The 144179-nt window shown below is 39.8% G+C and overlaps 2 protein-coding genes across 7 annotated transcripts; both read left to right on the top strand.

Moving 5' to 3' along the window:
* Positions 1 to 8866: 8866 nt before the first annotated feature.
* On the top strand, positions 8867 to 31309 carry LOC127572790 (tumor necrosis factor alpha-induced protein 8-like). The gene is given in 5 exon segments (XM_052020416.1): positions 8867 to 9119; positions 30138 to 30451; positions 30453 to 30530; positions 30532 to 30584; positions 30586 to 31309. Coding segments are annotated over 5 exon segments (585 nt in total). The 5' UTR covers positions 8867 to 9088; the 3' UTR covers positions 30695 to 31309.
* Positions 31310 to 48914: 17605 nt separating this feature from the next.
* hsd17b4 (hydroxysteroid (17-beta) dehydrogenase 4) lies at positions 48915 to 135876 on the top strand. 6 transcript variants are annotated; one of them, XM_052020414.1, is made up of 24 exons: positions 48915 to 49019; positions 54112 to 54165; positions 56234 to 56341; positions 59684 to 59743; positions 68599 to 68620; positions 72809 to 72855; positions 73653 to 73737; positions 73856 to 74043; positions 76432 to 76523; positions 76628 to 76652; positions 86626 to 86754; positions 87889 to 87989; positions 89276 to 89449; positions 93451 to 93502; positions 95470 to 95541; positions 96754 to 96857; positions 98547 to 98612; positions 99688 to 99757; positions 112909 to 113015; positions 114699 to 114785; positions 118431 to 118520; positions 123485 to 123623; positions 132390 to 132517; positions 134954 to 135876. In XM_052020414.1, exons 1-24 carry the CDS (start codon positions 48947 to 48949, stop codon positions 135041 to 135043), a joined length of 2163 nt encoding a protein of 720 aa, XP_051876374.1. In that variant the 5' UTR covers positions 48915 to 48946; the 3' UTR covers positions 135044 to 135876. The 6 variants fall into 6 exon arrangements, with proteins under 6 accessions (XP_051876374.1, XP_051876373.1, XP_051876370.1 ...); XM_052020413.1 differs by having other exon boundaries at positions 48917 to 49019; positions 123482 to 123623; XM_052020410.1 differs by having other exon boundaries at positions 48917 to 49019; positions 89204 to 89449.
* The last annotated feature ends 8303 nt before the right edge of the window (positions 135877 to 144179 follow it).

Genomic DNA, 144179 nt, shown 5'->3' with positions numbered 1-144179 from the left:
AAAATTATCTAATTCCTTTTTAGAATTGAGAAATTTCTTTTGACATTTTCAAAAATAAGATAAATTTATTCACAACTATATATCAGGAAGCTACTATCACTCTGTGTATCTAACACTGTTTTCTTTTTAAATGATGCCAAAGTGAATAAACATTTTTTTTAAACTGAATCCACAAAGTAATTGATGAAAACAAATTCTAGATTATGATATCTTTGTATCAGTTTAAATAGATTTGCTGGTATTAAACTACTACGTCACAGGAGGGACATTTGCCCATCAGGTTCCTGTCAGCTCGTGGCAGAGCAATCCCATCAGCAAACCAGATAGAAGCCCCCATGGGGAGAACTTGCAGACAGCACCAGAGGTCAGGATTGAACCTGGTTCTTTAAAGCTGTAAGGTTGCAGTCCTAACTCCTGCGTTACCATGCACCCTAAGGAAATGTAATTACATTCTTTGCAATATTCTGCTTCAAATTGTTAACATTCTGTGAAGTCTAACATATTGTTGAGAATCTGGCCACTCATACTACTTTTTCGTTTATGTCTTTGGGCATATGGTTCGGAAGACATTCAAAGGACCTAAGAGATTGTGTTTTTATGTATTGCTTCAGATTTACTGCTTCAGTGGGAAAATGCTTCAAAAGTGCTCATTGGATAGGATGTTAGCACTACTAATCAACTAATAGAATTGCACTAAAGTTTTTGATGCAGTGGGAATACTCTTGAAAGGTTTTCTTGGTATTGAATTCAATGGCTTGAGAACTTTAGGAGCAAGAAATTTACAGGTAACAGCTAGCTATGAGTGAATGCCAGAATTCCATTCTACTAAGAGATTTATAATGTTGAGGAAGCTGTGATTATTTACTTCAGAGCAGGCAAATGTATTGCCAAATAACACTTTTAAATTCTTTTGTATTATATTTCTTATCCTTGTAATTCACAAAAGGTACACTGCAAAAATGCTTTTCCAAAATGCCCATGTAGATTAAAAATAATGGTTTTGTAATGTGTTTTGAAATAGTGCTTTGATGTCAATTCACAAATTCCCAGCTGCAACTGACAGACGGATATTGTGGAGATTGTCATAAAAACATTTTCTGAAAATGCAACAATTGGGGAGGATTTTACTCACTTCCATTTATTTATTTACTTCAATATAAAAATAAATCTGGTTTATAGTTTTAGCTCCTTTTGAAATGCAGAGCAGAAAAAAAATGGTGATAGGCAAATTTCAAATCCATTTAACCAAACTACTCAAGTTCATCATAGATTTTCCTGCAACTTTTTTTGTCATTATTCTCAAAACAGCTTTGTCCTTTCAACAACTTTAAAACATCAAAATCATATGCCATCTTTTTTGTGTTGAACTGATAACCAATTTTAGTATCTGTTGTAGCACAAAAACAATATAGAAGGACTATTACAGATTCTAAAATGGATGGCGATTAGTTCTGCCATCCCACATGATGTTCTGTTCTTGAATAAACAAAATAAGAATGGAGCAGACTTTTTTGGCCCTGCAGCCTGCTCGGCAATTCACTGACTTCATTGTTGATGCCATAACTTGTCCACTCCCAAACTCTACTTGTTCAAAAAGCCATTGCTATCAATGATTATCTACAAACTTCTGAGATAAAGAACTGCCAAGAATCATAACTATTTGAAGAAATTCTCTTCATTTCAAAACTGATCCCTTTTGTTTATGCCTCCCTAGCCTTCAATTCTCAGCTTCTAATCTATCAGTTCCTCTCCATTTTATGTTTTCATTTCATCTCTAAATTACAGTGTGTAGGCCTCTCTTTTCATAGGTAATCCTGATTCTAGGAATCAATGTAATTGAATAATCACATTACACTGCCTTAAAGGCATGCATATGTTTCCTTTAGAAATGTATACACTTTGCAAGCTGGCCCGTTATAAACAAGTGTATACATTTCCTCAGTACAAGCCCTCACCAAACTATGTTGAAGAACTAATGTTGACGAGAAGCTAATCTTATCAGACCATTTTAAAACTTAAGCCATTGGTTAAAACAGCCATTTTAAGGAAGTCCATGAATATCTTGTTTGGTTTTCCCCTCATAAATTACCTTGTTCCTCATTACTGGAATTAGATAAGTTTTATTTAGCATCAATTTCTTTACATTAACCTATCTCAAAGTACCAGCAAGTAGTATCTACTCAATCTCAACTAATTTAAATGTCTCTTAAAGAATCTTTATATATTCAGGCCTGTATCAGTCTAGTAAAGCTAGTCTCTCCTTGAAACTTGTCCTTTCCCAACATAAGCTCTTCAGTTTCCCATTTAAAAAAATAAGCTGTACCATTAGTTTCAATTCTGTCAGCTAATCATTGAAATCTGTGATGTTTCCATTCCTCTGTGTTACAAACAGCAGAGTAGACCTATTACCCTTGTACCTTTACCTTCAAAGTTACCTTAACATTTCATGAGAAAACATTTCCAATAATGTTATATTATTTGTACTGTGTAAAGAGGTTAACTACTGATTTACATTTGTCCTTCATCAAAATATCTACCTCCATCTTTGATTATTCCTCTTCTTATCACCCCAGCTGATATATCCTTCTTTCTCCCCAGATAACACTGAAGTAGTCAGCAGTTTCAGGTAGCACACATGAAGAAATAAGTTAATGACTAAATGAAGCTGATCTGCAAAGCCATTACCCAATCTCTGTTTGGTGTCCCCTATGTAATGAAATAGCATTATGAGCACTGAATAAGATATACAGACATATAGGGAATACACGTTTTCTATATCAGCACTATTTTCCTGCATTGTCCCCATAACTCTTGACATTCCTTAATATACAGAAATTATCAATCTCTGTTTTGAATGAACTCAGTGAGAGAACCTCCACAGCCCTCAAGTGTGAAACCTTGGAATTCTCAACCCTCTATAAACAAAGATATTTCTCCTCATCTCAGTCCTAATTGCCCTACACCTTATTCTGAAACTATGACCCCCCCTGGTTGTGCACTCCTAAGCCGAGAGAAACATTCTCCTTGCATCCAGCATTTTGAGTCCTGTAAAGGTTTTGTTAGTTTCAATAAATCTTCTCACATTCTTTCAAACGCTAGAGAATATATACCAAGTCTACTCAGTCTTTTCTTGTATGGCAAAACCTGCCATTCCTGGAAACCAGGTCCAATGAATAATCTTCAGTGCACTCACCTCTATTGGCAAATATATCCTCCTTTCGATCAGGAGTCTCACCATGGTCCTATACAATTGCAATGAGACTTCCCTTATTCAAATCCACTTCAAGTTTAAGTTTATTGTCCTAAGCATACGTACCCAGGGTATAAATGCCATGAAAATTCGCTTTTTGCAGCAGCACAGTACATTACAAACATGACAAACATAAATTATTTATAACGTACAAGACAAAATAGACAAAAATAAACCTAATGACATTAGTGCAAGATGAAGGAGAGGGAAAAGAAATGTGGTCGGAGGTAGTATTAGGGTTTTTCAGGTCCATTCAAGAACCTGATGGCAGTGGGGAAGAAGCTGTTGTTGAATTTTAAGGTGTGGGTCTTCAAGCTCCTGTACCTCCCAGCGTGATGGCAGCAGTGAGAAGAGGGCATGCCCGGATAGTGGGGGTCCTGGATGATGGATGTCACCTTCCTGAGACGTTGCCTCTTGTAGATGCCCTCGATGGTGGGGAGAACTGTTACCCTGACGGAAACTGGCTGAGCCACCACTCGCCATTGCCTCTTGCGTTCCTGTGCATTGGAGTTTCTATACTCCAGGCTGTGATGCAACCAGTCAGAATGTATTCCTCTGTACATCTGTAGAAGTTTGTCAGGGTCGTCAGTGATATGCTGAATCTCCTTAAACCTGCCATGGTTGTATCTGTGTGCTGGGCCTAGGATAGATCCTCTGAGATGTTGATACCTGGGAAACTTGAAGCCTCTTGTAATAAAAGCTAATGTTACATTTGCCTTCCTTAATTACTTGTTGCACCTGGATATTGGCTTTTGGTCACTTGTGTACAAGCACGCCTTGTCTGTCTGAAGATTAACACCATAACAATTTCTCACCTTGAAAAGATGCTCTGCTTTTTTGTTTTTTGTATCAGAGTGAGTTTCTTTCCTGTTTTCACCCACACACCCAGCTTGACCATCTCCTCCTTACATAAAGCCTCTTTACGTTTTCCTCATTATTCCCAAATCCACCTAATTCAATAGCATCGGAAAACTTGGACATTTGTCACCTGGTTCCCTCAGCATAACATTGATATTGATGAGGAAAAGGTGGAGTCCCTGAAGTGACCCAGTGGTCTTCCGTAAGTCACAGCCTGGCAAACTTGAGAAGGGTTGTTTATCTCCATTCCTTGTTTTCTGTCGCAATAACTAATTCTCAATCTGTGTCAGCATGCTGTAACCTTGTTGAACAAATCCCTCTTTGGGACCTCATCAAAAACGTTTCAAAAATCCAAATGCACCACATCCACAGATTTTTCTTGATCTACTCCACCAGTCATATCCTCGGAGAATTCCAGTAGATTAGTTTAACAAGATTATTTTTGATAAATCCATGGTGACTCTGTTCAATGCCATTATCCTTTTCAAGGTAGTGAAGTATTCTGTTACTACTTCCTTCATCATATATTACTGCAATTTTCTGACATTAGGCTAACAGGTTGGTAGTTCCTTGTTTTCTCCCTGTCTCTTAAATAGTAGGATTCTGTTTGTTACCCTCCAATTTACAGAAACAATTCTAGAATCCATCAAATTTTGGAAGATAATAACCAGAGCACTCATTATCTGCTTAGCCATCTCTTTCAAACTCCTTGTACGTTGTCACGTCTTTAGGATTCATTAATGTCAAGCTTACAAACCTCTCTAGTACTGTTTTGTTTTAAACTGGTACTGAATTCTTTCAGTTCCTCATTCTTGTTCGACCCTTGATCCTGGCAGGTTTTTTTCGTGTTGTCTTTCATGAATATAGACACAGAGTAGTTGTTTAATTCCTCAGCTGTTTCCTTTTCCACCATTATAAATTCTCCCATCCCTGAGAGATCCACTTTTGCCCTCTCTATTCTTTTACTTTTTTACATGACAATTGAAGCTTTTACAATCTGACTTTCTATTTCTGGCAAACCTTATTTCATATTCTATAATGCTGTTTTAAAAATCAATTTCATGGTTCTCCTTTGCTGAGTTCTAAAATTCTCCCAATCCTCAGGCATGCCACTATTTCTGGCACTTTGTAAGTAGTTTCCGATGATTTAGCATTATTTTTAATTTCTCATGTCATTCACTCATGAATCACTTTTTCTTTTGAGGTTTAGTGCACTAAAAGGAATTTTATGTTTTGAAAACTTATGCATTATTTGTTCGAATGTTAGCCACTGCCTATTCACTGTCAAACCGTACAATGCCTTTTCCTAATCAGCCACAGCCAATTCTCCACACATTGCCTCCGTAGTTTCCTTTGTTAGGAATTAAAACATATTAGTGATTGGAATACATGAAGCCTGTGAGAAATTAGGTAGAAAGTTTTACTCTAGCAGGATTGTAGCCAAAGTGATGAAGATTTTGAGAAATTGTGGTATAAGTGCTGGGACATTCTGGAGACACTGCTGCGAATCTCACTAGAATATTGAGAGATCCATTTTTCCACCTACCTATAAAGTCTATGGTGATGACAGTTGATTGAGGTATGATTGCTTTGATCACTGCAAGCAATTAAATGATTGCCTACTCTATCTGCAGTTTCCTGATAACTGCCTGATTCTGACTCCACTTCCCTCATGGCTGCAACCCAAACCTGCAATTTCTCAGTCACCTCCCCAGTTCTGTCTCCCCTTGACTCCATGGTTGCTTCTCCCCATCACCCCGACTCTAGACTTGATTCCTTCCCCCTCTAGGCCCTGACTTGAACCTAGCGGTGTGTCCACCAAATCAGATACCCAGCCTGGTCCTGGTCTTGCCTGATACATTGTCTGCATGTCCCACTGTGGACCGGCTCGTATGTACCTTCTGGCTGACACTTCTCAAGGCAATTCTGTCTGCACTCTTCCTGTGAGACAATGTGTTCATAACTTCCACACCACATCTTGCCTCTTACTCCATCCCTGAACTCAGCACTGGGTGGGCAATCCTGAGCAGAGGGGCTGGAAAAACTTTGTCTCTGGCCCCACTGATTTACAGCAGCACAGCTGGTGCATCTAACATAACCCTATTTATTTTGATAGGGTCATTGACTTTCATTAAAAAGGTACATGAGGGCTGGATTTTTTTTCTTTTGTTTCACTTCACATTCGATTTTAATGAAATTACAATGGTTTTGTGTAATTTGACAAATCTGTATCTTTTACAGTAACTTTTTTTATAAAATGTACTTTAACTGTTGCTCAATACCTCTGACCGCAAGCTGTCACATGGCTATCGGGTTCGTTCAAGGGTGGGGATGGGTTGTGATGCTTTAGTTGCTTCATGGGACAGCCATAGCAATAAGGCCTCGACAATGTCGGATGTTGGAAAATGTCCACCAGCATCAGAAAACTTGCAATTTAGAACCCTGAATTATCTTGGAATCCTGCAACTTCTGTGACTTCCAGAAATGACATTAAAAAATTAATTGACCAGATTAGCAGACTGGTGTTACATTATAAAAATGAAATTGGTAAATCATATTTTCATTTTTGTAAACTAGAATAAAAAATATGAATAGTGAAACAAGACATAAATGATTAAAAATACAACCGGCAGTTTTCAGCTGCGGTTTTTGGGTGCTGAAGTATTATAATTGGCTTTTTAGCAAATTTTGGCAAAGCTGAGGAATTGCAGTGAATGTTGAATGTTGAGTATAATTGAAAGGAATTTGGGTCCAAATATGCTATCTCAGTAAATCCTGGGCCCTGGTGACATGCTGTATAAGTAAATGTGAAATATTATTAAAATATCTGCTGCTCTTTAGAAGCAGAAATGGAAAATAGTCTTCTGATGTGAATCGGTTGTACTGCACAAAATGGATAACGCCTTTGTTAAAATACCAGACAAGTATATGTAATATTCATACAAATTACAGATTTTATACAGAAGTGCCTACATATTCATTTCTAGCAAAGAGCAGCACTACTACAAGCAAATAATGTTTGCAATTTACTGCACAGCAATGTTATGATATTCGGAATTCAAGATTTGAACAAAATATAAGGAATAATGTTAACCTAACTCACTTGGAAGAAAACAACATAAACTGTTAGACAAATTGGACTTTTTGTTTGCTAACCAATTAATTATTGCACTTGGGTCCATCGTATATGGTAGTGTAGTGGTTAGCGTAATGCTATTACAGCGCCAGCGACCCGGGTTCAATTCTGGCTACTGTCTGTAAGGAGTTTGTATGTTCTTCTTTCTTCCCGTGTTTGAGTGGGTTTCCTCCGGATGCTCCAGTTTCCTCCCACATTCCAAAGACGTACGGGTTAGGAAGTTGTGGGCATGCTATGTTGGTGCCGGAAGCATGGTGACACTTGTGGGCTGCACAAAATATGTATTTCACTGTGTGTTTCAATGTACATGTGACTAATAAAGATATCTTACCTTATCATATCTTGTCTTATGCACTTCCTGGTCCTAGCTACACATGATACTGATCTTCCAGTGGCTTGGTGTTCACACTGCCTTCCCCAACTCACCGCTGATGTTGATGGGGTCCTGTCATTGCGCCCCTGTCTCCATAGGCCTCCTGGACATTGACACAATTGAGCATCTGATCCCTCTGTCCACCAACCAACTGCAGATGCAACCCTTGATGTCCCTTTCTGCAATGTTGACCCCTCTTTCTTTGCTGCTCTTTCTCTTTCCCTACCTCCAGGCTCAATCCTGCCTCTACTATGAATCCTCTCTAAGTCCTAAACCTCTCTTTTCCTTCCCTCTAACTGCAGCCTGCCTGATTTCAGCCCACTCCCTCATTTATTTTTCCCAGTACATTGATGACTGTATTTGTGCTGCTTCCTACGCTCATGCAAACTTGACAATTTCATTACTTTTGCTGCCAATTTCCACCCTGCCCTCATCTTCACGTGGTTAATCTCTGACTCTTTCCTCCTTTTCTTGATCTCTTAGTCTCCATCTCAGGAGGTAGTTTTGATACTAACATCCATTACAAATTTACCGACTCCCACAGCTATCTCAACTACAATTTGTCCCACCCTGCATCCTGTATGGACTCTATTCTATTCTCCCAGTTCCTTGCTCTCCTACTTACCTTCCTCTGGTTTCATAATGGCATTACTAGCAGAGGAAAGAGCCATTTGTGGCGTCATGTGCAAGGGAGATACTAGTGCAGATGATCCCCGGGGCCTCATGCATAGAATATTTCTGCTGGGGGGTACAAAACTGTCATTGTCCTTATTAGACTTTGAAGAATTTCTAGACCAAAACCTCCAATAGAAATTAAAAATGGATTGGGTATCACACAATTGACCGATTGATTTGCTGCCAAAGAGCTTAGGTCAAAATCGCCTCAATTATTTGAAATTAGGAGGAATGAATCTGTTTTAAAACTTAGACTTGTAATGATTTAGTTATCAATTGGAATTCATTACCTGAAACTTGTATAATGTGAGTGATTATAATCTTGAGCTTTCAGATAATTTGGCATAGAGGTGGTGGATGTATTTATGTTTGTTGAACGTGATTTATTTCCCCTCTCTATGCTGATTGTATATGTTTGGAATCTTCTACTGAAATAGTTAAAATTAGATAGTGCTTGTTTGTTGTCCTGCTGACCTTTAGTCTCTAGTTGTGTTTTTTTAAAATATCACATGTTGGAAGTGATGCATGCTAACAAGTTGATTTGACTCCACCTTACTGATTTGGAGAGGGAGGATCCATTCTAAAATTATGAAGTAAAAGCATAACTAACGGAAAAATTTTTTGAACATTTCTTGAAGAAGTTAGATGAAAGAGCGCAGGAAATTCAGAGTTTTGTTTCCTTTTTGCTGTTTCTTTTATATGGAGATTTTACATATAATGTTTAAAGTCTAACAGTTTTTAAACCCTTACTGAGTGATATTGTGCACACTTCAACTGCTTGCAGTTTCATTTCATAATGGAGCCAGCAGATGACAGGATAAAAGAAGGTACTTGCTTATTTTTGAATGGGATTTGTTTGTTAATTTATATATATGTGTTATATTTATTTGTAAGAATATGAACTTGTTTCAGGGAATGTGAGTACCTGTTATTAAACCTAATATATGGGAGTATGTTCTTGTAAATTTGTAAAGAAAGGAATGCCTTCAATAGGGATTGATTCATCAGTTTTGGGATCTTTCATTAGCTGATAAGATGTCATATGCCCACTGACAAATCAAAGACTGCATTCAGCTGAGATTTGTAAGTACAGATTTGATGGTAGTGTTCAAATCAAAGTCAATTTTGTTCATTGAGATTTTTGTAAGTTTATAATTGTTCATACCTAGAGTTAAATCTTTCAAAAAAAACAGAAATGACAAAAAAAACCTTGAAACAGGAACTTTCCTGCAACTTGATTATTCACTGTGAAAGTTGTGCAAACAATTTTTTTTAACTCTTAGTTAGAAAACATTGTAATACTACTCAATAATCATTTTAAGTGAAAGGAATAATATTTTGATCATCACCAGTTTGAACACCCTTTTAGTTATCCTTTGAGGTATTCTTGTAGCTTGCTGAGCAAGCAGATGTGTGTGCAGTGTTACTGAAGCTGAGTGATTCTGTTTTTAAATTGGGGAAGGACAGAATTATGATTCAGGATTTTTAGTGGAAATGGAATCATTATAAATAAAGTTAGATTGTCATGTTACCTGTTATGAAGGTAAATAGCATCAACAAGAATTCCACATATAAAGCAGTAAATGCGAGATAATGGTCATTTATGGTGTCATTTCATAATCTTAGATTGGGTGCTAGTGCCAAAAGCCAATATAAAGCTGCTAATCTGGTGGTGTAATGGATTATCAGCTTGTACGTTTAGCAAACAACTGTCTATCCTGTCAACCCTTCTAATTCAAATGAATATAACCTGAACTGAAAGTCTGAGCATTTTCTAGTGCCCATTGAGAGACCTTCACCAACTTCATAATAAGAGTAAAAGTATAATCATCTATCCTGAATCTCATTGCTTACAACAAAATTGCTAAGCACAGTAAAGTGGTAACAAAAGAATGTTATGTAAAATGAAACTGTGGGATGCAGATATGCATGTGTTATTAACTTTAAAAGTTAAGAGTCAACATTTTTCATTGTTATATTTTAAGAGTACAAATCCTATGTTTGGTCAAAATTCTTAGATTTTCAAGTATGAAATGAAAGATTTTGGCCTAAGAATTGCCATCACAAATTTCAGGAATCCTAGTTTGACATTTGTGATTTTATGATTTCCGCTTTCCGTTATCTTTCAACCAACTCTGAATAGAATTAGCAGTTAGCAGAATACTTTTTTACTGGCATATATTTTAAGCAATTATTGAATTTGGACCTGAATTTCTGTAGACCTCTCCACAATGCTCCCATAACTTGTTTTTGAAAGCAGTGAAATACCCATAAATTAGGCTTGAAATCAGAAAAGTAAAGCCCCAGCCTATACTTGCAGGATTCTTGTGACTTTATTTGTACCTGCCCCGAGCAATATCCACTGTGTGGGAGGCAATGCATTCTATGATAACTTCCCACAACCAGACTCGGCCAGCTGTAAAATAGTTGACCAGCTAGTGTTGCCAAAAAGGACACGAGACTGCAGATGCTGGAACTGGGAGCAAAAATCAAACTGGTAGAGGAACTCAACGGGTCAGGCAGCATCAGCGGAGGGAAATGGACAGTTGACATTTCGAATTGAGACCCTTCATCTGGACTGATAAGGGGCCTCGATCCAAAACGTCAACTGTTCATTCCTCCACAGATGCTGCCTGACCCACTGAGTTACTCCAGCAGCTTGTTTTTAAGTGGTATCCAGGTCTTGTTTGGAGCCCTAGACTTAAACTGCCAACATAGTACAGTGAGATATGGTATAATATAAAAGGTAGCTATCAGACCCCTACTGAAAACTTCCTTTGGCTGGGACTAACAACAAAACTTTGGGCAGCTGCCACTCTCTCTGACTCCTCACACCTGAAAAGCCACATTAGGCACCTGCCAACTTAATATTAAGTCCAGTGACTCCAACAGTATGAGCAGCAATATGTAAGATGGACCTATGCATTTTCTGAACCTTTTAATCACATTTAAAAAATCATGTCTAAAGCACCTTCATTTCAGTCAATGTATATATGTTGCTCATCTGATTAGAATTGGATTAAGGGAGATAAGAAAAGCACAATGTGTATGGAGGTATATCATAGACGTACTTGCCGCATATGAAACACGTCCTTAATCTCTTTGTATGGAAATAGAAATGAGTAATGCATGTGTCTACCTTACAAAAAAAAATTAGTTTTTTTTGTGTTTCTTGGCAAGTACTGACAATAACCTTAGAATGTTCTATTTGGTCAAGTTTTATTGATGAAACTTTAAATCATTGAAAGCAAGCTGTGAAATACTGACCGTCTAAATTGTTGAGGAGTTCTAAGATGACTACATTACAGCTAATGGATAACTGTAAAATATCATATTATGGAGAATTGTCTTCAAATGGTATTCTACATATCCTCCCTGGTGAGTTGTAAATTGCAGTGGAAAATTGCCTGAACATTTCCTTCTCCAGAGCTGGAAATCAGTCATTTTCCACAGTACAACGGATGTGGAATAAAATGTCAAAATCAAACATTGCAATTAATAACACAGCGGAATAGTGGAAGAAAAACAAAACAGGATAATCTATCAAGCATAATTCATAACATAAAGAACTTTTCACATAATGACAGACAATTTGGCATAATTTCCTGCTTGTACCCAGTTTAAAGTAAAACTCGTAGCTTACAAAGAATGAAAGGAAAAGAGAAGTCCAAAACAGGAATCTTAAACTTAAATGAAGGTGATTATATAGGTATGAGGATGACTTGGTGAAGGTGGAAAAAGAAATCAGAATGAAAGTAATGATAGCAGATAAGCAGTGGCATATATTTAAAGAAACATTTCATAATTCGCATTTTATATTAAGTATGCATTCTATCGAGAAATAGAGACTCTGCCACAAAAGTGATCCATGAAAGGTTAACTCAAGAATATGACAACAATATTAAACCGAAAGAAGAGGCTTAAAGCTTTGTGAAGCATATCATCAGGCCTGAGTTCAAGGAAAATTTTAGAAACCAGCAAAGAATGACTTAAAAAAATGATAAAGAGGAAAAATGAAAGCAAGGAAAAATTTTAAAAAAATGAATTGTAACATATTCTAAAAAAAGAAGAGTAATAAAAGTAATATTGGCTCCTTTAGAAGCTGAGATAGTGAATTAATAATGGGGAATAAGGAAATGCTGTTGCTAAACATATGGTCTGATATTTGTTTGCGTAACACTGGAAAAAAATGCTATTATAAAATTGAAAAATCACATTAATATGGTATGAAGCAATTTTATGCACATGTCTGGGTGTCTTAGTTTGCTCTAGTGTTTTTGAGTGAGATTTACATGCTGTTTAGTGCTGCTTTTCCAGTACAAGACATAACCAAGTGACAACAGCAGTGGTGCATGGTCATAATTCATCATCAGCAAGAACTTCAACCACGTTGGTCCTGAAAAACATCAGTCGCTGTTTGTCACAGAGGGAACCTAACCTTGGTTGATCAGGAACAACAACCTTTCAGTCAATCACAACCAACCAGCATTCATAGCCAGAACTGCTTCATAGCACTTTGCAGCCTGACACCTTACTCTGCACATCGCTTGGAAGGAATATTAAGGACTTGCACGTTGAACCACTTTGCTGTAAGCAGATCAGGATTTGTCCAGACCTGCCACCCCTCTTAGTGGATGACATGTGCCTTCTACTGATGGCCCCCAGGCGGCACAGAAAGGCTCATCACTGAAAACTTCATCCACCCAGTGTTTGCAAGGGGCCATTATCTTACCTACACCCTGCCCTGCTGGCCATGGTTGAAGGTTCCTTCAATGTCAACTTCTTAGTCTCAGGATCATTCTAGGCCACAGCTACTGAATTAAGGCACATAGTGCAGTTTTCGGATCGGCAGTGGATTAGGAAAGTCATTGATGTTGTCTACTCCATAAGACCAGACTTGATCTATTTCTCTTTAAGCCCAGTGGAGCAGATTGCCCATGGCCATTCGTCTGCATTGCAGGTTTTCCCAAGTAAAGATATTTGCAGACTGTACTCTGGCCACCAGAGCTCTCATTCACAACCCCATTAACAGGACGGGAGTGGAATTTCTGTGTATGGTTGCCCTTTGTAACGGTTAATCCCAGCTCCCAAGATTCATTCCATCTTGTCACTGCTGCTTCTCATCTTTCAGCAGCCACACTGCCTTGAATGATGAATGCTGGAGGATGTCAAATATCACCTGCTCAAATGGCTGATCACTCCGCTCTATTCAGAGTGACAAACACACCAGCTGAGCAGTGCTGTAATGACAGTCACACCCCTATCAGGAGCTTATTGGAGGTAGCAATTGTGATCCTGAAATTTAGACTTTGCTGTCTGCACCACTTTGGTGCTCTGCAGAATTCACCAGCCAAAGACATGTGTTCATTAGATGAGCTCAGCCATTGTCTGCTGAGCTAGAATAAGGAGAAGACCAACAGCCAAGACACCAGAAGCACCAAGGTGAAAATTTACACCAGGAGAAGCTGGAGATATAAGATGCTGAGAAGCCTGAAAGCATGGTGTGATTCAGCTTCTGATCTTTGAAAGCTTCTCATAAGTCCTACAGTATCCATTCCTACAGACTCACTCTTACTGCCATACTGCGATCAAATAGCTACAGTGATTTCCATTAAGTTATTGTGGGTACAGATTTTCCCCATCATTATAAAGCAGGCTGAAACTACCAGTTCAGTTCTCAGTTGCAGCCAGAGAATGCACAAGGGCTTTCCCAAAGCAAAAGAGTTAATTGACCATGTCCATTTTTCATCAATGGTTCAACCTTTCAGAAACGTGTGTAATTTCTCATTGCACACTGTACTTTCCCGTTTCAAGCCAAACACTTGCTGCATCTTGAATTAATCCGAGGTCAAATATTCTCATGGTGAGCAGCTCATCCCATCTGCAAACTTTATAGGTGCTCATCAAATGTTCCATTTAAGAACACTTGCAGTCAAGTACGCTAACGGTTGTTTAGCAGTTACACACTTGGTGGCCTCTTGGTTTCATTTGAAATTGCAGTTCCGTCTCTGAGGAAGCAGCTCCTTTGTCACATCACTCTATTCAATTAAAGACCTAATTTCAAAGTTTGAAAGAAACATGAGCTTGGAATTGCACAACACCCTTCTGAGATTCTTCAAACAGCAATAACCTTGCAATAATAGACAGTTCTCAAACAGAAAGATAGAAGACATAGCAGGATCTGCTGATCAGCCTTCACTCAACAAAAGCTACAGAAATGGAGTAACAGCAAAGAACAAAATATTTGGAAGCAGAGGGAAATTGCGGAAGTAAGGAATCCAAATGTTCTTGCCTCTTAATCTTGGTGATTTCCAACATGAGTTTGAGAACCTCCCACAATATTACGGCACTTCCACTGTGCTTGCTGCCTGTTTGCTCTTGGTGTCCTCTCAAGGTGCCCATGATTAATGTGCCCCTTAATGGGCCAACTCCAGGCAGCAAGGCTACAGATTGCAAGGTACTGGCTAGTGGGCTGAAGTCTGGAGAAGCAGGTTTGGGTCACTGATGAGCATGGTGGCTGAGAGTCGTCCTTCCTAGGCAGGGGGATCCTGACATGCTGAGAGAGAACTGGAGTCCCAGAGGCGTGGTGAAGATCTCAACCCATTGTTTTCAAATCGGTGATGAATTAACAAATAATATAAAACTAAATTAACAATAGGTGAGCAGATAGAGATGTTGAACATGTCTATTGCTGTACATAGTACAGAAACTTCATTGATAAACTCCAAAAATTAAATGTTAACAACAACCTCCTAAGCCTCATCTGTTATCTGTTATAAGTATAATAACAAACAGTGAAAATCAAGGGAGCACTATTATTATTAATGCAGCATGCTTTCTTCAACTTCATAATGCATCAAATTCGATCTTAAGCCATCAAGTATTTTTCACTTTGTATATTTAACTGACCTATGGAACAGTAAGTCATGAGTTATGGTAAATCACATTTCTGCTTTTAGTGAAACTGGAAGGAAAAAGCTTTGTGTGCAATAACATCTGTTGGCTGAGCACAGATGCCTTGTGATTATTTCCTTTTCTACATTGTTTTAAAGAAGATTTGAAGTTGGCTGCAAAAAACAAAGTTAACAAATAAAGTACATAATTATTTTTTGCACAAGCAACTCAAACACCACATTTTAGTTGTTTTGTAATCTACAGTATATTGTGCATTATTAAAGATTAAAAATATATTACTGATGAAAATTTGGGGATAGAAGCATTTATTGATCATTTTGAAGCCTAATTAGATCAAGATTTTTATATGGGCAAGTTTTATATTTCATTTTGTCCATTCATCTTGCTGCTTCCTGGACTCATTTCCCAAAATAATGACAATGCCACACTGTTTAATCAACATGAACAGGAATCATCCTCTGGTTGAATTTTAAAATTTTACCAAAAAAATATAATTTAACAATGTACTAAAAGATGTAATGTAGAATTCAGATCTTATATTTTCAACAGCAATGCTAAAGTAAATTTCATACTTGTTCCTGAAATGAATGCTGTTTGATTTTGTGTTTTAATGACAGTAGCCACGTGGACTTGCTTTTTATTTACAATGCCTGCTTTTATGCATAATGCTGCCTTTTTTAAACCCCTAAGATGACAGGCATCGGCTAAGGATAAAAGAGACATCTTTTATGTTTTATTTTTCTGCTTTCATTTGTATCTCTTTTGAAAATCTTATTCCCAACAAATTTTTCATTAAAGAATTGCCCCTCTTCTAAACTAAGGGGAAAATGAGTGGTAATCTGGAATTTCAAAATTACAATTACTTCATAACTACCCTTAACCTCAGATTACCTCAACACTTACCCTCTCACATTCTCTCCTTCATATTTTCATTCTTCTTCCTACCCCTCTCCCTTATTAAATTTGTTACTTTGATTTCCCATTCAAGTTACATTTCTTCCCATCCTACCTCCAGACATGCTGATATTTTTATCTTCCACTGTCACCCATTACCTCTTCTCTTTCAAGTTCCCCTTCCCCACCTTCCTTATTGTTATTTTCCTCCTTTTTTTTGTCTTTCCTTGTATCACCTTGCATTCTCTGTTCACTGCCATCTCCCTGTAATCGGTGGAACTATTCTTTCCATCAGTGCTGCTACAACCTGAGTTCAGTTGGTAAAGGAAGGAAATGTGGCCATACATAACCAGTGGAAACTTTTGTATTCGCAAGAATGTCTATCTATAGAATGAAGAAGTCACAATGGTTTCTATCAGCAGCTGAAGGAGAAGGGTCATTACAAGGCAAAAATGCATGTTTGCATGTTCCCTTTTACTGTATGAAAGTTACTATCTATGTGACAAAAGGATTTTTAGCTAAGCCTCCTTCAAAAATGCATTTAAATCAAGGTAAACCAATATTAAAGAGGTCAAATGGCTGTCTTACATAAGTAGGATTGGCCTTTACACATAAAATTGACCAAATGTCTTATTTCATCATGGCACAAGTACCCATGGGATCTTTCTCGTAAAATAAAACTGATAAAACAGTGAGCTGAAGAATCTGTGAAAGGAGTTGTTCATACAGAGACATAAACAACACTAACCCAAGGACACAATTTATTTTTCTGCTTTCTCTCGAGATCCTGTGGACAGTCCTTACCATAGAATCTGTCCACAGAATTTTCAAGCTAACATATAGGTGTTCACTAGAATAAGAACTTTTCATGGTGTTTATACGTTCAGAGCTTTTCCCTGTCAAACAAACTTTCTGTGAAAATTGATGACAAAGACTAATTGAGCAATTCATGGACATACATAAACTTATTTGGACACGAGTAGTACCAGCAAGACAGAGTGTGTTTGCATCAATCAATTGTCACAGGTCTGTTTCAAAAATGTGTTTGAGGCAAACTTGAGTAACTTGCAAGTGACCTGCAGACAGGATATATAGACCTATACAGAGGGAACAAGCTCCTTTGAGTGATTGACAGAGTGAGTTGCATCGGAGTCAGAAATGGAGAGCAGTGCATGTGAGCTGAAGCTACAATTACTAGTTATTTAAGAGGGAAATTTGTGTTAGGGCATATCAGAGTACCATGGTCATATTGGTGCATGGTGTGAGAGCTAACTACCTGAAGATTTATGTAGTGTGTGCAATGTAGTAAAATGTTCATTGTGCTATTCTAATAAGTAGTTTGTTTTTATTTATACGTAGAATACCCATCCCCAGTTACTTCTGAGAAGGTGGTAAGCCAGTGCCTTGAACCACTGCAGCCTTTGTAACATAAATACTCCTATAGTTCTCTTAGCTAGGGGGTTAAAGGATTCTGCCGGTGCGGTGACAATGCAGGAACAGAAAAATATGATGAATGATCTTCCTCTTTGGTTGGTTTCATTTTCCTTCTGGATGCTAAAGATTGTGTGCTTAGATGCTTTAGATACTTAATGAAAATTTGATGATATAGAGTCATGGAAAGCATGGAAACAAGCCCTTTGGCCCAACTCGTCCATGTTGACCAGGATGCCCATCTAAGCTAAGCCTATATGCCTGTGTTTGGCCAATATCCCTCTAAACATTTCCTGTCCTTGTACCTCTCCAAATGTCTTTTAAATGTTATTGTATGTGTCTCAACACTTCCTCTGGCAACTCATTCCATATACACAGCACCCTCTGTGCGAAGAAGTTGCTCCGCAGGTCCTTTTTAAATTTTTCCCCTCTCACTTTAACTCTATGCCCTTTTGGTATTTGATTCCCTTTCCCTGGGAAAAAGACTGTGCATTCACCCTATCTATGTCCCTTATGATTTTAGACATGTCTATAAGGTCTCCCCTCAGTCTCCTATGCTCCAAAATCCTAGCCTGCCCAATCTGTCCCTGTCACTCAGGCGCTGGAGTCCTGGTGACATTCTCGTAAATCTTTTCTGAACTCTTTCCAGCCTGTTGATGTCTTTCCTATAACAGGGCAACCAAAACTGAACACAGTATTCCAAGTGCGGCCTCGCCAACATCTTGTACAACTGCAACATAACCTCCCAACTCCTGTACTCAGTGCCCTGACTGATGAAGACCAGTATGCCAGATGCCTGCTTCACCACCATGTCTACCTGTGACGCTGCGTTCAGGGAACTTGCTGTGCTGTGTTTTGTTGATGATGCACACTGCAGTGATGGCACCTTTGTGATGCAGGGATTGAATGTTTAAGGTGGTGGGTAGCATGCCAATCAAGAGGGCTGCCTTACCCTGGGTGGTGTAGGACATTGTGGTGGAGCTGCATTGACCCAGAAAAGGGGAGAGTCAGGTTTCTACTCCTGACTTGTGTCTTGTAGCTCATGGAAAAGCTTTGGGGGAGAGAATCATTCACAGAAGAATACCCAGCCTCTGATCTTCTCTTGTGGTCACAATGTTTATAGTCCAGTAAGGGTTTTAGTCAATGTTGAGACCCAGAGTGTTGTTGGTGGGGTATTTGCTAACAGTAGTGCCCTTCAATGTCAAGGTGAGGTGATTGTTGGAGTTGTTTGTTGTCTGTCACTTAAGTGGCAGGTAACATTTGTACCACACATCAGCCAGCACCAGTGTGGTCCAGGTCTTGCTGCTTGCAAACATGGACATGTTCCTTTTCTCAGGTGGTCAGGATGGAAATGAATATTATGCAATAATAAAGAATATTGCCACTTCTGAACTTATGACAGAGAGATGTCACTGAGGAAGCAGCTTGAAATTTTAGGTGGTGATCATAATTCAAATAGATTTAGCAAAATTATGTAAAAAGGAGCCAAATGTACTAGACTACAAAAATGGACTCGAAATGGCTAATTGTAGATAAGTCCATCTTAGAGCGTTTAATAAAGCAGAGATCAGTGAGGGGCAGTTAACAGGGAGTTTTTGGGAGAAGGTTGTATCTAACTAAGCTGGAGGGGTAATGAGGAGGATTGATAAGCGCAGTGCATTTGTTGTAGTCAACCTAGATTTTATCAATATTTTGCAAGATCTCAAATGGCAGGATGCTCAGAAAATTAAAAATCCAAGGGTGAGGTGCAGATTGAATCCAAAGTTGGTTCAATAGCAGGAGGATTATTAGTTGTTGTGTATTTTGTGACTGGAAAGCTGTTACCAGTAAGGTTCCGCAGGACTCATTACTCAGTTTCTTGCTTTTGTTATATATATTTCAGTAAGTTACACCAAAGTGTGGGGCCATGTCTAAAGCAAAAAGCTTTAGACTGCAGGAGGATTGAGATGATCTGGGTGGTTGGGCAGAAAAATGGGAAACAGAAATAAGATAGAGGAGGTTGAGAGAGATTAATTGAAGTGTATTAAGCTATGAGGACCCTGGATAGAGTAAATAGAAAGGACCTTTTGACACCCTCAACAGATTTGAACTTCACTTGAAAAGGTGTGTCCAGCAGACCTATGAACCAAGCGCTGAATGGTGGAATTAGATTGAGTAGCTCTTTTATCAAATAGCATAGATACAATGAACCAACTGCCCCCTGCATTGTAAATTTACAGATTTTCCGTATACTTTCCTGAGGAATTCATGCATAATGTCCAGGCTGGACAGATAGTCCTCTAGTAACTACATCTTTTTTTTTGTGCTATAAGTGACTGCAGCTGGTGGAGAATTTTGATTGATTTACGTTTTACATGACATTTACATTGCTGTAGTCAGTTAAATGTGTCTTGATGCCAAAGGCAGTCACTTCCACTTAATCCCTGGAATTCAGCTCTTTGTTTGGAGCAAAGCTGTAAAGAGATTGAAGTTGAGGTTCGAGCAGGACCCAAATTGTTCACAACTAAACAGGTTATTGGAAAGTATTGTTTGATAGAACTGTTGATGATCCATCACTGAGAATTGATTGATGAAGCACTAATTAGTCAAAATGAATTTATCTGCTTTTTATGGACAAGGCATGTCTAGTCAATTCTTCACATTACCAGTTAGATGATAGTATTCAAGCCGCGCAAGCATGATTTGTTCCCGATAAGTTTTCAATGATGCAATTGGGTTACTGTCTGCTCAGCCATTCCCTGATATCATGTGGAGTCAATTGAATTGGCTGAAGACTGGCCTCTGTTATGGTTGGAACTCAGGAGGAGGCTGAAATGGGATAATTGCGCAAGAAAGTGGTTTACCATTGCTTCAGGACTCAGGGCTAAAATGTTTATATGTATGTTTGTATGCTGACTCCACCATCATTGAGACTGAGGATGCTCATGGAGCTACCTCCTTCCTTTAGCAGCTTAATTGTCCATCATCTCGCTTGACGTGGGAGGTTTGCAGAGCCTTGAACTGACTTCATTTAACTCTATCCTTTGTTGTAATCTTATCACCCAGGTCAGCACCTTACATTTAGGTGTGCTTGGTACTTCTCATATACTTCTCATATGCTGCTCTATGTTATATAAAAAGGATCGAGTGAGAGAGAGATTAAGGTCTTGAGGCTACGCTTCTGGTCCACTGCTGTGTTTATAATCCACATTTGCTCATGGATTGCCAAGTTCCTTGGATGAAAAGATCTGAATCAATGTCCATAAAAAGTATTAATGCCATACTACAGGAAAGACAGTGTCCTTCATGTGAAATTGGGCCTTTGTCTCCATGAGGCCAACTACCTTGGTCACTCTTAAAATAATTCTCACAAAGAGACACATCTGCTACTGATGGATTGGTGTGGATGAAGTGAAATAGATTTTTTCTTCACTTCAGTTCTCTTACCACTTTCTTCAGGCTTGGGCTAAAAGTTATACCTTTGAGGACTTGACCAGCTTAGTCGATAGTGGCCAACTGGTCTATTCTTGGTGTTGAACTTTAAAAGCTCCCACCCTTCCAAATGGTAACCATGACTATTAACAACTTTTCATGAATTACATCTCTAATAATATAACTGCTATAGTATTTTAACTTTTAATAGGCAACACCAGGATTTTGATCCAGTGATGGTGAAGGTGCAGGATGGCGTATGACTAGCCAGAGCAGGTTCTAGATGGTGGCATTGCCATTTACCTGCTGCCCTTGTGATGAAGGCTGGCAAATTCCTGAATGTAATAAATTCCTGAAATATATATCCTGTAAATATTACCTACTGCAACTGTTGATGCAGGGATTGGATGTTTATGCTGATAGAGAGTTTGAAGACAAGGAGAACATTTTATCTTTGGTAGTGTTCATCCGTTTAAGTGTATTGGTGCTGCATTCATCCAAGCAAATAGAGAGTAGTTGATTGAGATTTCTAGGCTGTGGAACAGGTTCAGGATATAAGAGGGTGAATTGCTTGCTACAAAATAAACAGCTGCCTGCTTTAGTTGCCATAGCATTGATATAGGTCCTGATCATTGATTATTCTTAGGATATTACTACTGGAACCCCAATAGTAGTAATGCCATTGAATGTTGACAGGAGTTGGTTTAGCTCTCTCATGTTGGGGATCACCTTTGCTTGAGGTAAATGTTACATACTCCTAAAATATCTAAAAACATTGTATTTTGTGATAGTAACATCTTCAGTCACTGATGCCTTTTCTATTGACTATAACTTATTAGTACTCCTTAATAACATACTTGATCAAACACTATTATGAAAGCCAATCATCTCCACCTCTCACCTTCAACCTGTGGCCTCTGATATTTGACGTTTCTACTCTGGGGAAAAAAACTATGACTATCTATCCTTTCTATGCCTCTCATAATTCTATATAATTCTATGAGGTTGCCCCTCAGCCTTCAATGGTCCAGAGAAAACAAAGTTTGTCCAACCTCTTCTTATAGCTAATGCACTTCAATACAGGCAGCATCTTGGTGAGTCTCTTCTGCACCCTCTCCAAAGCCTCCACATCCTCCCTAGAGTGTGGCAACCAGAAATTCACACAATACTCCAAATGTATGCTTATCAAAGTTTTATACAGCTGCAATGTGACTTGCCAACTTTTATACTCAGTGCCCTGACCAATGAAGGCAATCATGCTGTATGCCACCTTTCCACTCTATTTATTTGTGTTGCCACTTTCAGGGAGCTATGGACTTGCACCCCAGGATCCATCTGTCCATCAATGCTCCTAACGGTCCTGCCATTTCCTCTTGTGATTGACCTCCCCCAAAATGAACGCCTCACACTTGTCCAGATTAAACTCCATCTGCCATTTTTCTACCCAAATTTCCAACTGATCTATATCCTGCTGTATCCCTTGACACTGTCCTCGCTATCCACAATCCCCAAACTTGCTAATCAGACCACTTACATTATCATGCAGATGACAAGCAGCAGAAATCCCAGCACTGATCCTTGTGGAACACCACTGGTCATAGACCCCAATCAGAAAAATGCCCCTCCACCACTACCCTCTGTCCTCTATGACCAAGCCAATTCGGTATCCAATTTACCAACTCACCAACTCACCATAGATCCCATGTGACTTAATCTTCTGGACCAGCATACCATAAGGAACCTTGTAAAATGCTTTACTACATTTCCACGTAGACAACATCTACTGTCCTACCTTCATCAATCATCCTTGTCACCTCAAAAAAACTGAATCAAATTTGTGAGACTCCCCTGCACAAAGTCATGCTGACTATCCCTAATAAGTTCATGTTTTTCCAAGTCCTGTCCCTCAGAATGCTCAATAATTTCTTTGCCTCTGATGTAAGGCTCATCAACCTATAGTTTCTTGGATTATTCTTATTGCCCTTCTTAAATAAAAGAACAACATTGGCTATTCTCCAATCTTTTGGGACCTTGCCTATGGCTAACGAGGATACAAAGATTTATGTCAAGGCTCCAGCAATTTCCTCCTATATCTCCCTCAGTATCCTGGGATAGATTCCATCAGGTCCTGGGCACTTATCCACCTTACTGTTTTTCAAGACACCCAATACCTCCTCCTCCTTTATCTCGACATACCCTAAAATGTCAACATAGCGCTCCCTGATCTTACCATCATTTATGTCCTTCTCCTAGGTGAATACTGATGTGCTCATTTAGGATCTTACGCACTTCCTCTGGCTCCTCACATAAATTCCCTCCTTTCTCCTTGTGTGGACCTACCCTTTCCCTAGCAACCCTCTTGCTCTTAATACACATATAAAATGCCTTGGGATTCTCCTCAATCCTACTTTCCCAGGATATATAATTCCCTTTTAGCCATCCTAATCTTGTTGTTCTGTTGCTTTCCCCTGAAGGTCCAACCCCCTCCCCAAAAGTCGAAGTGAGATTAAAGGAATTTAGAAGGTTTGTGGTTAACAACATGCCCTAGGTTAACAGCTTAGTCAGAGCATCAGATCCCATTGCTGTCTCCAACCAGTCTTCTCTAGAATTTAACAACTACAACTAGATTTTAACAACTACAAGAAGCCAAGCCAATACCATTTTAACTGAAGTGTATCTGAGAAGAGCTATTAGGAAATTAGAGATTTAAGAAAAATCTTTTAGCTCAAAAGTAATCACTTCTAACAGGATGGGATAGATACAGAAAGGGTGTTTATAATGATGGAGTCCAGGTCCAGAGTCATTGTCTAAGGATGAGGGGTAAACCACGTAGGAGAAAGGTTTTCACCCAGAGAGTGGTGAACCATTGGAATTCTCCACCATAGAAAACAGTTGAAGCCAAATCATTAAATATATTCAAGGAGGAGTCAGACACAATTCCAAGAGCTAATGGGATCAAAGGATATTGGGAGAAAGTAGATCATAAGACAATAAGATATAAGAGAAGAATTAGGTCATTCAGCCCATCGAGTCTGCTCTGCCATTCAGTCACGGCTGATATTTTTTTCAACCCATTCTCCTGCCTTCTCCCTGTAACCCTTACCCCTTTACCAGTCAAGAATCTGTCAATCTCTGCCTTACACATACCCAATGACTTGGGCCTTCACAGCAACAAAATTCCACAGATTCACCACCCTCTGGCTGAAGAATTCCTCCTCATCTCAATCCCTTTATTCAGAGGCTATGCCCTTGAATCCTGGACTCTCCTACTAATGAAAAAATCCTCTCCATGCTCACTCTATCCAGACTTTTCAGTATATGGAAGGTTTCAATAAGATCCCCCTTCATCCTTCTGAACTCCATTGAGTACAGGCCCAGAGCCATCAAATGCTCCACATATGTCTAGCCTTTCACTCCAGGATCATTCTTGTGAATCTCCTTTGGACCCACATCAGGGTCAGCACATCCTTCCTCAGATACAGAGCCCAAAATTGCTCAAAATATTCCAAATGTGATCCAACCAAGGCCTTATAAAGCCTCAGCACTACATCCTTGCTTTTATATTCTAGTCCTCTCAAAATGAATGTTAACATTGCATTTACCTTCCTTACGAGCAACTCAACCTGCAAGCTAATCTTAAGGGAATCCTGAAGTGGGAATCCTGAAGTAGGACTCCCAAGTCCCTTTGCACCTCTGATTTCTGAATTCTGTCCCCATTTAGAAAATAGTCCGCAACTTTATTCTTCCTACCAAAGTGCATAACCCTGCCCTTCACTACGCTGTATTACATCTGCCACTCCTTTGCCCACTTTCCCAACCTGTCCAAGTCCTTCTGCAGACTCCCTTTCTCCACAACACTACCTGTTCCTCCATCTATCTTTGGGCGGCACGGTAGCGTAGCGGTTAGCGCGACACTCTTAGAGCGCCAGCGATCGGGGTTCGATTCCCGTCGCTGTCTGTAAGGAGTTTGTACGTTCTCCCGTGTCTGCGTGGGTTCCCTCCGGGTGCTCCGGTTTCCTCCCACATTCCAAAGATGTACGGGTTGGTTAATTTGGGTTTAAAATGGGCGGCACGGACTCGTTGGGCCGGAAGGGCCTGTTACCACACTGTAAATAAAATTTAAAAAATGTTTAAAAAAGTCCGCAAGCTTGGCCACAATGCCATCACTTCCTTCATTGAGATCATTAACGTATAAAGTGAAAAGTTGCAGTCCCAACACTGAATGCTGTGGAACTTCACTAATCACCAGCAGCCATCCTGAAAAGGATCCCTTTACCCCCACTTTCTGCCTTCTGCCAGTCAGCCAATCTTCTATCCACGCTAGTACCTTGCCTCTAACACCATAGGTTCTTATCTTACTTAGCAGCCTCATACACAGTACCTTGTCAAAAGCCTTCTGAAAATCCAAGTAAATAACGTCCACTGGCTCTCCTTTGTATATCCTGCTTGTTACCTCCTCAAAGAATTCTAACAGAGGGTTATAGAATCCGCCAGCTCTATCATGGACACAACCTTCCCCACCATCAAGGACGTCTTCAAGAGGCAGTGCCTCAAGAAGGCGGCATCCATCATTAAGGACACTCACCATCCAGGACATGCCCTCTTCTCATTACTACTATCAGGGAGGTGGTACAGGAGCGTGAAGACCCAAACTCAATAATTCAGGAACCATCAGATTCCCCTTCGCCATCAGATTTCTGAAAGATCGATGAACCCATGAACACTAACTCATTTTTCCTTTTTTTTTGCACTACTTATTTATTTTTGTAATTTATAAATTTTTATGTCTTTGCACTGTACTGTTGCTGCAAAACAACAAATTTCATCATATGTCAGTGATAATGAATCTGGTTCTGATTCTTCTGATTCAGATTTGTTAGGCAAGATCTTCCCTTAATGAAACTGTGCTGACTTCACCCTATTTTATCATGTACATCCAAGTACTCTGAAATTTCTTCCTTCATAATGGACTCTAAAGTATTACCAACCACTGAGGTCAGGCTAACCGGCCTATAATTTCCTGTCTTTTGCATCCCTCCCTTCTTAAACAGGAGTGTCACTACTAATGCCTCCACAATCTCTGCAGCTACCTCTTTCAGAACTCTGGGGTGTAGTCCATCTGGTCCAGGATATTTATCCACCTTCAGGCCTTTCAGCTTCCCCAGCACTATTGCCTTAGTGATAGCCACTACACACCTCTGCCCCTGACTCTCTTGAATTTCTCTTCCACTGTGAGGACTGACGCAAAATACCTATTCAGTTCTTCCGCCATTTCTCTGCTCCCCATTACCACTTTTTCAGCATTGTTTTCCAGTGGTCTAATGTCCACTCTTGCCTCTCTCTTACTCATTATGTATTTAAGAAAACTTCTGCAATCTCCTTTTCTATTATTGGCTAGCTTACCCTTGTATTTCATCTTCTCCTCCCTTACATGTTTTTTAGTTGTACTCTGTTGGCTTTTAAAGGCTTCTCAATCCTCTGACTTCCCACTAATCTTTGCCATACCATGTGCCTTCACTTTTACTTTACGCTGTCTCTGACTTCCCTTATCAGCCGTGTTTGCCTCGTCCTCCCATTGGTATGCTTAGTATTGAATTTAGATGATCAACCTTGATCATATTGAATGGCCGATTACCCTGCCCTGGACTTGTATGTCACCCTGTGTTTCTCCATCAACAATCGAGAAAACTTCTGACTCAGACTGCATGGTTAAGATTCCCTGAGCACAGCTCCAGGCAGTCATACTTTATAGCTAGTTATATAAGGTAGACAGTCAGTAGGATAAGTCTGTCTGCTTATCTAATGGATATAGCACTTTTAGAAACAAAGACACTGGATGATGACTAGCTGCAAATAAAGATCATACTTATTGTGGAATTTTTATTGCTGATAATGCCTTTCAGGCTAATTATAGGCACAGGCAATACCTCTAGTTTTTGATGGGGCAAAACTGGAGCTTTAAACCTCTGTAACAGAGTGTAAAATGGTAAAGGGAATAAACTTATGTTTCCTTATAGAACTATGAAATACATATAGAATTTTGTAATATCCCATGTGTAGACATCAACTTCTCAACAATATTGTGAATTTCACTTGCATTTAGAAATTGCCTCCAACATAGAAAAACAACGTAAAAGTGCTTTGCAAAGGCAAGTTTTGACAAAAATGGCCATTGGCTAGACAGGAAATACTATGATAGCTATTACACTACAACATTTGTATCAATCCAAAATCAATTTCAAACAGAGCAGGACAAAAAGTGCTGTGTAATTCAGAAGTCAGATCAGCTTAACTATTATTAGAGAAATGATACTCCACATCCTCTCATTGTTAATTCCTTCTGTGAAGCTGTAGATTTAGAAAAGAAAAGGCAGAAGGGTCCTTGAGGCCCAAGTAATGCAGGCATGGACTGATTGGGCTGAAAGACCATATTTCCTGTCAACGGACAAAACTGATAGAACAATAATTAGGCTATTAGATATATTCTTTGCTTTGTAAACTGTTGCAGTTTTCCATACTACTGCGTAGATAACTGTTTTATAGCTGTACAAAGTAGTTTAATTATAGAGATGGGTATTTCTGGAAATCACATCTGCAGCTGTACAGACAACTCATTGTATCAGATGCAGTTTGTTGTGGACCCTCTTGAACTGTCCCCAGGGCTATTCTTGGCATTCTCTTAATCCATCAATTGTACAGGGTGACAGTAATGTTAAGGAATGTGGTAGGTCATGCGATTCCAAAGTATCAAGTTAATTCTGTTTCTATCCATGAAGCAGAGCTTATGAATTCTGTCCTTCATCTATTTCCATGAAGTGTGAAAATGATATCACATTCACTATTGTGAATGGTATACTGTCTTCACCAAAACAGTGTGGTGGTCACTTCTACCAAAGGACATTCTTGGATGTGGCACTTTCTTAGGGAAGAGTTCCACCATTAGCTCATGCAGCTCTGTCCTTGAGGCACATAAACAAAAAATGCTGTAAACACTCAGCAGGTCAGGCAGCATCTGCGGAAAGCAATATGCAGTCAATGTAGCAGGTTGAAGACCCTTTGTCCGAATGTTCTCTTTCCATAGTTGCTGCCTGACTTACTAACTGTTTCTGGCATTTTTTGTTTCTGTTTCAAGATTTCCAGCATCTGTACCGTATTGACTTTCATTTATCGTACTTTAGGCCTTGGTCAGTAGTGAGGCAGCTGCTGTGTAATGGCCACTTCACATTAAAAGCAATTGCGCAAAAGCATCTTCCACTTCTCAGAACTGGAGTGGAAGCAATTCGTCCTCAGCCCTGAGGAACTGACTTGGAGAAGTAGTGGTGCGGTCAAGAAATGCTCAGTGTTGGACAAGTTGTCTGTGCTGATTTACTGATGTCATACAGCTTATGTGTCATAAGCTTGTAAATCCAGCAATATTGAGCATCCAAAGTATTGTACAGGATAGAAAGTTTATGCAGGATATTTGCCTCCTTATAGATCTAGAAATATAATTTTAACCTGCCCTAAAACATTGTTTTCATGTAATATAAAACTACATTTTGAATTTTCAAATTGGAGGCATCAGAAACGTAAAGCACTGGTAGTGGTTAGTGTAACGCTATTACAGCGCCAGTGACCCAGGTTCAATTCCCGACGCTGTCTGTAAGGAGTTTGTACGTTCTCCCTGTGTGTCTGCGTGGGTTTCCTCCGGGTGCTCCGGTTTCCTCCCACATTCCAAAGACGTACGTGTTAGGAGCTGTGGGCATGCTATGTTGGCACCAGAAGAGTGGTGACACTTACGGGCTGCCCCCAGCACATTCTCAGTAACGCAAAAAGATGCATTTCACTGTGTGTTTCGATGTACATGTGACTAATAAATAAATATCTAAAAATATCTTAAATATTCTCCACCTATACTGACAAAATGATATCATTTCCATGGTCAATTAGTAAAGTCACATGCACCATAAGATATCCAGTTTTAAAACTTTAAAACTTTATTTACAGCACAGTAACAGCCTTATGGCCCAACAAGTCCACACCACCCATTTTAAACCCATGTTAACCTACCCGTACATCTTTAGAATGTGGGAGGAAACTGGTGCACCCGGAGGAAACCCACGCAGGCACGGGGAGAACATACAAACTCCTTACAGACAGCGATGGGAATCAAACGCCAATCACTGGCATTGTGATAGCATCGCGCTAACTGCTACACTATTAATCAATCTGTTATAAGAAATCAACAGTTAATTTTTATCCTGGTATGGCTCAGAATATCGTGCAGTGCAACAGTTGATGACTGTATGTCAATCTTATGGATAACACTCCAGATTTTAGAGTCAGAATACCTCTGATTCTTGGTTACCTCAGGATTTGCAGGGGAAAGCAGACTGGATCTTGCGGCAGGACATTCTATAATGTTATGCAATCAAGTGAAATTGCAGGTGGGGTGAGGGGACATAAAGCGAGATTGCAAAACAGTCCAAAGTATTAAAAACTATTACAATCTGACTTAGAATCATCAAAACTTTTAAAGATTCTAAAAATTCCTGATGTTCAAAAATATTCAAGTATGTTCAAAATTTATTGAAAAGAACAAAAACAAATTTAAAAATAACAGAACCTAAAGTAATTTAAATATCCTTATGTTGCTAAAATGCTAAATTACCTTCATATACCCTCCACTGAAATATGCAAGGTCCAACTTGATGTAGGTTTTTCATGTGAAGTGTACACTGTAATTGGGAAAGTCACCACAACTTCACACCCCCATGCTGGTAGTGAGTTCACCATTGGAGCACATTTGGAAACAACACTGAGCCATTGATTGCAAATTCACAGCTTCCGCATTCACATTGAATTCCTGAAGTTCCTCACAATATGTGGAGAAGTTTGACGGTAAATGCCAACATTTCCCAACAAAATTCAGTCCATTCATAGTTTTGCACTTAATAGTGACAGATTATATGCAATCAAACAATAAAAAAAATCATGAATCATTGCTGATATTACAACTTTTGGCTTTACGTTAAATCTACTATGTTTCAAAAAAAAAGACTTACTGGTTAGGAAGTTGTGGGCATGCTATGTTGGCGCCGGAAGTGTGGCAACGCTTGCGGGCTGTCCCCAAAACACTCTATGCAAAAGGTGTATTTCACTGTGTGTTTCGATGTACATGTGACTAATAAAGATATCTTATCTTTCTTTTTCAGTGGCTACAGAGGTATTCAATTCTAAAAGCCTGGCTGTACAAGCCCAGAAGAAAATACTTGGCAAGATGGCTTCAAAGTCAATAGCAACGGCATTGATCGATGATACAAGCAGTGACATTTTGGATGAGTTATACAAAGTAACCAAGGAATACACACAGAACAAAAAGGAGGCAGAGAAGATCATCAAAAATCTTATCAAGGTGGTCATAAAACTGGTGGTTCTCAACAGAAATAACCAGTTCAACGAAGATGAGATGTTGCTCATGGAAAAGTTCAAAAAGAAGGTTCATCAGTTAGCAATGACTGTTGTCAGTTTTTCACCAGGTTGACTTTACTTTTGATCGGAATGTTTGTCCAAACTTTTGAATGATTTGCAGAGACATGCTTCATCAGAATTATTGGACCGCCATCTAATGCCAAGTCACATGGACGTGTCAATCATGTTTTAATCACTTGCAGATTGTGAATTCTTGGCTGCCCTTTACAATCCATTTGGACCTTACAAAGCTTCCCTGGAGAAAATATGTAATGGTGTGAACAAAATGTTAGATGACTAGAAATATATAACCAATCATTTGTAGCAATTCCAAAATCAAATTGACTATTCTGTCAAACATAAAAGTTTCTAAAATACAAATGGATTAGTAATGTAAAATACATTTTTGTTTAAAAAAGTATTTTGACAATATTTTATAAATAATTATTTCTTATTTCTATAACAAATGTACAAAGTAGGCTAAATGTTCCAATATGTTTCTTGTCCAACAAAGGATAAACTCTCTTGTTGCCTGATTCTTAACAACTTAACAGATGAGTGGTCTTGGCCTGTGGACTAAAACTGAAGAAGAATTTGGATGAACGGACATTTCCACCATGCCCTTTACTTTTCGACCTACCAGACTACGGAAACTGATATATGTTGTTCATTTTTAATTGTTTGAAAATAGAACAGTTGCTTTTTAAAAGCTGTGCATTAAAGAAAACTGGAAAGAAATCTGATGTCCCTAGCATGAAGCTTACAGAATGTAGTTTAAGTAGTTCAGGTGTGTTAACAGTGTTATGACTGAGGATGACAAATATCAAATAGTCTATTTTTTTCCCTTGCATATGGTTATGTTTTTGTTTTTCGACTGATTACAATCTCTTGAATTAATAAAACATTGAACATTAAACATACTGTGTAGAGATGCAATTTGCTCTTCATTTACTTTAAATCTGCACTTTCATGAATGCTCAAATGGCAAACATATTTTTCACCTATCAATTGTAATTCATGTTTGATACAGTTATAATGGCTCAGGCCAACTGTTATTCTTGTGTAAATTATTTGCTCAGAGTAAGTCAAAGAATAAATTTGCACTGAATCTGGAGTAACACAGCCATCAAATCAGGTTTTGGTCATTTTAATTCTAAATAGCCAAGGTAATACAGCAAATCAAACTATTGAGACTGCAATAAATCTATGATTATGCCACGTACTGCTCTGTTTGAAGATTTTAGTTTGGAAAATGTAGTAATAAATAATAAAAGTAATTTACTGTTTGTTTACACTTATTTCATGACATAATTGTGTATGTATTTAGATTTAATATGGTGAATGGAAACATTTATTGTTTCCTCGAAGTCTGTACAGGAACAGGGCCAGAGTTGGGTGGACAGTTAAGACAACTTATTCCTGGATGAAATACATTGTTTTAATCACAGTCTCCAATTTTAACTTACTGCACTGAGCATGTAGAAAGGACTTACTATGAAACTAATAGGCGCACTCTTCCAAAAATACAGAAAATCATCAAGGCTTGACTGCTATAATCATCGACTTGAATGGAGAAGCAATTACAGCTTCCTGCCAGGTCAGCCTTAGAGATGAGGGGCAGAAGAGGCTCAAAGAGGTAAGTCCTTTTATTTTTGGGTTAGGAGAAATGTTTAGGATCCTCTCCACCACCTTGCTTTCCTCTGTACCCCATCCTTCACATTGATCATATGGTTCTCATAAAAACTATATCTGTGAAATTTATTTCCGTGCCTTTATCTGATACTGACTGCCTTTTCTGATTGCAGGGTTGCTAAAGATGGCTGGTTCCTTCTTGTTAGCATTATTTGGTAGGATTATCATAGAAAGACAACATAGGGAGAAACATCAGGGAAAAAGTCACACAGAAAGTCAGTCCGAGGAATTAATGATGAAAATGCAAATGAATTAAATGAGTATTTTGCATTGGTTTTCACAATAGAGGATATAAGAAACATCACAGAGATAGCTGTAATTTGTGAATTGGAAGGTAGGGAGGACTTGGGGAAAATTCCAATCAACAGTGAAGTAGCATTGAACAAATTGTTGGAGCTGTAGGCTGACATGTCCCAGGGTCCTAATGAAATTCATCTTAGGGTTTTAAAAGAAGTGACTAGTAAGAAAGTTGATATGTTGGTTTAGCTTTTGAAAATTCTCTACCTTGATGGGAGGTTCAATAAAATTGGAAAATAGTGAATATAATTTTTTTTGTCTCCCTTTTGAAGAAAATACAGGCAGCTAACTAAATATTTGTCATGAGGAATATGTCAAGATCTATTATTAAATACTTTAACACAGGGCACTTAAAAAAATTGAAGGTAATCAGGCAAGTCAACATAGTTTTACTGAAGGAATTCATGTTTGTCCAGTTTATTGGAGTTATTTCAAGAATCAACATGCTGTGGATAAAGGGGTAACTGGGAGATGTTCTGTACATAGATTTCCTAAAGGCATTTGATAAGAGCCACATAAGGAATATTGCAGAAAATAAAAGCTTATGGTGAAGACGTTACAAGTAGGCAAGGAGGGAAGATTTGGCTTAGTCATAGGATATGGAGACTAAGCATTAATATACTTTGTTTCTGGTTGTCAAAAATATACTGAGTGGTGTGAGACTGATTAAAGACATTTGTCAGCTGAGTGTTGGAGATGTGGAATGCAGAGCAGTATGTCAGTGTAGTTGTGTAGTTTTTGGGATTTACAATTCTGTTCACTGACTGATCACATGTCTGAAGTCATTAATCGTCTTTTGACTCTGTACCTTGTCCTCAGTGCATCAGTTTTGGCATTGACCTCTCCGGAAATGTTCTCCCAATGGTGTTTCATCTCTCTTCCAAGTGACTCCCTGGGAACCGAATGTGCAGGACAGGTGTACATTTTTCCACAAAGATTTCCAAGGCAATGTCTGAGAATAGGGTGGCTGTTTGTGTGTATGTTTAACCATGCTCCTGTAAATGGTTAACCATTATTACTCTGTATGCTGCCAATGTCAACTGATTGCAGAGAGTGAGCATGTCCTTGTTATTAGTTAAATCAGCATGGATCACATTCACTTAATGCACATATGTCAACATAAAAATTGGCATAATTTGCATCACTTAAGCAACTGAATCATTGTTCAAGCTGCATGCAAGAATTTCACAGGCAGTCAGCACCCAGAACAATGTAGTGTAGTATCCCTGTATATCACCACTTGAGCGTCCATTTCCCAATGCAAACACATTTCTTGGCTTGTGTTCAGCTGATTGTCTTAATTCCACAAAATCTGCATATCGTTGACTGACACAATAAACTGATGAACAAGCATATCCAATTGGTTCCCAAAGTGGAAAAAGAAGCAGTTGTGGCCTAAAGTACATCTCATTTCTCCTTATGAGAAATGTCATCAGCTCCAATATAATGATACAGAGTTTCATGACTGTTGACCTTCCCAACCTAACTTATTTTTCATGCCTGATTAAATATTCCTAGGGATACTTTTCAATGGTTTCAGTCAAACTTTACTATTTCAGTTTTTAACACCAGAAACATGCCTCGATTAACAACCCACAATTATGAGTAGTCATGTCACAAGCAGAATATGTGACAGAGTTCTAATTCAAGGATAAACTTAAACATTCTTGCCAATATCCCACTGGATGAGTAGCACCCTACTGTCCTCCCCAATTATTTTACGATCTTACAGTGAAGTTTCAGATGTGAACTGTGCCTAATGATGTAATTCCTTAATTATCCTCTCCAATGCCGCTATGTTTACCCGCACATACAAATGCATGTAAATGCAATCTGCACTGTGTTTTATTGGTCGGACTGGGATAGAACAAAATGTTCCCATCACAACACGACAGATTGTTCTGTCTCCCATATTGTTCAGACAATAATTTTAAAATGATCACCGCTCCCATATCCACAAACCTATCTAACATGAAAAACACAATGATGCTGGAGGAACTCAGCAGGCCAGGTAGTATCCATGAAGAAAAGCAGGCGGTCAACGTTTCAGGTCAGGACCCTTCTTCAGGACTCCATGGATGCTGCCTGGCCTGCTGAGTTCCTACAGCATCATAGTGTTTTTCATCTAGATTCCAGCATCTGCAGTCCTTTGTTTCTCCAACCTGCCTAACGTGTTACTTAGTGTTATCCCAACTTACCCTTGGGTTCAGACACACTGAGTGTCTTGGGGTATATCCCTACTGATCTATCTCGAACTTAAAACCCATCACTTCTTCCTCTCTGACTTATCACAACTTTGGATTGCAAACTATCGTTTCTAAGATCAAAAGGTATCCTTCCACACATCTCCTCCTGATTTCACATTTCCCTGATCCCTTGCTCTTCCCTTAATTGTGAGAGAGGATAAACCCACCCATCTACAGGTGTTGCTTCTGTACATGACTCCCCACACTGTGCTGCTATTTTTCCTTTCACTTTCTATGGTTTTCTAGCCCTTCCACCATGTGCTTCAACATTCTCTTCTGCTAGATCTCTGTCGTAACACAGACGACATTATGGCCCTGTAACATGCTGTAGCTGTTCAAATCAAAAAAAACTTATAATTAACTTTATTTATACAGCACAGTAAACAGGCCCTTCCAGCCCAACGAGCGCACACCACCATTACACCCACGCACACTGCTAAATCCACCCTTGCACACTGAATGACAACCGACACAAGGAATTAATGTTCCTGATCTAAAGCACCCAGGTTGCCTTCAAGTCACTGTACTCCTGAAGCACCTGATTATTTGCTTCCCTTTCAGCACCCAGTGCTTTGCATTATTTACTACATTGATTTCTAATTCAACCATTTGTGCCTTTAAATAATTTTAAATGACTCCTTTTCTTCTCTCTCCAATTTATTCTCTTCATTTTCTTCTATCAGTCTTGTAATTACTAAATCCTTCTCCTTAAGTTCCCACTATCGCTACTGTGTTCACTGTCCATATACTCATAGGCAAACAAATTTTTAGAGGAACAGAGTTGACGACATAATATTGCTCTGGTTCTACTGAGAAATTTCAGTCCAGTCTTTTTTTTTCCTTTTTTTTTGTTCTTTTTGAAATGTTTCTGTTAGTTTGGTTTGACATATTGTTTATAATTTTTCTTATTGATTTGGGGATTTTTTTTCTCTTTCTTTTCTTTTATATATAAGAAACTCTTTTTCTTTCTTTTATATTATATTCATTTACTAAGAGATCGAGGGATCTACAGTTTTTTTATATTTTGTTCTTTATGATTATCTATGCTATGATTGTTCTTCTGATCTCTTTGTATTACATGTACAATCATTGATGTTATATATTAATCTGTATTAATTTGAAAACTAATAAAACGTTTGAAAAAGCAAACAAATTTTATCCATTTTCAAATGTTCCTCAGCTGCAGGAGTCCATCCATTTCTCACCCTCTTTCATCAGCAGCTGAAGTGACATGAATCCACATTTGCAGTGGTAGTTTCCACCAGTGGGAAAGTCATGAACAAGGGTACAGAATTGCAAGATATGGGGCCAGTCATTTAAATCTAAGGTACATAGAAATTTCTTTTCTTAGAGAGTGGTGAAGCTCTGGAATTTTCTGCCCCAGAGAACGGTGGGTGCCAGATCATTAGAAATATTCAACGTGGAGACAGATATATTTGAAAGATCAAGGAATTTAGGGTTATGGGGAACTGGCAAGGATGAGGTGTTGAGGACAGAATAGATCAGCCATACTCATATTGAATGGTGGGGCAGGTTTGAGGGGCCGAGGAGCCTACTCATGTGTCTCTGTTCTTGTAGTTTCTCATTCAAGCCCAGGTGCTCCCCAGGTTACAAGCACCCGACCTATAGCCAGAACATACGTACAAACAAGCATTTGGAAGACCGGTGTGTGATGGATGGGGAAGGATTTGCCGGCTGCTGCAGGCATCTTCTGCCGGGTGGGGACAGGGCATTTCTGCGTGCCTTCTCTCCCCACCAAGCTGCAACAATCGGGATGGGTCAAGGTGAGCAGAGCTGGACCGTTGAGTGGACTCATTTGCTCACTCACTGAGTCAGTGAGGCCAGCTGGCGGCCACTCTTCCCGCATCTGCTGGCTCTCCCGTCACAGCTGTTTCTGTGATCCCCTCCCACACACTCCCTTTGTTCATTTCCAACTTGCGAACAGTTCAGGTTACAAACTGTCTCAGGAACAGAACCCTTTTGTAACCTGGGGACTGCCTACTCTGTCATTTTGGTAGGTCAATATGTTGGCAGAATATAGTATTAATGGTAGGACTCTTGGCAGTGTGAAGGATCAGAGGGATCTTGGCGTCCGAGTCCATAGGACGCTCAAAGTGGCCTGCGCAGGTTGACTCTGTGGTTAAGAAGGCATATGGTGTATTGTCCTTCAGTCAGGGAATTGAATTTAGGAGCCATGAGGTATTGTTGCAGCTATATAGGTCCCTGGTCAGACCCCCACTTGGAGTATTGTGCTCAGTTCTGGTCACCTCACTACAGGAAAGATGTGGAAACCATAGAGAGGGTGCAGAGGAGATTTACAAGGATGCTGCCTGGAATACGGAGCATGCCTATGAAAGCAGGTTGAGGGAACTTGGCCTTTTCTCCCTGGAGAGACGGAGGATGAGGGGGGACTGATGAGGTATATAAGATGATGAGAGGTATTGATAGGGTAGATAGTCAGAGGCTTTTCCCCAGGGCTGAATTGGTGGCCACAAGAGGACATAGGTTTAAGGTGCTGGGGAGTTAGATATAGGGGAGATCTCAGGGGTAAGTTTTTTACTCAGAGAGTGGTGAGTGCGTGGAATGGGCTGCCAGAAACGGTGGTGGAGGCTGATACAATAGGGTCTTTCAAGAGACTGTTAGATAGGTACTTGGAGCTGAGTAAAATAGAGGGTTATGGGTAGCCTAGTAATTTCTAGGGTAGGGACATGTTCAGCACAGCTTTGTGGGCCGAAGGGCCTGAATTGTGCTGTAATTGTTCTATGTTCTTCTGGTTTCCTGCATCAGTGTCCTCCATTATAACATAAGATAAAATATCTTTATTAGTCACATGTACATTGAAACACACAATGAAATGCATCTTTTGCATAGAGTGTTCTGGGGGCTGCCTGTAAGTGTCGCTATGTTTCCCGTGCCGACATAGCATGCCCACAACTTCCTAACCCGTACAACTCTGTAGGTAGCTTTTACCTCTATCCTCTGAGATCAGTCTGAATTAATCTAGGTGGAGAAAACTAGCCAAGGCTCACAGAGCAACAAAACCCAGAATGCTTTTATAAAGGTTTATTAAAGCTGACTAAGCACCACAAATAGAGTGATACAAATGCAAACACTGCAATAATATGACATAAAATGTCATGTTCCATTAGTGCAGGTATGATGTAAAATAATACAAACTATTATTCTCTAATAGGACCTCTGCATTCTCTTCACATAGCTTTACCCTTCACTGTAACACGTTGCATATACTCACATACATTCATTTAGTTCTCCACAAGTGGTCAATTCTGTTGCAATTCCCTTGCAAGCTAATCATTAAATTTAAATATTATCTACTCTTTAACCCCAGATGATCTTAGACAGAACTCACCCTGGCAACAATTCAGATTGAGGAACAGTTCTGTCTATAGCTAATTGTAGGTTGCTCCAAAGATCTTCTCTGAACTTTCCTTATTTTATAATCCAAGTGGATTGACACAACATTCCCTTTTGATTGTACCACCTTCATCCTGTTTGCTGGCCATATGACTATGAATTGTCTAATATAGGAATGTTTGAAGTCCAACCATTGGCACAGCAAAGATGATTTGATAGAGGAAGATTTTCAAGATTATCAGAATTCTAAAAATTGTTAACAAGATTTTCCCCTGATGTTTACATTTGCAAATGCCTGCTAAGGACAGACCCTGCCAGACCAGAGCCATTTGCTATCGATGCAATGACTTGTAACTTTGGTGATGTCGTCACGTAGCTGGGGTCCAGAAGAGTAGCACAATGTGTTTGTGCCATCAAATATCTCAGGATTTCCTTTCCAGCTTACAGTCAGTTTGAAGAGTTCAACACTTATACCAGGTTCCCCACAGTACTTTGGTGTAGGAATTTCTGTCAATTTTTGTTTGCCTTAAGTAATGCATTCCTGCTGAGGGCATGACTAAATATTTAATCAATATCACTAATCAGATTATCTTGTCATTGTTGTTTGTGGGATCTTCATGTATACAAATTAATTCTCATATTATGGTAATGACTAAATTTCAGATTAATTGTTAAGAGTAAGAAATGAGAATATTTGGGAATTTCCAGTTGGTAAGTAAATGGTTGGTGGTTGTTCTGATAAAGAGTAATTTTCCACTTTCCACAGCAGTGCAACAGGAACGGAAAGGGGAATTCTTCTGAAAACAAGCCTGGCTTTCTTTCAGTTCTTCTGCCAAAAATATGGGTAAAGCTAAATGACCTTTTAATACTTATTTTTGCAGAAAGCTTAGCCACAAAATTGAACTTCAGTGCTGGTTGTTTGTGCATGATGAGTTGAAGATCGGACACCTAGAGGAAGAATGCAGTTACCACTCTATGACATCGGTTCCTGGCTAAGGTTGATCTAATGTCAGTGTTGGCAGATTGGAGCTCCGTTCTCCAGCTAACGTTCTTTTTTCATTTCACTCATCAGAAATTGAGTATCCCTGCTAGGGAATCATCAACTATTTGCAGGTTAATTGCCGATTCATTTCTACTGCCCGATGCTTTATGTCTATATTCTGCACGACAGCCCCAAACTGCTATCGACCTAAATGGCATGTCTTCACATCACTTCTCCTCAGCAGGAATAGCAATAGTGTGACTGATAAATAAGACGTGTGAGGAAATCTTCTCATCAAAAGTTACGCTTTGCTTCTTCCCTCCTCTCTTTCACTGTATAAGCTGCATTTATTAATACCCAGACTACTGTTTGAGGACTACTAATCTATACAGTGAGGTCTGTAGTTTGTCCATTGATCAGATTGTAGAGGTGTTTCACTGCCCAGTAAGACTTTCTAATTGGTGGCATAATTAACCAGGAATCAGGAAACAAAGAAAACAAAGACAAAAAATACTGCAAACACTCAGCAGGTCACAATTTTTATCTCTTCCCTCATCACCCGATCCATCTTTTTAGATGGATCAATGATTCACTTGTACTTCTTCCAATCCAGTGTACTGCAATCAGTGTCCACAATGAGGTTTCCGATACATTGGAGAAACCAAATGCAGATTGAGAGACCTATGATTGTCTACACAAAACAAGTATTCTTATGTTTCTTTTAATGGAAAAACCACATTAGTATTCTCTGTGGGTTCAGGGGTTGCCTTAATATTTGAAAGTTCTTCTCCATTTCCTTCAAAGTCAAAGTTGAGTTTATTGTCATATGTACATGTATGCACAGGTGCAATGAAAAACTTACTTGCAGCAGCATCACAGGTACATAGCATTAAAGGCACAACGTTCAGAAGTAAAACCTAAATTATACATAAATTATACAAAAATTGTACAAGAAAGAGCACAATTAGAACCAAAACAAAATAAACAAAGTCCATTGTAGTGCAAAGTGGTCACCGTGTTACTATACTGAAGTAGTGATTAGGGTTATGTAGGTGCAGTTTTCTGGTTTGTCAGGTTGCTTGTAACAGAGTATTTGCATTTGTGCTCTGAAATCCAGAAGTTAAAATAGTACTAACTCACCAAACTGAAATCTACCAGGCCCTTGGAGGAGAGGGAGATGCACCTGGACAGCAAGGCGCCGAGGCACTGAGGTCTATTTGCACCCACCCCCACCCCCAGCCCCCTTAATATCATTAATTAGAGCTGGCTGTACATCCTGATCAACATTTCCACTAGGACAGATCTCTTTCAATCCTGGGGACGGCAGCATGCACATAAAAGTGCAAAACTCAGGATCCTTTCCATGGCAAAAGCCTCAGGAGAGGAGTTCAGAAATTTATATTAATAACTTGTCTATTTTGGGTTGCTGGCTGTTCAGCTTGACCTGGACAATGTGGCTAAATTGGGGATCAAACTGTCCAGTCACTATCGAAAGCATGTACTGGTTTTGGTTTCTTTGCTGCACTTACACAACAGAAGCTTTGACATTTGTCTCTTTCTACCATACTCATAGAAGTGGATTGTTCAATAATCCAATCAAAGACAGTGTCTGCCTGACCCCGCGACTTTATAACACATTTAGCAGCAGTTTCCATTCCAACAAGTTCTTTGATAGATCTGATTATTATGAGATTGATATGAATATAACCACAAACCAGAAAGTTCTGCTTGAGTCATTCTGATTATCTCCAAAGCTGTCAACAGTTGTAAAATTCAGCTACATACACACTGATTTTCATCATCTTTCCACTCACTATATTACTAAAACCAATAGTAGATTTCACACAAAATGGCCCCCAAGAATAGCATACTGCTTGTGGTGTAAAATAGGCAGAATGAATATCAACTTAGCAATAGGATGATCTGCATTTAATCTGTGTAGGTTGTGTTCTCCAAGCTGATCTTGTGGAATCCACTTCTGAAGAAATTAATTCGTATGTCATTGGCACCATCTAGAGGTAAAACAGGATACGTTAAACCCCAATCCCAATTTTGGGCCAAATTGTGCCAACTGTTCCTTCTGAAATCAGTCCTGGGTAGAACTAGCACATCTGTCACTCTGCTCCGTCACTGGACTTCACATGCAGCCAAGTGACAAAGCGCAGACATGCATGGTGCTGGGGATTCTGTCTCTGTGATCCTGCAACAATGCCAGACCTCTTGAAGGATTGGAGTCCCCATTCATTTGAATAGGAAATTCCAACCAGGAGATTTGGAAATAAAAGGTGAGAGATTATTTTAAGGTTAATTTTTACCCATTTTTTTTTCTTATTGGTTTTAGTGAACTGCCTTATTGAAATGCTGCTGTTCTTCTAGTAAAGATACTCTCACAGTGTTGCGGTAGGGTGTACTAGGACTTAGATCCAGTGACAATAAAGGACTGGTGATATATTTCCGAGTTAGGATGGTGAGCATCATGGAAAGGTGGAGGTTCCAAGAACCCGTTACTCTAGTCCTCTTTGGTAGTAGAGGTCACATACTTGAGAATTGTTGTCAGAATAGCCTAGGAAAGTAACCGCAGTACATTTTGGAGGTAGTACATACTGTTGCCACTATGCACTAGTGGTGTAAGGAAATTAATGTTTAGGGTATGAATGGGTACCATTCAAGCTTTGTCCTGGTTTGTGTTGAGCTACCTGAGGTTTGTTGGAGCTACACATCCATGAAAGTGAAGATTTTTCCATCAAACTCCTGATTTGTACCTTGTAGATGCTGGAAAGGCTTTGTGGTATCAGGAGTTAAGTTGCTCACTGCAGGATACCCAGCCTCTGATATTCTTTTAGACCTGTGGTATTTATGTGGCTGATCCAGATGAGTTTCTAGTCAGTGGTGACACCACCTCCCCACGAAGATGTGATGGTGGGGAACTTGGCAATGGTAATGCCATTGAATGTCAAGCATAAGTGGTTACATTCTCTCTTGTGGAAGATGGTCATGTCTGGCCCCACTTAACAGCCCATTGCTGAGTTTTGGCTAGTTCTTGCTGAATGCAGGCTTGGGCTGCTTCATTTGCTGAGCAATGTGAATGGAATTGAACATTGTTCAATCATCAGTGAACATTTCCACCTCTGACCATGTGATGAAGGGAAGATTGATGAAGTAACTGGAACTGGTTGGGGCAGTGACATTGCCCTGAGGGACTCTGGGACTGGGATGAATGACTCCAACAACAACCATCTTTTGTTGTGCAAGGTATGACTCCAACTACTGGCACATTTTCCCCTTAGATGCATATTGACTTGAGTTTTACCAGGAATTCTTGCTCTCTTAATGTCAAAGGTAGTCACTCTCATCTGTCCTCTGAAACTAGCTCTTTGGTCCATGTTTGGATCAAGGTTGCGACAAGGGCTAGAGTTGAATAGTCCTGACAAACCCAAACTGGGCATCAGTGCATAGGTCAGTGTGGCTTGATGGCACTGTCAATAACAGCTTCCCTCACTTTCATATTGTCACTATATTGGGCTAGCTTGGCTAGAACGTAGAACATTACAACACAACACAGGCCCCTTTTGCCCACGATGTTGTGCCGTAATTTTATCCTGCTCTAATATCTATCTAACCTTTCCCTATTTTCTGTCATTCATGTGCCTATCTAAAAGTCTCTTAGATGTCCCTAATGTATCTGCCTCCACTACCTCTGTCGACAGTGCGTTCCACGTACCCACCACTCTCTGTGTAAAAAACTTACCACTGACACCCCCCCACCACCCCCGTACCTTCCTCCAATCACCTTAAAATTTATGCTCCCCTGTGTTAGCCATTGTCACACTGGGAAAAAGTGTCTGACTGTCCACTCGATCTGTGCCTCTTATCATCTTGTACACCTCTAGCAAGTCACCTCTCATCCTCCTCCTCTCCAAAGAGAAAAGCCCTAGCTCACTCAACATATCCTCATAAGACATGCCTCTCCAATCCAGGCAACCATCCTGGTAAATCTCCTCTGCACCCTTTCTCAAGCTTCCACAACCTTCATATAATGAGGCGACCAGAACTGAACACAATACTCCAAGTGTGGTTTAACCAGAGTTTTATAGAGCCGTAACATTACCTCACGGCTCTTGAACTCAATACCCTGACTAATGAGGCCAATACACCATATGCCTTCTTAAAAACCCTATCAACCTGTGAGGCAACCTTGAGGGATCTATGGAGTGGACCCCAAGATCCCTCTGTTCCTCTACACAGCTAAGAGTCCTGCCATTAACCTTGTATTCTGATCTTCAGTGCAGTTAGTTTCTGGAGCACAGGTCTTCTGTACTACAGCTGGTATGTTGTCTGGTCGCATAACCTTGCTGTATCCAGTGCTCTCGGCCATAATGAGATATCACAAGGAGACAATCAAGGTGGCTGAAGACTGGCTTCTGTGATGGTGAGGGTGTCAGGTGGAAGCTGAGGTGAATCATTTATTTGGCACTTTAGGTTGATTCTTAGCATTTTCATTGTGTTGTTAACCTTGTTCTATTTATTTTTTTAAAGTTGTTTTATTATTTAAAATAATCTGATTAGTTTTTAAATGTTTAAAACTGTTAAAAGCCTTCCAGCTTTGAAAGAGGTGTCAAATTGGGCACGTATTGAGAACAAAATGAACTTTCATTTTAATTGGAGTGAAGCAATATGCGTATATTAAAGCAAACTGTGGTTCAGTCTTTAATAAGGTAACAGTAAGTGAATCAAAGTAGCACACAAGGTATTGTACACTTGACTTTGCAGATTGCAATGTACACTGTGTCCTGTAGGAGGCTTTTTAAATGATACTCTATTAAAGTCTCTGTTCCACACTGTATAAGGATGCCGAGGCGTTTCGAATGGAAGCAGTAGAAGATTACTGGGATACTTCCTGAGAGGTGGGACTTCAACTAAAAGAGATTGGAATTGTTATAACTTCCTTGGACTGTTCTCGCTGTAGAGAAGATTAACAAGTGACATTATGGTGGTTTGCAAGATGATGAAAGTTTTTGTTAAATCGAGAATAATGATTAGTTCTGGGAAGTAAGTCAATACCTTGAAGTCATAGATTTTAAATCATTGACAAATGATCTAGAATGGAGATGAAGACACAAGAAACTGAGATCCTGGAATCTGGAGCAACAAACAAGTTGCTGGAGGAACTCAGTGGGTTAGGCAGCACAAACAAGATGCTGGAGGAACTCAGCAGGTCAGGTCGCCTGACCCACTGAGTTCCTCCAGCATCTTGTTTGTTGCTTTAGAATGGAGATGATTTTATTTTCATCATATCTGAAAGGATGATGAAGCTTATTTCAGAAATGATTTTAATAGGAAGTTGGGCAGGTATGTGAGGAACTTCAAAGGTGACAGACAGAAGTAGAGATGTGCAGTTGAAGCCTGAATGCTCTTCCTGAGACTGCACATTTTCATTTCTGTTTGTGGGGATTTCATCTTGGCACCATCATTTGCTTCCATATCTAAAAATTATCCCTTAGTGTAGATAAGTGCAAAAGAATCAAGGGGGAGTGATGTTAATGGGCATGTGAATAGGAATAATTTGTAGGACTATATGGAAATAAGAGGGGGAATGGGACTTATGTGGATGCCCTCCTGGGAGCTGGCATGGACCCAATGGCCTCCTTCTGTGTCATAATAAGTATGTTAATGAGGAAACATGGCACAACTGCTCTCTTCAAAGTGTTAGCAAAAGCATGTTCCAAATTATCTCCTCTTTGCTTTAAATTTCTATACAATGAAGCACACAAGAATTGGATGAAATCTGAATGAAATATGCTAGAGCTGGTCAGGTTGAGATGGTCTATCACATGCATGTTAACTCTGTTGTTATTTTGAAGGTTTCATGGACAACTTTTTTTAAAATCCAAAATAAACTTTATTCATAATAAAAGACAAACTATATACGATAATAAAGAAGTGCAAACCTTCACATTCATGTACAGATCAATCATTAGTGTTACTTTTTATAAAAACCACAGCACCGATGCCATCTGTGTTGTTCCCTGGGGTGATACCCCAATCCCATATTTATAATATTTAAGGGGCTCCTCAACTGACCCCACCCCTCCCTCTCCTGTGGCAGAAGAACACTAAACTGTCGGCCTCCCCCACCGAGCCCTTGCGTTGGCTGCACCCAGCTTCAGTGCGTCCCTTAGCACGTACTCCTGCAGCCTGGAATGTGCAAGTGGCAGCATTCCCCAATGGACATATCGCAGCACTGGGAGACCAACATGTTTCGGACAGACCAAAGGGTGTCTTTCACCTAGATGATGACCTTCCAGAAGCAGTTGATGTCCATCTCTGTGTGCCCTCGGAAACAGCTCGTAGATCAGAGCATCCTCTGTTACGCAGCTGTTGGGGATGAACCCTTGCATCTTTCACCACACCCTCCTCGCAAACCCACAGCTCGCAAAGAGATGGGTGACCGTCTCGTCCCCAGCACAGTCCTCCCAGGGGCAGTGTGCGCTGGAGTGATGTTCCAACCATGCAGGAAGGATCTGACCTGGAGGGCCCCTCTCACCGCCAGCCAAGCGAGGTCTTGGTGCTTGTTGGTGAGTTCTGGTGATGAGGCATTCTGCCAGGTGGTCTGGACAGTCTGCTCAGGGAACCACCCCACAGTATCCATTGATTCCTTCTCCTGCCGTGTCTGCAGGATATTACGTGCTGACCACTGCCCGATAGACTTGTGGTCAAAGGTGTTGGTCTGGAAGAACTTTTCCATGAAGGACAGGTAGTGCGACATCGTCCAGCTGACTGGTGTGTTGCGCGGCTGTGGGGCCAGGCCCATCCTTCTCAACACCGGGGACAGGTAGAAACTCAGCATGTAGTGACACTTGGTGCCCCCATACTTTGGTTCCACACACAGCCTGATGCAGCCACAGACGTGCAGGACAGAGGGGTGGACACCTGCCTGGTCAGCTTGGACCAGGAGAAGGCCTTCGACAGGATATCACACATGTACATGTTGGACGTGCCCTCCAAAATGGGCTTTGGGGAGGGAATCAGGAATTGGATCCAACTGCTCTACACAGACATCAGTAGCGCAGTCCAAATCAATGAGTGGGAAACAGACAGCTTCTGCATCAAGTCTGGAGTCAGGCAGGGCTGCCCTCTCTCCCTGTCTTGTTTGTGTGCTGTATAGAACCCTTTGCCGAATCCATCAGGAAGGACGAGAGCATCAGAGGGGTGACGTTGCCAGGCAGTGGGACCACCCAGGTGAAAACCTCCCTGTACGTGGATGATGTCGCCGTCTTCTGCTCGGACCCAAGGTCAGTCTGCAGATTAATCAGCATCTGTGACCATTTTGAGTTGGCATCAGGGGCCAGAGTCAACCGCACAAAGAGCAAGGCCATGCTCTTCGGCAACTGGCCCAACCGATCCAACGTCCTTTGCCGTCAGGTCTGACTACCTGAAGGTGCTGGGGATCTGGTTCGGGGGGGCCGGGGCGTGCAGTAAAAATTGGCGGCAGCGGATTGGGAAGGTGAAGCGGAAACTGGGACTGTGGGAACGGCGCTCCCTATCGATAACTGAGAAGAGCTTGGTCATCAGGTGTGAGGTGCTCTCAGGGCTGCTGTACTTGGCACAGGTGTGGCCTGTTCCTTGCTCCTCCGGCTTGGAAATCACCTGTGCCGTCTACCGGTTCATCTGGGGATCCAAGATGGAGTGGGTCCGACAGGTCGCACAAGTCCCTGGACAATGGGGGCAAAAGTGTCCCCGATGTCGCCCTCATCCTGATGACCACCTTCGTCTGTTTCATGGACAACTGTCAAAGCCTCACCAGCCTCATCTCACACCATTGGTTAGTTACCTTACAATTCCATCTCGCGTTCCTCTGTTCCCACATGCTTTACTGTCAATATGCTTTACTACCACATGCTTTTTTTTCCTCATCTCCTAATATTTTTATAATTAGCAGGGGCTGGAAGAAAAACTGAAAATAATCCCATACAATTCTCTTTTTTAAAAAAAGTCATATTTTTTCTGGTTTGGGAAGTGAGGAAGGGGGAGGGAGGGAAGGGGAGGGAGGGGGAGGGAGGGGGAGGAAGGGGGGAGGGAGGGGGAGGGAGGGGAGGGAGGGGGAGGGAGGGGGAGGAAGGGGGGGGAGGGAGAGGGGGAGGAAGGGGGGGAGGGAGAGGGGGAGGAAGGGGGGGGAGGGAGAGGGGAGGAAGGGGGGAGGGAGAGGGGGGAGGGAGAGGGGGAAGGGAGGGGGGAGGGAAGGGGGAGGGGGGAGGGAAGGGGGAAGGGGGAGGGGGGGGGAAGGGGGAAGGGGGAGGGGGGGGGAAGGGGGAAGGGGGAGGGGGGGGGAAGGGGGAGGGGGGAAGGGGGAGGGGGGGAAGGGGGAGGGGGGAGGGAAGGGGGAGGGGGGAGGGAAGGGGAAGGGGGGGAAGGGGGAGGAAGGGGGGGAAGGGGGAGGGAAGGGGGGGAAGGGGTAAGGGGGAGGGAAGGGGAGGGAAGGGGGAGGGGGGAAGGGGGAGGGAAGGGGGAGGGGGGAAGGGGGAGGAAGGGGGAGGGGGAAGGGGAGGGAAGGGGAGGGGAAGGGGGAGGGAAGGGGGAGGGGGAAGGGGGAGGGAAGGGGGAGGGGGGAGGAGGGGAAGGGGGGTGAGGAAGGGGAGGGAGGGAAGGGGGAGGGGGGAGGGAAGGGGGAGGGAGGGGGAGGGAAGGGGGAGGGGGGAGGGAGGGGGGGAGGGGAGGGGGGGAGGGGGGAGGAAGGGGGAGGGGAGGGAAGGGGGAGGGGGGAGGGAAGGGGGAGGGGGGGGAGGGAAGGGGGGGAGGGGAGGGGGGGGAGGGAGGGGGGGGAGGGGAGGGGGGGGAGGGAAGGGGGAGGGGGGGGGGGGGAGAGGGGAGGGGGGGGAGGGAGGGGGGGAGGGGAGGGGGGGGAGGGGGGGGGGGGGAGGGAGGGGGGGGAGGGGAGGGGGGGAGGGAGGGGGGAGGGGGGAGGGGGGGGAGGGGAGGGGGGGGAGGGGGGGGGAGGGAAGGGGGGGAGGGGGGGGGGGGAGGGGGGGGAGGGGGGGGGGGGAGGGGGGGGAGGGGAGGGGGGGAGGGAAGGGGGAGGGAGGGGGGGGAAGGGGGAGGGAAGGGGGGGGGAAGGGGGGGGAGGGAAGGGGGAGGGGGGGGGGGAAGGGGGAGAAGGGGGAGGGGGGAAGGGGGAGGGGGGGAGGGGGGGAGGGAAGGGGGAGGGAAGGGGGAGGGGGGGGAAGGGGGAGGGAAGGGGGAGGGGGGGGGGGGGAAGGGGGAGGGGGGGGAAGGGGAGGGGGGGGGGGAGGGAAGGGGGAGGGGGGGGGAGGAGGGGGAGGGGGGGAGGGGGAGGGGGGGGAGGGGGGGAGGGGAGGGGGGGGAGGGGAGGAGGGGGGGGGGGGAGGGGAGGGGAGGGGGGGGAGGGGAGGGGGGGGGGGGGAGGGGGAGGAGGGAAGGGAGGGGGGGGAGGGGGGGGGGGGAGGGAAGGGGGAGGGGAGGGGGGGGAGGGAAGGGGGAGGGGGGAAGGGGGAGGAGGGAAGGGGTAGGGGGAGGGGGGAAGGGGGAGGGGGGAAGAGGGAGGGGGGAAGGGGGAGGAGGGAAGGGGGAGGGGGGAAGGGGGGGGAAGGGGGAGGGGGGAAGGGGGGGGAAGGGGGAGGGGGGAAGGGGGAGGGGGGAAGGGGGGGGAAGGGGGAGGGGGAAGGGGGGGGAAGGGGGAGGGGGGAAGGGGGGGGAAGGGGGAGGGGGGAAGGGGGGGAAGGGGGAGGGGGGAAGGGGGAGGGGGGAGGGGAGGGAAGGGGGAGGGGGGGAGGGGAGGGAAGGGGGAGGGGGGGAGGGGAGGGGGGGAGGGAGTGGGAGGGAGAGGGGGAGGGAGAGGGGGAGGGAGGGGGAGAGAGGGGGTTCCAGTTGTGGACTACACTACCCAGGGTGCAGTGCGCGCCATCATTGCGCCTGCTCGGTGGCCGGGTCTAACAAGAGCTGCGAGATGGCTGGGATTATGTCTGCTGTCCCTTTGCTCTTCGATCGGAAGGTGGTACTGGTGACAGGGGCCGGAGGAGGTAGGTAAATGCCGTTGCTCGCTGTGTTCGTTGAACAAAAAGTTTTGGGCGTTGGAGCGGCGGAGGTTTGAAGTGAGGGAACCCAGAGCAGTTGGGCCGAGGTTCAGCGTCGGCAGCTTGCGATCACTGCCGGTGCACAGCGTTTGCAAACTTGCTTGAATTTATTCTGGTTTTAGTTTTTGCTTCTGTTCGATGCCAGTACCCCTTTTAAAAAATGATTATGATATGCTGATATGTGACTTTGTCATTTTGATTTTAAAGTGAAACTTTCTGTTTGTACTACTGTTTATTCCAAAACATCAGTCCAGCTCTTTGTATTTATATGGATTCACTAAATGTTATCTAAGCATCACTAAAGCAAAGCTGTATATTTGGCCTTAACACTTAATTGGAATAAATACAGAACTTAGAAGTAGATGCACAAAATTGGCTCCTCTAGTGTTTCACTTGAAAATTGCATTTTCAAGTGAACACCTTAAAATGCAATTTATAGAGTGCAATCTTATATAAGATATCACTTTTATTTTTATGCTTCAAATTACATTATTTGATGCATAAAATATAAGTGATATCTAATTAGGCAGTCTCTTGTGATTGAGAATGACTTCCACTTGGTTATGCGGGGTGGCTGGTGAGGCCAGTGTGGGAACCAAAGACAGGGCAGGAGGTAGCTGGATGGGTTGGCAATTTGTAAGATGGCGTGCTCTTTGTGCTGGGCTTCTCCGTGGTCCTAATGCATGATCTCAAGGTTCTCAATATGGTACCCAATTCTCCTCTACTTTGAGTGAACATGGACAATAAGTTCCAAGGAGTTGGTGGGGATTTTGCACTATAAGGAAGCTTTGAGCACATCCTTGAATCTTTTTCTCAATTTCCTCCTATGGCAGAGTTTGGAATACTTTGTTCACATGCCTGGCACCAGGTTTTCAAAACAATGTAGCTAATTGAGAGTAACAATAGTCTCATTGCTGGGGATATTTACCTGGGATAGGATGTTGATGTAGGTTAACTTGTGTTCCCAGTGAATTTGGAGGATTTTACAGAGACAGCTTTGGTATTTTTCCAGTGCTTTGATGCCTACAGGAGGGAAGTGATCATTGTTGCCTGGTAGATTGTGAATTTTGTGACCAGTTTGAGCTCCTGATCTTCAGATAACCATAGGCTGTGTTAGTGCATTGAAGGTTGTGGAGAACTTCATTTGCACTGAGAGATGGCACCTGAGATATGGGAAATGCTCCATGTTTTTCAGGGACTCTTCATGAACCATTATTGTTAGATCTTGGCCTTGCAAATATTGAGTACAAAGCCCATCCTTGTCTGCTTCAGTGAATGAATCAACGATGTCCTGGAGATTGTCCTCTGAACATGCACAAAGTTGAGCTTCACCTCCATATCACAGCTCAAATACTGAAGTTCAGGAGATCTTTACTCTGAAGGGTAGTCACTACAGGTTGAATGGTTTCCCATTAGTTCTGAAGATTAGCTCTACAACCGTGGGAAGTTTGTTTGAGGTGGGGTTAGAAACATTGATAAAAGTTTTGGGGCAATGGCATAGCCTTGTTTGACACCAGTCTTCGCTTATATTAGGTCATCTCATGGCTTGCATGTCATTGTGTGTAAACATACAATAGAGACTGATTTCTGTGGGAGGAGGAGGAGGGGTGGGGGGTGGTGGGTGGTGGGAGTCCACAGCTAGCCCACGTTTCTGACTTTGCAAAACTGTGATTCAAAACACAGTTCTGGGAATATTCAGCAGGTTGGGCAACTGAAACATCAACTTGAAACATCAACTCTGCTTCTCTGGTTGACGTTACAGGCAGAGACCCTGTATTAGGATATTGGCCATCCCTTTTCCTCCACAGATGCTGCTTGACCTGCTGAGTTCTTCCAGCAGTTCTTTTTTGCTCCAGATTCCAGCATCTGCAGTCCCTTGTGTAACTTTTAATTAGACAATGTTCAAAGTATAAGAGGATGAAAATTTTAAGTTCAGCAAATCTGTAACAGTTTCAGGGGCTCTTTTGGCAATAAACATTTTTGCTTTAATTTTTGAATTAAGAGAAGTATACTTTGTTTTCATAGTGATTCCAGCAACGAGGGACTTCAGTTATGTAGGCCCATTGTTTCCTCCTGCTCTACTGAACTCGTATCTTGACTCCATCCTGCCTCTTCCCCCCCCACCGTCCAGTCCCTTTTCACCTACATCCTCGCATGCTCTCCACCAATTCAACAATATTCAGTTCCCTGGCCTCCTCTTCACCATGGATATCCAGTCCCTGTATATTTCTGTGCCCCATCAGAAAGGCGTCGGGGCTCTTCATTTCTTTCTGGATAAAGGACCCAACCAATTCCCCAACACCACCACCCTCCTCAGTCTGGTAGAACTGGTGCTGGCCCTCAACAGCTTCTCTTTTGGCCCCTCCCACTTTTTCCAGACCAAAGATGTAGCCTTGAGCACTCACATGAGCCTGAGTTATGCCTGCCTTTCTGTCGGCTGTGTGGAGCAGTCCGTGTTCCAAGCCTACACCGACAGTGCTCCCCAACTCTTTCTCCGCAACATTGACGACTGCATTGGTGCCATTGCCTGCACCTGTACAGAGCTCGTCATTTTCATCAACTTTGCAATGAACTTCCACCCTGTCCTCAAATTCACTTGGTCCATCTCTGACACCTCTCTCCCTTTTCTTGATCTCTCTGTCCTGTCCTCAGGAGACAGATTATCCACTGACATCTTCTGCAAACCCACTGACTCCCAGAGTTACCTCAATGACACCTCTTCCCACCCTGTCACTTGCAAGGACGCAATTCCCTTTTCTCAGTTCCTCCGTATCTGCTGTATCTGTTCTTGTGATGAGGATTTCCACTCCAGGACATCCAAGGTGTCCTCTTTTTCCAGAAAATGAGGATTCCCCCTCCCCTCACTGCTGTCGATGGAGCCCTCACCCATGTCTCTTGTCTTTCCCGTATATCTGCACTTGACCCATTCACCCCCAGGCATAACAGGGATAGAGTGCCCCTTGTCCTCACCTACCACTCACCAGTCTATGCATCCAATGTGTCATTCTCTGCAACTTTCGCCATCTCCAACTGGATCCTGCCACCAGCCACTTCTTCCCCTCCCCTTCCCATTCTGCTTTCTCTCTCCGTGACTACCTTGTCTGCTCGTCCTTCCCCACCAGACTCCCTCCAGGCACTTATCCCTGAGACCGTGCTAAGTGTTACACCTATACTCCCTCACAACCATTCAGGGCCCTAAACAGTCTTTCCAGGTGAGGCAGTCCTTCACGTGTGAATCCATTGGTATCATTTATTGTATCCGGTGCTCCCGGTGCGGCCTTGTCTACATCGGCGAGACCTGAAGAAGATTGGGGGATCGCTTCGTCATGTATCCTTGCTTCGACTGCCATACCAGCTGGGATCTCACAGTGGCCAGCCATTTTAATTCCACTTCCCATTCCCATACTGTGTCTGTCCATGGCCGCCTCTACTGTCGAGTCACGCCTAGATGCAGGTTAGAGGAACAGCACCTCGTATTCTGCCTTGGTAGTCTCCAACCTGATGGCATGAAAATAGATTTCTCTAACTTCTGGTAACCACTCTCCCCGTCCCCTATCTCTTTCCTCTTCCCCCACCCTCCTTCTGCCCAACAGCCACACGTTCCTCCCACTGGTTCCCCTCCCCACCTTCCCCTTATTCCATGATCCACTGTCCTCTCCTGTCAGATTTCATCTTCAGCCCTTTGTCACTTCCATTTATCACCTCCTAGCTTCTTGCATCATTCCTGCTCTCCCCCTTCCTCACCTGTCTATTAGCCCCCTCACCTGGATCCACCTATCACCTGCCAGCTCTTGCTCCACCCCTCCCCGCACCCCCCACCCCCACCTTTTTATACTGGCTATTTCCCCTTTTTACAGTCCTGATGAAGGGTCTCGACCTGAAACGTCAACTGTCCACTTCACAGTTGCTGCCTGACCTGCTGAGTCCCTCCAGTGCATTTATGTGTTGCTGCAGATTTTCAGCATCTGCAGTCCCTCGTGTCGTCAGTTATGTGGATAGACAGGAGAAATTGATAAATAAGGGTATAGCATTGCAGATAGAGAGAGATTGTTTGCATTGGTGAGGAATCAAGAATTAGGAAAAAGAGAACAAAGGTGACCAGCAAAAGAACCAAAATTGACATGAACTATTTACACAGTGAGTGGTTAGTGGCTGGAATATATTGCCAGGGGTAGTTGTAGAGGAAGACTTAATTGCAGAATTCAAAAGTGAGTAGATGAGTATCTGAAAAGTAATAATTTGGAAGGCTTTGGGAAGAGGCTGGGGATTGGGACTAGCTGCAGTGTTCTTGCCTCGACCCATTGGGGAAAAAATTCTATATTCCCACCATCCTTTATTTGCAGTGATGTGTGTGATTCACTCCCAAGTTTCAGTAACAGAAGAAAATAGTTTCTGCACCCTATCAAATCCTTAAACATCTTTATTGGATTGCCCCCAAATCACTCTGCTGCCCAGGAAACTGCAGATTTAATTTATACATATATTCATACAAACTATATTTATCCTTTAGAATAACAGGTCTAAAAGAGTTGTATGGTAAATATGTTTCATTCTACACCCCCCCCCCCCCCCGTCGCCTTGATACTAGCCAGATGAAGATGCAGTTAGCATTCAAACAAGCAGTGTGATGAATAGCAGATTAAACTGTCTTCAGTGCTGTTGATTGGGACAGGAATGTTAATCAGAGAAACTATTTTTGAATAGTTTCAGAAGATTTTTAAGAGTGAATTGAACTATCAAAACAGAGTTTAACATTTTATATGAAGGAGAGCACCTGCAATAATGTGTGCAGATACATTCAGGTATTGTGCTGTGTAAATGTGTATTAGCTCACTACTTTGTCTTTTTAATTATAGTTATTCTAAATAGTAAATACATGTAACAATGGAAAGTACTGTCCAAATGTATTCAAGTGACTTGCCATTTGTAAAGCAACTTATTTGTGAACTTCCACATATATAAAGGAGGAAAAGAAATGTGTCTGAAATACAAAGTTTTTTTGGCTACTAGGTTTTTCAAAGTTTTTTTGTTTTTAAAGGTTTGGGAAGAGCATATGCATTACTGTTTGCAGAACGAGGAGCTTCTGTCGTTGGTAAGTGCTTTTTGAAGGTCGAATCCCTCTAGTGTATATTTTGAGTTTCAATTTGCTCCCTAATATTTACCCAAAGTCTTCTGAGATGTTGACTTGCTAGACTGCTACTGTGGGCGTGAGAAATGACTGATGTGTCACCCAAGAAACCATCTTTCATGTGTTCTCTGCATTGGTGAATGCTGGTTGCCTCTGTGACTTTTGGAAGACAAAACTAAACCCAATGCTATTGTTAGTGCTGTGTGCACATGCAATGCATTTTTCTGCAGTCACGGTAAGAACAATTTTCTTCCAACTGTTCGCTAGGTTGACATTTTTTTAAAATCTTGGCAGGGTCTCCTGGTTTAAAAGCCTTAAGTCATGTTCTCAAAGCTTTAGTTCTCTGAATGCTGCTTATAATGAGTTAGAATGCCAGTCAATGATTTGATTGATTTGTATTGCTTCAGTAAATGACATTCACCAATTTCGATATAAGATTTTAAACTGTGAAGCGGCTTTAACATTACAATATATAGCATATTAACTGATAATGTTCATGCAACTTTATTGCTACTAGTATCATGTTATTTTCTTTCAAAATGCTTTTTTGTAATAACTTTCGCACCCCATTTTCCAGCTTGTGGTTTTTAATACAGAATTAATTATGTAGATAATGTGTTATTTCTCAAGTTGATTGCAATTCAATAATGAGGAAGTCATGCTTAGTTATAGAGGGCCTGGGCCAGTCAATGTTTGCTGTTTTTAATCTGTCCTCAGAAAGGATAAATTGTTTAAGAATGAGTTTAGTGCAGATTAAACCAGAATGGTATCAAAGGGATGTAGTTTGGTTACGTGAGTGGGCAAAGATCTGGCAAACAAAGTATATATGAAATTTTCAATTTTCACAGGGTTTTTTTAAGAAAGTATATTGTCTAAATATGAGGTGATAGAGTTCTGAGATGCAAAAGTGTCTGGTTGTTCCAGTGCTGGGATGCACGTACAGCAAGTAATCAGGAAAGCTAACAAAATGTTGTTGTTTAATGCTTGAAGAATTAGATATAATAAGAGATTATGGTTTGGGAAGTGGACTGATGAGCTCACAAGTGGACAGTACATATGTACAGCATTGGTCTCCTTATTTAAGGAAGAATTAATGCATTAGAAGCATTCTGGAAAAAGGTTTAGTAGATTAAAACCTGGAATAGGCAGAGAAAGGTTTGGACAGGCTTGTCTTGTATCTGCTGGAGTTTAGAAGAGTGGAAGATGGCATAATTAAAACACACATGATCCTGAGGGATCTGAATAGAGTGGATATGGATAATAGCGCAGGAACATGGCGATTCTGCAAGCTGCTCCCAGCAGATCTATTCATTACATCAATTATAATTGTTCTACTCTTTTAAATCTAAATTCTAAGATTTTAAGAATTACTAACAATGTTCTCCACTATATTTCTGCATTCTGTTATTGCTTTTCCCTTGTACTACCTCAGTGTACTTGTGTTTTGAAATGATCTGTATGGACGGCTTGCAGAACTAAGTTTTTCACTGTATCTCAGTACATGTGACAATAATAAAGCAATTCCAATGTTCCCTTTTGTGGGAGAATTTAGAACTTGGTCATTGTTTTAAAAATAAGGGGTCAGCCATCTATGACAGAAGAGGCAAAATTTTTTGAGGTTCATCAGTCTTTGGAACTCTTCCTCATGGGGTAGTGGAAGCAAAGCTTTTGAATATTTTTAAGGCAGAAGTAAATAGATAGTAGATAAGCAAGGGAGAGAGGGGTTGGTTCCATGGGTAGACAAGAGTGTAGTTTTGATTAGTTCTGATCTTATTAAATGATCTAAAGAGCAGGCTTATTATGTTTAATGGTCTTTTGAGCTTAGATTGAAGAGAGTTATAATTTAAAATTTTTAACTTTAGAGTACGTACAGAGAAACTATAAAATGAGGCATAATTTTAAATGTTTTTTTTTGGAATGAGCAAAGTCGAGGGATTGAATTGGCTACTCTTGTTTATGTGTCCCTGTCTCACATAATGGAAATATGTAATTTTTTTTTTCTATAACATGTATCATTACTTTCTTGCTGCAGTAAATGACCTTGGTGGTGACATCAAAGGAGGAGGCAAAAGTTCATCTGCTGCAGATAGAGTGGTGGAAGAGATAAGGGCAAAAGGAGGCAATGCTGTGGCCAGCTATGGTATTGTGCTTAGCCTTTTATTCAGTTTAACTATTTTATTTTACTTTATAAATGCATCATTATCTGTTGTATTTCCTGACTAGGCCATTCTCTCTGGAAGGTCATCACAATTTTGAAAGCTCTTACGAAGAAATATTATAATTGAGACAAACATTTCTCTTTTAACTATACTTTAAATAGTTTATCAATGGACGACAACTTGCAGAATTTGTAAATTCTCCTCATTAATCAGAGCCTTTGTGAAATTAGGCTTGAAACCTTGAGTGAAGGATGATTTCATGATGTAATAACAGGTTATTGTGGGCCATACTGTTGCAGTTGCATTTTTGGCATAGTTATTTTGTTTCTTTGACTAAAAATTTACTTGCTGTTCTTAACAGCTCCCAGTGGGGGAAAATATGAAACGCAGATCTATCAGTTATTCAGTCAATTAGAGCATAGAATAATGAAGATGTCCATTGAACACATGGTATTTGGAAGATGGTGTGTAGGCTACTCTGACATTCTTTATTTAAAAAAAAAGGGGGAAAAATTTTAAATTTCCTTCCATCCATATTCTCTGTCTTAAGTATTGCAAAAATTGCAGCTCAGAACATTGCATCAGAACTTTTTTTTTATATAAGTTTTAATCGGGAATAGTGGGGACTGGATCCCGCCCCCCCCCCCCCCCCCCCCCCCCCCCCCCCCCCCCCCCCCCCCCCCCCCCCCCCCCCCCCCCCCCCACAGTCCCAAGGTGGTTGATAGTAAGGGTACAAATAGTTCTGTTCAAATTGTTTACAAAAAAGTAAAGATACTTATGCTACTAGAAATTTGAAGATGTGGTGTTGGTATTCTTTGATTTTCAAACTAGTCTTGTTTTAGGACTTCTGTGGAACTGTTCCTGATGTATACATGAAATGTAAGTGACTGGAGCTGTTTTGTTCAAGATTGTAACAGTCTTGCAGCCCCATTACAGCTTTTCAGTGCCAATGTCGTCTTCAGTAATATGAAATCAAATAATTTTCTGGCACTTTTTATCTGTCGAGTACACCCCAATGCCAGACAACACTTGAGGTCTGTTCTCGCTACTCCTATTTCAGAATCCTTCATTCTCTAGAGAATATTTTATGGTTGCCTCCCTTTATAGGGGTTCCTATTAGAGATTGAAGTCCCTGTTCTTAGTACCCATATTTTGGTAAGCATTTACTCTTTCTTTTCCTCTTAAACTTTCCATCTTTTCCCAATTTTATTGATGGCTGATTGCTTATAAATCATTGGCTCTTTTTTTGTGGTAAAAGGCCAGGTTACTGCACTAAATGAAAGCAACTGGTTCACCAGTTATTGACTGTACATGGGCCATAACTGAAAGTTACCTGTTCCTTTGCTGCACCAATGTATAATTAAAAACTAAATCATTTTTAACTGTAGCATGGTGCCTCACATATTCTGGCTCTGGATTTCACAATATATTGCATACCCTGCAACATAAAAAAAAAACTTTGGGTCTTACGGCCTTGAGGATGGTGGGGGACTCAGGAAAAAAAAAATGGATGAGTGAAGCTCTGCTTTGCAACCATCAGTCTGCAAATTTGACCCTGAGCTTCCAGTACCTCCCATCTCACACATTATCTTCTGTCTCAGCATCTTGCTACACTGCATTCAGCTATTCCAGATGATTTGTATTTGGCATTTTCATTCCAGATTTTCAATGTTTGTTTCCAAATTGGATAATTTTGCCTTTTCACCTCCTCTAGGCTTTTATTACCTAATTTTCTCTCTTGTTTTGTCCTCCCCTCTTTGGCTCTGTACCTTGAAACCAATTTGTCTGTAACAATGAATGAAACAGGAAATCCTGGAAATATTCTGCATGGCAGCCAGCATCTCTGGAGAGAAAAGAAAACAAGTGCTTATGACCTGAAAGGTTTATCCAGCTTTTCTTTCTTGGATGCTGCCTCACTTGTTGAGTGTTTGCAGCTACTTTCCTTTTAAATTTCCACTCTCCACTTCTTGTGTTTTTGAATTGATTTATTCTCAAAACTAAGACTTGATTGTCCTGCTGCACTGAGAGAATAATATATGGAGATGGAAAGAGCAAGTGTTTTTATTGAAAATCATAATACATTATGATTGAGAGTTTTAAAAATTATTTTTGAGGTTAGCCTGAAATGTGATCTTGGGCATCAGAATTTTTGAGACAATTTGACTTTATATTACCAGAAAAACATAATGGGTCTGTGAGCCTGTTACAAGTTTATGACCATAACAATGTCATCTGAGTTACTTAAAATTAATAAATATACCAGCACAGAAAGGGAGCTGCTGCAGTAGCCCTAAAACAGTATTTGTCTGAAAATCAAAGTGAAATACTAACACAACCATTGCATTTGTAACTTTACTTCACATGGAGAAATGAATATTAAACTTGTAAGGATTGATATAATACAATATTTTTAATAAAATTAATGTGCCAGCTTTCCTTTGGCCTTCAATACTGTTTTTACCTTTTTCTGTTTCTGCTTGGTTTTTCATTTGGTTTTTGTAAATTTATTCCATTTCCTACAGCTGTGATAAAGTTTAAGTTGCAGTTCGAAATCTTCGTTATGTTTAATTGATCTTCAAAATAGAATGTAGTCTTAAGGAGCATTAGTTGTCAAGTGATACTTGGATGAGGCCAACATTATGTTCCAATGATAAGGGGCAGGTAATGTTTGGGTTTTTTGTAGGTAGGGCCACAATAAGTTCTACTGTATTACAGTAGACCTTGGGATCATTGTGAACCAAACTGTTCCCTGTAACTATGAACATTGTGAAATGATATTAAATAAGTGTAAGAGGAAAAAGGTATAATACAGTAAAACTCTGATAATCTGCTATCCAGCTATTTGGAAATCATAATGGTTCAGTATTTGGCTCATTTAAGTGATGTTTTCCACCCATCCTTTCCTCTCACCTAGATTTTGGTTCCCATCTCCTTGTAACGCACCCAGGCCCTGGTTTCTGAGCTCCATTTCCACTCACCCGGCCCTAGTTTCCACGGTCCCTCTAGCATTACATGGCCCTGGTTCCCGTGCTCCCTTCTTGCACATCTGGGCTCTGGTTCCCGTGCTCCCTTTTAAACCACAGGCAACTGATTTGGTAACTCTGTGGTGAGTGTTCTAAGGTTTATTCAGTAATGCATTAACACTTAGATTTGACTGATTAAAATGTATAATCAATATTGGAGTAAGTTTAAAGCTCCAGTTGACATGCAATAAGGATGCAATGGGAATTCTATACATTTGGGATACTGAGGGTCTTTTACATGCAATATACAATTTGTCTCACGTTCAGTGATTCTAAATGTGGTTTTCCTGTGATTTCCAGATTCTGTTGAAGAAGGAGAAAAGATTGTCCAGACTGCTTTAGATGCCTATGGAAAGATAGGTGAGTGATTATCTATTTTGACAATAATTACGCTCAAAAAAAAGACCTACACAAAATGAGCTTGTTGCAATTTAATGGGACTGGGATTATGTCCTTGGGGAAGTTAGCTGGTGCTGTGTGTCTAGTATTGAGGGAGGGAAGTTGGGTTGAATTAATTTGGCAGGGGAGGTGCAACAGGCTTAAGCAGAAGAGAGGAGATCGAGGGTGGCAGTAATAGTAATAGGAGAAAGAAAATATTCAGATAAGCAATAGTTCAGAAATTGGGGTGGATGAGACTGGGAAAGTGACAGGGCAGACTAAGAAGGTGCTTTGCGTATATACTTATAAATACTCAACGTCTAGTTCATGAGATTGGTGGGCTGCAGGCACAAATGACCACATGCAATTATGATATAGTGGCATTAACTGAGACCTGGTTTAAATGAGGAATGTGCACTTTCTGTTCGGGAGAAGTGTAGGAATTAGAGAGTAGTAGAGATAATGGGAGAACTTTAGTTATCTCATTAATAATGAAAATAGCACTGACAGGAAAAGGAGAGTAATTCCTGAAATTTGTACAAGTAAATATCCTGGCTCAGTATGTATTCCAATAGTGATAGTACTGCGGGGATAGATTCCTCTGGGTTAGAAATATAAAGTAACAGGTCATCTGCGTAAAGAGATCTTATGAATCTTCTGTCCACGAGTAATGCCACATATATTTGAAGAATCCTGAAGTGCAATAGCCAGGGGTTCTAAAGCAATATCAAATAATAAAGGGCTTAATGGGCAGCTTTGTCTAGTACCTCGAAAAAACCTAAACAAAGGAGATCTTTGATTATTAGTAAGTATTGAAGCCATAGGTGCATAATAAATCATTTTAATCGCAGATATAAATTTAGGGCTAAAATTAAATTTTTGAAGTGTACTGAATAGATATTCCCATTCGACTCTGTCAAATGCCTTTTCAGCACCTAGTGAAACGACACACTGGAATTTGGGATGAAGGGGTATATATATAATATTCATTAATCTCCTTATATTAAAATGTAGATAACAATTCTGAATAAATCCTGTCTAGTCTTCAGAGATAATTTGTGGAAGAACCTTTTCCAATCTAAAGGCCAATATTTTGGAAAATATTTTGGAATCTACATTTAATAAAGAAATAGGTCTATAAGATGCACAATCAGTGGGATCTTTATCCTTTTTAAGAATTAAAGAAATAGTTGCTTCATAGAAAGATTGTGGTAGTTTACCCACTGATAGGGCATCTTTAAAAATTTTGGCTAACCAGGGAACAAGAATATCAGAAAAGGATTTAAAAAATTCAGGGCTGGGTCCTTTACCTGAAATCATTGAAAATATTACTTTCTTTATTTCTTCCTCCAAAATGGGAGCATCTAATGTAGAGTGTTCATTTAAAGATAATTGGGGAGTCTTCAAATCTCTTAAAAATTCATGTATTGATGTAGGATCCACAGGGGATTCTGATTGCTATAAAGAATAAAATTCTTGAAAGGATTTGTTAATTTGAACTTGATCTATCGTGTAAGTACCATCTGGTTTACAAATTTTATTAATCTGACGTTTAGATATAGTAGCTTTCAATTGGTTGGCTAGTAATTTACCAGATTTGTCACCATGTATATAAAATTGACTTTTGTTTTTAAGTAGTAGATTTTCAATTGAAGATGTTAATAATAAACTATGTTGTAGTTGGAGTTCTGTTCTCTTTTTAAAAAGCTCCAGATTAGGAGTAACAGAATATGTTTTATCGATTTCTTTAATCTTGTCAGCTAATATACGTATTTCGTTATTAGTTCATTTTTTTTGATCCAGCGGAATGTGAAATAATTTGACCACGGATGTATGCTTTAAACGTATCCCATATTGTCCCACTGGAGATTTCTTCAGTAAAATTAGTTAAAAAGAAAAATGAAATCTGTTCTTTAATAAATTGGATGAAATCTAAGTCTTGTAATAGCGAAGGGTTAAATCGCCATTGTCTGACATCAAAGGATAGATCTGGTAATTTAATTGATAATCTCAATGGTGCATGATCAGAAATGGCAAGTTGCATCGTATTTGCAGTCCATAGTAAGTGGAGAGCTCAGTATGTATTCAAGTCCAGTGAGAGAGGAATTAAATAGGGGAATAAGCTCGCAGTTCAGTGGAGGATGAGCAGGTGGGGTTTGGGGAAGTCGTGATCACATAATTAGGATTAGAATAGTTATGGGAAAGGGGGAAGAAAAATCAAATTTGAACATGTTCATCTGGAGGAGGGATAATTTCAGTGAGTCTAAGTAATTGAGGATTGGCAGGCAAAATAGTAAATGAGTAATGAGACCTTCTGAGAAAGTAGTTTGAGTGAAATCAGAGAGATTCCCACAAAATGGGAAAGGAAGGCCATTGATTATAAGAACTTATTGGTTTCTAAAAGATATTGAGATTAAAGTGAATCAAAAAAAGGAAACATGATAAATGTTGAGATTATAATTTAAGAACCTGGCTGAATTTAAAAATTATACGGGAGAAGTTAAAAAAAAAGAAATCACGGTGAAAGGATGTATAAGAGTAGATCAATGAGTAACGTGAAATAGCACTGAAGTCATTATAACAGTAAATAGTTTTTGTTTTTTAAAAAAAAATGGGGTTGATTCATGGTCAAATAGGTGATCATTTTATGGAATAAGAATAGAAAATACTCAGTAAGTCAGACAGCATCTGAGAGAGAAAGAAAGCTTTTGTTTCAGGTCCACAACCCTACATGAGAACAATTTCATTGCTTTAAATGTTAAAAGAGGACTTGGCATTTGTCTTCACATTGTATAAAAATAGAGAAGGTTGGTAGCAGTGAAAATGTATAAAGGTTGTGTTGACCAGGTAGTTTGTATCCTTCAACTCCGAGAAAATCAAAGCTAGAAATTGTAGACCATTTGACCAACATTTTCTATTCCAGTAAGTGAAAATCAAAAATATTACAAATGATCTAAAATAGAAGCAGAAAATGCTGTAAATATTTAATGGTCAGGTTACATCTTTGGGAAGAGAAATGGCAAATGTTTCAGGTTGAAGACCTTAGTCAGAACTGGAAAGGAGAAGAAAAAAAGCTCAGTAAGCTGTAGGGCACTGATGCTTCTGATGGTGTAAAACCAGTGTGACCATGGGGATAAGCTGTAAACAAAGTTATCTGGTCAGTACGAGAATGTGAGCAGTTAGAGAGTGAGAACATGGACAAAAACATGTAGACAAAGAATGTAGGAGTAGTAAAATGTGAAGCAAGAAGACAAGCCCAGCATGTTGAAGTCTGTGGTGATAAAAAGGATGTGGAAACTTTGATTACTTTATTTTTTAAAAAAGTTGTGCATTCTTATAGCATGTCCTTTTAGAATACTGTGTTTTGCAGCAATGAAGTATTTCTGGTCTGTAATCACATTTGTAATTAATGTAGGAAATGCAGCAGCCAATTTCTTCAGAGCAAGGTGTCATGAATAGCAATATGATAATCACCAGATAATCCCACTCCCCAGTGCACTCTCAACTGACCTGTCTGTAGCATTCTACATTGTTACAACGAGGCCCAATGTAAACTCAAGGGGCATCACCACATCTTTTATCTTCGCATGTTGCAGCTTGAAGAACAATATCAAATTCTCTAATTTTAAATAACTTGCTCTTTCTTTCTGTTTGTATCAAGACTGGCCATTTATGCCTGCCAATCCTTTTTTGTTCTTTCATTTATATGTTCTAGCCTGCTGGGCATGTCACAATTGATGGCACCCTTGTGTATGGTTCTGGTCTACAGTTCTACAGATTCACAAGCATCTCCTCTAACTTTGATTACTGCATTTGGTGCTCGTGATGTGGCCTCCTCTAAGTCGGCAAGACCAAACACAGACTAGGTGACCGTTTTGTGGAGCATGTGCTCTGTTTGCATTGGTCATCTTGCTCTCCTGTTTGCATGCAATTTCAACTCCCCTTACTATTCCCGTATGGCCTGTCTGTCCTCGTCCTTCTCTGCTGCTAGGTTGAGGCCAAGTGCAAACTAGAAGAACAACACCTCTTATTCTGCAGGGCTAATCTACAACCCTATGGTAAGAATGTTGAATTTTCGAAGGGGTCTAACTACTTCAATGGCTGCATTGTCTCAGCGCATCACTTGCATTCCCTTTGTTCCACCCATTGCAACACCTCCCCCTCCCACCACACCCCTCTCTCTATTATCAGGATTGACTTGCTTTCTCTCTTTCGCAGTTCCAATGAAGGGTCTTTGACCTGAAACGTTAACTGTTTCTCTTTCCGCAGATGCTGCCTAACCTGTTTTTCTTTGTCAATGTTCTGTTTTCCTTTCGATATTCAGTTTCATAGGGTCATAGTCATGTAGCACAGAAACAGTCCTTTCGGTCCCCAGGTCAATGCAGACTGTTTTGCCCATCTACACTAATCCCTTTCATCTGTTGAAGGTCCGTATCCTTCTATGCCCTGCCTATTTGTGCCTATCTGAATACCCCTTGAGCATAGTGATTGTATCTGATTCCACTACCTCCTCTGACAGCCTGTTCTGGATATCAACCACTCTCTCGGTAAGCAAAACTTTCCTCTCAGATGTCCCTTAAAACTCCTTCCTCTCACCCTAAACCTATGCCCTCCTTATTTTTGATACCCCCACCATGGGGAATAGATTCTGTCTATCTAACTTATCTATACCTTTCATAATTTTATATACCTCTATCAACTCATTCAACTGCCTCCTTCGCTTTAGTAAAAACAAGTCCAGCCTTTACAATCTCTTCCCATAATTAAAGTCCTCCAATCCAGGTGCATCCTGGTGAATCTCCGGTGCATCCTCTCCAGTGCAATCACATCCTCCTCGTACTGTTGCAATTACTTTTGATTTTCATGACTTGTACATGCATGTTTATGAAGGAGTCAGTGATTGAGGAAATTAATTGTTAAGGCATCAAGGATCCTTGGCAGAAATGGATTATTTTCCAGTTGGGAGGCTGTGATGAGTGAAATGCTGCGGGATCATTGCTGGGGCCCCAGATGTTCACAATCCACTATCAGTAATTTTGATGAAGAGCTCAAGTTTAATAGATGCAATTTTGTTGATGGTGTAGAGCTGCTCAGTGTGATCTGTGGAAAAAGAGGCAGAGAAGCTTTAGGAGGATGTAGACTGGCTAAATGGATGGGCACAGGTATGACAAGTAGAATACAGCAGGGGAAGATGTGAGGTTATCCACCTTATTAGAGTAAATAGAAAGGAGGAATTTTTTTTTTAAATGGTGAGGGATTGGAAGGTGTCGGTATTGAGAGGAACCTGTGTGTCCATGTACACAAATCCTAGCATGTCAATGTCTGGGATACTGTAAACATTTAGGAAGGCAAATGGTATGTCACCCTTCATTGCAAGAGGATTTGAAAACAAAAGTAAAGATATTTTACTGCAGTTATCAAGGGCCCAGATATGTACAGGTTTGGTCTCCCTATTTAAGGATATACTTGTGACAAAGGAAAGCAACAGTTCATCAGATTGGTTCCGAGGATGCTAGGTCTCTCCTGTGAGCAGAGATTAAGTAGCCTGAGTCGATACTTTCTTAGGTTCAGAAGTGATCTTATTGAGACATAATTCTTATTGGGCATGAAAAGGTAGAAACAAAGATGATATTTCCCCAGGTGGAGTGTGTAGAATCAGGACCATGGTTTCAAAATGAGGAGTTAGTCATTCAGGACTGAGGTGGAAAGAAATTTCTTCACCCAAAGAATATTGAGTTTTTAGAATTCACTACCTAAGAGGACTGTGGAGATTCAGTCACTGAATATTTTCAAGAAAGAGATCAATAGAATTTTAGGCATTAAGGAAATTAAAGGATGGAAAGCTAGTGCAGGAAAAATCCTAAATGGTGTATTGCAGCCACTTCTGGGCATCTCACTCTGGGGAGAAATGTCGACTTTCAGAGGAGATTTACTGGAAAGGTAATAAAGGATGAAAGCTTAGAGTTACTTGGAGAGGTTATAGAAACTAGGATTATTTTCCTTTGCGCATAGATGGAGAGAGTTCAAAGTATTGTTGGAATTATTCAAAGAAAATTTTTCTGTACTGTGGGTAGAAAGAAAGTAATAATAGGCCAAACAGATTCCTGTACTGTATAATTCAAAGAGAGGAACACTTTGACCACTGAGTTCTGCTTTTTCAAGATGCCTCCTCTTGAACAAAAGCATTTTAGAAAATCTTTTTGTTCAATATTGTCATCCTTAAGGAATACTACGATAAATTGTCAGAATCATTTGATATGTGTTGAATTCCAGTGTGTCAGTCTTTATAACAATTTGGGTTTTCTGGAAACACAATGTTTCTGGGTACGTTGTTGTATAGGGTTGGTATATTTTAAATATTTAAAATAAATTATGATGATAGTTGCTCTTACTCCATGCCTCAGTGATAGGGTTTCCTTTGGGAGGAAAAGTGTATGTAACTATTGAATTGGATCTTGGAGATGAAAGTAGTGGTACATGTTTCATATGGCAACAAACTGTGACTACTATTCATGATTCTGCTGTTGCCTCCAGATAGTGATGCTTGAGTGCTCTTCACTTGATAGCATCAGCAATGACAGATTACTAGAGTGATCAATTGGAGCTGGAGGAATATTTTTTCAGTCATTGATACTGCATACCCAAACTGATGCTTCAGCTTGTCTTTTTCATTATTCTGTTTCTGTATTCCTGTTCCAATAGGTATACAATAGGCTTTATTAAAAATATTTTGATTTACTGCTTATTGACAAGTGACACTTAAATAATGCTTTACCTTTTACAAGCATGCCTTTAGAGGGATTGAGGGTCTCAGAATTTACTAATGTCCTGAGCATCCTGGACTCCGGGTCCTGAGGTGTGAACTTTTCAGACCATAGCTGGCATATCATACAGTTAGAAGTTTAAAAATGATATCCATTCTCTGCTTACCATGGTGGTTCTGGATCAAATTTTTTAGGCCCATGATTTTGCAACTTTTTTTTTGGCATGTTTGAAAATAACTTACTGTATCATTTGAAAATTCACTGTGCTAATAAATGAAGCATTTCAACATACTGAATGAATTTATTTTATTAATGCCAAGGGACTAATACCTGAAGAAAGTCATTTTGGTGCCCAAGCAAACATCACTAAAAGTAAATATGAAGGTCTGAAAAGTAATCCTGAAGGCCTATAGGATGTTGACCATTATTTCAAAGAGATTGGTATATGAATGAGAAATTGTGTCTCAAGGAATAAGGGTCTTGATGCAATCTCATGCACCTGCCCAAGTTCCTTTCAAATGTTGTTAATGTACCTGCCTCAACCACTTCCTCTGGCAGCTCATTCCATATACTGACCACCCTCTGGGTGAAAAAGTTGCCCCTCAGGTTCCTATTTTTTCTCTCCCTTCTCACAAACCTATAACCTCTAGTTCTGGATTATCCAACCCTGGAAAAAGGACTGTGCATTGACCCTATTAATGCCCCTCATGATTTTATACACCTCTATAAGATCACCCCTCATTCTCCTACAGTCCAGTGGGGAAAAAACAAGTCCCAATCTGCTCAACCTCTCTTCATAACTCAATCTCTCGATCCCAGCAACATTCTTGTAAATCTCCTCTGCATTCATATCAGCTTAATGGCATCTTTCCTATAGCAGGGTGACCAAAACTGAACACAGCATTCCAAATGTGACACTGATTAAAGTTTAAAAAAAAATGTGGTTGATTTGTTGTGGCTTTCCTGGAATGTGTTGTGTCTTCATTTTAGTTTTTCACATTTGCAATTCGCATCAGTTTTTTGAATCACTTCTCCATTCCATAATCTCTCATTCTGTCAGACTGCCTTTGTGACACCGACCCTTAGGTGGGGTGCTCCATAACCTATTGACACAGGAGAGGGTCAATGCAGACTGTGTCACTAACCCTTGACCAGCTAATTTGAAGTCTTCCTTCATGCTTGGCTGTGCCATTACTGGTCTTGATTAAGTCATTATCTTCTTTTCTGGCCTTCTGCCCACTACTGTCCACAGTCTTCAACATGTCTTTTCTGCAGTTGCCTCTAACTTGTTTTACATGATGCTGGTCAATCATCACTCCAGTTTTCTCTGGAATAAATTAAAACTTCTCATCCTTGTCTTCCATGACGTTGTCCCAGAATACATCTTGTGTCTCCCCCTTCACTCTGCCTCTCATTCTCCCTCATTACTTGATTTCAGCTGTGATTATTGAATGTGATAATACTGTCTAACTTTCTGTTCCCCAGAACATTTTAGAGTTAGTTGGAATAGGTAAACCAAATGCCATCATACTGCTACCCACTGGGGGAAGTTGCACACTGCACAGCACACCCAACTACTTGAACTGCACTGTGAAAGCTTTACAATATATTATTAAGCAATATTCCATAAATAAAAGCTTTTGCGAGAAGCTTTGACCTATCTGTAAAACCAATGATGCAGCGACTTAAACCTGCACTTGTTTAATCATTATTATGAAATATTTATCATGCATTTTCATTAGTTTAAAACCTTACTTTGTATTTTAGAAGTTTTTGTTACTCTAGGAAGAATGGTAAATGAGAGAATTTGGAAGTTCTCGTGTTAATTTTGGAAGTTCTGAAAGTCAGACAAATAGATTACTCAGATTGCTCAACTTTTTTAAAAAAATCTACATTATTTATGGGATATTGTTGACACAAAGTTTTAGGCCTGTATTCTCACAATTTCAGTTGGGTACTTTGGATGATGTGTCATTTTGAAAATGCTTACTTTTGAAAACATTCTTTTAAATAATTGATATCAAATTTTAGTTCAGCGTCCCAACTTTTTCTTTCTTTCTTTCTTTCTTTCAGATATTATTGTTAACAATGCTGGGTGAGTAGTTTCCGCAGTATTTTATTTGTTCAGCCTCACTAAGTGTTTTGGTCCTAATTGCTGGTTACTATAAATTTTGAATATACGGAGGTACTGGTGAAGATTTGCATGTTTGGCATTCATGCATTAATCAGACATTTTTTTGGAACAGCACATGTTCGCATTGAAAGCTCTGGAAGAACTCAGCAGGTCAGGCAGCATCTACGGAGGGAAATGTTCAGTTGATGTTTTGGGTCAAGACCTTTCATCTGGAGCTGCCTGGCCCGCTGAGTTCCTCCAGTGTTTTTTGTGTTGCTCCATATTCCACCATCTGTCGTCTCTTGTGTCTCCATGTTCACACTGAAGATGTGATGTGAACTGACTTCCAGTGTGACTCTCAAACTGAGTGAAATGGCACAAGTTTGTGGCCTTGGTACTGAGATCCTGGAGAGGGAGTGATGATTTACTGTTTGAATTCATTTTACCCTCCTTTCCCCCTGCCCCATAGCATTGCTGTGCTTTGCCTGACCTCTTTTCAACCTCCCAGTCAGGATTAATTATTGATCCCTTAGTAAGGGAATCCCAAGGAAAGGGTGATTATTGCTCGATAGAATTTCAAATTCAGTTCAAGGGTGAGAAACTTTGGTCTGAAACCAGTGCCCTAAACTCAAGTAAAAGCAATAACATGGACTGAGAAAATAAGTCAAAGGATAAGACAGTAGATCAGCAGTGGTAGATGTTTGAAGATCTTTTTCATAAATCTCAACAAAGGTATATTTTGGTGAAAAAGAAAAGGTACTGCAGGAAAGATGCATCCTTCATGGCTAACTAAACAAGTTAAGAGTGCTACCAAGTGAAAGAAAGGCTCGCGATGCTGTGAAGGTTAATGGTAGGCCAGGGGATTGAGAAATTACGAGAAACAAGCAAAAAAATGCTGAAAAATATGATAGAGAGAAAATTAAGTTTTAGAGTAAACTAGCAGATTATATACAAAATGTAGAAATAAATTCTATGTTAGATGAAAAGATTAACGAAAGTATTTATTGGTCCCATAGATGATGGAACTGTGGAACTAATAATGGGGAAATGGGGAAAAAATGGCAGTGATTCCAAATAATTATTATAGATCAGTCCTCATGGCAGAATTAATTGAAACTTTACGATAATAATAGATAGACAAGGAGGGGGAACTATAAAACAAAGAATCAAAAGTACTATGCAGATTAATGAATGATTGTCCAACAAACCCTCTGAGTTTAATGGCTAATGTTGTAGGAGGTTTTAAAGGAAGTGGCTGTATGGTGGATATGTTGGTTGTAAAGTACTGAAGCTCCCTGAATTCGGGAGAGCTCCCAGAGGATTGGAAGACTGAAAATGTAATGCCATTATTTAAGGAAGGAGGGAGATGGACATCAGGAAACATCTTTCACAGGGAAAAACTAGATTCCTTAAAGGAGGTAGTAGCAGGATATTTGGAAAAGCACAAGACAATCAAGCAGAGTCAACATAGCTTTAAGAAAATAAATTTTAAAAAAAAGTTAAGAGTTCTCTAGGATGTAACACAGGATGTAAAAGAGAACCAGTAGAAATGAGGTTTTTACCTGCAGAAGGCACATAACAAGTTATTGTTTTGATAATGTTAGGTGAATAACAAATTCTCAGAACATAACCTGGGGACTGCTTGTAATCAGGAAGGCTTATAGAATCCTGGCCTTTACTGCAAGGGGTATAGAGTATAAAAGGAAGGAAGTTTTGATACAAGTTTACATGAAGCTGGTGAGACTGCATTTGGAGTATTGTATATAGTTTTAGTCTTCATATTTAAGGAAGGTTGGTGGCAGTGCAGAAGAAGGTTCAATTGGAATTTGTTTACTATTGTCACTTGTACTAAGGTAGTGAAAAAGTTGTCTTGCATACCGTTCATACAGATCAATTCATTACCCAGTGCACTGAGGTAGTACAAGGTAAAACAATACAGAATGCAGAATAAAGTGTAACAGCTGCAGAGAAAGTGCAGTGCAGGTAGACACTAAGCTGTAAGGTCATAACAAAGTAGATTGTGAGGTCAAGAGTCCATTTTATCGTACTAGGGAACCGTTCAATAGAATTTTAATAGCAGGATAGAAGCTGTCCTTGAGCCTGGTGGTACATGCTTTCAGGCTTTTGTATCTTCTGCCCGATGGGAGAGGGGAGAAGAGAGAATGTCCCGGGTGGGTGGGGTATTTGATTATGCTGGCTACTTTACTAAGGCAGTGAGAAGTATAGACAGAGTCCATGGAGAGGAGGCTGGTTTCTGTGATGTGCTGAGCTGTGTCCACAACTCTCTGCAGTTCCTTGTGGTCCTGGGCAGAGCAGTTGTCAAACCAAGCCGTGATGTATCCAGATAGGATGCTTTCTATGGTGCATTGATAAAAATTGATAAGGGTTGGTGGAGATGTGCCAAATTTCTTTAGCCTCCTGAGGAAGTAAAGGCGCTGGTGAGCTTTCTCGGCGATGGCTTCTACGTGGTTGGACCAGGACAGGCTGTTGGTGATGTTCACTCCTAGGAACTCGAAGCTCTCAACCCTCTTGACCTCAGCACCATTGATGTAGACAGGAGCATGTGCATCGCACCCCCCTTCCTGAAGTCAATGACCAGTTCTTTTGTTTTGCTGACATTTGAGGGAAAGGTTGTGATCATGATACCATGTTACTAAGCTCTCTATCTCCTTCCTATACTCCCTCTCATTGTTATTTGAGATGTGGCCCACTACAGTGGTATCATCTTCAAGTTTGTAGATGGAGTTAGAGCAGAATCTGGCCACGCAGTCATGAGTATATAGGGAGTAGAGTAGGAGGCTGAGGACACAGCCTTGTGGGGCACCAGTGTTGAGAATAATCATGGCGGAGGTGTTGCTGCCTATCCTTACTTGATTGTGGTCTGTTGGTCAGGAAGTCAAGGATCTAGTTGTAAAGGGAGGTGTTGAATCCCAGGTCTTGGAGTTTGGTAATGAGTTTGCTTGGAATTATAGTATTGAAGGCAGAGCTGTAGTCAATAAACAATAGTCTAACGTAGGCATCTTTACTGTCCAGATGCTCCAGAGATGACTGTAGGGCCAGGGTGATGGCATCTACCTTAGACCTGTTTCAGTGGGTCAAGATTGTCTGGGAGGCTGGAATTTATGCATGCCATAACCAGCCTCTCGAAGCACCTCATGATGGTGGATTGAGGAGGTTGGCCGAGACACATTAAAGAAAACAGGTGTTCTGACTGAAACATAAGAATCTCTGGGATTGATAGGGTAAATACTGAGAGGAATTTTCCCTTTGTCATTGGGGTGTCTAGAACTAGGTTGTGTAGTTACAGGATAAGGGATTGTCCATTTTAGACTGAAATGAGGAGGAATTTCTTCTTTTACTATTTTGAATCTTTGGAATTTTCTATCCCATGGAGCTGTGGAGGTCGAATCAAAGTGGAGATTGACAGACATTTATATTACTGAGCTGAGGAATGTGGGCAAGGTTGAGAAAGTGGTATTAAGGTCAAGATTGGACTGGTCATGATCTTATTCAGTGGTAGAGCAGGTTGCAGTGGCCAGTTGGTCTGTTCCTGCTTGTCTTGTGTTCCCAATCCTACAGATCAGAAGAACACCCAGAAAGGCTCCTTTAACTGAGTCTTCTCTTAAAAGGTTTTTAGAAACTGCCCTCAGAGAACTTCCTGAAGAGGTGCTTGATTGCTTATTAAATCATAATGAAATATTCCGGGAAGTCTTCCAATGTGTTTTAATTGTGCTCTTTGAATCTATTGTGTGAACAGTGAAAGATGATATTGTATTATGTAGCATACAAAATCCTGTGCAGAATAATTTACTCCCAGTTAGGGAAGTGTGTGAGGCTACCAGAATACCAGGAAACCTCCTTGATGCATGCCAGCATAGCAATTAGTTGTCTAATAATCCTCTGGCTGGCCATCCTAGTGCAAGTTTTATCTCCTTTACAAAACTAGTACATTTCCTCAAATGTGGGCCAGACAAGCATTTCATCTCTTGGGTTTTACCATCACTACCTCAGATACTCTTCAGCATCTTGTGTATCTGAGAGAAAATCACCCTATGCAAGTTTGATTTTCTTTTACATCTTTAGAATTTAAGTCTGTTTTTAACATATTTTGTGGATAGTTGACTAATTTGAAATATATTATCACTTTTAATATTGTCTTGATATTTTCAGGATTTTAAGAGACCGTTCTTTTGCAAGGATAAGTGATTTGGATTGGGGTGAGTATGTGCTGAATTAAACATGATAACCAGATTTGTTACATAGCCATGCTTTTGTTATGTGGATCGAGATTTTCATTTAAATTATTTACCTCTCATTAGATAGTAAATGTTTTACGACTGTTTTATGAACTTTATTATTGTAACTAGATAACCAAACATGCTAAGTGTTGTTATATTAATGCAAGGTCAGTTGACTACATATAATTATTTAGCACTATTTACTGGCTTAGAATTTCCACTACAGTTTTAATTTAGTTTAAGGTATATCCTTTTTTTTAAAGGTAGACAAACTTCTATGTGACAGCACAGTAAACATTTAAATCAATCTAGACATGACCAAGAGCTTCTCCGATCTATCATCTTCAGTGCTGCAACTTATTTCTTAGTTCCAGCATTTTCAAACCCACTCCTCTCTTTAGGAAACTATAAAGGTACATGTTCTGTTAGTGATTCTAAAATTAAAATACTACCTTGACCCTATACTTTCTTTTCCAGCTTTCACAATTCAATATAATGCTATCTTCTGAATTTACCATCGCCATTCCTGACATTATCTTGTGTATTTCTAAGAGATCGTATCTCTGACATTTTATTTGGTAAAAGCCAAGAATTCCAATCTGTTCTGAAAGTCCTGATACAAACATTCAGCCTGGTGACTTTTCCCTGACAAGCACCTTAAACATATTATTTAAAGCTTCCTTTAACTTGAACTTCAGCATTTTGTCTTTGTTTCTAACTGATCGTGTGTTATTTTAATTCAGCCAGTTTGTTTAAAAAAAATATTTTCCTTTAAGATTTAATTCAGAGAGTTCATTTGAGGGGCTCATTCAAAGTCACGAGAGCAGCATGGAACCACATGAAGAATCAAAAGTATGGCAGGTAAAAGACTGAAAAATGTAATCCTTCCTAGGCAGTTGGCTGTTTTATTTTGAAGATCTATTGACATTGTTCATTCTTTGCTTAAAAAAAGTTAAGTTGAAACATTTTATTTTGCCAGAATTATTATGACTGCATCTACTTCTGGAATATATGGCAACTTTGGGCAAGCAAATTACAGTGCTGCAAAACTTGGACTACTGGGACTTGCAAATACTTTAGCTATTGAAGGTCGGAAATACAACATCCAATGTAATACTATTGCTCCGACAGCTGGTTCCAGATTGACCCAAACTATTTTGCCTCAAGGTAAGTAACATAGGGGCATAAGAGTGCTGCTAAAGTGAATTGTTAATAAGGATTGTTGTTTAATAATAATGCCCATCAGAACCTCTCTTGGACAATCTCTGGGATGAAAGCTGACCTGCTTCCCCTTGGGTTTGGAGGTGACTGACAAGGCCAATGTGGAGCCAGTGGACTCTAACACATGTAAGGCATGAGATGCCTGATGGGATGGGCGATTGGGTTAGTTTGTGAGGTGATGCACTCCTCCGGCCATTGTGCTGGGCTTGTGTGTGCTTCCGAAGTGTGGACACGAGGTTCTCAATTCTATCCCAAATGCCCCCCCACCTCCTCCACAGTGAGTGGTCATGAACCAGTGATTTCCAAGAAGTCGGTGGGGATTTGTGATCTTTCAAGGAAGCTTTGAGAAATCTTTAAATTGTTTTTTCTATGTCTACCTGTCAATCCCTTTCTCTAACAGGGTTCAGAATAGTGTTTTGAGAGCCTGGTGTCAGGTATGCAGGCAGTGTGGCCTGTGAAATAGAGCCGAGTGTAATTCAGGATCTCAGTGGTGGGGAAATTGGGCTGGAAGAGCACACTGTTGTTGGCCCATTTTATCCTTGCAGTGGATTCGGATGTTTTTGAGGAGACAGCTTCAATGGTATCTCTGAGGTGCCTGCAGTAGCCCAAGTCTTAGAAGCATATCGGAGAGCAGGAATCAAAGCTGCCAGGCAGATGATGAGTTTTGTTGAGTCTGAACTCTTGATTTTAAACTTTTCCTCAATTGACCAAAGGCTGTGCTGGTGCACTGTAGATGGTGGTGAATTTCATCTTTGCTGTGTAGTGGTTTACAAGATATGGGAAGTTGCCCATGTTTTCTAGTGTCCTGCTGTGAACCTTTATCATCAAGGGCAGTGTTGGTGGAGGATCTTTGTTTTTACAAGTGTTGAGTCATCCTCTGGTGTGCTTTGGTAAACATGGACCTTGGTCTCCAAACATGTGCCAATGCAGGTATCCTCTGCATGCTGTAGCTCCACTACTGAGGTCCATAGAGTATCATTTTAGTGGCTTGTGAAGTATTCCCATTTCAATAATCACATTCATGGTACTTATTATATATTTAAACATGTTTCCTTTTAAATAGCCAGTATTTTGAATTTAATGAGCACTTTTTACCACTGATTATGTGATGTCATCTTGGGGTTTCAATTTATTAAAGATTTTAGGCTCAACATTATGGATGACATTTCAAAGAAAATTAAATGTTCCCTTTTCAGAATACCTTAGCAATGTGTGTTCCTAGACTATGGCAAAAGAGGTGAGGAGAATGGAGAAACTCATTTTGTCTATAATTCTTATGGCCAGCAGAGAGAGCAAGAAACCCTTAAAAAAAAATCAGTCTTAACTGGAGTTTAGCTTGGAGGCACAGTCTGCAATCTGATTCTTTTGAAAAGTTAATGATTTTAATTTTAATTTAATTGGCTTTCCTTTGACAAGAACATAATGGACTTCATAATTAGATTAAATTCATACCAAGATCAAATAATTAATCAAACCATTTATCTTCAATTAATAGTCCAGATGATACTGACTTTAAGTCTGTGGTCATACATGCCTCTGAACTGAAAGTTGTTGGCCTTGTCCAAGTGCTGTATTGTTAGTGTAAAACCTAGGCTATTTTTCTTCTCTCCGTGTCTATTCGTTGATCCAAATCTTTCTGATGTGGAAGTCTCTACATCTGGCACTTGGATGCACCAGTTTGGGTTGCCATTTCTGAGATGCATCTTTCTATTTAAATACCTAAAGTGGCAAAAATAATTTAAACAAAATTGCCAAAATTAGTTGAGTATGGACTTCCATAAATGGAATATAAACCACATCCTTTAAATCTCTTTGGAAGGCCAAAAATATTCAATTCGTAGAGTACGAGAATAAGCTGTTTGGGTAGATCACTAGAAAAGAAGCAGGAATGAACTTGTTTACTAGATTTCAATCTTAGTATTTGTCCAGAGGTATTGCTGAGCTGAGTTCCTCCAGCACATTATCTGAAAGGTTCAATGATGACAATGCCACAGAGGATGAATCTCACACTACAATGTAGAGGCACCATGGTGCTGGTAAAATTCCATGCGTAGATCCCGAAGAAGAAAAATGTGTCTTGCCATTCTACTTTTACTAGTTCATTGGGCAGATTTGCTACTGGATTTTTTTAAAAATGCAACATGCGTTTGTCTTAAGGTTCCTTTAAGGTTTAGTCATCTGCAGGATGCAGTTGAACCTGGGGCTTGGAATTTTGAGGTAGTTGATTGGGGGAAAAGTTTCTGTTTTAGATATTTGAATAACTGGTATCTTGAGATGCAGTAAAACTTTTTTCAATTGGATATGCAAACCACTGTATTCTCTTCTTCAATCTAGATATACTGGATGCTTTTAAACCTGAGTTTGTAGCACCTTTGGTGGTTTGGTTATGCCATGAAAGTTGCCAAGAGAATGGCAGCTTATTTGAGGTAGGATGTTCGTCCAAATTAATATCAGATTTCGATTAATCTTTTGTATAGTCTTTCATGCAAATGTGTTGAGAAATGTTTTATATTTCTGCTTTTTCTTTTAGGTGGGAGCTGGGTGGATTGGCAAATGTAAGTGATGCTGCATACTAGAATGTTATGTGATATTCTTTAGGAAAGTTGGTACAGTAAAACTCCATTAATCTGGCAAGCTCACAACTGGTGCCAGATGGGCAGATTTTCCAAACTACTGGATGTTGTTCCAATTACTACTCCAACACACTTTTAATTTGCATTTTTTTAAGACATTACACTGTACAATAGTATAATGCATTTTCCAGTGAACCTTGTAAGTTTAAGGGGAGCAAGGGAAACAGCCCTGGTTAGTTTAAAAGGAATGCAGAAACTGGGGCCTTGGTGTGTTAATGGATGCTGGAATCAGCACCCAGTAAGCCAGATATTGAACCACTGGAATTGTTGAAGACTTGCATATTGGATTATCAGAGTTTTACTGTGGTAGGCATTTCATTTATTCTGCAAATATTTATGTAAACTGGAAAAATGGTTTGAGAGGATTTAAGACTGAAAATGTTTTTAAAACTAGAAATTTTGATGAGAGGTCAAAGATGTCTTGGGGTTTTAGAGCATAGAACATAGAGCACTACAGCACAGTACAGGCCCTTCAGCCCACAGTGTTGTGCCAACATTTTATCCTGCTCTAAGATCTATCTAACTCTTCTTCCCCTCCCCCCACTTTTGTGTCTTAAGCTATGACTTCATGATTTTCAACTGCTGTGACATTTCTTAAATGGCTGCAGTAAACATTTAATTTTGTATAAATATTGGAGCTCTCCTTTTAGGTCAGAGACAACTTCAGCACTGACACAGCAATCCATACTGAAGGAGTACTATAGTTTTAGATTCTGGACAGTTTGTCTTGTATTCGAGTTGCTAAATTTAAGCCTTGTCATTTCTTGCCTGCATACATAGAAAATTCATTGGGCAATTCAAAGAAGAGTAGGGAAATTATCCTACTCGGCCTGGCTAATATTAATGCTTAAGCCAGCATTTTGAAAATGGATTATCTGTTTGCGTCACACTGCTATTTGCGCTATACACAAATTGTTTGCTGCTGATCCCACAGTACAGAAGAGGCCATAAACCTATTTTGTCTTCATTGTATGAGAAATATTGATAGACAAGGTAGTAACAGCTAAAAATTTGTAATATATTTTTAAATTTTAAAGCTTTTGTCTGTTTCTTTAAATGTCATTGTTGAAGTTAATATCCTTGTTTAGAGGTACATTGTGTATTCCCATTTTTTTTCATTTCTAAGACCCTCCTTTCTTTGTATAAAATCTCCTGTATTATGTGCAGTTCTTCATAGATTTTTACTACCATCTGTTTTGTACTGTATCTTTGTTTATTAATGTGTGCTGCTACTTTTCACTGGTGCTAAGAGCACAGAGGTTGAATAGGCTATATGTTTGGTTATGCTTGATGAAAGGAGCTGAGTCCAGCAGAACAAACATCTTAATACTAAATAACTATGAGGATATAAGGACTAAAATTGTGCAGAGTTAGGCATTAATTAAGAGGAATTTGTTTTTTTTTTCTCTTACTGTGGTTAGGATGGTTCTGGCTCTGTATTCTGTATGGGAAAATTATCAAAAATAATTTCATAGAATTTAAGCTGGCTATGCTGAAGGATTTAAACAAACAGGCACATGTTTAAAGATTTAGTTAGGTTTAAGAATGGAAATACTGAACCCTAAGGAATCACTTGTCAGTGTATAAACACCCAGCCTGCTTACAGAACAATTGAAAAGCTTTTGCTATCATGAAAGACAACTCTTCAATTGTAATAGCAACATTTTCTCCTGCAATTCTATATGTAATATTTCAAAGTCAACATTTTTACTGTTTTAGTTGAAATGTGAAGGAGCTAAAAGCCTTTCTTTGTAGCATTTTGTTTTTCTGTTTATTTTCTGTTTGTTTGTATGATATTGTTGTTTCCCTCCCTTCTCAACAAGTCTTTGTTAATTATTTGGCTGCTGAGCTTGACAAACCTGCTGAAGTGAGATTGATGCCACACTGCTTCTGGGACTTTCCATAATTTAAATTCATTACAGTCATCATCTTTTGTCAATTTTTATTTGTTTGCACATCTAAATCATCATAGTTCTAAATGCTGATGTTGGTACATGAAAATACAGAAAAATAAAACCTTGAATATCTGTCCATTCACATTGATCTCTGGAATACAGGCCGTCCCTGGGTAATGGATGGGTTCCGTTTTTTACGGATGTCCTTAAGTTGATTTTTGTTTGCAAGTCAGAAAATACACAAAAAAACACTTTATGATAACCATACCTCCATAGTACTGTTGGCGCCAGAAGCGTGGCGACACTTGTGGGCTGCCCCCAGAACACTCTACGTAAAAGATGTATTTTACTGTGTGTTTCGATATACATGTGACTAATAAAGGTATCTTATGAATGGCATCAAAACCACACAAGACAGATAAGAAAGAACAACTACTAAAAGTGGAGAGAGAGAGAAACTACTAAAAGTGGAGAAAGAGAGAAACTAACTGCAATTTGTAGGAATGAAAGTATGTACATACATCGGACTTCTGAATCTAATGATGTGGAAGCCTGCTCATTTGTACACGTCCATAAGTCTGGCATTCATAACCTGGGGATAGTCTATAAATGTAACCTTTTGTGTTTTTTCTGAAATTATTAAACTTTAAGGTATCAGCATCCATACAAGAAGATTCAAGGCCTGTAAAATTTACATGTTTTTAAAGAGTATAAATATTCATCTCTTGAGGCAGTATTTTATTTCAATTAAGCATGTTTCACTTTTACCATTCCACCCCCCCCCGTACCCATTCAACCAGGATGTGTGGGTATGGCTGCTAATAATATAACTTATTGGTCCTTTAGGACATGTGTGGTAGCTGTCCAATGGGAGATAAATGCTTAAGGGCGTGCATACTTATATGGGAAAAGGAAATACTTGCATTTAAATAACACCTTCAAGACTTCTGGATGTCACAAAGCACTTTGAAGCCAGTGAAATGTTTTTGAACTCACAAAATGCTGGAGGAACTCCAGCAGGTCAGTAATACCACTGAGCCAGCCAGGATCTCCTGGTGGCCAGCCATTTTATTTCCATTTCCCATTCTTACACTGACGTGTCTGTTCATGGCCACCTCCACTGCCAGGTCAAGGCCAAATGCAAATTAGATGAACAGCATCTCGTATTCCTCCTGGGTAGTCTCCAACCTGGTGGCGTGAACACAGAGTTCTCAAACTTCCCGTAACTGCTCCCCCTTTGTCCCTTTTTCCCCAAATTTATTTGCCGTCTCTGTTTTCCTGACCCAACTGGCCCCCATCACTCACAGATTTTTCCCATCAGTTCTCCTTCCCACCTCCCTCCCTTTATTCTATGCTCTCCTATCAGATTCCATCATCTTCATCTCTTTGTCACTTCCACCTATCACCTCCCATCTTCTGAGATCACTTCCACTCTTCCCCCTGCCACGCCCCCCCCCCCCCCCCCCCCCATCTGTCTATCAACCCCCTCATCTATTACCAGCCAGCTCTTCCTCCACTTTTTTATCCTGGCTCTCTGCCATCTTTCTTTCCAGTCCAGATGAAGCATCTCGACCCGAAACATTGACTGTTCGTTTACCTCTATAGATGTTTCCTGACCTGCTAAGTTCCTCCAGCATTTTGTGTTGCTCCAGATTCCAGCATCTGCGGTCTCTTATGTCCTTGAAATTCTTTTGAAGTTAATTTGCCCTCAAGAAAGATCTGTGGCAGCTAACTTGCACACAGTCAGCTCTGAGATGATCTGTTTTAGTGACATTGATTAAAGGATAAATATTGGTCTGGAAACAAAGTGATTCCATAGCTTTTCTTCAAAGTAGTTCTGTGTGATCTTTTACATCTGCCTAAGATGGGAGTTCAAGACTCAGTTTAAAATTTCATCCAAAAGAAAGCATTTCTGATAGTTAACACTTCCTCTGTTAGGTATACAGTCAGTTCTGTACTTGAGTGCCAACCTAGATGTTTGTGTTCAAGTCTCTTGGAGCAGTATCCGAACCTACTACATTGATTCGGTTGCACGTGAGCCATGGACACTTCTGTATGTGTGCATGCGTCAGCATGTGAATGCAAGAATGTGTGACTGATTCTCAGTTTTCGAAATGGAATGAAGCTTCCCCTTGGTGGTGCTATAGGTCAACATTTTTACAATATGATCATCTTATAGCAGCCATTTTACATGCTAAATGGCATTCTTTGTGTGCTTTGCCCAGAATAGTAGGCAAGGTATGTATTTTCAAACCATTTTGTCAAATCAGCATTGGAAATAAAAATGCAGTATATTTTCGGTTGAAGTGCCTTGACTGCTTGAGCATTTTCACTGGATAGGGAAGAAGAGCCAATGTGCTTGATAGTAAATTGCTCTTCTCTCAGATTTTGACATGTTATTAATCACTTGATGGAAGGTGTGATCGCTAAACAGGAAATTATAAAGCTCTTAATAGCATCTGCTCCACTACAGATTTAACTGTGAACTAGAATACATTGTTTGGAGTTTGGAAATGATGCAAAAAATGTGAAAATTAGATCTTTTGACAAATGGGAAGGTATTCTGTTATTTGTTAAAAATGAAATAACACCAATCCAAGTATTAAACCAGCTATTTTTGTTTGATATGCCTATACCCATTTTTAGGTGAGAGTTGTTGGGTTACCTGTTTCCTATATTCCTGCAATATGCTTGCTGTACATTTGGACATGGCTGTAGAACAGCTTCTGTCCTGCTGTTATAAGAATATTGAACAGCCCCCAGTACGATAAAATGAACTCTTGACCTTGCAATCTACCTCGTTATGGCCTTGCGCCTTATATAGTCTGCCTGCACTGCACTTTCTCTGTAACTGTAAGACTTTATTCTGCATTCTGTTATTGTTTTCCCTTGTACTACCTCAATGCACTGCTGTAATGAAATGATCTGTATGGATGGCTTGCAAAACAGTTTTTCACTGTACCTTGGTACATGTGGTAATAAACCAATTTACATTGTATCCAGCCTTGGGGCAATGAACATCTGAAGATATGGCTCAGACTTATTTAAATTATATATGGACAAGCAAATTGTGAAGACCTTTAAAGGTCAACAGCATTACACAACATGGTATTTTCCTGGCAGTCACCATATGTATTTCTGTTTTATTGTGATAACTCTTGTATTGTGTCTTTTGTGACGGAATGAAGTAACCTGTAAATTTGATTATAAAAGAGTATGAAGTTGGGGATTTTTTTGAATGGAAAAGACTGCTAAATAACAAATACATTTCAAGGTATGCAGCTGGGAATCAAGTTTTGAAATTGTCTGTCAAAACCTGAATAATAATGATCTCTTCCCAGCTTTTTTCTGGCACCCTCTCTTTTTAGCTTTACCTCGCACTCGGATGTAGTAACCCCAACTGTATGGACTAATGTATTGCACTATAGGGATTTTTTTTTAACTTAAGTTTTTTGAAGCTGCAGTTTCCTCCATAGTTTCCTTTTCTGTTCAAGTAATGATTGGAATTTGTGTTTGCTGAGGTGCCCACTGCACAGTCCAGATATCTTTTTTAAAAAAAACTTTAATCCTTTGGCAGTTTTAACAACTAATGTACTTCTCATTTGAAATGGAAGTGAAATTCTTTGAGTTGTATGTAGGTTTTACTCTTTATTCACAGTCGTCTTTCCCAAAGGTAAATGGTGATCAGATTGATCTTCAAGACTATATTGGTCATAAATATCCATTGAACCTACTTATTTGTACTGCTTTGAATGAACTCAAGACCAGTTACAATATAATCACAGGCAGAATTATACACTTTGATACCACTGCTTCATTAAGCTACCACTCCTGCCTGAGCAAGGACCTGGATCTGCTGCAATTTGCCTACTGCCACAACAGGTCTACAGCGGATGCAATCTCACTGGCTATCCACTCTGCTTTGGAGCACCTAGACAACAGCAAAACAGACTTCAGGCTGCTGTTTATCGATTACAGCTTGGGATTCAACACCATCATCCCCTCAGTAGTAATCACCCAGCTTCTAAACCTAGGCCTCTGTACCTCCCTCTGCAACTGGATCCTCGACTTCCTCATTGAGAGACCACAGTCAGTGCAGATTGGTGATGACATCTCCTCCTCGCTGACAGTCAACACAGGCACATGTCAAGGATGCATGCTTAGCCCACTGCTCTGTTCTACTGTACACTCATGACTGCGTGGCTAAGCACAGCTGAAACACTATCTACAAATTTGCAAATGACACCACTGTTGTTAAAATCTCAGGTGGCAATGAGGAGATGTACAGGAGTGAGATAGATTGGCTGGTTGAGTGGTGTTGCAAGAACAACCTTGCACTCAGGGTCAGCAAGACCAAGGAATTGATTGTGGACTTCAGAAAGTGGAAGTCGGAAGAACGTGCACCAGTCCTCTTTGAGGGGTCAGCAGTGGAAAAGGTGAGCAGCTTCAAGTTCCTGGGTGTCAACATCTCAGAGGATCTGTTCTGGGTTCAACACATTGATGCAATCATGAAGAAGGCACACCAGCAGCTCTACTTTGTTAGGAGTTTGAGGAGGTTTGGTATGTCACCAAAGACTCTTGGAAATTTCTATAGATGTATGGTGGAGAGCATTCTGACTAGTTGAATCACAGCCTGGTACGGAGGCTCCAATGCACAGGATCGTAAGAGGCTACAGAAGGTTGTAGACTCAGCCAGCTCCATCACGGGCACAATCCTCCCCACCATCGAGGACATCTTCAAGAGGCAGTGCCTCAAAAAGGTGGCATCCATCACTAAGGACCACCACCATCCGGGAGATAGCCTCTTCTCGTTACTACTATCAGGAAGGAGCTACAGAAGCCTGAAGACCCATACTCAATGATTAAGAAACAGCTTCTTCTTCTCTGCCATCAGATTTCTGAAAGATCCATGAACCCATAAACACTACCTCATTATTCCTTTTTTTTTGCACTATTTTATAATTTGTCTTTGCACTGTACTGATGCCGCAAAACAACATATTTCACGTCCTAAAAGTCAGTGATGATAATTCTGATTCTAAAGGCTCTCCTCCAACCTTGTCACTAATCATTTGTAGCTTGTAAGTCAGCTCCTTGCAGGTTCTCCACTGAAAAACAGCCAGGCATCTATCCAGCCATAAAGTTACCCATCAGTAAATAAAATACAGATGTTTGGCAATTGATTATCTGAAATATTATGCCCAAGACTAAATTAGCATTAAAAGGTTTGTCTAGATAGTAGCTCTTTGGTCTGATGTGAGCTTTCTGGGTAAACCAAGTTTGTCAGTTTATCAATGAAATATAACTTCTCTTTTATTAACAAGATTAACAACATGTATTAGTGGATTTGTACTTTTGTTGCAGATTAGCATATGCTACACCTTAGTTAATAAGCTTTCTGGAATGAAATAGGATGACTTTTGGCAAATTGCCCAGTGTCGCTGATAGTTTGTCCTGAATAGATTTACGAGGATCTTGCCAGGTCTCGAGGGACTGAGTTAATGGAGAGAGGTTGGGCAGGTTTGGACTTTATTCATTGGAGTGTAAGATAATGAGAGATGATCTTATAGAGGTGTATATAATCATGAGAGGCATACAGTGGCATGCAAAAGTTTGGGCACCCCGGTCAAAATTTCTGTTACTGTGAATAGCTAAGCGAGTAAAGGATGACCTGATTTCCAAAAGGCATAAAGTTAAAGATGACACATTTCTTTAATATTTTAAGCAAGATTACTTTTTTATTTCCATCTTTTACAGTTTCAAAATAACAAAAAAGGAAAAGGGCCCGAAGCAAAACTTTGGGCACCCTGCATGGTCAGTACTTAGTAACACCCCCTTTGGCAAGTATCACACTTGTAAATGCCTTCTGCAGCCAGCTAAGAGTCTTTCAATTCTTGTTTGGGGGATTTTCACCCATTCTTCCTTGCAAAAAGCTTCTAGTTCTGAGATTTTTGGGCTGTCTTGCATGCACTGCTCTTTTGAGGTCCATCCACAGATTTTCAATGATGTTTAGGTCGGGGGACTGTGAGGGCCATGACAAAACCTTGAGCTTGTGCCTCTTGAGGTAGTCCATTGTGGATTTTGAGGTGTGTTTAGGATTGTTATCCTGTTGTAGAAGCTATCCTTTTTTCATCTTCAGCTTTTTTACAGATCGTGTGATGTTTGCTTCCAGAATTTGCTGGTATTTAATTGAATTTGTTTTTCCCTGTACCAGTGAAATGTTCCCCGTGCCACTGGCTGCAACACAAACCCCAAAGCATGATCGATCCACCCCCGTGCTTAGCAGTTGGAGACGTGTTCTTGAAATTCTGCACCCTTTTTTCTCCAAACATATCTTTTCTCATTGTTTAGAATAGAATAAAGTTCTATTTTAAGTTCATCAGTCCACAGGACTTGTTTCCAAAACGCATCAGGCTTGTTTAGATGTTCCTTTGCAAACTTCTAACGCTGAATTTTGTGGTGAGGACGCAGGAAAGTTTGGAGAAGACAAGGGCAGAAGAAGTGTGGAATGCTCCCACGAAAACTGTTTTTACCAGCTTAATAAATGTTTGAGTGATTTTTGAATGCCACTGACAAAAGCTATTAGGGAAAATGAAGCCAAGGCAAATTACAGGAACTAAGCTGTTGATTTTGTTTGGCGAAATAGGGTTGAGGAGTTGAATGACCTGATCTTCCTTTGTACCAGTGATCCTGTGATTTTTAGGATTTGAGTTTTCATTTGTTCTCTATTTTTGAAGATTTTGGTCAGTCACTTGTCCTGGTTCTTTTTTTTAAACTGTTATTTCATAACTCCCTCTTACTTTTGCTGCTGAAAAACCCAACAACTTTGTGATAGCATCCAGGTGCATTTGGGTGTTTATTACTTTGAAATTCCACCCTTATGTTTTTTTTCTTGAAATATCTTTTTATGATGTTGGAATTTGACTCTTGGGTAATAATATGGCATAGAAGGAGGCCATTCAGTCCATTGAAAGGCATTTAAAAGAGAGCTTCTTGTAGCTGGTTACGCTTAGTAAGCAATTGTAACAGATGCAAGTTACCTAACACTAGCACCCTTGTAAAGTTTTTGGATGGATTCCCCTATGGATGTAATTGGGAATTGCTGCAACTTTGGGCTCTGCTGTTGGACTCTACAGGATGCCCAGTATGGGAATTTAGGTGGGTAAAGGATTATGTAGAGTGTGGAAATTCGAACATGGTTGCAGATGCTTGGAGTAGGGATGGTTAGGAAGCATGGCTTATTCCTCTCAGAATCTGAGCCATCTCTCTTGAACATTCTAAATCATTTTGGATCCAGTGAATGATTTTTGAAGTGTAGTCACTGTAGTATGAACAAATATGACTTCCAGCTTGTATTTTGCATAAGATGAGCCACCATTTTGCTATTGAGGGGAATTATTTTGCCAAGAAGTCAACAACTGATCATCTGCTAGAATCAACAGATGGGTCCTTGGTTTAATATCATCAATAAAGATATAAAACCCCTTCAGTACTACACACATATCAGCCAGATTCTGTGCTGGAGCTCTGTGATGGGGGTTGAAGCTACAATATGTGCTGTTACCTGAGAGAGGAGGGACAATAGTAGCTATTTTGTCAGCACTGTGACTGGCAATAATTTATGAAGACTTTGACATGTGCCAAATTAATTTTGAAATGTGATATTTTCAGAGGGGCTTACACAAACTAATTTGGTTTCATTTAAACACTTTAATATGAGGTGTTCAATATAAAATAGAAGTACTGTTACTTGAATCCTCAGATCAATGCTGCACTTGTTTATAAATTAAATTTAATATTTTTCTGTTTTGAGCAGTTTAAGTTCCACAATTTTCAAACTTTTGAGAAATGTTTAGAAATGAAACATCTTTCTTAAATTTGAATAAGTTATATAAAAGTTTGAATAATTTATCTCCTTCAGTATAAGTATGAATCTTGGAAACAATTTGTATTATGCCTGGCTTAAGTCAGCAACCATTTTAATTATATCTCTCTTTTGAGTGCGTTGGGAGCGAACACTGGGCGCTATTGTAAGACAGAAGAATCAACAAATGACACCCGAAGCAGTGCGTGACAACTGGGAACAGATCTGTGACTTTGATAATGCAATTAAACCCAAAAGTTACCAAGGTAATTTTTGAAAACTTTGTGAAAAGAAAATTAGGATTTGTGAATAATGCAAGAACCTAGTATCTACTGAGGGTATGGCTCTGAAATGACCCACTTTTAACAAGCTGGATAAAATAATAGTGTCCATTGATATGGTATAAAGTGAAAGTGAGATACTTTACCTTGGTGTTGTAACTAATAATGGAGTTGAAACAAGGGGCATTAAGTGATTTTTGACCACTAAATTTTGGAAGATAACATATGAAACATTTAAAGAATTGCATAGAGGGAGGTCATTCCACTCATTATGCATGTGTTGGCTTCTTGTAAAATGACCATTCCATAACTCTATATATCTGATGTTCCTTCAAGGTAAAGCACTATCCCCATATCCTAACCTGCAGCATCTGATTTACCTGTCACTCCTTTGTTTGTTGACCTATATTGGCTTGATTTTTAACTGTTCTCTGTCTTTTGTTAAATCCCACAATGGCCTTGCTGCTCCTATATCTCTTGTACCCTACACCCTCTAAACCATCCAAGACCTCTGTGCTCTTCCAATTCTTGGTTCTATGTCCTCCGTTTTAATTGCCTGACCTTGCTTTCAGTTGCCGAGTTTTAAGCTCTGGAATCCTGTCCTTAAACTCTTCCAGCTCTCTATCTTTTTATGATGCTCCTCAGAGTCTACAAATGTCAGTCACATTTGTAATAACTCATGATATGGCTATTGCCAAATTTTGTTTACTACTGGAAAGCAAGAATCTAGGATGTTTCATGAATACACTTTTGTTTTGGACATACCTAATTCTCGTATCAAAGCTAACATTGAATTGCTTCCACTATCCTTTCTGGCACTTGATGCCTGTGGATATCAGAAAATCTTTATCTGCTTGTTCTGTGCTCAGAGTCCCCTCACAGACTGTGTTGCACAATTCTACTTTCTCACATCAACACTATCAATACTAACCAGATGTCGATCACTTGACCATAACCCGCCATGCTTGCTTTGTTCTGCTACTCGCTGCACTGGTTATGTATATCTGATTGGCTTTTTAACTGCCTGACTAAGTGCAGCTCAGGAGGCTTGTTGATTGTAAACAACGTGTGTCAAGTATGAGCAGGAGTTCCATAGTATGCTCTTGTATTTTGTTGCAGATACATTTTATGAGGTACTGAACAAGCTGGGCACTAACCAGGAAATCTCCACAAATCCAACCAGTGGCCCAGTGCAAACTAGCACTTCAAACGTCAATCCAGTAGGTGTCATCTGTAAACATAAGGTGCCAGTATAATTATCACAGAAGCAGTCCTCGTATATCGAATACTTGTCCTTGAATATGATCTATGTGTTGTTATTTAAAAAAAAATTGTCCTTAAGGGCTTTTCTACAGATTGTCAGATAATCCAAGTGGTTTTACTCCATGGAATTTTTAGCTCGCTGGAGAGGGAAATTCAGATTAATGTGTTTTATCTTCATCTACACTATTTCTGTCACCAAAGTATCAAAGCAGAGCCAAATGATCTATTACTTGTGTTCCAAAGTAAATGTGTTTTAAATATCAGTATAAACTATTGTGACCCAAAAGTGTTTGAAATCTGTAATGGACCCTTCAGATGTACCATGATGTATATAATTTAATCTCTGCCATATTGGCTATCTAAATTGTCTTTGTTCTACTCATAGATTTTACTTGTTGCTCAAGAATTAAACTCATTAATTGCATCTCCCTTTCCCTTCGCACTCCTTTTAAACATTTTTCTCAGGTCCAAGTACTTAAACATTTTAATGTTTCAACTTCTTATCCTTATTTGAGGATACAGCAGCCTCCACACCTACGGTCCTATTTCATTACTTGGAACTCTTGTGGATGCTGCATTTCCTAAAGTTGGCAGGCTTTCTTACAGCCAGCTAAGTCATTTATTCTGGAAATCCTCCAGCATAAAGTCAGTCTTGATTGCTCAGGTGCTCAGTTCCATTTTCAGTTCCTCAGATATAAATCAGTCCATTTGTAAATGCAGCAAGATTCAGGTTTGGGGCAACAATTGGTGAATAACATCTCTCACCTCTCCTTGATAGTAGGTGGTTACCATTGCCAAATATCTTGCCCTCAAACCCCTAGGGTGGTCACTGTTGACTTGACACTTAATTCTGCTAATCACATAAGTACTGGGGCTTCTAGTTCCAACTAAAAGCTTGGTGTTATTTGTTCCTTTACATTTGTGTCTATTTTTTCATTTGTGAATTTAAGTGCCTAGGAATATTTTCTGTATTTAAAAACATTTATTATTTAAATGTCAGTAGTTTGTTGCACTAGTCAGTAGTTTGAAGGGTTATTGTCTTATTGAGGAACCCATTAGCAGTGATATACTTGTGTGCTTCAAGATTATAGAAAGTTTTTTTTCCCTAAGCTTTGTAGGGAATTAGTTTGAAACTGCATATTTGCATCAACCTCAGTCTTTTTTTTAATAGTTTTTTTTAATGCAGGTTGAAGCTATAGGTAAAAAAATGCCTTCGATTGTATATACCTATACCCATCTGCAGCCTATTCTCTATGCTCTTGGAGTTGGCATGACCACAAAGGATCCAGATCACTTGAAGTTTCTTTTTGAAAGAAATGAAGAGTTCTCTTGTTTGCCTACTTTTGGGGTAATTCCTGCCCAAAGTGGCATGTTTGATCTTGCATCTGTTCCTGGACTGATCATCGACTTCACAAAGGCAAGTCTAGCAGTCATTTTGAATAATCCTTCATTTGTTTTTGTTATCCATGCATAAATTTCCTACAGTTGGCTTCTTGTAGGATCCTGTCATCAACGGTGGTTGTGGGATTTAAGACTCCACAGTATTAATCTAGCTTTATGCCAAATTAACTTCTGTGTTATTGATGCTGTCAGGATCAAGCATATTTTTTTTAAAATGATAAACATGTAAAATCTTAGTTATGTGTTTGTGATTAAGTTTCCAAGTGCATTGTACTTTTTGTCTCAAAAGGATAAAATGAAATTTGTGTTTATTGTACCACTAATAACTCCAGTACATAAAGTCATTTTGGAAATGCTACTTATTATCCAATTTTTTTCCCATGTAATATTCTGTTATTTCCTACTGCTTTTAAACTATGACATTTGTTACAATTCCATGGAATATGCTTGTGCTTTAATACGGCTGCAGGATATAGAAATTCATTAATAACGCAGCCTGAAGCTGAAATAGATATTGTAGTGCTTTTCCTGAATAGCTATACAGATTGTTCTGTCAACAGTTCATCCATCCACAAAAATGCATCTGATTTTTCTAATGGTATATTTGTAAGTTGTTATTTAGAAGGAAAATAACTTTGTTTTAAGAACCAATGCCCACATCATGGTGAAAACACTTAATTGATTATATGTCCTTCACGGGACAAGGCGGTCATTGTCCTTTTGAAAGAGGGGTCCAATTTTTGAAAAATTGAATTGGCCTCCCCCATTCCACCACCCACCCAATTCATCTGACTGAACTACAGTCGTTGTCCATGATCGTGTCTGGTTCAATCTGGCCTGCTTAGTCCTTGGCCATTGCATCTGTTATGGCTTCAATTTAGTCTGATACTCATTCTCAGATGGTTTGTAGAATGTGTCAACATCTTTAGATCAGGAATTTCTGATGCTCGAAACATTTGTGTTTGGGATACATCTTGATTGCCCTGCAGTATAGTGCCACTGTGCGATTCTGAAAACAGTTGTTACACTTGGATAATTGGGTAATGCAACTTGGTTGTTGGATTACGAGAGTAGCAGTGGCTAGAAAGGAAGGTAGTGGTTGATAGTGTTAAAGGATGTGAGGCACTGTTTGTTTGCAGTAGGTCATGACTTGTAACAAGAGGTCAAGAGGAATACTATAGAAAGTTAAAACACTGCAGATGCTTGAAATAGGAAATAAACCACGATGGGCATTTCCATTTTGACCTTGTCTGTGGCCTCCTCCACTGTTACAGTAGGGCTGAATGTAACTTGAGGAACCACTCCTCATCTTTCATTTGAGCACATTGCAGCCTTCAGAGCTCAATATTGAATTCTCCAAATTTGGGTAACTTGCTCTTTCCTCCTGTTTTGTATCAGAACCAGTCATTTCTGCCCATCGTTGTTTTGGTTTGGTTTTTCTTTCTTTTGTAGTTCTGGCCTGCTGGGCATGTCCCACCGTTGCCATTAGCAACACATTACACAGATAAAAGTTTAATCTGATCTTCATTGCTGCTTAACTGCCACATTATGTCATCTGGTCTCACCCTATCAGAGAGATTCCCTTTTTGTTCTCCCATCCCTCCATTTTCTTTACTATCTAGTTTGCTCTCTTGCCCCCCCCCCCCAATCCATCCACTGTTTCCCTTTCCACAGGTGCTGTCTGACCTGCTAAGCCTGTCCACTATTTTTTTTTAATTTTAAATTAATCTTTGCATTTTTTTTTTACTTTGTACCATAGTGGATAACTTCATATTTGTCCTCACAAGTAATTTCTCTCATCCTTGCCCATTCATTCAGCCCGTTTGTATTCCCTCTCTGCGTTCTCCTTGCAACTTTCACTGCCCACCCTACCCCACCTGAGTATCATCCGCAAACCTGATGTATTGCACCTAGTACCTCATGCAAATCATTGATATAGATTGTGAACTACTGGGCACTATAAGGTGCATGGAGGGGGGCGGGGGGGCATTGGAAGGCTAAGCTGCATCTATTTTAAAGCAAGGAGCCTGACTAGTAGGGCAGGTGAAATTAATGTTGATCAGTAGGGGTATATGATACTTTTTCAACCATGTCTTGTGATTGCAATAAGAGCAGGATTGACAACATTGCAAGGCACAAAAGTTTCAGGCATGATGGGGCTGATGCTGAAAAGAGGAGGGGCATTACATTATTGATCAAGGAGCCCACCTTTACTCTTATGCCATAATTTGAAGAGCGTTCAAATACAACCTCCCTGGGTAATGAGGTCTGTGTGAGATAACGGAGCAGTTATGTGAGTAATTTGGAGGTATAAGAGGAATAATCATAGTAGTCAGGGATTTCAACCTCTCCAGTATTGAGTAGGATTGCCTTAATATGAAAGGATTAGATAAGAAGGAATTGTTAAAGTGCATCCAGGAGAGCTGTTTGTCCCAGCATGTTGTTAGCTTGACTAGGGACAGAACAATGCTAGATCTATTCCTTGAGAATGAAGCTGGGCAAGTGGAAGAAATGTCAGTGGGCAAGCACTTTGAGAATGATCATAACTGGTTAGGTTTCAAAGTAGTTACGGAAAGAGACAAGGATAGTCCAGAAGTTAAGTGTCCTAATTGTGCACAGTAGAATATGCTCTAAAACCAGAGGGCATAGGTTTAAGGAAAGGAGCAAAAGGTTTAGAGGGGTCTGAGGAACAATTTTTTTTCTCCCAGAGGTTGTTTGGAATCTGGAATGCACTGCCTGAGTGGGTGGTGGGAGCAGATTTAAGAAGCAACCAGACGAGCATTTGTCTTGCCAGGGCATAACAGTACATTGGATTAATATGGACAAGTGCATGGGCATGGTGAGCAGAAAAGCCTGTTTGTGCTGTAAGACTCTTGATTACACTCTGACTCAAGTTATTAGTTACAGTCACCTGACTCTGAAATGACCCATTTGTTCCCATTGTTTTCTGTACGTTAACCATTCCTCAATCCACACCAGAATATTCCTGCCAATCCAATGTGCTCTTACATTGTTTATATGCTTAAAGTGTGGCACTTTATTGAAACCTTGAAGTCCAAACGTAAAATGTCCACTGGTTTCCCCTTATCTATTCTGTTATAACATCAAAAAAAAACTGATTAATCAAATAGATTTCCCTTTAATAAATCCAAGTTGACACTACTCACCATTTATTGTTTTCTGCATGTCTTGTTACCACTTCCCCAATAATCGATACTAAAATTTTCCCTAGTACTCTTGGGCTAATTGGTCTGTGCTTTCCCCATTTTTCTCTCCTCCCCCTCCTTTCTTAAAGCATGGGGTCATATTTGCTAACTTCCTGTCTGTGGGGGCAGTCTGGAATCAACAAAATTTTGGAAGATGGCAGCAGTGCCTCTACTATCTCCATGGCTAACTCTTTCAACATCTTGAGATATAGTTCATTAGCTGAGGATTTATCAGCTTTCAGCTCCATTAATTTCTCCAATATTGTCTTTAAATGATGTGCTTCTTTTTAGCTCCTCATCACACCATACCTGTTGTTCTGAACTATGTCTGAGGGTTTTTTTTTGTGTCTTCTTCCCTGAAGGTAGAGTTAGAATATTAGTTTAATTTCTTTGCTATCTCTTATCTTCAGTCTGGGGCTCTCAAGAACCCACATTACCTTTTTCTAATGTTTTCCTTTTTACTTGCCTATAGAATTTTTTACAGTCTGTTTTTGTTTTTTATGGCTGTCCCTTTCCATATCAAAATCTTGATGGTGCTTTCCTGGATTCTGAAATTTCGACAGTTGTCTTGCCTACTGCTCTGATCTAATGCTGTCTTCAATTCGTTAGCTTTTGGATCACTTTTCCTGGTGACCTTTTCTACCTTAATGGGATGCATTTGTTATAAACTATGTACTTATCCCATCACTGCACTGTATTTTAAAATCTTGCTTAAATATTAATTAACATTTTGTTTTGCAATTTGATGATGCACTTTTGGGTTTACCAAGGGATTCATAAATGTATGTTGGGTTTTCTTTGTTTATTAAAGGTGTTACATGGGGAACAATATCTGGAACTGTACAAACCGCTGCCAACTTCAGGTAACTGCAGTTTTTAAAAATCACAATATAATTCTAATCCAGTCATTGAACTACTGCAATGGTGTTCCTGTAGGAAAAATCCCAAAATAGTTCCTTTCAGTGAAAAACAAGTGTCAATACAATGTCTTTGAGAGGAGATGGGGAGTAGCTGTTTGCTCTGTCAGGAGAGCCAGTAACCGGAGGGTACCGATTCAAGCTATTCAGTGAAGTACCAAAGGATGGATGATTTAATTTTACAGAGCAAATTGTTAAGTATCTGGCAATTATTACATAGTGGTAGCAACTGTCAAAACTAAATTGACTATATACTTGGAAATTAAAGTAATGAAGGACTGTTAAAATGAGGCTAAATATTCCTATTAAAGAGTAAGTATGGCACAGTAAGCTGAATGACCTTTGTTCTGTCACATGAAGTCAGTGTTTCCAGCCCTGATTTCCTTGAATATGGTGTGAAGTCCTTGAAGAAAAAAAATCACAGATTACCTTGAAAAGGCCAAATAGAACTAGTTTTAATTTGAGATTAAAGTCAAATGCTACTGCCAAGAAGATCTATTACAGCAAATAACACACTATTATATTATGGTGGTCATGGTACTCAACTTGCGACTAGAGTAAGTTGTGGAATTGATTTTGTAAATCAGTTAATTTGTTTCTTAGAACCAAGGAAATGGCAAAATTGCTGCCTTTCATGGGAGAGAAGCTGTCCACCCATTCCTGGTTTGGTCAATATTTGATGGGGATCTTGCACTTTGTGAATGATTCTTAAACACTAACAGTGAAATTGGAAAATCTAATCCCATCCAACCTCTTTCCCATTCTGAACTATTTAGGTTCTTGACCAACATGCTTTTCAGCCAAAGAATTAGGTAGTTGAGTCCCTTGAACATATTCTGCCTTTTACACGGTATATGGATAATTTGCGATCTAACTTCATATAGCTGCCTTTGTTTCTACTTCACACTTTTTGTTAACAACAATCTATCAATCTCAGATTTAAAGTTAATAATTGACCTAGAATTAATTGTCATTTGCAGAAGTAATTTCCAAACTTTCTCATGTGGAACTTCAGGCTAAACCCAAAGGAATTAATTTTTTCTTATCAATGTCTAATCTTTGGAACAGATATGTCAACAAATCCATTCTCCCCACCCTTCCCCACCCTCCACAGGTGCTGCTTGACCTGCTGAGTTCCTCGAGTAGACTGTTTGTTGCCTTCAACCCTTCTTGGTCCACTACTCACCCACTGGCCTCTGTCTTACCACTCCCCCTCTTATCTTTATACTGGTTATCTTCCCTCTCCACTCTTAGTCCTGATGCAGCGTTTCAACCCGAAATGTTGACAATTCCTGCCTCTTTTTCTCCCCACACCCCCCCCCCCCAGCCCCAAGATGATGGTTAACCCACTGTTCTTCCACAGCATCTGCAGTCTCTTGTGTTACCAAAATTATGTTCTTTCACACTCAATTCTCCTTGCCTTCACAGATCTTTCTCTACAATTGAATGTCTAATACGTGCATTCACCCAATCCCACTTTATCAGCTTTCCAGCTTGCATAATCCATAAACTCCAGGCTGTACAGAATGTCTTGTCTTTTTAAACACCTAGCTCCTTATTAAGCTCTCCTAACCTTTCAGATCCCTGAAAACTAAGTTCATGATTCTTACTCGACCTCAATTTCCTCTATTGGAACTCTGTCCACACCCTACTCTCAACCCAGTCCCACATCTTTTATTACTTTTGGTCATCAATTTTCTTGGTACGTTTCAAGTTCTTAAGTGTTCGGTATACTTAGTTTTCAGTGTTCAGAAATGTTTAGATTGAAAGTGTGTAATTCACGTTGCTGCTTATTAAAACTGACTTTATCAATCTGTTGTAAAGTGAAGCTGTTTTCCTAAGCAGCCTTAATGTTTTAAGGAGGTTAAGAAGTTTAATCTTTTAAGGCTAATTATTCTTCTTGTAATTGATAGGGACACTGAAGTCGGAGTGTACCATTGCAGATATTCTTGATAAAGGATCTGGTGCTGTTATACTTGTAGATAGTAAGTTTCATGTCATTCACATTTGCACTTTGCAGTTTCATTGTAAATTTTAACTACTCAAACCAGTCTTGCATGTTCTGTCAGCTTTTGGTAATTATTTTTCTTTCCTTTAAGTTTGTTTGCTATGTATTTAATTCTCACATTGTCAAAATGTACAAATATATTGTCATTAATAAAAAGGGATATTAGCTGAAAATGATAATACTGTTAAATACTTCTGATTTAAACATACTTACCTAGAAAATTGAACGCTAAAGGCTGTTTATTTCTGTGCTTTGCAATTGGAAATACACTTTTCATGGGCAAAGTGAAATAGCAACTATATTTGGGTCAATTTGCATCACTTTGGAAATTTGATGAGCACTTCCTAGTGTGAATCACACTTTCTGCATCAATTGTTATCGTTTCCCCTTTGGAGCATTGCTGGGAAAATTGGTTCATGTTGAGCTGATCATAGAGGACAAATGGGTGTTAATATGTTTCTCTGGTATGGGACCCAGCTAATGCAAATCCTGTTACTTAGATTCCACCCTTTAGGCTCTCCACCTGCACTACCACAATCCAATTACTGATCACTGCCCTACTTGCCCATGTTCCAACAGCTCTCTCCCTTCTGTCACTCCCCCAAACACAAGGTGGTTTTGATCTCCACGTAGCAGAGCCTGCCAACCTCTCTTGGCACCCATCTCCAGCCCCCTCAACCTCGAGCACCACCACTAGCTCTCCCATAACTCTTTGACTGCTGGGCTTCACTTTTATCCCTCCTCCCAGCTTTTGAGATCTAGTTTTGGTTTTGGACATGCAAAGGGAAATGTGAAGAGAATTAAATAGCACTTGAGGTTTGCTATGGTGGACCAACAGCCAAATAGGTGGTGCATCATTCAGTAGCCTTATGGTGGAATTTTATATGAACATCAATTCAGGGTCACTATCACCTTGTTTAGAAAGCATTTATGTAGAAAATATTTGCAGTGTCCTGCAATTGGAAGGAAGAATTGGGGTTATACCAGGAGATTGCAGATTTTTGACTTCATACACTCCTGAAGGATATGAAGTCATAAAATACCCTGCCAGTTAAACAAATGTTAACCTTCTCTGTATGTTTGGGTCATCCCTTAAATTTGTGTGATTTCTTTTTTTCTTGGTACATCTACTGAACCTTCACTTCGACTAAATATCTACAAAGTTAACAGTAATGCCACTTCTTTTCAGTTCATACTTACAATGGGGGAGACTTGGTCTGCTATAACCAGTTCTCTTTATTTGCTGTTGGAGCTGGAGGCTTTGGTGGAAAAAGGATGTCTGATAAAGTTAAGGTAAGTATGCTTGAAGAATTTTTAAAAATCCCCTCCATCATGTTAAGTTCAGACTATTCTATCACAATATTGTGCGTGTTAGCACAAAGCAGGTACTTCCAGTCCAAGCAAGATGAATATATAATTTAATTAAAAACTGGTCATATCAAACATGGAATATTTCATAATAAAATTTTGTAAGCTCATGGATTTTTAAATTGGTTGGTTGTTAAACTAAAATCTTCTACCTTTTACTTAATTTTTAGCAATAGTTATGAGGTAAAATCACTGCAGCAGAACGTGCTAGGAATACAAATGCATGTTTTTAATATAAGAATTTTTTTAAGGAAGAATTTCAATCTTATTTTGTGTGATTGTATGTCATACTGCACCTCCAATGTGAAATACCAAGTAACATTTATATACAGGAAAAAAACCATGCTCAACTTTTCCATCACCTGCAATCTGCTTTTTGTTGACTTTTTGCCACCCTTCCCCCCCCCCCCCCCCCCCTCCCATTTAGTCTTGGATAAACTGCAATTTCCTACAAAGCTGGCATCTTTGGCTTCATCTTGTCATAAATGTATGGCTATTGTCACAGTCTGAACAGAATGTTTACATTACTGGAATCTTATTTGACCCTTGTGATTCCAACCTGATATATGCATCATCAAGATTGCTAACTTCCACTTCATTATATTATCCATCTCTGACCCTGGCTTATTTGCTGATAATCTCATCTGTGCTTTTGTTACTTCCAGATTTGATTATTCTCGGACTTACTCTCATCTTGTATCTTCCAAATGCTTGCCATTCAAAACTCTGAATATACTAACTTACACTCACTCCTGTTCATTCAACACTTTTGTGCATGCTGATCTATGTTGGGTTTCTGTCTATTATGCCTGAATTCCCCAGAGGCATAGTCTGTCCCTATTTCTGCCACCTTCTCCAGGTCTATAATCATTTGAAAGTTGGGAGTTCTCCATCTCTGACTTGGAAATCGTGGTCCCTAGATTTAAATTTGCCAATTGTACCAAAATTGACAGCAGGGAAGGACTTCCCAGATGCAGAAAGATACCAGTTGTCTTGTTAGGTGGGCACATCGTGATGCCTAAATTAATTCTGGAGCAATGAAGTTTTGCATTTTGGTGGAGCAAACATGGTGAGGGAGTGAATGAAAGTGGTTGGAAGCTAAGCTGTTTGGAAGAAAAGAAAAGCATTTGGAAAGCATTCAACAGATTTGTCAAGGTAGTGAGAAAAGTAGATAATGAGCTTAAGAGGACAAATAAAAATGGTTTTACTATTTCCACTGGTTGCATTTCCTCACTTAGTTCCATGTAACCAGTTCTCTCTCACATGCCCATCCACTCCTCCTGATGCCACTAACACCCACCTACACTCAGTAGTTTACAGCAGCCAATTAACTTATCAACCAGTGCATCCTTGGGTGCAGGAGGAAACCTGAGCACCCAGAGAAGCCCATGTAGTCACAGAGATAATGTATAAACTCCATATAGACAGCATTGGAGGTCAGGATAGAATGCAGGTCGCTGGAACTATGTGGCAGCAGCACAGTTTGTTGCAACATTGTGCCACCTGATGCTTTTCACCCAGTTCATATTGTGTGACAGTCAATTATTTATTGGCTTGTTATTGAACATAATATTTTTTTGAAAACATTAATAAAATAAATCTTGTTTTGTCCAGGTTATTGTGCATCCTCCTAATAGACCACCCGATGCTGTGATGAGTGATGTAACTAGTATAAACCAGGTATACCTATCTTGCTTATGCCAGTTTAATATGAGCTTTCTTTCAATAGAAAATCCATTTCTAGCAAATATAACTAGGATGAATTTAAAATGCTCACTTGTCTTTAAGAATCACCAATATGCTTCCAATACTTTTGGTAATATACTTGTATTACTGATTTACCATATTATAGCGGAAGATTTGGTGTTGGAGACTATAAATATGGAGCAATTCATGCAGTTTTCTGCAGCGTTTAAGAATTCTACTACATATTGTTGCAAAATTGATGGGAGTAAGTTTCTTTATGTAGAAGATGGATCAAAATGTCAAAATAAGCTAGATGTAATTTAGAAAGTAAAAAGAACACAGTTATCTCAGTTAATTGGACTAAAGGAAATTCTGTCCTTTTGCAATATACATGTTTAATAACCCATTACCTTTCATCCAACTTGTACTGTGTGCTTATAATTTTATTTTAAACCTGAAGTATTCCTGTGGTATAGTACTGACTGTATGTAGAACAGGCCATTGACATCAAAGCAACATTTTGCATCAAGAAGCCCTGGTAAAACTGAAGTTCATTGGACATCAAAGTGAAAACACTTCAGTGTTTGGAGTCATACCTCACCTAAAGAAAGATGGCTGTAGTTTTTGGAGGTCAGTCATTTCAGCCTCGGGACATCACTATGGGAGTTACTCTGGAAAGTGTCCTTGGCTCAACCATCTTCAGCTGTTTCATCAATGACTTTCCTTCTGTCATGAGAAGTGTGAATGTTCGTTGATGATTGCATAACTGCACAATTCAGTAAATGAAGCAGCCTGTGCCTGCATATAAACAACATTCAGACATGGTTTGACAATTGGCAACTAACATGTACACCACAAAAGTGCCAGGCAATGACCTTAAACTCCACTGAACCAGCTTCATAATTATAGTGGCTACATGAGCAAATCAGACTAATGTAAAAAAAAGTTGCAAATTTAATTGATTGTGAAATGTGTGTTGAGATGTTGCAAATTAGTAATGTGTGACGAGTGCTTTTACATGTCATGGAATACTGTACTGAATAAGAAGGGAATGATTCCTCTGTTACAGGCTGCTTTATATCGACTGAATGGAGACTGGAACCCTTTGCACATTGATCCAAGTTTTGCAGCTGTTGGAGGTAATGAAAAATAATTGTATTAAAAGAAAAGTTTTGCTCTCTGGTTTTATTCTTTATAATAAAACTGAGGTCATTATTAACAGCATTCCTAATTTTCATGTTCCTTTTGAAAGCTGGATGTGGGCAGTATCACCAAGAGTGCAATTATTATCCATGATGAGATGCAATGAGAAGATTATGGTAGTTCTTATTGTTTAGTTCCTTGTGGTCTCTATAATAAAGGTAATCTTACATTGGTATTAGATAGGGAATTTCAAGATTTTGATACAGCATTAATGAAGAATTGCAATGTGTCTGAGGTAGGATGTAGTGTGACTAAAGGGAAATAAACCATTAACACAAGAAACGGGAGCAGGAGTCGACTATTCAGCCCCTTGAGCCTTCTTTGCCATGGATTAACGTCATGGATGATCTTCTGTCTCAGTGCAACTTTCCAGCACTATCCCCGTGTCCCTTGATTCCCTTTAATGTCCATAGATATTGATTTCTGCTTTGAATGAACACCATGATTAAGCCTCCGCAGCCCTCTGGGATAGAGGGCGTCAACCTTGGGAATTCACTGAGTGAAGACGTTTCTCCTCATCTCAGTCCTAAGTGGACAGAGTTGATGTAGCTAAGCTGTTTCCCTTGGTGGGTGAGTCCAGGACTAGAGGGCACAGTCTTAGAATTAGAGGGTACCTGCATAAAACAGAAATGAGGAGATATTTCTTCAGCCAGAGGGTAGTGAATTTATGGCATTCTTTGCCACATACAGCTGTGGAGGCCTGATCATTGGGGGCATTTAAGGAGGAGATTGATAGGTATGTAAGTAGTCAAGGTATCATGGAATATGGGGATAAGGCTGGAAATTGGGGCTAGATAGGAATAATTTAGTTTAGCTCATGGAGCAGACTCGATGGGCTGAATGGCCTACTGCTCCTTTGTCTTGTGATCTTGTGTACTGCTTATTCTGAAACCATATCCCCTGGCCCTTGGTTCCTTCCCCTTCAACTAGCCTATCAAGCCCTTTAAAAAAAATTTTAAGTTTCAGCGAGGTCTCTTCTCGTCCTTTTAAACCCTAGAGAACAGAATCCCAGTGTACTCGATCTCTCTGTTTACAACAAACCTGGAACTAATCTAGTGAATCTTTGGTACACCTACTCTGGTAGGTACATCCTTCCTTGGGTAAGGAGCCAAAACTATACAATTACTCCAGGTGCAGCCTGCATAATTGCAATAAGACTCACTCCTAAAATTGAATGTCTCTTAGTAAAGGCAAATGTACCATTTGCCCTCCTAAATTGCTCTCTGCACCTGTGTATTGGCCTTGTGAATCAGTGCACCCAGATTCCTTTGAATATTGACCTTGCCCAATCTCTCACCATTTATACTTTTCCATTAGATGCAGTAAAATGGGTGACTTTGCATTTTTTCACATTGTTTTCCATTTATGTTTTTTGCCCACTTAGCTTGTCCATGTCTTCTTGAAGTCTCTGCACCTTATTTCATACTCACAACTTGGCACATTTTGTGTGTTCTCTTCCTTGAAGACAGATGCAGCTTAATTTCACTGCCATTTCCTTATTCCCCATTAGAAATACTCCCGTCTCTATCTGTAGGGGGGGGTCACATTTGCCCATGCTAGTCTTTTCCTTTTGGCTCACCTATAAAGTCATGGTAATTTTTTAGGTTTTGTGACAGTCTACTCTCATAATCTACCTTGCCTTCATTTATTCATTTCTTGGTCCTCCTTTGCTGAGTTCTAAAATGCTCCCAATCCTCAGTACTATTGCAATTTCTGGCAACTTTATAAGCCTGTGCTGTTGGTTTAATCCTATCTTTAATTTCTCTAGTCAATCATGGATGTATCACTTTTCCCCTTGGGTTTTTGGGATGTGATGCTGTATCCACTATTCTTCTCTTAGTGACATAAATCACAGAAGAGACATGATGTGTCAATGGAAACTTGGTGAGCTAGTACAATGCTTGAGAATAATACATACTGCAGTTATCCTACAGCTGTGATGGATGGATATCAATACCGATGACTTGAGGACTGATGTAAGCAAATTGCTCTTTCCTGGGTGGTATCAGGCTACTCGAGTATTCTTGCAGTAGCTTCTGGCAAGTGGTGAATATAACCTTTGCAGATAGGGGAGAGACTTTGATTGGTCAGGAATTGAGCTACCAGTCACTGCTTCTGTGCTTGTAGCTACTGTGTTGAAATAATGATCTGACCAGATTTTGGGCAGTGATAGCTCCAGGTTGTAGACTGTAATATCTTAGGCAAGAAGGTAAATAACAATTTACTCTGAATTTTTTTTGTTAAATTGTTTACATATACTGGCAAATGTAAACCAGCGCATGAATGTTATCTTCCTGTGGACTGGTGGTAGAAAATGCAAGATTGGGGTACAAAACATTCCCTTAGAACTACTAATTCATATGGTGGGTTAACATTATTTCATGATTCTTCATGTTGTGATTGGAACTAAGACTGGAATTATCAGTAAACAGCTCCCTTCCTGATATGATGAAGACGTAATTTTCAACAAGCCGAAGGTGGTTGGACTGAAGATGCATCCCTGAGGAAGTCCTGTAGCAATGGCTTTAATTGCTGGCCTCCAGCGATTGTAATCACCTTGTTGCATGTTGGTATGATTTCAGCATATGGAAGGTTTTTCATTTCATTCTGCTTGGCCAATTTTATTAGAGCATCTTGCTATCATGTTCTGGCAAATGCTTCTATGATATTAGGGGTAACTACTCTCTTTGCTATTTGGTTCTCAAATTATTTCTTTTCAAAAAAAGTCAGTGAACTGATTTTGGGAAAATGAATGTTGTTTCATGTGGTAAAAAAATGAGGGTATAGTCTCGCTGTCTTTCTTAAAGTTCTTGATCCTACTTAATGCATTTATTTAAAACAAGAAGGTTAAAGGAGACATGGGAAAAACTGAATTCATTGGAGTTAATGATTCATTTTAACAGTTCCCTCAAAAGTGAACAGGGAAATAAATACTTGAATAGATAGCCATTCACGATTAGACAGTGGAGAAATCTGGTGGCTGATCATGTTGTAGGCCGTAAAGAGAAGTAAACAATGATCATTGTGATTATGGAGACAAGTATTCTGATGCAGGGTCTCAACCTGAAACATCACACATCATTTTTGCCTCCACGGATGCTACTTTGGCCCACTGAGTTCTTCCAACAGTTTATTTTATTGTATCATTGTAATTATCATTTATTATGTACAAATAAATTTAAAGTAAATGGTGTAGACTGCAATGTGTAATAAAGAGGTACACAGAATCAAAACCCATAACACTTAGGGAAACTGAAATTTCAAATAGAAGTAATAACCTCATCTGGATTTAATTTGTGGCTTTTTTTTTTGGTGAATTAACTAGGCACTAATTTGAAAATAATTTCCTTTCCACCTTGCAAGATCTATGGGTAAGTTTTCAGGTCCCCTATCCAGTGGGAGGATGATGGTTGTGTCATCTGGAGTGGCCTCCTATATCAGCTGGTAGAATCTTTTATGATGGAGCGCAAAGGACTTGAATTATGATTTCTGGATTGAATTGAGTGCCATGAATTTAGGTCAAAAGATTGTTCTATATATACACAACAAAAACAGAAAATGGTGTTAAATACTTGGAAAATCAGGCAGCTTTGGTGAAAAGACCGTTCTTCAGAACTGGTTGAGAAAATTCAGTTTTAAGTTGCAGAGGTGGGGGGGAGGGATGGATAGGCCAAAGGGAGTATTTGTCACAGGTTAAGGGCAGGGCTGCTGTTGGGATGAGTTGTAAATGGGGTAGTTGGGGGGGGGGGTGGAATGTGTGAAATGTTACAGATCAGGGTTTACTGATGGAGATGGTGGGGGGGGGGGTGGAGAGTGGAATAGCAAAAAATGATTTTAAAAAAACTGACAGACTTACTGTGAAAATGGCCAGGTTTGAAGCAGAGAGACAAACAGTTATTGGAAGCTGGAGAATTTGATGATGTCTGGAAGGTTGCAATATATCCATAGATGAAAAACGAGATGCTGTTCCTTAAGCAATGCATACAAAATGCTGGAGGAACTCAGCAGGTCAGGCAACATCTATGGAGGCAAATGAACAATTGACATTTTGGGCTAAGACCCTTCATCAGAACCTAAGCTTATGTTGGGCCTTGTTTTAACAATACAGGAGCGCACAGACATATAGATCAGAGTGGGATGGAGAATTAAAACATCAGTCTGCTGGACTGAATGCAGATGTTTTGCAAAGTAGTCACCACTCTGCATCTGCAGAGTTCCAGCATCTGCAATATCTTCTGTCACCACTCTGCATTTGATTTCTCTGGTGTAGAGAAGACCACATTGTGAACACCAAATGCAATTCCTTAGTTTGGTTGAAGTGCATATGAATTGCTGCTTCACCCAGAAAGATTGTTTGGGCCCCTGGATGGTGGAAGGGAAGAGATAAAAGGATGTTACTTGGGAAAGAGCCATAAGGAGGGGAGTGGTTGATGGGACAAGCACGTGGACTAGGGAATCATGAATAGAATAGTCCCTTTAAAATGCAGAAAGGAAAGAGGAGTCTGGTGGTGGAATCTTGTTGGAGCTGGTGAAAATCGTGAAGTGTAATCCATTGAATGCGGAAGCAACTGTTCTTGAATATGACGACCAGGAGTACTCATTCCAGGAGAAAGGCAGAGCAGAGGTGTGGAAAGTATTTGAGATGCAGTCAAGGGCTCTTCACCACGGAAAGGGTGAAGTTACAGTTTAGCAAGAAAGACATTTCAGAGGCATCTGTTTGTAAGGCCCCATCATCAGCAAGTATGATGGAGACAGGAACTGGGAGAATGGAATGGAGACCCTGCATGAGGCAAGGTAGGGAAAAGTATAGTCAAGATAAACTGGGAGGCTTTAGGCTTGTATTGTCATGTCTTCAGTCACTGTTACCACCTTTATTTTGCTGGCTAAATCAAGGCTGGGAGATCTATGAACCCACAGTTAAAATTGCAAAAACCATGTTAATAACATGGTAAATTTGTAGTTAACTCATTGTAGTTGACAACCCAAGGAGCCTGAACCTGCTCACAATTAAATGTGGAAGTTGGCAGGTTGATACGAGGTTTTCTGTCGTCATTTTTTTAACCCTTATCCACGCAAAAATTCAATCCTGTAGGCCAGAGATAATCCAGTTGTTGGTCGAGGACACGAGGGAATTTCAGCGCATGGTGCCTCAACTCCTATGTGATGCCAATGATATGGTAAAGGGAATGAGGATGCAAAGCAGTCTAGAGATGAACTAATGAATTCCAGAGGTTTGTAGGGCTGGAGGAAGTTGCAGGGGTGGGGTGTTGAGACTATGAAAATGTTTGAACATCAGGATGAAAAATTTTAGATTTGCCACATTGGTGGGCTAGAAGCACAAAAAATTCACTATTCATGGTGTTAGATGCAAGTACCCACATGTAGAATAGGGTATGAGAGGCAGTGCTTTGGAGGACCAGAAATTGATACAATATGAAAGGTGTGGAGGAGACAGAGGTGGTCAGTGTTTCTCAAATAGAAGTTGGGTGTCTTTTAAGTATATGAAAAGACAAATTTATTGCACCTTTGGGAAACCATTTTTAATTGACTTTGTACTTGGAGAATTCAGTGAAGGGGTAAGTGAAAGCCTAGTGCAGGTCTCCATAAATAAAGGCAAGTTACTTGATGTCTTGTCAGGCTTAAAGGTGAATAAATCCCCAGGACCAGATGGGATTTATCCCAGTCTGCTGGGGGAGGCAAGGGAAGAGATTGCTGGGGCTCTAGCTGAGATTTTGAAATCTTTGCTGGATACAAGTGAGGTACCAGATGACTGGAGGACAGCAAATGTGGTCCCCTTTTCAAGAAAAGCAGCAGGGAAAAGCATGGTCACTATAGACCTGTGAGTCTAACATCAAGGTAGGGAAGATGCTGGGAAAGAAAACTTCTGAGGGAGAGGATAAATAATCATTTGGAAAGGTGGAGACTAATCAGAGACAGCCAATGTGGCCTCCTTAAAGGCTGATCATGTCTGATCAATTTGATTGAATTCTTTGAAAAGGCAACAAAGTGCATCAATTAGGGCAGAGCAGTAAAACCTTTTGACAAGATCCCACGTGGGAGACTGGTTCAAAAGATTCGGGGCCATGGGGTCCAGGGCAACTTGACAAGCTGCATTCAAAATTGCCTTGGTAATAGGAGAGAGGGTGATGGTAGAAGGTTGCTTTTGCGATTGAATGCCTGTGTCTAATGGTGTCCTACAAGGATCAATGCTGGGACCCTTGTTGTTTGTAATATACCTGAATAACTTGGATGTGGGAGGCAAGATCAGTAGGTTCACGGATGACCTGAAGACTGGAGTTGTTCTTGATGGTGTGGAAGGTTATCATAGGCTGCAGAGGTATATTGATGTTCTGTTGCAATTAGCTGACAGATGGCAGATGGAGTATTATTTAAGGTGATGCATCTTGGGAGTAACAGTAGGCCAGGATATGCACCATGAATGGTGGGGTCTTGGAGTATTGAGGAACAGGAGGACCTCTGAGGACAAGGCCATATATCCTTGAAGGTGACAATGCGATCAGGAAGGCATATGGAATACTGGCCTTCATTAGTTGGGGCACTGGATACAGAAATGGGGAGGTCATACTCCAACTTAATAAAATATTGGTCAGACCTCAGCTGGAGTACTAAGTGCAGGTGTACAGTGCATGTGATGGTGCTGGAGAAGGGTGCAGAGTAGATTCACCAGCATGTTGCCTGGGATGGAGCAGTTCAATTACAAGGAGAGACTGGTCTTTTCTCCCTGGAGTGGAGGCGGTTAAGAGGGGGGCATGATTGAGGTAAATAAAATCATAAGGGGTAAACATCGGGTAGACTGCCAGAAATTTTTCCCCACATCTGCAGTAGAGGACATAAATTTAGGGTAAGGGGCAAGAGATTTGGAGAGGATATGAAGAGGACCTTCTTCATTCAGAGAGTGGTGAGTACCTAGAATGCACTGCCTGAGGGAGTGATTGAAGCTGGGACACTGACAGCATTTAAGAATTGTCTCGATGAACACTTGAATTGCTTAATCATGGAGGGCTGTAGGTCAATTGAGGGGCTATGGGATTAATATGGAAATGTGCCAACTGATTAGTGTGGACAAGTTGGGCCGAATGGCCTGTTTCCATGTTATAGCATTCTAAGAAACAAATATTTTAAGACTTTATTTGATTAAGCTGATTCAACTTCATCGTTTGATGTTGACAAGTTAGATTGGTTTTGAAGAGATGTGGAGGGATTTGTAATAGTTGATCAGTTTAAGTAACTGAAGCTGCTAAATGATGTATTTATTTGGTTGATGTGTTATTGAAATTGTTCAGAAACTAAATAAATGTACAGAAGTTGAATTCTCCATTTAGTGGAACATTACTAGTATTGGTATGTAATCTCCACTGTTGACTTTTTTTGGGATGGTATTCTGTCAGAATATTTCCATCTCATGCCAGAAATATGAATGAAATTTTTGTTGCTATCCTGGTGAATTCAGAACATTTTCACAGTTGTAGTTTTCTATGGAGTAGAAAGCTAAACTGGAAAATTTTAATGACAATTGATCAAGTGGAAATCATTTTCATTAATTAAGTTGGTGAATTTGACACTTTGATAATGAGTGAGCACTCAAAAAATGCAAATATGTGTATCAGCACTTAGCTGCAGGAAATTGGCATGTGAAAATGTTTGATCTGTCAAAGAACTGATTTTAAATATGCCTCAGATTTTAAATGTGTAAGCCTTGTTTGACAGTAAAAAAAAATTAAAGCTGATTGTCAGATTGTGTTCATTAACTGCTAGTTTAGACCAGTGACTAGCCTTAGGATTTCATTTTAGAAATACATTTGACCCATGTTTATACTGATACAGTTGATGATTTATAACCAAATAAATTTATAGCAATTTAGAGTTTCATTTCAGACGGTAACAACCCATACAGACTTGGAAAGGACATGCTTAAAAATATTGACCTTTATGTGACATAAAATCACATTGGTTGGAGTATTACTTTGTCTTCAACCCAAATGGGTATGCTGCTTGTTGGAGGAATTTGTGTGTTTAACCTGCACCCTGAATCTGGTTTTCACATGGGGCCCAGTCACCCTTTTAATTACATATCCGGACAGCACACAAAGAAAATCTCTCCTGGAGCAGTAGTTAGTCTATTCAAGCCTGTTAGAGTATACACTGGGGAGCACTTCAAGTGAGAGCTCAAAGATGCTCCACTGATCCAAAATCTTCCAGCAATTTATAGCGTTTGTGTTACAATAGTTGCATGTGAATTTCACAATTTCATCAGTAACCCACTTTTCTTTATAGTATTCAATCTTTGTTTTGTCTCTGCATGGGTTGCCTCTAACTGCTTGACTGATGGGACTTGGCTTCCCTTTGCCAGACAGCCATTTCCCTCATTCTCCCTCCAAGTGGGTGCAATAATTTAAGGTTTTGTCTTTCTGTTGTGACTCTGCTATCTTATGATCAGCTGTCCTCCACTTAGCCTAGCTTCCAATCTCCATTTGTTTATCTCTGCTCCAGTTAGCTATGCATTGTAATCTAAACACTTCCCTGATCTAATGACTGCTGTTTCTTCTAATGTGACCTTTAAGCCACCTCCACTGTTGGCCTATTTTCCCATTATCCCTTTCCAGTTTGTATGATACTTAAGTTGACCACATTACAAACTTTCCCAATATTTCTTAATTCCCAGAGATTCTTTCTTTTACTGCTGCACTGTAATTATGTTTAATCTGGTTCATATTAGGGAAGTGATGCAAAATATAAGTTAATTGCAAAAACATGATCTTTTTATCAACAGTAGCTGTTTCTATAGCACCCCAAGATAGTAAGGTGTCCCAAATCATAATCAGACAAAAATAAGCTGACATCCATTCAGAGGAGATACTAGCTGTGATGATCAAAAGCCTGGTTAAGGAACACCATTTTAAGTACTGTCTCAAAGGAGGAAAAAGGAAAGAGAGGTTGAAAAGATTTGGATGGAATGCCAGAGTCTGATGGCACAAAAGAAGTCAAGATACTCAAGAGCCCTGAACTGGAGAAGCTCAGAATACTAAGAGGGTTATAGGATTGAAAGAAAAAGGTATTGTCCCATGGAGAGACTAAAGGGGCTAGGGCTTTTCTCTTTGGCGAGAAGGAGGATGGGAGGAGACATGATAGAGGTATACAGAATATTAAGAGGAATAGATAGAGTAGACAGCCAGTGCCTCTTTCCCAGGGCACCAGTGCTCAATAGAAGCGGGCATGGCTTTAAGGTAATGGGTGGGAAGTTCAAGGGAGATATCTGAGGAAGACTTTTTACCCAGAGAGTGGTTGGGGCACAGAATGCGCTGCCTGGGGCGGTGGTGGAGGCAGGTACATTGGTCAAATTCAAGAGAGTGCTCGATAAGCATATGGAGGGAGTTAAAATGGAGGGATATGTGGGAGGAAGGGTTTAGATAGTTTTTAGGCAAGGTTTAGAGATCGGCACAACATTTGTGGGCCGAAGGGCCTGTATTGTGTTGTACTTTCTATGATTCTATGATTCATGTGCTGAGGTACAATGAAAACTTTTGCATGCCATTCGTACAGATCATTTCATTACAACAGTGCATTGATATAGTACGAGGGAAAACAATAACAATGTAGAATAAACTGTTATAGTTACAGAGAAAGTGCAGGCAGACAGTAAGGTGCGAGGCCATAACGAGGTAGATTGTGAGGTCAAGAGTCCCCTCAATAGTCTTGTAACAGTGGGATAAAAGCTGTCCTTGAGCCTGGTGGTGCATGCTTTAGGCTTTTGAATCTTCTGCCTGATGGGAGGGGGGGAGAAGAGAGCATGTCCGGGGTGGGAGGGATCTTTGATTATGATGGTTGCTTTACCGAGGCAGCAAGAAGTGTAGACAGATTTCATAGAGGGGAGGCTGGTTTCTGTGATGTGCTGAGCTCTGTCCACAACTCTGTAGTTTCTTGTGGTCACAGGCAGAGCAGTTGCCATACCGAGCTGTGATGCATCTGGATAGGATGCTTTCTGTAGTGCATCGATAAAAATTGGTGAGGGTCAAAGGGAACGTGCCAAATTTCTTCAGCCTCCTGAGGAAATAGAGGCACTGGTGCACTTTCTTGGCCATGGCATCTACGTGTTTGGACCAGGACAGACTATTGGTGATGTTCCCTCCTAGGAATTTGAAGCTTTCAACCCTCTTGACCTCAGCAATGTTGATGTAAATGGGAGCATGTGCACTGCCTTCCTTTCAGCAACCTAGGTTCAATTCCGGCCGCTGTCTGTAAGGGGTTTGTATGTTCTCCCCGTGTCTGCGTGGGTTTCCTCTGGGTGCTCTGGTTTCCTCCCACATTCCAAAGGTGTACGGGTTAGGAAGTTGTGGGCATGTTATGTTGGTGCTGGAAGTGAGGTAACACTTGCGGGCTGCCCCCCAGAACGCTCTACGCATTTCACTGTGTTTCAATGTACATGTGACTAATAGAGATATCTTATAATTACCAGCTCTTTTGTTTTGCTGATATTGAGAGAAAGGTTGTCATGACACCATGTCACTAGATGCTCTATTTCCTTGCTGTAGTCTGTCTCATCATTATTTGAGATATGGCCCACTACGGTAGTATCATCTGCAAACTTATAGATGGATTTAGAGCAGAATCTGGCCACGCAGTCGTGAGTGTATAGGGAATAGAGTAGGCGGCTGAGGGCGCAACCTTGTGGGGGCACCAGTGTTGAAGATAATCGTGGCAGAGGTTTTGCTGTCTATCCTTACTGATTGGGGTCCCTTGGTCAGGAAGTCAAAGATCCAGTTGCAAAGGGTGGTGTTCAGTCCCAGGTCTCGGAGTTCAGTGATGAGTTTGTTTGGACTTGTAATATTGAAGGCGAACTTGTAGTCAATAAACGATAGTCTAATGTAGGTGTCCAGATGTTTCAGAGATGAGCGTAGGGCCAGGTAGATGGTGTCTGCTGTGGACCTATTTTGGCAGTAGACGAATTACAGTGGGTCAAGGTTGTCTGGGAGGCTGGAGTTGATGTGTGCCAAGACCAGTCTCTCGAAGCACTTCATGATGGTGGATGTCAGAGCCACTGGGTGGTCATTAAGATACGTTACCTTATTTTTCTTAGGTACCAGGATGATAGTGGTCTTAAAGCAGGTAGAAGGTAGGGAGAAGTTAACAATGTTTGCGAATACCTTCACCAGCTGCTTTACGTAGGACCCTAGGATACAGCCGGGCAGGGACACTGTCCGGTCCAGATGCTTTGCCGTGGGTTCATTCTCTGGAAGACTGACTTGGCGTCTGCAATGGTGACTGTGGGTTCAGGTGCATTGGAGGCTCTCAGGGCAGGTGGTGACCTTCCAATCCCCTGCTGTTCAAAATGTGCATAGTTGGGTGTGTTGAGGGCACAGGCCCCTAAATCAGAGCTGTTGTTCATCCTCAAACATTTGTGGAATGGTTTCTAAATCCATTGCAAAGTAAACTGCAGCTACTATTTGAAAGGCAGCTGCCTGCCACAAAGATGTCTATTGACTTATCTGCTCTTTAACACTTAGCTGAATAACCAAGCCATTCGAATACAAAGTTTTATGCAATGATCTGGTATTGCAGTGCATGCAGGGGATTTCACCTGGATTGAGCACCCTGTAACAATTGCACTCGCCAGGCTGAATGGCTGCTTTGCTGCTAATCAAGTTAAATCACATGATTGGATGTTCGGAGAGTTATGGCCACAGTATGGCCGATAAGATGTCTGTAGTGGTGCAGGAGCTTCCTCATATCAATGCAAGAAGCCAGCACTATCACTGCAACCACCTGCAAGTAGTTGCAGCATGCACTCTGCAAATCTTGGCAATGGGAGAGGGTCTTTCAGTGGAGGCTGAGGAGAAATGAGCCAGCTGAATGAGCTCTACGTGCAATTTGGCAATCAAGAACCATGTGGTATGGTGAAGTGTGGCAATGCAGGAATAACCAAGATGTGTGATTGTTGCAAGAAGCAGAACCAGCTACACCTCTGGGCCTGCAGCTAGCAAATAGGCATCCACAGTTCGGGATCTTACCATGGCCAAGTCATGAGCTTTACATTGTGACTTTCAATGGAAATATTCATGAGTTTAGTGGACATACGTGAGAAGCTGACTATTCATCCATTATTTTTTAAGCTATTGCATTGTATCTTGTATATAGTAAAAACTTGTGCTCACTCCAAACATTTTAAAACTTAAAACAGAATTAGGAAAATCTCAACAGGAACGTTGATGTTTCAGTTGTCAGATTCTCTGGAACATTTCAGTATGTATCTTGCTCTGCTTGTGTCTTCTGTGTTCCAATAAAAAGAATATTTTACTCTTCCATAACTTTGGGATTACCATAAGTATTTGGAAATCCCGATGGCTTGGCACCCGACTTGCCAGGTGATGTTTGCTGCATCCTCTTCCAACCCACTTGGCCTTATCCCCGTGCACTCTGTAAAGTTACTGGGTTCACTAGAAAATTTGTTATAATACAGTGCAACAACTTAAAAAAAAAGGGAATTAAAAGTAAGTTAGGATATTGATAGAATAACAGCCAACAGTCCAGAAAATCGACTTGTCTGGCACCATCAAAGCATGCTGGTTTATAGGGTTTTTACTGGATATATCTATTTCTTTAAATGATCAAAAGGGTTGAAAACTAACTGATATCATTCCTCTAATCATCAAAATGCTAATTTTTGGCATTAATTGCTTTCAGCTCTGCTGTTTGATATCCTTCTGTAAATTAAATGTCTTTTGTAGAATTCATTTTTTGGTTGGACAGAAACTGATTTTAGACAGATTACAAACATGCAAAATTTGCATAACTTTAAAGAAAATCTGAAGCCCGCCTAATTTTCCGTAGAATGAGAAAATTATAATGTATGTGCAATATGTGGAATGCCAAGTATACCTTGGCAAAGGATTATAGCAAACAGAATTGGCATTGAACAGAATGAAGAGCAGTAATCTGCCAGAAATTGGAGTGAAACACTGAAGCCTGCTAGACCAGCATAACAGTGGCAGGAAGATAATGTATATATTAGCCTACTAGAATTACAAAAAAAAATCAAATTGATCAAACATTTTTTCTCTCTCCTATAAAGGGTTCAGACAGCCTATTCTGCATGGATTGTGTTCCATGGGGTTTGCTGCACGGCATGTCTTAAAGCAGTATGCAAATAACGATGTGACAAAATTCAAAGCGATCAAGGTATAAGGTGTCATATTTTATATTTGACATGACATTTGTATTGTGTTATTCACTGAACACTGGATTAATTTAGCTCTTGGTGCAAGCGTGTGTTACACAAAGAAACTGTGGGGTTAGAACATAATTCATTTCATTTGATTGATCGTCATCAAGTCATACAGCATGGAAAACTCCCTTCAGTCCACCACGCTCATGCTGGCTATCAATTGTCCTGCCAGTCTTCTGCTGAACCATAGTGTTTCAAGTGCTCGTTTAGATACTTAAATATTTTCAGAGTACCTGCTCCACCACCCACTCAGGCACTGCATTCCAAATTTCATCCACCCTTTGGGTGAAAAGCTTTGCCTGAAATCCCTTCTGAACCTCTTTTTAAACCACCACCACCACCACCACCAAACCCTGAACCTATGCTCTCTGATATCACACTTCTCTACATTGGGGGGAAGGGGGGGACGTCTCTACCTATCCTATCTATGCTTCTCATAAATATTCTATCAGGTCCCCCTTCAGCCTCCTCCATTCCAAAGAAAACAAACACAATCTATCCGATCTCTCTCCATTCTAGCACCCCAATAAGGCAACATCCTGATAAACCTACTCTGTACTCTCCAGTGCAAAGCCCTTCCTATAGTGTGGTGACCAAAAATCCACACAATATTCCTTCTGTGGCTCAACTAATGTAAAGTTGAACCATGATTCCTTGTTCTGATGTTCTGGCTAATGAAGGCACAAGTGTTGTATGCTGCCTAAACCACTTTTGCTACCTGTGCTGCTTCCTTAAGGGATTTATGAATGCGAACACCAAGATATCTCTGTTCCTTAGTACTTCGTGGAATTGTACTAATCACTGTGTATACCCTGGCTTTATTAGTTCTCATAAAGTGCCACATCTCACACTTATTAGGAATAAACCTTCTGCCATTGCTTTGCCCAAGTTACCAACTCATTAATATTATTCTGAAACTGAGGACTACCCTCTTCACTATCAACTGCACCACCAACTTTAAGATTAAGTTTACAATGTCACTTGCAAACTTATTATTCTTACCTCTTGGACATCAGATTTGGAGTGTGAATATAACAAAAAGCAAAGGTTCCAGCACTGATCCGTGTCATGTGCCACTGGTCACAGATTTCCAATCACAAAAACCACCCTCAACTGTTATCCTTTGCCTCCTGTCATCAAACCAGTTTGGATCCAGTTTGCCAATTTTGTATGCAATTTGCAAATCCTGGTCAGTGTGGTAGGATCTAAATATGTTGTCTATCTGGGAACAATTTTGCTGCCTGCCTCAATAGTTAAAGTTGGGTTTACATTTCCTACTTCAGTGGTTCGTAATTCAAAATTGGAAGAAAAATATGGTGAATTTGTTATTAATTACAAAAACCATAATGCATTTGAATAAAACATGCATCATTATGTACAAAATGACAGGAAAAGCTGCTTGTCCTTGCATTTACATCTGATGCATACTGATATGTGCATCATCAGTAATTTAGTACTACATCTTTATAAATATTTTAATGCTTTCTGGGAATATGTTTAATCATGATGCAGGGAACTTGATGCTTGTTCGGGGCCTGTGCATTAAACCAAAAGCCCTCTTTGGTTGTGGCTGTATATAGGTTATAAGATAATGGTAATGATAGAATGGCTACAGTTAGAAATAATCTTTTAAACAGGTTCGTTTTGCGAAGCCAGTCATTCCTGGGCAAACGTTAGAAACAGAAATGTGGAAAGAAGGAAACCGCATCCATCTTCAGACAAAGGTCAGGACTTCATCTGTATTACCGAAATATTACAATGAATGCATTTTAAAAACAATACAAGTAGTAAACAGGCTTCAACCATGGCCCTGATTATTTGCTTTACTGGATTGGAATCTGATGTTTCAGTCAGGGGTTGATGTTTTCAGAAACTCCTCTACGTTAAACTCGTTGAAAATGTGGGACACCAACAGTAGTGGAAGTTGGAATTATAGGTAACCTTTTCTCTGCCTTTGTGATACCCTGAAAATAAAGTTAGAACTCTTCAGTTTTATTGGAGATAACAATTCGAAGTATACTTAGTTATGTCAACAGATGAGCTTAATGATTTAACTTCAATGTGTGTGTGTGTGTGTGTGTGTGTGTGTGTGTGTGTGTATATATATATATATATATATATATATATACACACACACATACACATATAGAAGGAATAACATTTTCTTGTTATATTTTTTTAATCCACAATGTCCTGGTTGAAGGATTGAGTGTGTGCCGGAATGTTACATGTGGCATATGCTTACCCATAATTACAAAATACCAGAGGTAATACTGCAGGTTAAAACATTTGTTAAAGTGTAAAGCAAACACAAGGGCTATTTCCAGAAGGAGAGAATTATAAAGCATAAGCTGTGAAAAACTTGCATTTTATCTTGGTTTGATGAGTTTTGTACACAGTTCTGGTTACAATATTATAAACAGGATAAGGAGGAATTGGGTATGGTGCAGAAAGCTCTGCAATGAGAATACTAAAACTGCAAGATCATATCCATCAGGAAATAATATACAGGCAGATGTTTTTGTGAAAATATATGCCTGAGGTGTGACCTAATAGTCACCTTCAAAGTTTTAAAAGGATTTGATACAATTAACAGAGAGCACGTTTTCACATAGAGGGATAAGCAAAACCAAAAATGAAAATTATGAATATAAGATGATATCACCAAGAAATCAAGCACCAAATTCTGATGAAATGTGGAATATTATTACAGGAATGGTTAAGGTGAATAATGCATATAAGTGAAATTTAGATAAGTATGTAAGGATAAAGGGAATAAATTGCTGTGCAAATTAAGAGCAGAAATGAGCCACATTCCCTCAAGTCTCCTCTGCCACATAAAAAGTCCATGGCTGATTTGATTGTCTTTCCGCTCCATGTTCCAAACCTACCCCCATTAACCTTCAACCTTTTGCTTATGCAGCATGTCTGCTTTAAAAATATTAAAAATAGGCATATATGAACCATATCAGTCCAAACTTTCCTGATAAGACACCCCATCCATTTCGGGTCTTGGCCTATTAGATCTCTGAACTGCTTCCAATGCAATAACATCCTACCTTGAATATGGGGACCACTTTGATGTAGTACTCCAGATGTGTTCTCAACAGTGCCCCATGTGACTGCATACTAGTCTTCTAGGAATTGTGCACTAAGACATTTGGATCCCTCTGCATCTTAAAGCTTTGTAATCTCTCACTATTAAGGTAGATGCATTTATTATTTTCCCTGTCAAAATGGGCAATTTTCCATTGTTACACTCCATTTGCCAAATCTACGGCCACTTATTTAAATATCTATAATGCTGCTTTACCCTATCTTTTATGCTGCATATTGTATGTAAAATGGAAGTCAGGGACCAACTATACATCATTTTCTGCCACTTGGTGCAGAATCCAGGGATTACTATTTGCTGTAAACGTTTTTAACAGAAAATAAATGTGTAAATTCTTGAATCTGTTTTATTAAAAAACAAATAATTGAGCATGTATTTTGTATCTTTTAAAACTTGAAGAGACTTAAGTTGGATAGTACTGGAAAATAGGCACTAGAGTACCTGTGTTCACTTTACCCTTTTGAAGGAAGCGCATGTATTCCCACCTCGTTATTATGATTTCAGTGTCCAGACTGGGCTAACCACTTGCACATGACATGAGAATCACTTTAGTCAGTGGCTGAATCAATTAAAGCCAGCTAGCACTGAAACCATGCCTATATCTCAATGGAGGTTTGGATGCAAGCAAATGTTTGGGTCCAAAATGAGCATGGGAACATGATGGCTTAATCACAGGTTTAGCATTCAGATATCTGGACTATTAATCTGGAGCCACAAGTTCAAAACCCACCACAACAACATGGAAATTTAAATTAAAGTAATAAAATTAACCTGAAACATTTTTGTTTAAAAAGTCTAGTTTCTCCAGTGATTAAACACAGTTTCTTGCACTACAACTCAATTGACAAAAAAAGTCTGAAACTCATTCAGAACCCTTTTAAACAGAATGCTCTTTTCAATGTGTGGTTAAATAAGGCATTAAGCTAAATCACTGTGGCCTAGTTTTGCAGAACCTTGTTAAATCAACTGCTTACTCTGCATACTTCAGGCTTGCCATGCACATTTTTTTCTTAAAAAAAATGTATTCATTCACAGGTTCTGGACATGGTTTGGGAATGCCAGCATTTATTTTCCATCTCTGATTTCCCTCAGGCCATTTCAGAGAGCACTATCACCCTTTCCGGTTTATCAAGTAGTGCAAGTCTCAATAAAAATATCAAATCAGCACCCATGACGCTGAAACCAAAATAACCCAAATAAAATTAAATCATTTTGCTTTATGCTGTTGAGTTTGTATTAATGGCCCAGTTATCTTTTTTCGCAAACCTGCTTCAAATATTTACCCACCTTTTTCATGGTATGTATTGATGAAAAATAAAGGCAAATTTCAGAAAGTTTCTTCATCCATCTTGACTTCATGCATTTTGGGGGATCACTGCACTCCCTCATTAACATTATGATGGATGATACTCTTTCATTATGTTTACTTTTAAGAGTTAATATAGTTGCTTCAAATTATAGGATAAAAATATTTTATTAGTTAATTATCATCTTATGGGGTTATGGTATTGGGTTTGATCTTGCAAATGCTAGTGGTTTTGAACAAAATCATTGGGGTTCAGCAGTTTAAGTGCGAGTAGATCTTGGGTCCAAGGCAGAAATCGGAAACTGGTTAACAGGTGAGTAATGCTAAACTTGTTAGTTCCACTATACTGTATATGGATTTCAGGAAGGGAAACTAGTTGTGCTGGGATTCCTCAACAGCTGATGAATTGCTCCACTGAGCATGGAAAGAATTCAAGACAACGGGGATTTGAATCAGAACTGTAAGACTGCAAATTGTGAAAATTGTGCCTCTTTGTTTTGAAAAAGTTTGCCTTGGTCGTATGTTCTTCTGTATTTATAGATGACATTTAATTAACAAGTTTTTTTAAAATATTTTCTCCAGTTTTATTAGTTTCAGATATCCCAGTTTTTGACTGCTAGCAAGGTTGGAAGTTTGTCAAGGCTTTCTGAAGCATTTTTGGGTGGGGCTTTCTTACTGTTGTTCAAATTATATTGCTAGAAGTCAGGATTTTTTTTGGGTCAATGATATTGGATCTCTTCAGTGGATCAGGTTAAATGCAACGGTTGGAGATGATATGACTGGAGTAACAAGATCGGAGCCCATTGTCTTGTTAAAGATTACATATCATCATATACCTATCCATTCAAATTGTACTGCTTAACATTGTTTTATGATTTTTTTTTAATGCCAATATTTCCCTTTTAAGTTTAAGTCTTTAATATTGTCTTTTCCTCTTTTTTCCTTAAGGTAAAAGAAAACAATGAAGTTGTGCTTACAGGAGCATATGTCGATCTGGAGGACACTGTATACAAGCCCAGAGATAATGGTACTGACATGGTAAGCTGCATTACTCAAAAGGGGGGGAAAAAAAAACACCCTGCTTTCAAATGCTGTAGATATTATACCGTATCTAGTGCTATAAGGGATGTGTGAGTGATAGCAGATTACTCATACTTCTTAAAAAAAAATCACATTTGAAGAATTGCTTTACTATGTTTAAAATTGATTCTTAACACAGTGAGTGAATCATTTCAGAAATGGATTGAAGTGAAGAATACTTTGTTCATGATTCTTGAATATATTTTCTAAAGACAACAATCAATTGAGTTAGTAAGCAATAGCAAAAATCACTAATAACACTGCAGTATTTTGAGGAGTTCTATATTGAACATACTATAAAATAGTTGTCCACTTTTAACCCTGCTGCTTTTTCCTCAGACAATTAGATTGCAGGTTTGTACTGACAGTGTTAGGTCCCAAATCAATATAATAGAATATAGATTCATACAGCATGGAAATAGGCCCTTCAACCCACTACGTTCATGCTAACCTTCCAGTGTCTATCTCTACTAAACCAACTTTTCAGCACTTAATCTTTTATGCCATGTTGTTTCAAGTGCTTATCTAAATACTTAAATTTTGAAACAATCCCTCCCTAAGCACCCCTTCATGCAGTGCATTCCTGATTTCAACCATCCTCTGTGTGGGAAAAATTCTTACTCAAATCCCCTCTAAATATCTGCCCTGGTTTCTAATGCTAGTTCTTGCCCCTTCCCATAAACCATGGGTGGTACAAGGACGTGATCGTTTTCAATGATATTTAAACAGATCCTTACCTGCTCTTGGGTAAAATAGCCAAAGTTTTGAAAGAAACTTAGTCATAGATGCAGTATGGAAGCAGGCTCTATGACCCACCAAGTCAGTGCCAACCATCAGGCACCTGTTCTTATAATAATCCTACCCTAGCCCATTCTCCCCATATTCCCATCAAGGCCCTAGACTCGACCTACATGCTGGGGCAATTTACAGCAGTCAACTAACCTACCAACCTGCGTGTGTTTTTTGAGATGTGGGAGGAAACAGGAGCATCCTGAAGAAACCTTGAGGTCACAGGAAGAAGGTGCAAACTCCTACGCAGACAGCACCATAGGTCAGGATTGGTGTCAGGTCGCTGGAGCTATGAGGGAGTAGCTATACTAGTTGTACCGTCCCAAACTTTTTTGAGGTTTTTGTTTGTTTCATCGGTAATTCCAAAGTACTTGTAAAACATTCTGAAATAATTTGGAACTTTTGATATTGTACATTGGTATTGGTTTATTATTGTCACTTGTACCAAGGTACTGTGAAAAGCTTGTCTTACAAACCGATCGTACAGGTCAATTCATTACACAGTGCAGTTACATCTTCCTTCAGAGAGATTTTCCTGGGTCTCTCCTGTGATAATAGGAGAAATACAGGAAGGCGCAAAAGGTTGCGTGGCTGACAACACCAGTTGAGGTGTGCAGATATCTCTGCCCTCCAAATGTACTTAAGGGTCAGGGCATAGAAAATAAGTTATGCTTCTTGATGGAGGTTGTCATTCTTGCAACAAGATATGTGACCAACAATTCCAACATTCTCTATATTAGTCAAACTCACTGCAGTCCTGATCAATTTTGCCTGTAGTTCTTTCCACAGATCCTACAGTGGAACATATTACCTATTCCACCATCTAGTAACTATCCAGCCGATTGGTGAACTAAACTAACATAACCCTTCTAAAATGTTTGGAATTCAAAAATTTATCAAGCTGCAATTTTAAAATTAATTGGTCAGGAATCAATCGCCATTCTCAGAAGAGACTTCCAAACTTGCACTATTCTTATTGCCTGTGTAGGTGTTTTCTGAAATGTTAGCTAGTCCTGCAGTCTCTAGTTGTCAGAAGTGGTTTTCTAGCTATTCTGTAGGTTTCACTTAATATCCAGAATAAAATCACGCTCCTAGCTTCTAAGTTCCAAGTATCATAACCTTAGTTTGTACAGTATTGCAATTCAACCCATAAAGTCTAGGTGAAATTCAGGTAAGTGAAGACTGTGCCCTCCAATGCCAAAATATACCTTCCTAAGGTAAGGTGCCTGGAACAGCTCCAAGTGTAGTCAATTCATGTCTTTATAATCTTGCACCCTAACTTCTATCCACTTGAATATCTTCTGGGCTTTTAAATTATTGCCTGTACCTCCCCATGATATTTTACACATGGCCAAGAGACTCATTTTTAACTCAGCTGATACTTTCTTGTTGCCATGGGCTATCACTAACTTTAATCAGTTCATGCCTGAATTAAGTAAATAACCGATGCTTTGCCTCCTGGAGGCCAAACTTCATCTGTTTAAAAATTCTCATATAGGCCGGTAAGTGGAATCTAGCACGTAGATCTGAAGTGGGCAAAGACTGATTATGTTTAAGGATTATGTTTAAACTAAAAGGTTCTGAAGTTATTGTTAAATCCTGTTACAATATTCAGGTTCAAATGGGCATGGTATGTACAGTATGCAGACCATCCATAGCATGAGGAGAAGAGATCCAACCAATGCCAGTTGGACAAACTTGTGTACTGTAGGGAATGTGGAGTGGAATGGATTGGAGCAGAATATTTCACAAACCTTACATAAAGCTAGAATGTATGAAAAGTACACAGAAAATGCTGGAAGTAGCAGGTCAGGCAGCAACTGTGGAGAAAGAAGCAGGGTTAATTTTTAGCTTTTTTTTGACAACTTTTTATCTGGAGTAAATGAATGGAGTTGAAAGAGAAATTGGTCATTAGTTGTGGTAATGCCAACTTGGTATTGGTTGATGAGTAGCAAAGTTTGTGCCACAAAAGTGCCAGGTAATGACCATCTCTAATGAGGGAATATTGATTTTCAGAAGCATTACCATAGTTGAGTCCCCCAATCATTAACATATTGAGGGTCACCATTGATCAGAAACTTAACTGGACCAACCAAATAAGTATTGGGTAATTCGGACAGTCTGTTTCCTGCAACAAGTGACTCACTAGCTGACTCAAAAGCCTTCTCCTGGCATCTACAAATCAGAAGTGTGATGGAAAACTCCTCCTCCTCTTGCCTAAAACCACTCAAACAATTAAGTTGATTGTTCGGCCTTCTACCACCCTAAATATTCACTCCCTACCAGTGCAATGTGTAACTGCAAAATACATTGCAGCAGCACCTCCAAAGCTCACAACCTCTCACAACAAGAAACACAAGGGCAGTAGGTGATTGGGAATACTACCACCTCTAGGTTTCCCTTCAAACGGCAGAACATCCTGAGTTGAAAACATTTTGCTGTTACTTCGTGAATAAATAAAAGTTTGCCCTTTAGCACACAAGTTTTGTATAGTTACTTCACTAGATTTGTATATCATTTCATAGCACACCTACCATTGATCCAAGATTAGTTGACGAGTTTTATTATGGTGGAAGAATGTGGAATGTACTGCATATAAGATTACAGATTACGGTGGTATGTAGTACCACTATTGTTACTTTCTCCCAGTACTTCATTTAAAGTTGAGAAATCTTATTAATTAGCTGTTAGCGTGACAGAAATGCACAATGCTATATTTAATTTCTTGCTGTGAAGACCAGACTTTATCTTCAAGGGCAGTATAATGGCCATTCTATCATCACTAACTTGGGCAAATAAGTCTATAATAGAGTAGTGATGTTACTTGTCCATGATTGTTGCCTTCACACCTGACATAGGGCTGTAAGGTATTAGTCAGCATTAGCACTGTGAAGCATTGAAGTTCCTTCCAGTCAAGAGTTTATTCTCATCTTTGTTTGCATCAATGTTCCTTCCAAGTTCACAATAAAGATTACTGATTGTTAGTTGAAGAAGATAAAGAATGTGATCTTGTCAGTGATTGGAGAGGAGTCTGGTTAATATGTGATCTGAATGTGGCAGGTTAAAATTCATACAATTAAAGATGATTCACACAGAATATGTGCACCAGAGATGATCTGATGTAGGTTACTGACTTTTTAAAGCATGGACTGCTTGAGATGGAAAATTTCACCAATAAAGTTATTGATTAATACACATTCTTTCCAATTTTCTGAGCTGTGATGAATTATACTTGTGACGTTTCTATGACCTACAGTAACTTGCAAAGCTTTCAGGATATTCAGCAGAAATTCTAACATTGCCTAACCCTCCTGTAGAAGAACTTCAGTTAGACAAACTGAGGAAACAAAACTTGGCAAAAAATTATTTAAAAAAAAACTGCACAGTTGATTGCCACTGGCAAGCATGCTGGACACTGACACAAGGAATCCAGCAGTAGGGTACCAATTTTCAGCAGTTTCCCAGCATTTCCAATGGGAATCTGCCACTTGTATCTCCATTAGCTTCGAACTTCAGTGACTCCATTCATTTCATTGGAGTGGTGAAGCCTCAAGGGAGAGAAGCAAGTATCTGGTAACTTGCATTGTTTTAAGGATCTCATTTTAAAGTGTTTTAATTTGTTGTTACTAGTTTGGAAATAATTTTGAAATGGAATAACTTGTTTAATCTTTGATAGTTTTTGGCAAGTTTTTTGCTCAGTTTGCCTAATTGAAGTGCTTCTGCAGGAGGGTTAGGTGGTGATAGAATTTCTGCTGAATATCCTGAAACCCTTGCTGTCAAGAATCTGACTGGCAGTTTTGACAACCATGCTGAGCAGGAAACAATTTAACCTTTCTAGTTTAATTCAGCCCAGTGCTCTAAGGTTAACAGTAGTGAATCAGAAATCGGGCAGCATCAATGGAGGGAGAAACAGAGTTTTAATCTCCAAGTTATGACAGTGTTTCTGTTCCCAAATATTCAGCATTTCTAATGAATATAAGTGTTTTGAAACTTGTCATGTTTAAGCAGTACAATTACATATTGCACTGACATTTCTATTATAGCTATTCCATCAGTAGTGTTCATTTATTATAAGCAGTTAATCCTCATGAATTTGCTAATGTACTCTAATTTGTATGATTTTCTTTAAGCAGAGAGAAGAGCTGCAAAGTGATGTTGTGTTTACAGAAATAAGTCGCCGCATTAAAGATGTTGGCAGAGAAATGGTAAAAAAAGTGAATGCAATCTTCCAATGGGATATCACTAAAGAGGGGAGGACAGCAGCACAGTGGAGTAAGTTGTACAATTTCACAAAATTATATGTATTTTCATTGTGACAAAGGTTCTCTACTTTTGACCTTCCTGAACAAAGGGATTGCAGCATTTGTGGCAAGGGAAGTTTAGGAAAAAACAAGGATGGACTAAATGGGTGGTCTCAGCTTGAAAAATCCAAATGCAATTGTGAGGTGTATCAAATGTTCACTGGGTTTCCTCCGGGGATGGTGGTTTTGTTGTAGGAGGAAAGTTTGAGTAAACTAGCCTATTCTGTCGTAAATTCAGAAGAATGAGGGTTGATCTCATTCCTTAGAGAATTGCTAGAGTTGATGCCATCATGATGTTTCCCTCAGATATTCAGAACTGGATCACAATCTCAAAATGAAGGACAGAAAGGAAAAGAAACTTCTTCACACCAATGATAGTGAATCTTTGGAATTCCTTAACCTAGAGGGCCAGAGAGACTCTGTTTAGTATATTAAAGATATAGATTCATAGATTTTTAGGTATTATGGAAATCAGGAAATGTATTGCAAGTTCAGGAAAGAGGTGCAGATGTCATAGATCAGCTTTGATCTTTTGAAGAGCAGAGAAGGCACAAGAGACTAAATGGCCTACTCCTATTTCTTGTGTAAGTGGTATGACCAAGAGCATGGACCTTGAGTAATAAGATCAATGTAATAGACTTAGAAAGATTTAATTTGTCTAATGCAAATAAAGTCAGAGCATGAAGAGTTGGAGAACACATGGCAAAATAGATAACCAGAGATCAGAATGGTGTTGCAACAACAATCTTTCACTCGATGGCAGCAAGACCAAGGAATTGATTGTGAACTTCAGGATGGGAAACACACACCAGTACTCATTGAGGGGTCACTGGTGGAAAGGGCGAGCAGATTCAAGTTCCTAGGCGTCAACATCTCAGAGGATCTATCCTGGACCCAACACATTGATGCAGTCACCGAGAAGGCACGCCAGCTGCTCTACTTCATTAGGTGTGTGAGAAGATTTGGTATGTCACCAAAGACTCTTACAAGTTTCTGTAGATGTACAGTGGAGAGCATTCTGACTGGTAGCATCACAGTCCGGTATGGAGGCTCCACTGCACATGATTGCAAGAGGCTGCAGAGGCTCATAGACTCAGCCAGCTCCATCACACACCCATCCCCACCATCAAGGACATCTTCATGAGGTGGTGCCTAAAGAAGGCAGAGGACTCTCACCATCTGGGACATGCTCTCTTCTCATTACTGCCGTTGTGGAGAAGTTACAGGAGCTTGAAGACCCACACTCAATGATGTTAGGAACAGCTGCTTTTCCTCTGCCATCAGATTTCTGAATGGTTCATGAACCCATGAACACTACCTCGTTATTCCTTTTTTGCACTATTTTGTAAGATAGTAATTTTTATGTATTTTCACTGTACTGCTGCTGCAAAACAACATATTTCATGTCCTATAAGTCAGTGATGATAAACCCGATTCTGACTCTGAACTAGCTAGCTGCAGGCAGAATACAAGCTTAAGGATAGATGTTTAGGGTGACAACTTGGGATCCCACAAGATTGGTACTGGGAACACTTCATTTACATTTTACAAGAATGTTGCCAGGACTCAAGGGCCTGAGTTATAGGGAGAGGTTGGGCAGGCTAGGACTTTATTGAATAACAAGGAGTGTGGGAGACTGAGGGGTGACCTTATAGAGGTATATAAAACCATGAGAGGCATAGATTGGGTGAATGCACACAGTCTTTTTCCCAGGGAGATGGAATCAAAAACCAGAGGGCGTATGTTTAAGGTGAGACTGGAAAGATTTAAAAGGGACTTTAGGGGCAACTTCATGCAGAGGGTGGTGTGTATATGAAACGAACTGCCAGAGGAAGTGGTTGAAGCAGGTACAATAACAACATTTAAAAGGCACTTGGACACATACATGGATTGGAAAGGTCTAGAGGGATATGGGCTAAACACAGGCAAATGAGGCTCGCTTGGATGATTATCTTGGTCGCCATGAATGAGTTAAGCTGAAAGGCCTGTTTCCATGCTGTATTACTCTGACTCTAACAATTTTGATTTTGGGGGTGGGGGGGTGGGTAGAAATATTTGTTTATAGTTAGAGGTTTTCTGTACTATGGGGGCCAACAATTAATTCCAAGATGACATTAATAAACTTGCAGTATGGGCATCTAATGAATTTCAGAATAGTTAAGTGTACATTTTTGCACTTCTGTTTAACATGCAAATCATGCATGAAGGTGATTTTGATTGGGATAGATCATGCTAGTGATAATTTCCGGGTGAAATTGCAAGGAAATGGACATATGCCTGTGTAATTCATCTGCATGAGGCTGATGTTTTCCTGGAGTCAGTTGGATAGTGACATGGCAGGTCATGCTTTTACATTGTCACCATAAATTAATGTTTGCGGTGCTCCCATTCTTTGGCCTTTAACTCTTGTTTCCAAAACAGCCTTTGTTCTGTGACCATAAGACATAGAAGCAGAATTAGGCCATTCGACCCATCGAGTCTGCACTGCCATTCAATCACAGTTTATTTATTAATTCCCTCTCAACCCCATTCTGCTGCTTTCTCCTTGTAACCTTTAACGCCCTTACTAATCAAGAATCTGTCAATCTCTGCTTTAAATATACCCAATGACTTGGCCTCCACAGTCAGTTGTAGCAATGAATTCCACAGATTCACTACCCTCTGGCTGAAGAAATTCCACCTCATCTCTGTTCTAAAGGGACATCGTTTTATTCTGAGGCTGTGCCCTCTAGTCCTAGACTCTCCCACTACTGGAAACATCTTCTCCACGTTCACTCTATCCAGGCCTTTCAATATTCAGTAGGTTTCAATGAGATTCCTCCCCCCACCCGTCCTTCTAATGTGCAGTGAGTACAGGCCAGAGCCATCAAATGCTTCTTGCATGTTAACCCTTTTCATCCCCAGAATCATTCTCGTAAACCTCCTCTGGACCCTCTCCGACGCTAGCACATCCTTCTTGAGATATGGGACCCAAAACTGCTCTCAATACTCCAAATGTGGTTCGACCTATGCCTTATAAAGCCTCAGCATTACATCCTTGCATTTATATTCTAGTCCTCTTGAAATAAGTGCTAACATTGCATTTCCTTCCTTTCTACCGACTCAACCTGCAAGTTCACCTGTAGGGAATCCTGCGCTAGGACTCCCAAGTCCCTTTGCACCTGCGATTTCTGAATTCTCTCCCCGCCATGGGGGGAGGAACTCTAAGCTCTGATGCAATCAATGATGTAGTAATTACTTATTTGTGCAACTTGTAACGGGAATAGCACACATACCCCTTATTCTGCGTGCAATGACCTACATGCTCTGCATTTCTGGTACTTTTTCCTGATTTTATGCATGGGAGGCAATTGGGTATTATGGCTAAATGCAGAAAACCTTTTGTGCATCAAAAAAGAGTGAAGTCTAATTTCTAGGTATGTTTTGGTAAGAGAATTGTTGTATGTTACTTGAAAAATAAGAAGTCAATTAGATCAGCATGGTGAATCTGTACTGAACCCTGGTTAGACCATATGTAGAAAACCAAGGACAGTTCTGGATTTAGTGGCACTGGATAGGGTGTAAAAATGATTTAGCAGAGTGATGCCAGGTCTCTGGAGATTAGTTATTAGGCTGAGCCTGTTTCTTGAAAAGGCAAGTTGAGGTTAACCTTATAGAGAAATCCTGGAAAATGTCCAAGTGTTTGATACACCAGATAGAATGTATTTCCACTTGTCATAAAGATGAAAACTAGAAGCTTTAATTAACTTCAAATGCATGTAAAGAAATATTTGAATAATCTCAATGAATTTACATTCTACTGAGAAATTAAAGCTCCATGGGAAAATATTCTCTTATGGCTGACTAAAGAAGTTAATGATTGCATTGGATTGAAATGAGAGCTTATGATATTGCAGAGTTAGAAGTTGTGTGAAGGAGAGCCAATCGATTTAGTATGCCAAAGACCTGGAAGGATTTTAAAATTCAGCAAAATATAAGCAAGAAAGGAAACGAGAGCAAACCAGGATCTACAGACCAGTTAACTTGACATAAGTTTTTGGGGATGTGTTGAATCCAATACGTGATGAAGGAGAAGCAGAATATAATTGAGCAGTGCAGCATGATTTTACAAAAGGGAAACTGTATTTGATAAATTTATCAGAGCAATTTTTTAAAGGTGTCTAAAGAGGAGCCCGTGGATTTTCTGAAGTTAGATTTTCAAAAGGCATTTGTTAAAATGCACTTAGGTTTATTAGGTTGATTCATGGTCTAATTACTAGGACGAGAGGACACTCCTATGAGGAAAGATTGAATAGAAAGGGCCTACATCCTCCTGGAATTTAGAAGAATGACAAGTGATCTCATTGAAACATAAGGTTAGTTGTGCTCCTTTTCTGAAAACAACGGGGTGCATTCTCAGAATGAGGGGTTGGAAATTAGGATGAATTTCTTAATGGGGTAGGAAACATTTGGAATTCTTAACTCCAGTGGCTTGTGGATAGTCATAGTATTCATTCAAGACCAAGCATGACAGATTTTTGGAATCCAAAGGAATGTGGGATTGGGCAGAAAATTCCTATGAAAGAAACTGATCTTTTGAATGTCAGAGTGAGCTCATAGGGTCTTGCAGCTTTCTCTTTCCATTTCTTATTCTCTTATATAATATCTTCAAGTTGTTTTTGATTCTATCTAAAATGGATGTGTAAGTATGTGGAGGTTTTCCTTGAGACTAATGCTGAAGGAATACCATGTTGAATGGAATTACTTGGTGGAGAAATTCACTTAGAGCTATAAAGTGAGCAACAGTTAATTAGCTGTCTGTTACATGCACAACATGATTTTCCTGTCTGTTGAATTTAGAGAGGCTTGTCTGCTGCCATTTTGTATCATGCCACAGTGGAGTTTCATTCACTGCAACTCAGGAAGAATAATTATCATTAGTGTTTTTTATTTTAAAGAAATTAGTAAAGAGTTTCTGCTTTGGTTTCAAATAATGAAAATTGGAGTATTTATTTTGTTTTAGCCATCTATTTGACAGTCTGAGCTATATGGATACCACAAATTAAAATTTAGCTCAAAAATATTAGGAGGAAATCAGCTTGTTTCTGCACTTGATTTCCTAACCAAAGATTTGTGGAACCATTGGAGCTAACTGCAATCTGCAAGGTAAATACTTGTGAATGTTTTGATCAAAGAAATAATCAGTAATTGACCAAGGAGAATTAAGACATATTCAAGTAGCTTCCTGTTTTGCATTAAAACATGGATAGTGCCATTGGAATTTCTAAATTTTACTTATTCTATATAACAGCAAATGAGTTTAGTCAGCTATTGCAGAGAGGTTTTCTGTAATGTGAAAGTACTTGCGTCAATTCGAAGATGATTCGCATTCATGTTGCAAATTTTCTGGTGTATTAATATTTAAAAACACATTATTAGTTACTTAAACCATAGATATAGTGAAAATAATAAACTGCCGACATTGATATTAATTTCCTAAATGAAGAATTCCAAACTTGTTTGTTAAAAGCAGAATCATGGAATTGTAAATAGTTTAATTAAATGATAGCATGACATTCCCTGAAGGTATGGTTATTAAAGTTAGAAATAATCTTCCATGGAACATGATGAAAGTACATGGAAAGAGCCACATTATTAGTAATATTTGACGTGTAGCCAAACTTATCTTATATCCTCTAACTTACAATAATTTCTATTTAAATATGTATTCTTTTTTTCCCCAGGCATCCTAATTATTACTGTACACTATTAGCAAAAATAAACCTGTTTCAGAATTTCATTCGTCTGGGTTTTTCCGAGATCTTGACTGTCTAACCCACAGAGGACCCAAAATGTGTGGAACCCCCAGCACCCCCACCCCCAAATTCCTCCCCATAGCCAGCTGTGGACCACTCTTGCAAAACTAGGCTTTTGTGTTGCTGAGGCCTTCTGCTACATGACTTAAAGGGGGCCTAGGTGAGCAATCCTTAGGTTGGCGCTGGGACCTTACCCATGAATGTCCAGTTTTCATTAGCGAACAGTTAAACAATTGTGCCTCTCACTGTTTTGCTTTATTTTCCTTAATGGCCTGCAACATGCTCTTCAACTTACTAACTCTCAGGGTTAGCAAAGTATCGGCTAGCTCATCGATATTTCCTGCTAGTACTCGTACCTGATGCTAAATGTGCTGTTCAGCTCTACTGTCATGCATGTAATGTGAGATTTGTTGTCTCTTTCCTGCACTGTGGCACCAGTGAGCTTAGAAACTGACAGCTATAGAAATAATTTGAACCCTTTTAGCTCATTACTGTCGTATACGACAAATCGAGCTGAAGCATCTTCAGTTAATGTCCTTAAGGCTGGGGAAAGTGAACGTGGCAGGTTCAGGATGATTTAAATATTCATTTAGACAGAGCAGAAAAAAGAGCACAATTTCAACCCTACATAAGCTGCCTTAATGCACCTTTCTATGGGTGAAAGTGTATGAAATATTGGAATTCCCCTTTTAGGTTTAAAATCAGTGCATGTTCATTTAATAGAAAAATATTTCCTTCAAATTGGGGGAGAAAATGACTACTTTGAAACTCAGTAGAATTGTCGAACCTTTCTAAATTTCAGTTTGTTGCTGACTCATTGGTTTCCATCTCCCAGAGAGTAAGTTGTCTCTTATAAGAGTAGAAGCAAATTTTACAGCTATATTTAAGCCAATTTTTCCTGTGAAGTTCTTTCCTAAGGAGTTTTGAATTGACTTCTAGAATGTTGACAAGAAGATCCTGCATAATGAACAATAGAAGTAGTTCATCTAAAAAATGCTTCAAGTGTTAAATTGATTCCTGGGGATGCCAATAAACTGTTGCAGTTTGTAGTGGATCATCACTGCCTTCTCGGCGATGTTTAGGGATTGTCAGTATACATTTTCCTTGGCTGTGACACTCACGGTCCATAAATCAATTTTAACAATATCTTTTGGACTCAAGTGGCCTTTTGACAGTGCAAGGGTATTCCTGTGCTTCAGTAGTTGTTCTGACTTTCTTGAAAGATCTCGTGGTATCTCAGTAGACATTAATCCTCCAATAATTTGATGGGAGGTGTAGGTTAAACCAGTTTCCTGGCTTGAGCCTTAATTTGCAGAAATGAAAATGTGACATGTCCGCTTCAACAAGCAATGATGTGACTGAGTTGTGCCATGGAAAATGCCAATACTTGCATCCATTCTAAGGGACACCTTTGAGAAGTTCAGGGTTTGAATTTCTGAACTTGAAAAAGGTTGTTTAATATTTGCTTTACATTTCCAAAATTTTTTTTGGTTTTATTCCACATTTTTAACATTTTCAGATTTTTAGTTTATTTGCTGGAGAATAAAGCTCTCCAACCTTAATAAAGCAAAATGTTACAAACAATCTCCTGGAGGAACTCAGCATCTGTGTGGGGAAAGGAATTGTTGATGTTTCTGGTCAAAACCCTGCACCAGTCCTAATGCAGGGTTCCTTTCCCTCCCACAGATGCTGCTCGAACCCTTGAGTTCCTCCAGCAGATTGTTTATTGCTTCAGATTCCAGCATCTGAATCAGCATACTGTGTCTCCAAACCAAAATGTTATCCTAATGGCTAATTTAAGATGAAAGATGCTTTCTTTCAAGCCATACAGTTCTCTGGGAATTTCAATTGTGTAGTAGGTCAGAGATCTTGTAAGTGAAAATCATAAAACTGCAGATGCTGCAAATCTAATAGAAAGACACAAAAGGCTGGAAAAACAGCAGATCAGGCTGCATCTGTGGGAAGAGAAACAGAGTTAACCTATCAAGTCGAAGTCCTTGCATCAGAAGCTTGTTAAACTATAGGAAGGGTGTGGGAGGGAGGATGTTTCTGATAGGATGTCTCTGTAAAACCAAGGTGACCATGCGCAAGCTGTAAGCAAAATTATCTGGTCATGTATATGTTTTAGGCTTTGGTCTGTTACTGAGATTTAAACTGTTACATCCTTTGATCAAAACAAGAATGTTATGCCCCTTGATTTTTCCTTCCAAGCCATGTGGTGCAAATGTTTTTGTTTCATTGTTTGAAATGTGTTGAATTATTTGGATATATCAGGCATAAGGGAATTGGCAGGCAGAATCACTTGACAATAAAGATGTCTGTCTGTTTTCCCTCGTTATTTAGCTTGATGGGCAGAGAACTGAACAAATTTCATAATAGTGTTCCAATTTATTATACACTATTCAACCAGATTCATTTACAGTCAAAATTAGCTTTCCCATATCCTCTGGACCTCTTAAAGGATAATGGTTTACAAATTCTATTGAAGTATACTGTTCACAATAGAAATGTTAACTGTATTTCTAATTTCAATTGTAAAGTACTTCACCTGGAATATGTGCAGAGTTACTTATTTTTGCAGTGATAAAAGTAAAACCTCCCCTGAGTTAAAGACCATATTCTCATTGTATATGGAGCTTGAACATTTATTAATGTCAAAAAAATGGAGATTATATCTGCAGTTGACAATCAATCATTTTATAAAATTAACAAAGCTATGTGGTACCCCTAGATTTTAAAGTGAAGTAGAAACAGACAGGAATGTGTGTTTAACACTTGTTTTTATTATATTTGTTTTTAATTTCTGACAACTTTCCTAGATTTAATTGTGAAAGTTTAATTTGTCTATGCAGTTTTCAAAAATATGAATTCAGAATTGTTGATATTAATCTAACAGTTTTGTTTTGCAGAATCTCTTCTAACAATCTTTGTGTGTCCTTTAGCTATTGATCTTAAGAATGGTTCTGGAGAATTGTACCAGGGAGCGGCACGGCATCAGGCTGACACTACCTTCACATTATCAGATGAAGATTTCATGCAAATTGTATCAGGAAAGCTTAATCCTCAAAAGGTAAATCTTAAAAATATAAATGGTAAATAAAAAAGAGGTGCAAGACGTCTTGACCATATATTAACACATAATGGCCTAGATTTTCCTTCTCCCTCTGTGTCGTGGTAGTTTGGACAATGCACTTTTATAAGTACCCAATTGAGAGGGATTTGCTAATCCCATTGACCAGTACTTGGTCCATAGCCTCCAATGCCTTGGTGATTCAAGTGCTTATATAGATGATACTTAAATGCTGTGAGAGTACCTGGCTGCATTACCCACTCAGGCAGTGCATTCCAGATTCCAACCTCCTGCATGGAGAAAGTTCTTCTTCGGATCTTTTCTAACTCCCTTATTCCAAATCCTAAACTTCTGCCCCATAGTTTTCAATAGTTGGCTATGAGGAAAAGTTTCCTATTATCTACCCCATGTAAACCCGTCATAATTTTGTGTCAAGTACCCTCTCAGCCGAAAACAAACCTAACCAATCCAGTCCCCCCTCATAACAGAAGCATTCCATCACCAGCCTGACCTGAAGGTTGGATATTGCAGGGTTTGTCCTTTCAGGTCTGAAGTTCATAAAGGGTTGAGCAGCAAATTCTTAATTGTCAGTTAGATGATGCTAAAACCCATTCAATCGCTATTTGACAGCAACAAGTAGGTTCAAAAAATTTTGGGGAATTACACTATAACAGACCTTTAAATTATGACAACAAAAATTGATTAAGGAAACCATTACTGTGGAAATGTCGAACAAGAGTCTTTCATGATTGTGACATCTGAACAGACACTAAAATATTAGTGTACAAAGCAGTGGTGATCCCAACGCTCCTCTATGCATCAGAAACTTGGACAACATACTGACGACATCTGAAGGCACTTGAAAAGTCCTATCAATGCTGTCTTTGAAATATCTTAAGTATCAGCTGGGAAGTTAGAAGAACCAACGTCAGCGTGCTAAATGAAGCAAAAACAACAAGCATTGAAGCCTACGTTATCAAGAACTGACTAAGATGGAGCGGTCATGTTGTTCGGATGAAAGACGAACGTCTGCCGAAACAAATCTTCTACTCCCAGCTTAAAGTAGGGAAACGTAAAAGAGGCGGACAACAGAAGAAATTCAAAGACATCTTAAAAGCTAACATGAAGAAATGTAACATCGACATCAACAATTGGGAAACCAATGCCAAGGACAGGAAACTCTGGCAAACCATCATTTGAGAAGGAACAGCAACTTTCAAAGCCAACAGATGTGCAGAATTGGAAGAAAAGAGAAGAAAATGGAAAGAGGGGCAACAACGACCAAAGCCCGAGCTGCCATCTGGAACCACCTGTCCTGAATGCGGAAGAACTTTCAGAGCCAAGATTGGACTCATAAGCCACTTGAGAGCCCATAAATAGATCAACGGAACGAAGACCATCATCCTCAACCTCGAAGGATTGCCACAATGACAACTGTGGAAATGAGGGAGGATACCCTAGAGTGCTCTGAGGTCATGTGAATAAAGCCCAGGGACAAAAACTCCATTAATCCTGCACACTTTGGATTTTGGTGCTCAATTGGCAGGTTTTCTGATGTTTTTCTCAATATACTTTTATTTCTTTTTTTTTTACAATGTTGCACTATAGTATAATAAATTTTCTGGTATACACGGTAAATTTAAAGGGAATGCTGGAAATGGGTCCCTGGGGAGTTTAAAGGAAGCATGGGAAATGAGACACTGGTGCATTTAAAAGGAGTAAGGGACACATCACCCAGTGAGCAATTGCTGAACCATTGAGACTCCTGAATAATCAGATAAAGGTTAATGCACTGTGTTTAATAAACTTGTAAAAGATAACTTGTCAGAAACTAAATATAATGTACGCTTTTATAACACATTTCAGTGTCCATCTATGATCTGCTGCCCTTCCCCTGCCACCCCTCAAGCTTTAATAGATTTGAAAAATGTTTTTGCTGAAGGAATCTTATCCTTATTTGTGGGTTCACATTAGTTCTATTGTATAATACTGGCCTTAAAGTAAATTTTCACTTAAATACATAAAAATTGTCAATTCTTGGAAACCTCGAGCATTAGTAACAGTGGCTGGTTTTGTGCCCTCTGTGTCAAAAATCTCAGAAAATGGTCTTGATCCTGCTGAAGCTGCATGTAGCCTCTAGAGGGTAACCTTGACAAGTTTCCTAGGAAATAAGATATGTGATACTTCTGGCAGTTGCATGCGATTCAATTATTTTTGCCTGTTCCTGCCTCCATTTCCACCCACAGGAAAAAAAATGGAATTTCAAAAAGGGCAAAAGGCTTAGAAACCTAGCATAATAGATTCCCATTCTTCTTCTTATCTATTTGTATGTGGGGAATGGACAGAATTGGGATGCAACTTGCTTTTTCTTTTATCAGGACTAAAGTGTTCATTTCACTATTATCTTGATACCTACTTAAGTTGTTTTTTTTACAGGCTTTCTTTTCAGGCAAGCTGAATATTAAAGGGAACATTATGCACAGCCAGAAGCTTGAAGTGATCCTTAAAGATTATGCAAAGCTATAAGAAAATCATGACTTTTGAGAATATGAATCTGTCTCTCAGAAGCACCCAAAGGCTTTTGAACAATGTTCAGTAATAAAACTCCTCAAATGATATTATGTTCTCTTTTTTTTTCGTGAATTGCTATCAGTAAAATCAACTGGCTTTGTTTCAAATGGTAAATTTGCCCAAATTACTCATTGGCTAACAGTTTTCTGCTTTCATTTCTGTTTGCTTTGTCATGAAGAATTTCAGATTATAGCAGGGTGGTGTTTATTTTTAAATCACAGGAGATGAGCTGTCCATTCTTTCTGTACTCTGTGTAATGGCCTTGATTCTTAATGTTTGTATTATTTACAATGTTCAGAACAAAAACTAATCAGTTCTCTGTATTTCATTTCTTTGTGAAATGTCGCTAATTTTGAGGAATATAAACTTGGGAGAACATCCATTTATGTTTTGGCTTCAGGCGAATGCTGGATTTAAAAAAAAATTCAGAGGAAGCAGTTTTTGGTTGAACAGCTCTATTTATACTCTGGGACATTTTCTTAATTTGGAAAGATAACTTGCTGCTACTGGCATGTCTTCCTCCTTTTGTTTCACTTTAGCAGCTTTAATTCTGAATAAACTGTCATTTAAAATATATGAAAGAAACTGTGGATGATGTTGCATATGTGCATTTTTTCCAAAAAAAAAAGCCCAATTTTTATATTTTAATGTGGTGGAAATGTAATATGAGTAGGCGGTTTTGTGTTTCACCGGTGTGAATGCACAAATTGAAGTCTCTCTCTATTTGGATCATTTGGAAGAAACTAAGTATGCCAAGCAGTCTAAATAAAGGACACACTGAGGACCAAGCGGAGACTGTGCATATTTAATGGACACTCCTTACTGGAAACTTCTTTCTAACTTGATGACAGTGCAAGGATACAGTGATTAGCATAGTTGTTTGTGTATTGTAAAAACTTGTTATTGATTGAATTTCAGCAGATTTCCATTTGTATAAATATAAAATTGTAGTTATCATAGTATAATCCACAATGTGGGAAGATGACAAATGAAATTCTGATCAAGTAAACTTGAGTAACATTAATACAATAATTGAACCTATGCCTCAGATGAAAAGTATATTATCAGCCCTGACAGTGGATTGTTGAGTTTCACAAGCGGGAATTGGGAAGGGTCTTTGGGCCAGATTTCCCTGCATACTTTAAAGTTTTAAATTCCCTTCCTGGGAGCCATGTTTGTTGACAGATTTGACTTTCTTTTAGGGAGGGAATGCTATGGAGAGGCTTTGCCCCAGATGCAGGTAGGGAACTTATAGTTCTATTAATGAGAGCACTAGAAGTGAATCTAATTCCCAAACTGAGCATATTTTGATGGTTTGAGGGTTAGGGGCAGAGAAGATGATTAAGATTGGTCAGCTGGAAGTATGCATTCCAGTGTTTCTGGTCCACAATTTTTCCAGTGCAGTTAAAACAACAACTACTACCAGTGAATGTAGAAAATTATCCATAAAAACAAACAAATCCACATAATTAACTATCACCCAATCTGTCAACTAACAATAATGACCTCTAATGGAAGGTGTCATCAGATTTGATCTCTGATACTCAGTTTGGGTTTTGCTGGAATCAAGTGACTCTAGATGTAGCACAGGCTTGGTCGAGACGTGAACTGAAGAGCTGAATTCTGGCGGTGGAGTGAGAGTAACTGCTCTTAATATCAAGGTAGCGTTTGACCAAGAGTGGCATCAAAGCACCATGGTAAAACAGCATCAAGGAAAAAATACTTCCGATTGGAGTCATACCTTTCACAGAGCAAGGTGATTGTGGGTTGTTGGAGGTTGATAAATCAAGCCCTAGAAAAGTGTTCTCAGTAAAATGAAGGACCAACTACCTTCAGCTGCTTCATTAACAGTCTTCCTTCCATATTAAGCTCAGCTGTTTGTTCATGGTTCCACAATGTTCAGTTCTTTTCACATCTACTCAGAAAATGTAACAGCTCACACCACAAGAGCTGGACGATCAGGCATGGGCTGATAAAAGGCAAGTAACATTTGCATTTCCAGAATGAGATAATCTAGTTACCTACCCTTGATAATTGAAAATGACCCCCAATAAGTCAGCAACCATGAGAAAGAGGTGGAGTGTTGTTACAGATGCAGACATATTAAAGGACTGTTTCAGCAGGAAAAGAAGGAAGTTTCCCCCCCACCCCCTCCCCACCTCCCCAAGGAGTCTGGCAGTTGCTTCACTTCACACCTCTTGCAGTTGGTTTTGTTCAATTTCTTTCTATCTTTTAACTTGCATAATCATCTCGATAATAGAAAATCAGGGGTTAATGGAGAGGGAGGAGCTTAAAACAATGACATTTGAGGGAAAAAGACTATGTAATCTAATTGGACTAAAGGCTGACCTTTATTCAGGACTCATTAGGTTACATCTTAGCATCTTAAAATAAGTGATGACATCGGTTGTGTTCTTACAAAATTCCCAAAGTCGTGGAAAGATCCCAGTGGACTGGAAAATTGCAAACATGACATCCCTATTCAGAAGGGAGGGAAACAGAATATAGGAAACAATAGGGCAGTTAACCTAACACTTGGAATCTATTATTAAGAAAACAGCATACAGAAAATCATCAGAGTCAACCTAATTTTATGAAAATAAAATAAAATCAGAAAACTCAACATCTGTGGAGAGAGAAACAAAATTTAAAAGTTTCAGGAAGATGTCCTTTCATTGTGATCAGTTCATGTACCTGAAACATTAATTCCATTGTGCTCTTCATGTGTTCTGCCTGTTAAGTGTTCCCAGCATTTTCTGTTTTTTATTTCTGATTTCCAGTTCGTTGCTTTTTGATTTACAAAAAGGAATTTGTGTTTGCCTAATTTATTAACGTTCTCTGAGGATGGATAAGCGGGAACTTGTTTGGTGTTCACTATAGTGCCATGTAAAAGATAAAAGCTTATGGAGTTAGATTGATGTATTACATGGATAAAGGATTGGCTAGTTGAATTTAAGGCTATACAAGACAAATGTAGTGAATGATTTCACTGGCAGTTACCAATCAAATTACCTTTTAAAGTGAAAAGATGGAAAAGTTGCAAGATGTAATACTATTCACAAATCTTAAAGTCATGTGTTTGTATTATTCTGGTGGTAGGCATGAACCTAGTGCTTCTAACACTCACTTCCTCTATTTAAATGAGCAATTTCTTTGTCAGTATTAATAAAATTTTACCAGGCATGTTGGGATAAAATTTAGATGAGAATGTATACATATGTTTGGACAAATGAAGCTTAAGTAATTTAATATTTAAAAACTGGTCTTGTGTACTGTTAACTGTGCCGCCATTTGTTAAAGAGTAATATTTTCTAGACAATCATTTTACTGAATGAGAAAGGATGAATGGATTTCCCTATTCCCTTTTGTTGTGTCTAAAATGTAGATTAAGCACTTAAGCACTGAAGGACCAGAGGAATTAAAACAGATTGACACAGTAAGTAAATTGCTATGCAGTAACTTAATTCTCACATGTGGTGGTGCTCTTTATCCGTAAGGCCTTGGGGAAATACATTTATACATAAAATCATTCAGTGGGCGACTAGTTTGAGTATAATTAGTATTTGCATTATACTTAAAGTGTACTTTTGAGTATAATGCCAATACTAATGCTGTCACGGTGTCTATTGAGCACACAATGGAAGTGTAATATTCAAGAAGTTTTATTGGATATAACAAACAACTTGAAAATGAAGCTAGCATTCACTACTGTTTAATTGATGCAATTTATGAAACATTATGAAAACTCAATCCTATCAACAGCATTAAAAAAATAACAACAGCTACTGATAGTGGTTCACCTGCAGGATTAAAATGATGCAAATGTGATCTGTGGTGCACATTTACCCTCTGGCAGTCAACTGTGCTGCCATTATTTAATAGAAGTTCTAACGAAAGACTTTAATTTAAATGCTGCCTTTTACGAGATGCCCCCAAGTACTTTACAGCCAATGACATACCTTTGATGTTTAATCACCCCTTTAATGCAGGAAATGTAGCAGACAATTTGTGCCTATGTTCCCAGAAACTGCAATGCAATAATGGCCCAGTAATGTTTTTTGATGATGTTGAATTAAGGATAACTTTTGGCCCTGGCACCAGAAAGAATTCTGTCCTTTTTGAAAAAGTGCTGTGGGACTTTTTATGCCAATCTGTGAACAGATGTGCTCAATTAAAAGATGGTGTCTCCAACAAACAACCTCTCAATTGTTGTTTTTATGCTTTTTATTCAAGTAATGTGAACATCACAGGAAATGCCAGTGTTTCTTATCCACCCCAGATGTCAGCCACATTATAAGGCTTGGAGTCGCATGTATTGTAAGGATAGTAGGTGGGATTAGTCGACAGTTGTTGTTTCAAATAATCTAATAATTTAATGTTTAGTAGTAGTATTATTGAGAAGTGTTTAAACAAAAAGATTTACTTAACAGTTTGAATTTAAATTCCCACCTGTCTTGGGTGTAGTTTGAACTTGCCTCTGGATCTCTGACTTATCAGCATCTTAATGATACAGTAGTATTTTTGTTATCTCTGGGGTTGGGCCTTTAACTGTTTGACTCAGTGGCAAGAGTGCTATCAACTGGGCCAATGAACATAACAACATAGGAAGCAGTTAACAAGATGTCAGTAAAGAGTGAATGGATGTTCCCTATGTGAACTTTTAGAAGACATTTGGTAAGGTTCTTCAGAGTAGAAATAAAAATACATGGAATTGAGAGTAACATTAGCATCCAATGTAAAAAAAATGTTTGAGGTAACATTGATGGTTCTGCAATTCCCTCACCCAGCCTTTCCAACTCTCACTAAAAGATGCTCCTTAAAGTACCCCTCTGCTGTAGACTTTGTCAATCTTAATGTCTCCTTGTGTGGCTGTGTCAATCTTTTGTTTCATAATGTTTCTTTATAGTAGAAGCACTATATAAATGTATGATACTGGGAGGTTGGGGACAAAGGAATGGATATATCAGTGGAGTGTCATAATGGGCCCTCAACTTTGCAGCATATGAATGAGCACATTGGATGAAGGAATAGAACCATATATTCATCCTTACTAATAATGTAAGAAGAGTCACTTTTTTAAATCCAAAGTAAAGTTTATTCATAATAAAAGACAAACTATATACAATAATAAAACAGTGCAAACCTTTACATTTGTGTACAGATCAATTATTAGTGTTACTTTTTACACAAACCACAGCACTGATGCCACTCGTGTGGCTCCCTGGGGTGATACCCATATTTACAATCTTTAAGTGGCTTCCTCGCCTGACCCTGCCCTTCCCTTGTTACATCAGTGGGCTCTGGATGAGGAATAGAGTGTAAATTAGTTATACTGTATCTTAGAAAATAGAGTCTCCAGCCAATACCTGTTTAAGTCCTTGGATGTGTTAGTGGTGACAGATACCTTGTAAGGGACTGAAGCAGGGCTTCTGGAGCACAAGTAATCCCCAGCTAGTCAACTGATACTAGTGGAACATCAAATTTGCACTGCCTGTTTGTAATGATTTCCGTTCTCGTGCATTTTCATTGGCTTATTGCAGTAGTAGGCCAATGTTGTGAGTAGCTGACACCACCTAAAGTAAACCTGTGTAACCTGTAGGGAAGGTGTAGCTGCGGTGGGCAACCTGCAACTGTTGCTAACCAGGGAGTCGATCACCTTCCATGGTTTTCCGGTGAAGCACTGCAGTAGATGGAGCTTTGATATCCAATTTCTGCAAGAAGGCATATGACCTGGTAGTCATGCACGAAACACAACGAGAGGATCAATTTGGGGGCCAGTGCCGGAGTCAGGCTCTTTAAACCAAAAACTGTTTGGACTGCTGTTTTAAAAAGTCCAATAACACATGAATGATAGTGAATACATTTTCACAAGTATTATCCACCAGCTGCTCCATTGGCCTCAGACATTGCTTCAAGCACAGCATCCCCATCACTCTTCCAGGATACCCATGTTCGCAAGTCCCACTACATCCTGATGTTAGTGGCACAGATCCAAGCTTCATAACAAACTCCTAGCTGGTCGCACGGGCAGCTATTCAATCATGACAGACACCGTCCTCAAATATTGCATGCCACACTACCATTCTTGTAGCCGCACCATGCCACCGTGGAAGAGATGATTTTTTTTTTAAAGTCTGCGACTAATTGCAGGCACGGTAGCGTAGCAGTTAGCATAACACTATCATGGCGCCGGCGACCCGGGTTCAATTCCCGCCACTGTCTGTAAGGAATTTGTACGTTCTCCACGTGTATCTGCGTGGGTTTCCTCCAGGTGCTCTGGTTTCCTCCCACATTCCAAAGACGTATCGGTTCGGAAGTTATGGGCATGCTAAGTTGGCACCAGAAGCATAACGACACTTGCAGGCTGGCCCCAGAACGCTCGACGCAAAAGATGCATTTCGCTGTGTGTTTCGATGTACATGTGACTAATAAAGATATTGGCAGTGCAGAAGTCATAAAAGCTGGCAGTATCATTGTTCCTAATTCACATCCTCGTGTTCCTATCCACAAATCTTTTGATTTCCCAGCTGCTAATATTATAAGCTTGCATCACATTACCTTCTCCTCGCCATCTCCCCTCATTACCACCCTATCCCTTCTGCCTTTTTACTTCCAGATAGCGAGGAGTAATGAGACGGTGGTGAAAGTACATGTAGATACTCGAGATAAAGACATAACACCTCCCAGTTTTATGCTTTATATTGAAACTCCATGAAATTTAAAGATTCTATTAGAAGTGAATTTTCATGTATTGAGTCACGAGATACGAATGGCATACTGTCAAGAAATGGGTCAAGATTAACTGTTGTGCTAGCTCATTAGAGGCTGAGGTTTCATGTGAGTTCTGCTACATATCCAAATGAGGGCTTCAGTAGGTCAACCTGAAGCAGAAGACAATGAAATGACTGATGTATTAGCAGTGCTGCCGGGCAATCTACAGGCAGTGTCACAGATTGTGGAAGACTCCAGCACCAACCCTGTACAAGAATTTGTGCAGATCCTGAAGTGGAGGGCACTCTTGCAGACTAGCCATCGTCCAGCACCTGGTAAACAGTTTTGTTGTTTTCAGTAGTACAAGCAGTGGATTCCCAACAGCCGGGTGCTGCAGTGAGAGATCAGACATCTTTCATTAGAGCTTTTAATGTCAATGTTCAAAAGTGCTTGCAATATCTCACAATGTTCTTGCAATATGTGTTTCAACAAGTTACTAGGATTGCTGAGAAGTTGGCAGTGGCATTGGGGAGGATGATAACATTTATAATTTCATCACTGGCACTCCACCCCTGCCCTTCTTGTTGCCTATCAGTCAGCTCAGACTACTGCTCTTTATACTGAGAAGGTACATTCTGAAGGCTGGTCTTCCCCATCCTTCTGAACTCTTCTTCATTGAAAGTCAGCAATCTTCCTCTGTCAGTACTGCAGCTACTGGGACAGCACTGATTAAGAGCTCTGGAACTGGCTCTAAATGGAAAAACAAGCAGCAAGCATATGGGCATAGATGATTAGTTTCTGTTTTATTCCATTTGGCATATTTTGACTGAATAAAATCCATTTGGTTTATTTATTTAGTGTTTTTGTAACACTATGCCAAGTGGATTGTCAGCAGAAGAGAGAAGTCAGTGAATAGGGAACTGGTTACATTTGTTGCTGGTCAGCTATGTTGGTGGGCTGCTTTGCTTGTCTCCCTCCTTCCCCTTGTACTTTTTCTCCTTCACTTGATTCCTCCATCCTCTTCCTCCTGCTTAACAATTGCTTGACATACAATGGATGGCAAGGCTTAAACACCCGTAATAGTGAGGTTGTGCAGCATACAGTAAACCATCACAAATATTGAGACCCATTTTGCTAAGTACTACACCATTCCTCCAGGATGGTACAGGCAGTAGAACTTTTGTTAGAGCAGATCATCACTTTTTGTGACAATGTGGTGTTCATTCTATATACGTTGCCACATCGTGGGCCGAAGGGCCTGTACTGTGCTGTAATGTTCGATAGATACTTTTAACCTACTAGTTAAGGGCCAAGTGTTAGCGAATAACCCATGATGTCATTTAGCTATCCTTTGGTTTATTGTAACTGCTCAAAAGCATATGGCACAGTGGCTTGTCTGCTTAAAGAAAGAATGATGATTGCTGACAGAATACCATTGTCTGACCCGCGTGATGCACTATTTATACTTACATACAAGCTAGACATTGAGGGAGTGAAATCTTTTCTGCTTGCAGTACATCTGAATTGACATGGTACCTGTAAAACAGCATGCATTCAATCAGTAGCCGCTTTGCAATTTGAGAAACCTGCAATCCTCATAAAGTTGCATAGTCACTCTGCACGTTGTCCCCTGGAAAATGACAATGAAGTGACCTCCACTTTCTTGAGGAAGTCTGTCAGTGATTTCCCTTAATGGCAAATGGCATGATACTTCGAATCATGCCAACTCTGCTGTTCAAGAAAAAGAAAGAGGGAATTATACAATCATTAGAGGTCAGGTAGCACAACATCAGTAGTTGGAAAATTTCAGGAAGATGCAGATTATTTCATGGGATTGACAAAAATACTTAATTGGCATTAGTAAGGATAGCAAGAGACCTCAAGAGGAGAAAGACCAATGACATTGGCATTCACGTGGAAAATGTAACTTAATGCAGAGAAGAAAGAAGTGATACAGTCTAGAGGGATGAGTTTTGGTATAAATTTGGATGAAGCTTGGATAAATACTTGGAGCTATGATGTGGTGGCCATTACGAAGACTTGGATGAATGGCTCAGGGACTGGAATGGTTGCTTCAAGTGCTGGGTTTTAGATGTTTCAGAAAGGACAGGGAGGGAGGCAAAAGAGGGAGTGGCACTATTGATCAGAGATAGTGTCACGGCTGCAGAAAAGGTGGATGTCATGGAGGGACTGACTCTGTGGGTGGAGGTTAGGAACAGGAAGGGGTCAATAACTTTACTGGGTGTTTTTTATAGGCTGCCCAATGGTAACAGGGATATTGAGGAGCAGATAGGGAAGCAGATCCTAGAAAGGTGTGAGAATAACAGAGTTGTTGTGATGGGGGATTTTAATTTCCCAAACATCAATTAGCATCTCCAGA

This window comes from Pristis pectinata, chromosome 7, assembly GCF_009764475.1.
Source record: "Pristis pectinata isolate sPriPec2 chromosome 7, sPriPec2.1.pri, whole genome shotgun sequence".
NCBI lineage: Eukaryota > Metazoa > Chordata > Chondrichthyes > Rhinopristiformes > Pristidae > Pristis > Pristis pectinata.
Note: the sequence above shows the minus strand (reverse complement) of the source record. Positions and strands in the feature narration are given on the sequence as shown.

What these genes read in the sequence shown, in the direction of transcription:
- hsd17b4 (XM_052020409.1), top strand. Translation starts at nt 48,947, where the DNA reads ATGGCTGGGATTATGTCTGCTGTCCCTTTGCTCTTCGATCGGAAGGTG. An exon ending in GGTGACAGGGGCCGGAGGAG is followed by an intron (nt 49,020 to 54,111) that starts GTAGGTAAATGC and finishes TTGTTTTTAAAG; the next exon opens with GTTTGGGAAGAGCATATGCA. An exon ending in GAGATAATGGTACTGACATG is followed by an intron (nt 118,521 to 123,481) that starts GTAAGCTGCATT and finishes ATTTTCTTTAAG; the next exon opens with CAGAGAGAAGAGCTGCAAAG.